This window comes from Rhinolophus sinicus, chromosome 8 (genome assembly GCF_057876585.1).
Source record: "Rhinolophus sinicus isolate RSI-liver-muscle chromosome 8, RSI-T2T, whole genome shotgun sequence".
Taxonomy (NCBI): domain Eukaryota; kingdom Metazoa; phylum Chordata; class Mammalia; order Chiroptera; family Rhinolophidae; genus Rhinolophus; species Rhinolophus sinicus.
In genome coordinates, this window is record NC_142508.1 from 47,036,382 (window position 1) to 47,141,275 (window position 104,894).

General features: G+C 47.7%; 6 protein-coding genes and 1 long non-coding RNA gene across 15 annotated transcripts; 2 read left to right on the plus strand and 5 right to left on the minus strand.

Moving 5' to 3' along the window:
- Positions 1-5,949: 5,949 nt before the first annotated feature.
- On the minus strand, positions 5,950-20,385 carry MAG (myelin associated glycoprotein). 5 transcript variants are annotated; one of them, XM_088800646.1, is made up of 12 exons: positions 20,289-20,384; positions 18,393-18,452; positions 17,835-17,903; positions 17,311-17,679; positions 15,716-16,012; positions 15,344-15,601; positions 13,567-13,827; positions 8,791-9,078; positions 8,348-8,444; positions 7,472-7,571; positions 7,162-7,200; positions 5,950-6,467 (listed from the first exon to the last, which is right to left on the minus strand). In XM_088800646.1, the coding sequence occupies exons 3-11, from the start codon at positions 17,878-17,880 to the stop codon at positions 7,174-7,176; spliced, it is 1,743 nt and encodes a 580-aa protein (XP_088656772.1). In that variant the 5' UTR covers positions 17,881-17,903; positions 18,393-18,452; positions 20,289-20,384; the 3' UTR covers positions 5,950-6,467; positions 7,162-7,173. The 5 variants fall into 5 exon arrangements, with proteins under 5 accessions (XP_088656772.1, XP_088656771.1, XP_088656770.1 ...); XM_088800648.1 differs by having other exon boundaries at positions 6,368-6,467; positions 7,472-7,536; positions 20,289-20,385; XM_088800645.1 differs by lacking the exon at positions 7,162-7,200.
- A 4,457-nt stretch (positions 20,386-24,842) lies between these two features.
- HAMP (hepcidin antimicrobial peptide) lies at positions 24,843-26,454 on the minus strand. Its single transcript, XM_019710639.3, has 3 exons — positions 26,162-26,454; positions 25,138-25,197; positions 24,843-25,054 (listed from the first exon to the last, which is right to left on the minus strand). The coding sequence occupies exons 1-3, from the start codon at positions 26,378-26,380 to the stop codon at positions 24,950-24,952; spliced, it is 384 nt and encodes a 127-aa protein (XP_019566198.3). The 5' UTR covers positions 26,381-26,454; the 3' UTR covers positions 24,843-24,949.
- Positions 26,455-28,477: 2,023 nt separating this feature from the next.
- Positions 28,478-37,695, minus strand: USF2 (upstream transcription factor 2, c-fos interacting). 2 transcript variants are annotated; one of them, XM_019710638.3, is made up of 10 exons: positions 37,600-37,695; positions 37,287-37,333; positions 37,057-37,175; positions 36,797-36,916; positions 36,167-36,317; positions 35,959-36,046; positions 35,620-35,678; positions 29,507-29,601; positions 29,256-29,384; positions 28,478-29,162 (listed from the first exon to the last, which is right to left on the minus strand). In XM_019710638.3, exons 1-10 carry the CDS (start codon positions 37,659-37,661, stop codon positions 29,073-29,075), a joined length of 960 nt encoding a protein of 319 aa, XP_019566197.1. In that variant the 5' UTR covers positions 37,662-37,695; the 3' UTR covers positions 28,478-29,072. The 2 variants fall into 2 exon arrangements, with proteins under 2 accessions (XP_019566197.1, XP_019566196.1); XM_019710637.3 differs by having other exon boundaries at positions 36,716-36,916.
- Positions 37,696-38,775: 1,080 nt separating this feature from the next.
- Positions 38,776-52,794, minus strand: LSR (lipolysis stimulated lipoprotein receptor). Of its 3 annotated transcripts, none has more exons than XM_074315754.2 (10): positions 52,384-52,794; positions 50,837-51,181; positions 45,719-45,838; positions 43,722-43,778; positions 43,027-43,173; positions 40,286-40,447; positions 40,084-40,140; positions 39,862-39,993; positions 39,006-39,622; positions 38,776-38,913 (listed from the first exon to the last, which is right to left on the minus strand). In XM_074315754.2, the coding sequence occupies exons 1-10, from the start codon at positions 52,583-52,585 to the stop codon at positions 38,878-38,880; spliced, it is 1,875 nt and encodes a 624-aa protein (XP_074171855.1). In that variant the 5' UTR covers positions 52,586-52,794; the 3' UTR covers positions 38,776-38,877. The 3 variants fall into 3 exon arrangements, with proteins under 3 accessions (XP_074171855.1, XP_019566205.2, XP_019566206.2); XM_019710646.3 differs by having other exon boundaries at positions 40,084-40,143; positions 52,384-52,793; XM_019710647.3 differs by lacking the exon at positions 43,722-43,778 and having other exon boundaries at positions 40,084-40,143; positions 52,384-52,783.
- A 307-nt stretch (positions 52,795-53,101) lies between these two features.
- On the plus strand, positions 53,102-78,664 carry LOC109434002 (protein FAM187B-like). 2 transcript variants are annotated; one of them, XR_002135762.3, is made up of 2 exons: positions 53,102-53,656; positions 78,259-78,399. XR_002135762.3 is itself a non-coding variant. In XM_019710648.3 (2 exons), exons 1-2 carry the CDS (start codon positions 74,727-74,729, stop codon positions 78,644-78,646), a joined length of 1,146 nt encoding a protein of 381 aa, XP_019566207.3. In that variant the 5' UTR covers positions 74,696-74,726; the 3' UTR covers positions 78,647-78,664. The 2 variants fall into 2 exon arrangements, 1 of the variants encoding a protein (XP_019566207.3); XM_019710648.3 differs by lacking the exon at positions 53,102-53,656 and adding an exon at positions 74,696-75,484 and having other exon boundaries at positions 78,259-78,664.
- Positions 66,266-67,327, plus strand: LOC109434003 (protein FAM187B-like). The gene has a single exon (XM_019710649.3). The coding sequence runs from the start codon at positions 66,461-66,463 to the stop codon at positions 67,175-67,177; it is 717 nt and encodes a 238-aa protein (XP_019566208.2). The 5' UTR covers positions 66,266-66,460; the 3' UTR covers positions 67,178-67,327.
- A 3,256-nt stretch (positions 78,665-81,920) lies between the features above and the next one.
- LOC141567645 (uncharacterized) lies at positions 81,921-83,195 on the minus strand. Its single transcript, XR_012490493.2, has 2 exons — positions 82,880-83,195; positions 81,921-82,144 (listed from the first exon to the last, which is right to left on the minus strand). It is a non-coding gene; the product is annotated as an uncharacterized LOC141567645 (long non-coding RNA).
- Between the last annotated feature and the right edge of the window lie 21,699 nt (positions 83,196-104,894).

A 104,894-nucleotide genomic window follows, 5' to 3' on the forward strand; every position in this document is an offset into this window, starting at 1 on the left:
GAAATAGCCCCACGCAAGTATGGCCAACTGAGTTTCGATGGAAGAAAGATAGTCTTCTCAACAAATGGTGGCAGAGCAACTGGATATCCATAGGCAAAATACAAACCTCAGCCTAAACCTCTTAATACAAAAATTAACTCAAACTGGATCATAGATTTACATGTGAAACATTAAACTATAAACTTTAGAGGGTAACATGGGAGAAAAATCTTTGAGATGTAGGGCCTGATAAAGAGTTTTTAGACCTGAGACCAAAAGTATGACCTCTAAAAATCAATAAATTGGACTTCATTGAAATTAGTTTGTTTTTATTCCTCTCTGTGAAAAACCTTGTTAAGAGAATGGAAAAACTAACTACAGACTGGGAGAAAATATTTGCAAACCACATATCTGACAAAGGACTCATATTACAATGAACATATAAAGGACTCTCAAAACTCAACATTAAATTAAAAAACCAGACAATCCAATTAGAAGATGGGCACAAGACATGAACAGACAATTCATGGAAGAGGATATACAGATGGCAAATAAGCATAAGCAAAGGTATTCAACATCACTAGTCATTAGTGAAATGCAAATCAAGACCATGATATCACTGCATACCTATTAGAACAGATAAAATAAAAAATAATGACAATATCAAATGCTGGTGAGGATGCAGTGAAACTGGATCATTCATACATTACTGGTGGGAATGAAAAAAATGGTACAACCACTCTGGAAAATCATTTGTGAGTTACTTGAAAACTAACAAAGTATATCTACCATATGACTTGGCAATTTGTACTGCTAGTTATCCCCAAGATATGAAAACTTACATCCACACAAAAACCTGTGCACAATTGTTCATAGCAGCTTTATTTGTAATAGCTCAGAACTGTAAACAACCAACATGTCTCTCATTAACCAATAGTGATACACCCATACCATGGAGTGCTACAGAGCAATAACAAGGATAAAAGTATTGATACACACAACAACTTGGATGATTCTGAAGGTTGTTATGCTGAGTAAAAAAAAAAAAATCTAATCTCAAAGGGTCACATACCATATGATTCCTCTTATGTAACATTCTTGAAAAAACAAAATGATAGAGATGGAGAACAGATGGGTTGCCAGGGGTTAGGGATGGTGGGGGAAAAGGAAATGGATGTGACTACAGGGAGATCTTTGTGGTAACAGAATGGTTCTGTATCTTGATTACAATAGTGCTTACATACACCTAGGCATGTAATAAAAGGACTTAGAACTATACATACATGAGACCAATGCCAAATTCCTGGTTTTGATTCTGCACTATAATTATGTAAAAAGTAATCATCAGGGGAAACTGAGTGAAGGGCACACCAGACCTTTCTTTGCAGTTTTCTGTGAATCTATAATTATTTAAAAAACAAAAACAAAAAACAACATTCTCAGTGGGGCTTCAGGCTAGGGGACAGGGTCCCAAAGGTTTTCGGTGGGGAACACGCTGGGGACTTAAATCCCTGCACATTACCTAAAAGGAGTGTCTGAGGCCTCTTCCGGCACAGCTCTAGGCATTGTTCACGGTGCTGTAACAGGAGGAAATTGGACAGTAGGTTCATGGACATGCCTTAATTTTTGGAGACCAAGGGCTGCACAGAGAAGGCAAGGGTGGAGGAGCAGAACTCCTGAGAACAGAAACTTTGGTGCCTTACTCTTCCTTCCCAAGAGGTAGATGGTCTCCATTTTGGGTGACTTGACTGTCATTACCCCACCCCTGCCACAGAAGCAGTGGAGCCAGGCAACTAGGTGCCACTGAGAGGTCTGGGCTGTCACTCCCTGCCTTGCTGTGTAACCCTCTGAGCCCCCTGCCCAGGTCTGTAAGGCAAGGATATTGACAGTGCCTTCCTTACAGGGTTGGTGAGGTCACACAAGTGATGCACTAAGCCACATGTACAGCATATGACAAACATGTGGTAAACAGACTTCGGTTCAAAGCACATTCCTACCATTTGTCAGCTGTGATCTCCCTCAGTTTCCCCTCTAAGGGTGATGCTGATATGGGCAGTACCAACTTGATGGGAGAGCCGTGAGAAATCATAAGCACCTAAAGCACTTTCCTGGTGGCTGTCATGGCATGAGCGCTCTGTAAAAGTGAGCTATCACTTACTGTCAGTTATGCACACTGCCACTTACTCTGCTTGACCAACGCTCCATGGTGACCTCGAGTCGCACACCTCTGGCTACTCGGCCCTTGCTTGAGCTTAACAGAGAGGCCCTTCGAGACCAAGCTGGTGTTCTCCTTCCGCTCCTCAGGGAAGCTGGGATTCCAGGCAGACCAAACTCTGGGAGTGGAAAGGGGGTCTTCTGCTTGGCTTCTGCCCAGCCTGTGAGCTGAGATTGTTACCTCCCGACCAGGGAGCAGGCCCAAGTTGAGAGTGAGGAGGGTGGCGAAGAAGGAGGCTTGGAGCTTTGGTATAGCAGTGCTTTGAGTCCCTGACCCTAGGCCAAGAGAGAAGACTTTGGAGTAGCCAGCGCAGACCTGGAGCCCTTTGATCATTGAGAATGATGGAGCTGCCTGCCCCAGCACGGTCTTCACGACAGGGTGGAGTATGACAGGTCATCGTAGCCAGGAGCAACCTGGGAGGTTAATGGGAGGGGAGGGACCAGAGGTCCGCGTTGTCCTGACCCTGGCCTGTTGCCTGAACGTCCTCCCCTCTGCCCAGGGTGGCTTGTCCTCCCAATAGATGGGACGTGAGACCCGCTCGTCTCTATTCCAGCCCGGGTAGACCGCATCCCGTGCATCTGTTGCCGTATCTCTGAGTCACTGTGTCATGGGTTATGACTCTTCTTCAGCTTAGGATTTCCCAAGGCACTTGGCCAGAGAAGAGCACGCTGGTGTTCACTGAACGTGTTCCTTCCGCTTTCTTCAGCATTTAGAAAGTGGCCAATCATCTTGGACTCCTCTCTTTCCTTCCCCTCCCGCATTAGCAAACCTCATCAGTTCCTCCTCCAAAACGGGCCCTGACCCTTTCCCCTCTCATCATCATCATCATCTCCACTTCCTCTCTTTAGGACAACTGCCATGGCCTCCTAAGCCCTCTGCCTACACCTGCTGATCGGCTGTGACTATTGTCCACACAGCTGCCAGCAAGGGTCTTTGAAACCTCAATCCCTTCCGCAACACTCCTCTGTGTATAATTCGTGCGGAGTCAAAGCCCAAGTCCGGACAGTGGCCTACAAGGCCCCTTGTGATCAGACTCCCTTGGGCAAACGTTCCAGCTCCATCACTCCACTCCAGGCATGCTGCTTTCCTTCTTGTTCCATGAACATAACAAGTACATCCCCACCACGGCCTTTGCACCTGACCTTGGCTTTCCCTGGACCCACATTCCCCAGAAATCGACAAAGTTCCCTCCCTCCTTTCTCATCTCTACTCAAATGACCTCTTTCTACAACGGCAGCCTTGCACAGCACACTCTGTCCAATCTGACCAACACTTGTTTATCTGATCGTCTCTTCCGCAGTGTCAGCGCTGTGAGGTCAGTGTTTCTTCTTGGTCACTGCAGTGTCTCTGGAGCCCGGCATAAGCCTGGCACACAGTAGGTGCTCAGTAAATATGTGTCAATGGAACAGAGGAATCCGGGGGTGGAGGGTTCCAGGAGCTGGGTGGGGTGTGACACCTGAATTCTGGTCCTACATGTGTGTCATCACTGACTATTAGTCCCTCCTAAGAGATAGTCTTTGTCTCAGAGCACTTCGCTGTTTCCCAAACTTTAGAGTTTTGCCTATGACCTTCAGGACTTTCCTCCTGTCTGTTCACCCCCTGAACTATTTTTATTTCATACATTTCTTTAAATCAATTCACTTGATGAATTTATTTAAAAAAAAAAAAAAAAAGAAAAACTTAGCCTCATCCTAAGCTTTTATCAAAAAAAAAAAAAAAAAAATCACCCATTTGGTATGCTGGTTTCCTTTTCTTCTGACACAAGTTAAATGAAACATAAATAGAACAGTCACTCCCCACCCCTCCTCGGATCACCCGGCTGGCTGTCACAGTGCTCAGGTGGCTCTTTGGGCAGCACAGGGTTACTCCGAGTCCCTCATTATTGACATTGCTCTGGACCTCAGGGCAAAGTCCTTAGGGGCATTCCTACCAGGCCAGACCTGCTGGAGCCAGGGTCTGTTGTCAGAGGACAGGTGTGTCAGGGTGGGGGCCCCTGCCGTGTGCAGATCTGGTAGGAACTTGCACTGAGGCTGCCGTGAAGCCCCTACTGTTCCCTGCGTCGTCTCACGCCCCCCAACCTCGGTTCAGCTCCTGGGATTCCGCCAAACACATTCCTACTTGGGGCCTTCACACAGGGTGTTCCCACGACTTTCCTTCCACAGGGACCCCTGACCCTTGAGACCTTCAGGCATACTTCCATTCTGTGCTCTAAAAGCCCTCCTTGCACTTCCCTTAGCAGCAGGCAGCAGGAGTGGCAGTCAGGCATTAGGGCTGAGGTGACGTATTTAATGTCCTTCTCCCTGCAAGACTGCCAGCTGCAGGAGGAAAGAGCTTGGGCAGGCCCCAGGGCAGGGGCCCCTCCCCGCTGCTCACCGCCTGCTACCACCGCACCTCTTCCTTTCTCCTGCATGGGGACAAAGCAGCCTCATCACCTTCCTTCCCAACATGGTTTGCTTATTCCTGCCTCTAGACCTTGACTTTGGCCTCTCTTGTATCCCCTGCCTTCTTTGAAAACCAGGGGAGAGGCTCCTTCCTCAGGAATAACATGAATTTGCCCCAGCCCTGCAGCTTTCTTTTCACTGCTCCCTCAGCACCTACCTTTGGGCCCTGAGGGCTCCTGTGGCTTCTTACTTGGATGGCAGTGCGATGGTTAGAGCATAGGCTGCAGAGCCAAGGCTCTGGGTTCAAATCTACACTGCACAGTTACCAGCTGGGGGACCGGAAGAAGTGATTTAACCTCTCTATGCCTTGGCTCCTCCAGGTTCTCAAACATCAGCTCATTGGAAGGAAGCACTTGGAGGCCTCACGAAAACCAGAGTGCTGGGCCCCACCCCAGAGTTTTTGATTCCTGTAGTTTGGGGCGGGGGCTGAGAATTTACCTTCCTAACAAGTGCCCAGTTGATGCTGTTGCAGCTGGTGCAGGGACCCCACTTTGAGGACCAGTGTCATGGTTGTTAGGGAAGGTAAATGGAGAGGAATATGTAAATCAAGTAGAATCACACAACACGGAGTAAGTGCACAACAACTATTTGTTATTAACACTTATACCAGGGGGTCTAGCCCTCTTTAAATCCCTGACAGGTATTATAGAAAAAAAAGAACTGAGTTCAGAGCCTGGCCACACCATTTCTTAGCTCTGGGACCCTGGCAAAATCGCCTAGCTTCTCTGAACCCCAGTGTACTCATCTTCATGGGGTTGTCCTAGGGGTTCCTTCCCAGGATAGCCTGAGCTTCCTGAAGGGGCTCAACACACAGCTGGCACCTGAGTAATGTGTCTTGAACCAAATGGAGTGAAGTTCGAAGACAGAAGCTGCAGAGTGCAGCATGACTGTAAAGGATGGCAGTCAAATCAACACAGGCTCGTGAAACATTGAAATCTGGGGTCCCCCCAACCGACCTGCAGGGCACAGGAGGGAATGTGTGAGTGAGTGAAGCCAGCCAGGTGTGGGAAAACAGAGAAAGATGGCAACTGTGGCAAACAGGGAGCCCATGCCCCTTCAGAAGGGGCAGCCACCATCTCTTTCAATGAGTCACAGCTGTGGGTAAGTGTGAGCCCAGCGCTGTCAGTCGCTGTGACTGTGGCAGAGGCAGAAATGAAGTGTTGTTCTGTGAGTGGGAACAACGGAATGGCAGTTGGCCTGGGCTCAGGGCTAGAATCCCTGGGCCCTTGCCCCCACACAGGGCCCAGCACAGGGCAGGAGGGGGTGGCAGGCTCCCCTAGGACGGGTCAAAAATCATCAGGATCTAGACAGGTATTTGGCTTTTGGGCATTTATTTCATGTCCCTTCGAAACAGACCCTGGGGCCAGGTGTGGGCAGGAGACCAGGCAGGGGGTAGCAATAAATAACACGGACAGACGGAGCTCCCCTCCAGACAGATGAGGTTAAAGAAGGTTAGAGGGGAGCCGCATTGTAGGGGTGTGGTGCTGGCAGGGCTGGGGGCAGCTGAGAAGGAAGGAGAAACCAGGACCCCAGGACCTCACTGTCACCTGCCCCATCCCTTTCCTGTCCCAGCCCCAACTACTTTTGGGAGGAAGGAAGCCCGCAGCTAGTGGGGGCCAGCGAGGGTCCTGAGGGGGTTGTGGCCACATAGGCTGCCCCCAGCTCCCTCACTTGACACGGATTTCAGCATACTCGGCCAGCTCCTCCGTCAGGGTGTAGCTGTCCTTCGTGGGTCGTTTTCCCAGGTCCGAGTGAGAATAGCTCAGGTCCAGCTCTGGGGGCTCCCCCCGAAGGCCCAGCAGCCTCCTCTCAGATCCCAGGCGCCTCTCACTCTACGAAGGAAAGCAACCCATTAGAAGGGTCCCGTTCCACCGTTTCCACATGCAAAGGCTGGAGTCACTTGCATCCCCACAGCTTCATAGTTGAGTCCCAAAGCTCCGTGTGAATCTCCTTTCTCAAGTGCCACCAGCCCAGCCAGCCCTACCATGCCCAGGTCCCACTCTGGGGCGTTTGCCCACACAGATCTCCCTTCGCAACACCCTCCTCATTGCTAAGCCTGAAAATTGCCCACAAATTCAATGTCTCCAGGAAGCCTTCTTCAACATAGGAACTTGGGAGACCCACAATTCAGTCCATAACACTTTCCCAGATTAAAGCCACCTGGATCCCACCTTTCCAAATGTTTGTACATGCCTGCCTCTGTAAGTTCTTCCCCTGTGTTTGGGTCTGGTGTGGTCCCCCCTCAATCTGGGCGATCCTGCGGGTGCAACTTTGGCTTCCCCCTCCTGCTTACCACCCCCACCCCCCACCCCTACACGGGCCTTTGGACACACACACACAGGACAGTGGCCACAGACAGACAGAGGCAGCAGCAATGGGACAGAATAGGCAAGGCCAAGAGTGCTGGGCAGGGCAGACTTAACAGGGACCTATCCTGGATGCCTGACTGGACACACACCCATGCACGCCAGCCCCAAGGCCCGCTAAGGGCCCAGAGGCAAGCACATTGAGGCCCCCGGAACCTACCTCCTGGGGTGCTCATTCCAGGGTAGAGACCTCTCTGGACTATTGGAGAAGGAAATGCAGTCATAGACCCAAGCGGGGAGGAGGAGGGCTTCCTTTGGGCCTGAGCCCACAGCCCCCTTCACAGCCTCAGCCCAATCACCCCTCCCAGCCCAGGCCTCAGCCGGTCCTCCACACTTCCTCCCTTTCCCTTTTGAGGGGTCTGGCCTCCCCTATGCTCCTTGGCTGCCCAGGCTCCACCCCCCCAGGCTCTCCTTGGCCCTGACATCCATGTTCTCCAACTAGCCTGGAGCCACAGGGCTCTGGCCCTCACCTCATACTTTTCCGGTGCCCCAGAGATGCGGAAGTCGCTGCTGAACAGGACTGGGGGGTTGTCCCCTGCCGAGAAGCCAGGACTCTCTGTCACGTTCTTTCTGCAGAGCAGGACATGGCAGCCCCTGTGGGACTCCCAGGACTCCCTCTCCCCTCCCTTTCTGCACCCCCATCTACTTTAAGAGTTTGGCCCGAGGAACCCCAGAGTTGTTCCCACCCATCTTTCCAATGTGGGGCAGATGGGCTCTTCGAATGACCAGCTTCTTCCTATCCACCCCTGCCCACCCCTCCCCTGCTTTGTGGCTCAGGGTGAGCCACCTAGCCGCTGGTCTCTGCCACTTTTCAGGATCCCAGCCTGGCTTCTCTGGGTTTTCTTCATATGCTCCGGGTCTGTCTGTCCCTCTTGCTGCCAGGATGTGGGGCAGGGAGATTAATTCATTTTCAGGAAAGCCACAAAGAATTAAAACAATAGCATGGTTGTGGCAGGTGGCTGTGATTTGGGGCTGGGGAGAGGTTTTTGTTGCCACAGATGTGTGTAATCACTGGGGCTTCTGGAACCAATTGTGACTGACACTAGCTGCAAGCCAGGGGCCGCTGGCTTTCCCCATCACACCTCCTGGAGGGCAGGAGGTCATAGCAGAGCACGTGGGGAAATAGGTAATGACTGGTGGAAAGCGTGGGGCCCAGCGCTGGCACGTGCTGCCCCACAGTGGCTCGTTAGCAGGAGGCCTCTCTCTTCCATCCAGCTGAACATTCTCAGAGCAGAATCCACCCTCCCACACACATACAGGGCTATCCTCCCTTGCCCACCCTTCAGTGTCTCTCCCCACCCTTGGAGACTCCTCACGCCCCAGGTCAGCCCTGGCAGGGCACTCACTTTCTGCGTGTCTGGGTAATGTAGCAGACGATGGCAATTAGGATGGCAAAGGCAACCACAGCTCCCACAGGCCCGATCTTGGCCCACATCAAGCGGTCTGAGGACAGAAAAGACGCAGGTGCCCTCAGGGCTACTGGTGGGAATGAGGACACCTGGATTCTTAGCAGATGCGCTGGGGCAGGAGTGATAGTACCTGCACAGCTGGCACATCCTCGCATTGACTGACTAGCCCACAGGGCCTGGGGAGGGGCCAGTGCAGTATAGGCAAACTCAGGGCAGCCTCTCCTTACTGACCAGAAGGGTCTCTTTACCACCTGATCAACTTGCAATGGCCTGACCCATGCTCGGTGGCTGATGGTCAGTCAGCCTTGGGCAGGGGAGCCTGGATTCAAGAGGAGTCCCCTCTGTCCCTGTGGCTCCCATGCCCAGGCCACGCGACTCACGGGCTCCCTGGAAGGGCAGCTCCAGGCTCTTGGTGCCGTAGAGGTTGCGGGAGGTGCAGATGACCCGTGGCGGGGCCTGGGACTGGCCCCTCAGCGTGAGGATGCTGGTGAGCAGGAGGCCACTGCGCTCCGAGTACACAAACTCCCGCTCTGTCTCGTTCACAGTCACGTTGCGTGAAGGCAGCTCGAAGGCCACAGAGGGCTCCGGGTTGGATTTCACCACGCACAGGCACTGAACCGTGTCCCGGGCTGATGCACAGTGGGACTCCAGAAGGATCACAGGGGCAACTGCATGGGCAAGATCAAGACTGAGTGAGCTGAACACAACCCCAGGCTAGGAGACCTTGGCTGAGAGCCAAGAGCGGGGTGGTAGCTATCTTGGAGATGAGCTGCATTTTCTTCTTTGTACTATCTCTTACACCCTCTCTAACTCTGTTCACCTTAAATAATCAGATCATGCTCAAAGCCTTCCTCCAACTGCTCTGTGTCACTTACAATACAATCCAACTTATTTGCAAAGCCCTGCGGGACCCAGCCATGTTCTGATCTCCTTTTTTCACCCAAAGACTCATTCCTTGGCAGTCACACTGGCCTCCTTGCTGTTTCTCAAGTTTATGGAGCTCTGCCCCACCTCAGGGCTTTGTGTTTCTCCCTCAGCCTAGAACACTCCCTGGAGATACCGTCCTAACACCTCTCCTCACTCCATGATGGTTCCACACAGACTACTCGGACCCTCACTCTTTCTCTGACCACCTCATGTAAAGGCACCTCCCTTCGCTAACATTCACTCCGTGTCCCACTCGGTCTTCTCCCCAGCACTCACCCCTACCCATGTTGTATATTGATATGGCTGGTCTCTCTTCTCCATCAAGATAGGCTCTTGTTCTGTCTCCACTCTGTCCCCCACACTTAAAATGTGCATTTCACATAGCAGAAGACTTGGGAAGACTTGTGGGGTGAACTATGGAATTCTGCTGACTCCCCTTTCTGGCCATCTTATAGATGACCCTACTTACTCCCCAGAGCCCCTTTGCATCCTGACCCTCCCTCCATCATAGGAGTCCCCATTGCCACTACCATGTTTCCCCAAAAATAAGACCTAGCCGGACCATCAGCTCTAATGTGTCTTTTGGAGCAAAAATTAATATAAGATCCGGTCTTATTTCAATATAAGACTGGCTATAATATAATATAATATAATATAATATAATATAATATAATATAATATAATGTAATACAGGGTCTTATATTAATTTTTGCTCCAAAAGACGCATTAGAGCTGATGGTCCGCCTAGGTCTTATTTTCGGGGAAACACGGTAGCACCAAACACCACCCTCCACCTAAGATCATTTGGTTGAGCTTTGCTTTGCTGCCATTTGTGTTTTAAAAACTGGTACCAGTAGGATATTTTTCTTTTATTTTCTACAATATGAAATTATAGTACATTGAATGTTGCTTTTTTAAACTATATTCTCTCTTCCTCCTGGAGGGTCCAGCACTCCCCTCTGCTCACTCTAGACTGAGCTCTGGTTCTCAGTTCTGACCAAAACCCACATATGCACAAGCAAATGACCCTCAGCCCACCTAACCCACTTATTTTCAATTTCCCACAAAAAAGAATATGCAGATGACAGTGATGGGACAGGGAGTCATGTGACCAGATGTACTTGCAATAGAGATGATTCTAACCTGAGCCTCAATGTGTACACATATCTAAGTCTAGTCATTTGCAAGTTATATACCCCAAATTCTGTTTAGGCAGACATGCACCATGCTCGCTGTAGTGTTAACAAATTAACACACCACAGAGTAAATCAGTAACGACAAACCTGAATTGAGAGTGATTAAATTTCTTTAAAACCCTTTCATTCAAGACTGCACTGCTGGTGCTCCGGGAACAACGTCTGCCCTAGATGCTGTGAGAATGCAGACACCCTGCCTGCATGTGCTCAGCGTCTGTCACGGCAGCTTCACAGGCAGCCTGGGAGACCTATGAAATCCTGATTGACACTAGACAAACCCCAAGTGCTGCCATCTACCGGTTAATGGCCCCCTTCAGGCTTTCAGCTTCCTTGGGTCTCCAAGATGGAGTCCTCATCTGTGCAAACAGGAGTGATGGTCCTTAACTAGCAAGGGGCTATGGGGACTCGGAAGATAGGAACATGAGCGCGCTGTCAAGTCTTAAATTAACATCCACCCAAGGAGTTAAGATTAGATACATAGAACCGTTCCAGCAGAGGGAGCACATGAGCAAAGCCTTGGCAGCAGAATGCTGGGTGGATATCCAGCCTGGCGTCCAAAGGCAAGGCAAGTGGGGAATGATGAGGATATCTAACTAAGACTTACAGAACACACAGGACATGTCAGGTGCTGTGGGCACTCACCATAATTTCCTTAGTCTTTACATCTTTGGAGTAAAGTTACTGTTATCACACCCGTTTTTCAGAGGAGAGAATTTAGGTTCAGCAAAAGTGAAGTCACTTGTCTGGGATCATGCAGCAAGACAGAGACAGAGCTAATATTTTCACCCAGGTTGGTTCAGCTTTGTCAGGTACTTGACACCAGTAACACCTCAGTTTCCTTCTCTTAAATTGGGGTGAAGAACAGTCCCCTCCCCCCATCATATTGTTGTGAGAACTAAACAGGTCAATGCACACAAAGGGCTCAGACTGGTCCCCTGCATGTCGCAAGCACTGTGTAAGGGTGAGAGCCTCCTGCATTGTCCACGCCATGCTGGGCCCTAGTGTTGGCAGGTAGACAGGGAACCCTGCACCAGGAACACTCACCATTGTCAGTGAGCACTAAAGCCAGGTGCTAGGGGACATAGACTTCAGGGACAGAAGAGGGCTGAGGGACAGCTCTGCCCAGCAGCCTGAGACTGTACTCCCAGGAGGGAAGCACTGTGACACAGGCCTTGGTGAAGCATGAAGGGCTCAGCAGGTAAGGCTGGGGCGTCACAGCTGCTCCTCAACTCCAGTGGATTGAAGGCCTTGCACTCCAAGTCTGTTTGTTTGTTTATCTTCAAAAGAAACTAGATTAAGTGAGTCCTTGGGTGCCAAGGGCTGTGGGGGAGGTGAAGCAGCCAGAGGTTTAACAGCTGGAGCAGCCAGAAGAAGCCTGGCACTGACCAACCTTCCTACTAGCTGCACGGCTGGGGGAATTCTGACCTTCATTGCTCCTCACTTAAGGGATAATGATAACACATACCTGCTTCACAGGGTGGCCACAAGGGCTCAGCAAAATAACATCTACAGAGGAGGTTATCCTGACCCAGAGTAGGCCCTTAATGGCGGTTTGCTGCCACCACTCTTTATTGTGCAGGGGGAGTGGGGTCTGTGACTGACAACGTGCATGAGACGGTGTTGTGTGTATGTTCAGGGCCTGCCATCAGATTCTCAGAGGCTCTGACTCTTAAACTTAAGGACCATAGGCTTGGGGTGTGACAGGGAAAAGGCTGCAGCAGAAGGGGGACGCTGGGCCCAGGAGGGTGCGTATGGAGAAGACAGAGTACTGCACAACCCATATGCCGTGATCACATCGGATGCTGTGAGTGACAGATCAGAAGGAATGATGAATGTTCCTGGTGTGGGGTTCCCTGTCTTACCAAAGATGAAATGTTAGTGGAAGAGTGGACGGCCATGGCTTTGCCATGGAAGATGGCACTCTAGGAATAATCTGGAACTACCACGTACTGATTATCGCCATATCTACAGAGTATAGAGTATGGACTGTGCTCAGTACCTTCTGGCAAACTTGTGTGGTGGGGACAATTGTAGGTGGAGAATGGAGTAATTGAGGCTGGAAATAGTGAAGTTTGGAGACTAGTGCCGGAGGTCAGGTCGGAGCTGAGGAGGAAGCAGGGGCAGTGGAAATATAGAGGTGACATTCCAGAGGGGGTTGCTGGAGTGGGGGGAGTCAAAACTGTGACTTGGGAGCTATGACCCAGAATGGCAGCCAGGGTGCGGATAGGGGTGTTGGTGGTGCTGTCCATAGAAAGGAGGTCAGGAGAGGTGCTGGATGGCAGTGGAATGAGGAGTCTCATTTCCAAGGCAGTTAGTTTTTTTATGTGCATCCATTTCATCTCTTTGCCTATAGTCTGTCTGTTAATAAGCTTGGTGTCCTCTTGTCCTCTTGGTACTATCCCCCACCTCCCACAGAGCCACACAGCCCTTTGCACATAACAGCTGTTTGATCACTGTATTCTGATGTAAGAATGCAGAGTGAGGTCAACTTTGGGCAGTACAGAAGAATGTAACCAGACCACCTGGATTTGAAACTCAAATTCTGCCATTTTCTAGCTGTGTGACCTTGGGCAATTGGCATAACCTCTCTGGGTCTGTTTCTTTCTCTGGAAACTCAGGACAGTAACAGAACCTCCCTCACAGGATGTCATGAGGATGAAATGAGTGGATCCCTGTACAGCGCTTCCAACAGTGCCTGATACATAGCGACGACCACAAGGGTTAGATGTCGTGGTTATTATTTTAGTTAATGCAAAGGGACAGTGGCCACAGGATCCAGAATCTCCTTGGTCAAAAGTACACCCCAGGATATGGGGGCGCAGTGTTCTCACGTGGGACTTGTATTTTCTTGCTGTGGATTCTGCTTCCTTGCCTTTCTCATCCTTGTCTGCTGGTGCAAAGCTAACCCTTGCTTGAGATGTACCTCCCAGGAACCCAGATGTCCCCCACTGAATTATCTACCTCAGGATGGAGGGGGGACACAAGTCCAGGCAGCCCTCAGCAGGGGGAGAGGAGAGGAGGGGGAGTACTCACACTCCACGGATAGGTTGAAGGCAGTAGCCCTCTGGCCATATTGGTTCTCAGCCACACACCAGTACTCTCCATCATCCTCGGGTGTGACAGCAGGCAGCTCCAACTGCAGCTCGTTCTCATAGATGACTGTAGCCAGGATCTGCTTCTCCTTGAAGATGGTGAGAATAGGATCCGGGTTGCTCTGTGTGGAGCACAAGATGAAGACCGTCTCCCCCTCCACAGCCACCACTGTCCCGTTCACTGTTGGCTTCCAAGGTGCATCTGGGGGGCAGGACGGGGGGCCAATGGTCAGAAGCCAGAAGGTGCCTCTTCTGCCAACCAACTCCCACCCCTAAATGTGACCTCAGACACCTCAGTCCAAGCACACGAGCTCAGGATGGCTCAGGTGACTCCAGGCCTGGCTGTTCTGTTTACAAGAACAGAGGCTCTGCAGCCATAGTGCTTGTTTTTGAATCCTGGCCCCACCCCTTCCCAGGTATGTGTGGGCCCATTTCTTAACCTCTCTGGGCCTCATTTTTCTTTTCTTTTTTTAAATTTTATTTTATTAAATTTATTGGGGTGACAATTATTAGTAAAATTACATAGATTTCAGGTGTACAATTCTGTATTACATCATCTATAAATCCCATTGTGTGTTCATCACCCAGAGTCTGTTCTCCTTCCGTCACCATATATTCGGACCTCATTTTTCTTATCTGGAAAATAGGCTTGATAATAATCCCAAGTTCATAGGGGTCACTGAGAACTGAAGTGACAGGCATTGTTTTTAGCCTGAATAAGGTAGATGAAGATTCCTGCACATGTGCCTAGGTGCTATGTAGGTAAATAAACACTGGGGGTGCCAAAAAAATGTATACAAGGGGACACTTTTGTCAACGTTGCTCAAGCAGTAGTTTGCCGTAATCAGAAGTGTCTGGATGCTGATGGTAACCACTTTGAGTACCTCTTGTAATTGCAGTAGTTAAACGTGACTTGTATTCATCTTTTGTTGTCGGTATATATTGAGTATTACAATTTTAATAGTTTTTTCCTTTCTTATAATGTGTATACATTTTTTGGCACCCTCTGTTTATTATTGGCAAGATAAGTGCTTTGGAGAAAAATAAAGGAAGGATGGGAAATGAGGGTGGTTCCAGTTTTAACTAGGATGGTGAGAGAAGGCTTCAGTGAAAGGGGAAGGAGGTGGGAGGAGCCAGCCTCTGGGATGCCTGGGGGAAGGAAGAGCATTTGTGTAAAGCACTCAGAAACTGCTGAGTAAATGTTGGCTGTGGCTGTCATTATTATTATCCCCAGCCCTGGCATTTTGCCTCAATAAGTATTTGTGAATGAATAAATGAATGAATGACCTCTCCTGGGTTCCTAGCTAAGAATCCTGTCTGACCAGCCCCCTTGCTGGGTGAGGCCTTGGGGCCCATCAACCCTCCCGTTTAGAACTGCAATGGGACTGCATTTATAAAAATGCAGATCCCCAGGGCCAGGCCCAGATCTGCTCCCAGAATAGCCAGGGCTGCCCCAGGAAACAGAATATAACCAGCTTTCCTGGGTGACAGGGCCCGCAGCTGTCTTCCGCTCTTGTCCTAGGGATGCGGCTGGTGCCGAGTAGGTGTTCACCAGATACTTGTGCAAAGAATGAAGGAACCAGCAAGCCTCCACTCCATCTTTACCTCTGCCTCGGTTCTGGCCCCGACTGGCCCAACGCCCTGGGTGAGGCCCCTTTCCCCTAATCTCCTCAGCCAGGACAGTGACTGGAGAGTGTGCGCACTGGGCGGCCACTCACACATGACGCTGAGCCCCACGGTGCGGTTGTCCTGGCCATAGGCGTTCTCTGCCAGGCAGGCATAGACGCCGTCCTCCCCGGGGGTCACTTCGTCCAGCTCCAGGAACAGGCTCTCGGCCACGGCCTCCTGGAGCACCGTGCCATCCCGCATCCAGGTCAGCAGCGGCGGGGGGTTGCTATCAGCCCCACAGAGCAGGCTGACGTGCGAGCCCTCGATGGCCTCCACCGAGGAGTTCATCTCCACAATCACTGGGGGGTCTGAGGCCGGCGACACCGCGGGGTCAGAGGGTTGATGCCGCAGGCCCCGCCCCTGGTCCTGATCCCTCCCGGCCCCGCCCCGACCCCGCCCCCCTGGCCCGCACCCAGGCTCACACTTGACGTCCAGGCTGGCGTAGCCCTCGAACTGCAGAGTGGTATTGGGGAAGGAGGCCTGGCAGCCCAGCCGGTGGCCATTGGCCTCCCTAGTGGGCACGAAGTGTAGCAGCGACACCAGCACCCAGGTGCCCTCGTCCTCCCGCAGCCGACCCAGCACAGCGGGCTCCCCTAGCCCGTCGTGGCCCAGCCAGCTCAGCTCTGGGCGCAGCTCGGGGCAGTTGTCAGGCACCATGCAGCTGACCTCCACTTCCGTGCCTTCCACCACCTCCGGAGGGACCACGATGTTGGGGGTGTCTACATGAGGCAGGGAGAAGGAGGGTTGAGGAAGCAGACACCCCCACCTTGCCTAACTCCAATCCTGGTACCTGGTTCCCTCCCCTAGGATACAGAATTCCCCACAACCTTCTCTCCTCCTGATTACCCTTCACTCAGAAGCCCTGCATAAATCCAACTACGGATGTAATAGTAATGAGAATAGCAATATAAGAGTCTGAATACTTGACAGTGTTGAATTTGCCAGTCCTTCCAGCCATGCTAGCGGGTGGGAACTATTACTTTACTCATCCTGCAGTTGAGGCAACTGTGGCCACAGCTAGTACCTGGTAAAACTGAGCTTCAAACCCTGTCACTCTGGCTTCATCATCTGTGCTCTTGACACTACAGCATGTTCCTTAAGAAACATCTCTCCTCCCTACTGGTTTGGTTTACCTTCCACTTGTGGATGTGAGTGTGAGTGTGAGTGTGTGTTGGGGGTGGGCTTCTCTTTCTGCATCAGGGCTGTAATCGGGGTCCCCGTATACACTCGGTGCTGATGGGGAGCCTGAATATAAGAGCTCCAGGCCGTAGGGACTCTCAGAAAGTAGGCAGTTGGAATGCCTGAAATCAGGCAGTGGGCCTAATCTGATTGCCAAATCTGGCCAAGAGCTGCAGTTTATTTGGCCTACATTTAGGAATTGAAAAAAAAAAAAAAAAAAAAAAAAATATATATATATATATATATATATATATATATATATGAATCAGCAGTTGAAGTTTAAGCATTAGGAGATCATAGGAAAATACACAATTCTGGGTTTTTTTTGAAAATTCAGACTGCCTGACAGCCAAGGCCCAGTATTCTCGCCCAACACCAGTCAGCCAGAGCCGGGAGCCGTGTGCCAGGCACTGCTCCGAGCACTCAACAGCCTCTCACTCACTGAGCTGCTCTTATCCCTGTTCTACAGTAGAGGAAACCAAAGCTCAAAGAAGTTCAGTAACTTGCCTCTAGTTGCCCAGAGAACACAGGGTTCCAGAGGGCTTACCCCTAACCCCCGAGCCCTGCTGCCTTTCCCCCAGGTGTTTCTAGAAGAGTAAGAGCACCCCTTTTCCTCTGAGAGCAGCAAGGCTATTTGGGGCCCTGCTTTGCTCATTGCTGCCATCTGCCTGGTCCATGTGGGCACTGGGCTTTGCACCTCGCCCCCCCCCCCCCCCACAACCAAACCAAGTCCCAGGGTCTGTGCCAGGGAGACCTCCCGGAGACGTGCTGGTGAGGACTTCCTGCCTGCCCCACACTACCCCAGCCTTGCCCCCCGTGCAACCTCTGGGCGACTTACTGATAATGTCCAGGACGCTGTGCTCTGAGAAGGTGTACTGGTTGTAGCCCCCTAGGTCCCCGCGGAAGTAGTACTTGCCGCCCAGCTCCGGGCTGAGGTTGCTGAGCAGCAGGGTGCAGTTGCGCAGGCCCAGGTCCCCCAGCAGGCGACTGCGGCCCTGGAAACTCTCGTGGACGACTTGGGTACGAGACTTAAAGACAACTGGGGGGTAGTTTTTTGGGTAGGGGCTATTGAAGTACCAGACACCATGCACGACAGCAGGCCGCAGCTCGTCAGGGAAGTCGAAGCGGCACGGGATGGAGACACATGTGCCCTCGAAGGCCGAGATGGACGAGGGCATCCAGGCACCCCAGTGACCCCCTCGAGAGGCTGTGGGTGAGCAGGACTGCTGAGGCTGAGGGCCATGTCCTGCTCTACTCACCCACAGGCTACTCCCATCACCTTCCACCGGCCTGAGGGGGAAACAACCCCAGCCTGTTTGGGGCCAAGGCCCCAGGACCCCCAGCCAGCCCCCGACCCATTACCTGCAATCATAATCCAAAACAGGGGAAGTGCTGTGAGGAATATCATTTTGTACAGCGAGTGAGTGACAGCTGGAGAAGGGAGAGGAGGGAGTTAAAGACCAGGGGAAATAAAAAGAGGTGCTTCTATTAAAGCTTTAGGAGGGGGCCTGTTCTGACAGTAGCCGCTGCTGCTATTAATACTAATAATTACAAATATTTATATGGCACTGACCATGTACCAGGCCTCAGTGCTTTATTCTACTATGTTAATTCATTTGATCTCTTTGAGATAGATGCAATGATTATCCTCATTTTATAGCTCAAGTCCAGAGAGGTTAAGTAACTTGCTCATGGCCACACAGCTGGGAAGTGACAACTAGGATTCAAGCCCTATCTACCTGGCTCCAGGTTTGCAGACGTAACCACCCAAATGTCCTGTCTCTCCATGACAGTGATATGCTGATCATGGTCTTCATCACCACCGTGCCCCTGGGGATCCCCAGAAAGTAAGGACAGAGCCAAAGCTGGACCAGCAGTAAGAAGGGGGGGGAGCAAAGAGGAAGGAACTCTGCCCCTCACCTCAGTCTCCCTGAGTTGGGAATACCTTCTGGTCCCACTTGAAGTGGTCAGCCAACCAACCTGGAACAAGAGTCAGACAGGTGCAAGGGAGCAGGGGTGCCCTCTGCCCCACTCCCTCTTTCGGCGTCTGCTATGAGTTGTGGTCTGTTGTAAGGCTTCCCATGGTTGCTTGGGACCCTCCCACACAGCCTGGAAGGTACTCTACATAGGGTCACCACCACCCCCCAAGCTGCCATCAAACTATGGGAAAGGAAAGGGGAGTGGCAGAGCATTGGGTGGGGGGACAGGCAGGGGGTGTGTGAGTGGGGTGAGGCCTGGGGGTGGCAGGCAGGGACCCAATGCCATCAATGACTGGGTTTCACAGCATCAGCATTCCCAACATGCCGCGTGAATTCCTGCCGCCCGCTCCCACCCCACAGACGATCCCTGCTGTCCCCACCCTCAAGAGAGGCCAGTGCCCAGTACAAAAGAGCCCTGTTCCCTCAGGGGGAGGGTACCACATCCTGGGGGGCTCCTGGGGTAGGTGGGATGAGAGAAGAGTCGCACACTCCTGGCTGGGCTCTGCATGGGGCCAGGAAGGACCAGGGGTTGAGAGGTAGGGAGTCCCTGGCAACCGCTGCTCTGTGGGTTGCCTCAGGGCTGGAGCCAGGGTTTCCAAGTGGCTGCCTTTCTCAGCCTTCATCACCCTCTTCCCACGGACACAGATGCATGCAGTCAGACACATGCAAATGCTGCTATGAAATGTGATAGATCTAGACTCAGCCAGAAGCGCAGGCTTGCACAATACACTCACGTGGACACACGGTCAGGACCCTGCACACATAGACAGGCACTGAGACCCCTGTGACCTCAGAATGTGCTGGCACACACAGTCGCAGAAGCATACCTGCCTGCTTTCCCTCCTGTCTACCTCACACCTGCCCTGACATGGGCATGGATTCAGGCACATACGCAAACCTGCCTGCGTGCCATGCTCAGACACACAGACGGGCACACACACTGAGGCGTAGCTAAGGGCAGACCCGCCCAGACACATGCTGAGGGACACAGGGCAGGTGCCACCCTTGCACCTGCAATGAGAAGGTACAGGAGACAGATGCAGGGCCTGGGCAGACATGCGAGACAAGCACGTGGACCAAGCATTCTTCACGGGGGTGAAAACTGGTTATCGGGGTAGGAGCCAGGAAAGTCTTAGCTATGACAGTGATCTGTCATTTGTGGTTCTCTCCAGGACCACAGTACATCCACATACGTACAGCATGTCTGTAGTAGTAAAATTCTTAGGGAGGATGGGATTAGGAAAAATAGGTCTAAAAATCTAAGGTGTAATGAAAAAAAAGTTTGGCAAACATTGATGTAAATTAAGAGCCTCCCAGGGGAGGTGCATGTGTGCAGACACACACACACACCTAAACACACACACACCTAAACACACACACACACACGCATGCACACACACACTCTGTGTTGCACCCAAGTACTAGAACTTGCTCAGTCACAGCCCACTGCCCCCACCCCCTCCCAGAGGGCAGGATGCAGGTGTCTGATCACCTGGGCATCACTGTACTCTCCTCCCACCCCCAGGCTGCTTCCACCCCATCTGCCCCAAATTTGGGAGCCCAAGGGCAGCGGCTCATGCAGAACCTTCACCACGAGGGGTGCAGATGAAGACCCTTGGCTCCCTTTCTCTGTGGTTTCTTCCCAAAGCCTGGACACTGTCCTGCCAGGGTCCCAGCCGATGCCAAAGTCCTAAGGAACACCTTCCCCCATCCTAAATTAGTGGCAGTTCACAGTGACCATCCTCACCTCGCACCTGCTTCAGGTGCCCCTGCTCCACCCTCTCCTCCCAGGCTCTACTCCAGCCATGTCCTCGGCCCCTCTTGGCAGCGTACTCACCAGGATGCTCTTGTGTCTGCACCCTCTGCTCTTCGGCCCAGCTCACAGTCCCCTGGCCTCCCAGGGTCTAGGCCCCCACTTACTGGTCCCTCCCCTCCCCCACCACCGGGTGCCAGGGGCCGCCTGCCTCCAGGGCCCAGCTCCTCCCTGTCCCCGGGGGAGGGGGGCACAAAGGGGCCCTTGTCACCACTGCTCAACTGGGCAGCCTGATGCCTGGGTTCTACTAGCTCCTTCCTGGAGGGAATGGGGTGCGGCTGCCTTACTTGTTCCCCCCCGCCTCCATCTCTGTGAACCCTGGTCCTGAGTCCCTGGGAGGGCATTCTAATATTTCTCAACATCTCAGACTGAGAAACAGAAGCTTCCAGGGAATCTTGGTGGCAACGAGAGGTCTAACCCGGGTCCCCAGAGGCAGCAGAGTCTAGTGTGGGTGGGAGGAGGAGACAGGACCTGCCACTCTCGGCTTCAGTGTCACGTACACCCTCTCTTAGAGTCACTTCCCTGGGGCACATTTGGTGCCTGCATCCTGGTCTGTTTTCTTCTTGCCTTGGGAAATGACCTTAGGTATTAACTATCTCCTCTCATGAGATCATGACCTCCAGAAGGACAGGGCTTTGCCCGCTTATTGCCAATCTATCCTCTTGTAGAACAGCTCCTGGCACAGAGCTAAGCTTCATAAATGCGGAGTGGATGCATGAATGTGTCTGCCCAATACCCTGGACACCTTCCGGCCGGAGGCCGCTGCACCCGTTTCTTCCTCCTGGAAAGCTCCGCTACCCTATCCCACCTCCCACTCTGCCCTAGCCACAGCCTGCCCACCCTTTCAGCTCCCTGAGTGGATGCCACTGCCTCTGGAATCCTGTCTGCCTTCTCACCAAGCCAAGCCCCTCCATTTAAATGCTGCCCTGTCCTTCCACAGCCCTCAGCACGTCTGCCGACCTGCACCACTGGTGAGCTGCTTCCTCTCTAGCCTGGAGCTTCCAGAGGGCAGCATGGCTACCTGCTTGTCTGTCTTGTTCACCCTGTGTCCCCTAGAACAGAGCCAGGTGCACAGAGAGTGTTCAGCAAGGGCTGTGTTGACTCTGAGCTGGGTGGGGACCCTTTGTGGGCAGATTCCACAGTGATCCTCCTGCCACCGCAGCCCCTCCCATTGGGGATGATCTTTGCAAGGTCATGGCGGGAGCTAGTGGTGTGACTGAGTGTAGTGGTGGTTTGACCATGAGCTGTTCAGTCACACTGGGGCATCTCCTGTTCTCCTTTAGGCCAGAGTAGTGGAGAGGGAGGGAGGGAGGGTCCTTTCTCCCAAGGCAGAACCTGTATGTGTGGGGGGCGGGGGCCTGGGGGGGTGAAGGGTGGGGAAATCCCTCAGACCAGGGAGTGAGCAATCAGAGGGCTGGATGCAGGGGGAGGGGGAGTCCTACCCCCACCTCAGGCTTCATGATGTCAGACTCGGCCCGTGCCTTTCCCAGTCAGGGACAAAGGCCCATTGAGAGTGGGGTGGGGCTTGAACGCCTGGGTCCTGGAGAAGAGAGAGGCCTGGTGCCTGTGCTTCGGGGGTGGACATCAAGTACTATATGTCACAGCCTTCAGTGTCAGCACCAATCCCCTTAGGGTCACGTGTCAGTGTAGTCTTGGGGGTTCATCTCCTCTCTGGGTATGAATTGAAGTCTGTCCCTAGGGAAAGGATGCACGGGAGAGTGATCCCACACACAGCACCAGGAACTAATGCTGAAATCTGCAAACTTGGGTCTCCAGAGCACAGGAGGACTGGGGGACCGGAGGGCACGTGCCTGCCTCAAGGGCAGAGGTGCCACTCACAACCAGCTACCAGCACCGCATCATCTGATCCTTCTAGACAAGGCAAGGGCACTAGCCTGCTAGGGCTACTGTAACAAAGTACCACAAACTGAATAGCTTGCAAAACAGAGTTTATTGTGTCACCGTGCTGGAGGCTAGAAGTCTGAAGTCAAAATGTTAGCATTTGGTTCTTTCTGAGGGCTGTGAGGGAAGGATCTATTCCAGGCCTCTCCTCTTGGCTTGTAGATAGCCCTCTTCGTGTTCACATGACCTTCTCCCTGTGTGCGGGACTCTGTGTCCAAATGTCCCTTTTTTATAAGAACACCAGTCCTATTGGATTAGGGCCCACCCTAATGACCTCATTTTAACTTGACTCTAAGAACCCTATCTCCAAATAAGGTCACAATCTGAGGTGCTGGGGGTTAAGATTTCAACACATAAAGTTAGGGGTGGGGAGCCAATAGTTTAACCCATAACATTAGGAGTTCCAATTTTTATGTGAAATATCTTGCTTTTTAGGTATCAGCCCGAGTTTATCTCAAATATTGTGCAGACCAAGCAAAACTCACCTGAGGGCAGAATCAAGCCCTCAGGCCTCCGTGCTTAATGCTCTCTTGAGTGGGAGCTGGTGCTTGGTCCAACCAAGAGGCACTTGCTGCCCTCAGCCAGAATTGACAGCTGCATCCCAGGAGTCCTCAAAGTGTGGCCCCCAGGCCCACAGCATCAGTAACAGCTGGGAGCTTGTTAGAAATGCAGGTTCTAGCCCCACCACCGCCCAGACCTCATCAGCCAGGAGCCCTGTCAAGCTGCACTTTGGCAGTCTCTCCAGGAGATTCTGGAGCCGTGGAAGTTTGAATATCTCTGCCTGTCATCTCTAGGACCACATGGAGAACTTGCTAAAATGAGCGGGAGGGCTGGTGTCATTAACTGTAATTAGCAGTTTCACGTTTCCCACCTCCCAGGTATTTATTGAGGGGGGCCGAGTGTCTTCTACCTTCCCTGTCAATACTGATCCGTACATCGATGAGGCATCTGACAGTTTCCAAACCCATGTCATACGCATCCCTTGCTGAGCAGCTCAAGCACTATAGAGACACTGCTGTGTTTTTACACATCAGGAGGTGGGGTTTCAGAGCCAGGAGAAGATGCCTGCAAGATCCCGAAGCTAATAGGAGGCCAGGCTCTCCAGCTTGCTTTCCTCTCCCCGCCCCTCAGCCCCTCAGCCTCTGTTCTGGAAAACCTTCCCGGAGGAGGCTTTGGTGGCTTCGACGCAGAGGCAGAAGTTAGTGAGTTACGGTACTGATCCAGCTCCCAGTTGGGTTTAGTTTGGCTCACAGAGTATTGATTTTTTAAAAAGAAAAAGAAAAGTCAAATTCCTTTAATCAGTTGCCAATATTTTAAAAACGGAAATTTCACATAAAAGTTAAGGCTTGCCACCTTCTCTTGAAAAGAAACTCTTGCCATGTTTGGCCTGCCTTTGGGCATGACAAGCATCCCTGGGAGCCCTCTTTAGATGGGGTCCAGGCCTCCCCACTTCAATCCATATACAACACTGAGGCCCACAGGCCAACCCCCTTTAGCATCACACTGTTGCTGATGGTTTCTTATGGGCTAAGAACACAGTGAAATGCTTCTCTGTTTCTATCCAAAGTGGGGAAATCAGGTAAGTTGAGAGGGATGCGGTTTTTAAGCAGAATGGCAGGGACCTTAATTCCTTGTGGAGGTGAACAGTGTTCGCCTACCGTGTTTCCCCGAAAGCAAGACCTAGCAGGACAATCAGCTCTAATGCGCCTTTTGGAGAAAACATTAATATAAGACCCGGTCTTATTTTATTATAACATAAGACTGGGTCTTATATAATAAGACTGGGTATAATAAATATAATATAATGTAATATAATATAATGTAATGTAATGTAATGTAATATAATATAATATAATATAATATAATATAATATAATATAAATACAATACAATATAATATAATACCAGATCTCATATTAATTTTTGCTCCAAAAGACGCATTAGAGCTGATTGTCCAGCTAGGTCTTATTTTCGGGGAAACACGGTATGTGTCTCATGTGTAAAGTGTGTCTCTACTGAGAGACTACAGCCTAGATGCTCCTATGAAACAAATCCATCACACCTTACTCATTTACTGCCTCTGTCTGGAAGGCCAGCGGTTCTCAAACTTTTTGGTCTCAGGATCCCTTTCTGCAAAATTGTTGAGGATTCCAAAAAGTTTTTCATTTAAGTTATATGTACAGTTGCTTAACGTATTAGAAATTGAAATTGGGAAACTTTTAAAGCACAAGCACACAATACATTAGCCACTAGAGTGATGATGTCATCACATTCACAGAGCTTCTGGAAAACTCCATCGCACACTCATGTGAGAATGAGAGTGAGAGACAAGTAACATGTTAGCCGTTTCCACCTGGAGCCCTGCATGGAGCCAGGGACCCAACTTTGAGAACCCGTGCTAGGCATTTGAGTTTGTCACCCCTGTTTCAAAAAGACTTCAAGGGGAATAAACTTTGTTTGGTTTTCATTTCCTGCTGTTGCAACATAAATTCTAGGTCTTATGAAGTGAGGCTTAAAGGGAAAGAACAGAAAACAAATCTCCTTCACCAAGCTTCCTTGTAATCCCCAGTACACACCAACCACACACACCGCACCTAGTACCAGTCCGTACAAGACAGTGGCCAGAAGAAGCCTGGCATAGGCCTTTGGCAGGGAGAAAGGGCAACAGACACTCTGGTTTGGAAAACAAAAGCTGGAACCAGCCATTTTATTCCAAGATCATTCACTTAGTGCTGGAAGGCGGCAGGAATAAATAAGGGAAAGAGGGGGGGGGGCAGGGAAGCTCTATGTCTTGCAGCAGAGCCCACACCTCGATTTGTAACAGCAGCCGCAACAGTACATGCAGATGGGGAAGTGGGTGTCTCGCCGCCTCAGCCTCCGGAGCCCGGGCTGTGGGAAGGAAGGAAGAGTGAGTGGTTGTGCGCCCAGGGAAAGTTGTGGGAGGCTCAAAAGGGAGGCCCCCGTGTTCTCACCGTCAAGCCAGCCTTGGCTCCAGTTGTGTCCTGGGTCTGGAGGTCTGCAAGCTGTGTTGTCTGCAAAAGCAAAAGGAGTATTGAGGATGGCAGCAGGCCCAGCAGAGCGCTCAGATTTGTCCCCACTGGCCTGCTCCTCCCCAAGAGGTAGGTGTCCCATGCTCAGCTGGAATCCTAGGAGTGGCCTAGCTTTCTGGCCTTTTCTCACCTTCCCACAAACACCCCTGGTCTGTCTCCTGCTCTCTCCACAGCCACTGCTCTCCTTTGGGTCATCACCCTCCCTGGTCTGGATGCCAGCCGCCACCCGTAACGTCTCCCTCATCTTGCCCCTCCAATCCATTCCCCACGCAGTATGTCAGATCATGCCTTTCCCCGTTCTTCCTGCACTTGGAGGAAAATCAGTGTTTGCACGATTGCCTGTAAGACTTGGCATGTCCACCCCTCGATCTCATCTCCAAGTACCATAGCCTCCACTGCCTAAAGCTCTGACCGGCGAGGACACCATGCTTGCCCCCAGCTTGGGTCTCTGCTTGGCCATCTCCTTCTCTCATCCTCCAAGTCATAGGTCAAATAACATTTTCTCACAAACATTCCAACTTGACTGCCAGCCTTTATCCTACCTAAAGCCCCACCACCACCACCATGGGCACTCTAATACACTCTTTTATGTTATCTGTGAATAACACTTACTAAACATGTTTTGTTTATTGGCTAATTAATTCCCTGACCAGGGTGTAAGCTCCATGAGAGCAGAAATCTTCTCTCATCTACCTTGTTCATTGCTTGATCCCCATTGTCTAGAATAGGACTTAACACAGAATAGGCACTCAATAATTAACTGTGGAATTCACTCAGGGCCCCCAGGCCCTGCCGCTTGAGACCCCATCTCTGTACTTTAAGCAGCTGCCCATGCCCCTTGCCTTGCCCCAAGCTCTGCCCAGTGCTGGGGGTCTCCTGCTGCCCTCAGCAGCAGTCCCCTCTGCAGTCCCGCTGCCTACTGGGCCCAGGCTGGGTGGGCTCTCACCTGGTGCGAGAGAACTGAGGCGCTGGTCAGGCTGGCCAGGAGGAGTAGCAGGAGGCAGGTAGCTTGGATCTGCGTGCTCAGTGCCATTTTGTGCCGTCTGGCTGGCTGTCCTGCTGTTAGGTCTAGGACGAGTTCTGGTGTCTGGGCCCAGTTACAGTTGCTTTTATGGGGCCTGCTGAGGGAGGCGGGGGTGCTAAGCCCCCTCCCCTTTGTCCTCATTTCCAAGAAGGTGGTGGCGCCGAAAAGGCGCGGGAGAGATAAGCGGGAACAGAGTGACAGGGAACAGGGTTGTGTCACCGGCAGCCAGCAGAGGTGTGGCCAGGGATTAGGGCAGACAGGGCCACACACACACACACCTCTAGCCAGCCACCTGGGAAACACTTTCCCTGATGTGACTTCAACTTGTTGATCTCAGAAAAAAAAATGCCCTCTTTTGCCCCAGAGGTTGAACAGGTCGATAAGCAGGAGCGACATGCCCTCATCCCCCACCCTTCAGAGTCCTCATTCACATGGGGGCTGGCTGTCACTTACTGGGCTCCTCAGAGGTGCCCGACACAAGTCCCCCAGAGTTGGGTTCCCTTCTGTAGAGCACTGCGACAGCCAGATGCACGAGTTTGAGTCAGCATGAGCCCCAAGCACGCAAGGTCTTTTCCAAGTGTCAGAACCTTACGATGTGGCCCTGGTGTCTGGAAAATCTTCCTGTGAACTTTTGACCACGAGAGGACAGGAACCGCAGAGGCTACCCCCTGATGACTTCACCTCCCTCATACACCACAGCAGGTGGACTGACTCACTTTCGTGTTAACGCAGCCGGTACCACCTGTCCTCTAAGCAGCGCCTGCCCGCCCCATGCTGGGCTCTGCCTTCTCAGCCCCCAAATCCAGGGTCCTGGCTTCCTAGGCACTGCTCCCTCTTTGCCCACCAGTCTTGTTTTCCTCACTTTACAGGAGAGGAACTGAAGGCAGAGATTGGGGCACTGCACAAGCCACTGGTAGAGCTGGCATTCCAGCCTGACTCTGGGCTTGTGCTCTTATCACCAGGCTTCCTCGCCTCCTCAAAACACAGGAGGGCACAGCGGAGTGTACTAGACCTGGCTCTTCGGAGCCACTGCACGTCTTATCCTAACTCCATTCAGTGGCATCGCTTGGCCACAGTCAGACACCAGCCGTGGGGTAGGAATACCCGACCGCCATCAGCCAAGCCTACAACCAGGGCTTTTCTTCGGAGCCCAGCCCACCAGCACACCCCTGGATGGGGAGATGAACCACGGTTGCCTGGCGGTCCTCGCCAGTACCTGAACCCCGGGTAGTGGGTACGCACGGCCCACAGGACCCACAAACTTGATTCTAGAGATGAGACTTTGGCCATTTTGCCTCTGACTCTAGGCTTATCCAGGGTCAACCCTATCACGCAACCTGGGATGCTGCTGCCAAGGAACGAGCACTTCTTCCCAGCCCTGAGCTGTTGCCAAAGCCCATTCAAAACCACGCAAGTGGGGGGCCCCTGGAAAAGTGAAGGCTGCTCCCTGCCATCTCCCCCGCACCCACTCCATGTTAGGCTCCTGCTGCACACCCTCACTCCCTCTCAAGACGGCCTGAGGCATGGCCAGGGAAAGAAAACAGGGCTCCAGAGGGAAGACACCAGCTGGGGGCATTTGCGGTACGTGCTGGGTGAACTCAGCAAGGTGGTGGCTGGCAGTGGATGGAGTCGCATGGGGCTGCAGGTTGAGGCAGAGTCCAGTAAAGGGCTGCATGTTCCACCCCAGGGACACACAGCATCCCCCAGCACTGCCGGGCGTTCGCCGCATCTCTGCTCAGGCCAGGTTTCATCATCAGCCAGGGGCAGGGGTCACAGCACAGGCGCCAGAGCCACAGCGCAAGGCGACAGGCTGACGGGCCAAGCCTGGCTTCCTGGCCATCTGCCTTCCTTGGGGGTGGGGGGCTCAAGGCCAGTCCCCACCATTGGCTGGTGCAGAGGGAAGGGCTTCAGCCCAGAAGGGCAGGGCCAGGAGCCAGTCCTGTTTTTGGGAACTGGTGACACAGGAGACCCCAACCTCTCCTCCAAAAACATGGGTCATGTTCTTGACCCAACCTCTCCCCCTGCCCTCACACCACATATACACACCTGGGGCCTCAAAGAGGATATTCGTTCCTTAATTACTCCATCCAGCCAGCCAACAGACTGGGTACCGGGCAGTACAGGATGGCAGGGACTGGCATACAGCCACCAACACAATAGCTGAGGCCCTGCACCAATGGAGTTCTGCACAGACCCCACATCCTCTCCCCACATCTCAGATGGACAGATACACAGACAGACAAGGCGGGGCCACATGGGGCCAGTTTATTGCAGTTAAATACCTCTCTCTCTATTTTTTTTGTCCATTTTTCCATAAAGAAAATTAACACACACACACACGCACACGCACACACGCACACACACACACAGACACACACACCCAAAGGGGAGCAGGGATCCAGAAACAAGAGGTGCAGTGGGACACAGCCTCCCTGCTTAGGTCCAGGCCCCAGGGATGGCCCCCCAAAAGCTCCCCTCCTTCCCGTAAGCACCCTGTGCCAGTACCTCTAGAGACCAAGGAGGCAGCGGGATATGGCAGGGCCTCTGTCCTCTTCCCTTTTGCCTCCAGGCGAAACCACTAGAAGTGCTGGGGCTTAGTGGGGGCGGGGAGAAGGGACACAGACAGACGGGGGAGGGAGGATATCATTTCCATGTTGAGGAGAGCAGTGGGTGCTTATCCACAGAAATGCATTATTTCTCCCCGTTTTTGTTAAAAATCTACTATAAAAAAACGCAGCTGGGGGAGGGGCGTGTGTCCCTCTCTGTGCTAAGGGCTGGGGTTGGGGGCAGCAGAGGCCGGGAGGAGCCCCCGCCGGGGAGGGGAGGGCGGGCGTCACTGCCGGGCGCTCTCGCCCACCATCTCCAGGTTGTGCTGCTGCAGCTGGGCACGGAGCACGGCGTTCTCATTCTTCAGCTCTTCAATCTGGCAGACAGGACAGGGGACAAGGAGCCAGGGGTGGCTCCCTGCACCTTGGGGTCCTGGGTCCCCCACCCAGCTCCCAGCCCTGGTGCTCACCTGTTGCCTCAGGAGCTCATTGTCCATCTGCAGCCGCTCGGCCTCCTTGAAGGTCTCCTGCATGCGCTGGTTGGTCTGGCGTAGCTCCCGTATGTAGTCACAGGCCTTCGACAGGATCCCTCCTTTACTCTGGGGTGGGCAAGAGCATTAGAGCAAGCACTGCCCGCTGGTCTCTGCTCGCTGGCTCACCCCAGGACAACTCCCGTGCCCGGTGGACAAGAGGACGTTCTGGGAGGGGCCGGGGTACTCACCGCTCCAGTCTTGCTATTGTCTGCATTACAATCTGGAATGATTTTTGAAAGTTGGACAATCCAGTTGTTGATCTTGTCCCTCCGCCTCCGTTCCACTGCAGGAATAACAGTAATACCGACAGCTGGGTTTACAGCACTTCTTGTGCACCTAAGGGATCGACCTCCTGAGGCAGATGCCATCAGACCCTAGGCCGCTGAGGCTGAGTGCAGGCCCTGCCCAAGGTCAGTCACACTGCAAGCAGATGCAGAGCCAGGATCTGAACGCAGGTGGCCCGCTTCCAGCCCCGCTTCAGTGCTTCAAGAACAAAGTCTTTCTCTCAAGTGCCACACATACACCTTTAAAGCAGAATCAACAGTGTCCCAAGGACTATGGGTTCATTTTGTTTGCCTGCCCAGTATATTTTTAAGAATTTGAGTAACATTTAAAAATTAGGAAATTTCACATAATTAGCATCTTAGGAAAAATGGAGTTGTGGCTACAGTGGGCACATGTTCTTAGTTTAAGAATGAGCTTGAGTCCCTTTACACGGGACCCAAGTGCCTCTCTTTGGTCCCCACAGCCCCTGAATTTGAGCCTCCAGTCCTCAGGTCTCCCCAGAGCTCTGGGTCCCATGATTCTGTTTTCCTTCATTTTTAAAAATCAGTCTGACCATGTCCCACCTGCTTTAAACCCTTCTCCAGGACCCTTGCAGCAAGTCCCAGCTCCCTGGACTGGCACTTGTGGCTCTCAGGGGCCTGGCCCAGCAGGGCATTGGGTCACCCAAGAACATGAACCCTACCTGGAAGGCCAGGGATGGCAAACTAGTTAAGATTTCACTTGAAAAGTCCAGATTTGTGATTTTCTAAAATGCCACCACCTCAGTCTACTAGGTTGAGAGGCAGCTGCTTCCTTCAGACAAGGACATGTCTTCTCTCTGCACTGGAGGCTGAGACCCCTGGTTCAGGGCCTGTTGGAGGCAAAGCTGTCCCAGCTCTTCCTTACCTTCCAACCCCACAGGTGGGGACACACAAAAAAGCCCAGTTACCCAACTCTCACCTACACTCTCATCCCCCTGCCAAGATGCCCCATGGACAAATGCAGGTAGTGTTTCTGAAGGGGAGACTGGGCCTGTAGGTGGGATTTGGAAAGGAGGAGGGTGAAGGGATATTTTCTCAGGGTTGGGTGGCGCTGATGAGATTGGGGCAGGGGGTTCGGGTGAGAGTGAGAAAGGAGGGCGGGCCAGGAGCATGCCTCACTCATCTCCTCTGAGACCAGCACTGCCCGTCCCTGGTGGTCCCTCCAAGAACACACCTGGCCACTGACAGGCAAACCCCACTGTCTTCTCTTGGCACTTGGTTTCATCCACTCGTTGCTGATCAGTCCTTTACACCTCCATGCGCTCCCCCACTTTGGCCTGGGTGACAACACCCTCCTCCCTTTCACCTCTGCCTCACTTGCATCTCTCCTTCCACAGAAATCTCTCCAATACCATGGCAGGAACGGTGACAAGTACAGCGCTTTGCCTGACCCCCAGCCCTGGACCACTGCTGTCATAGTGAGTAGAACCTTCCCATTGAAGATAGCTGTGTCTTAGTCTTTTGGAACTAGGTGGTCAAAAGCAGCAGCAAAGCTAAGAATGCAGCCCACCCACCACGTCCCTTAGAAGCGTGCTCCATTCCCAAGGTTTCAAATGAGGAACCCAGCAGCAGATGGCTTCTTGGTTTTTCTCTACCCACATGCAGTCCAGCATTCACAAACCAGGCAGGGCACCAACTACAGATCTATCTCCCATGTACTCCTTGCTTCAAGCCACCAGGGGGCAGGGAGAGGGGTGTGGCACATCTCCAGCTTGCATCTACTTAAAAACATATTGCCTGCCCTACCGTGTGCAGGGGACTCGGAAAGGCTGCAGTCCAGGGTGGACTCAATCTCTGTCCCACTGGCACTCACAGCACCACTGTAAACGCATGTGAACACATGATACCAACACTGCAGGTTGTGCTATAATTGAAGATTGTGTCAAGTGCCTGGGGAATGCCAGGGTGGAGCAATGATTTCTGCGTGGGAATGGGGGTGGGGGGGAGGGTGTATCTTCAAAGACAGAGGAAACATTTGGGCTAGTTTCTGAGGGGAGGGGCATCAGGCAGACAGGTGTCAAGATCCCAGAAATGGTGATATGGAAATATTTTGCGCAGTGGTTGGAAGGTTGTGAGGTCTCGAATGCCCAACATGTGGGTCTGGACCTCATCGCTTACTCTAGGGGTCCAGTCCCTTGAGTTTGAGACTCTCACCAAGCAGGTAGCGATGTGGTCAGGCCCGTGGCTGGGAAAGACCACTTTGGCACATCTGAAATGGGGGAAGACCAGTTACGACCAAGGCCACGTCCATTCCACAGAAGTGCTTCAGTTACACCCATACAATATTTAAAACACAATTTAGAAGTAAAATCTGAGGACTAAAGGGAGAAATGGACAAATTCACAAATATACTTGGGAGACATCAACACTCCTCTCTCAGTAATTGATAAAACAAGTAGACAAAAACAAAACAAACAAACAGGATAGGAAATCTGAACACTGTCAACCAACCTGACCTAACTGACACTGACAGAACTCTCTGCAATAGTAGCAGATACATATTCTTTTCAAGTGCACACAGAAACTTTCACCTAGACTATATTCAGGGCCATAAGACAAGTCTCAATACATTTCAGAGAACTGAAATTATACACAGTATGCTCTCTGATTATAATAAAACTAAATTAAAAATCAATAACAAAAAGATATCTAGAAAACCTACAAATATTTGGAAATTAAGCAACACACTCCTGGGTAAAAGAAACCACAAGGAAAACTGGACAGTATTTTGAACTAATGATAATGAAAACACAACATATCCAAATGGGAGGTGGCTACGGCAGTTAAGAGTGACATTTGTAAGTAAAAAGGCTTATACTACGAAAAAAAGAAAGGTTTACACTAACATTTAAAAAGCTAGGGGGGGAAAAATCCAGCAAATTAAACCCAAAATAAGTAGAAGGAATGAATTAGTAACATGAAGAGTGGAAACTAATGAAATAGAAAAAGAAATTCCATCCAACATTTAAAAATCAGATTTTACATAAAGATCTGTCTTTCTGACTTCTCTGAGGTTCCGGCAAGAGTAGAGCCAAATTCTGCCATAGCAGCAATGGGCTGGCACTGCAAATGCCACCCTTCAGGCAGGACACTATGCCCCAGCCCGCAGGGTGGGCTGGAGATGGGCTCCTGCAGTACCAAGAAATGGTGGGAAAGATGTAAAAAGGAGAGAGAGAAGCTGATTTGAAGTTCACTTCAGCACAAACTCTCAGGATATGGGGATGTGAGGGAAAAGAGGACAGAGATGACGGTGGCTGGCTTTCAGTCTTGGCGTGGGTATCATGACAGAAGGTGCCTTTTGCTGCCCTGGAAAAAGAAATGTTGCATGGATGCCTTTGGAGAGGGGAGACAGCAGGTTCTGTTTTGGACAAGTTGAGTTTGAGGATGTCTCAGGGTAATCCAGAAATGGAGATTTTGAATGAGCTGCTCAAAATACGGGTCTGGGGTTCAAGAGAGAAGAATGGAGTGGAAACACATCTGCACACTTCCCATATCCAGGGGATGGGGAAGTTCTGAGGGGCCATCACAGAGCAGGTCTCCTCTTTCTGGAGTCATACAGGAGAAAGCCAGCAGAACCTCATCCTCAGAGAAACGATGAACACCTACAACTGAGTATGGGGCTTTGGAGATATTGACAATTCCTAAGGCTGACGGGAGAGGAGACCAGACCTTAAGAAACACCGATAGCCGAAGCAGTTTTCCAGCCTTGCCCAATGTGAAGAATCCCCTGGGAAACTTGTCAAAATACAGACTCCTGGGGTCTCCCTCTAATCTACCCATTCAGAACGTGCAAAGACAGCCCTGGAGACCTTGATTGTTAGCAAGCTTCCTGGAGCATTTTGGAAGCCTTGCTGAGGAGCAGGCTGGGAAGGAGAGGAAAAAGAGTGTAGGAGAATCAGAGCAGGTAGAGCAGAAAGGATCATTACGGAAAGGAGCGAAATAGGCAGAGTCAGATGCCTGGAGCACAAACAGCAAAGGAAGCCAATGGATTTGGCAATGAGGTTGTCATGGATGACCTTAAATGGAGAGATTTTGGTAGAGAAAAGAGCCAGAGACTGCCAAGGGTACAGGGAGGATGGGTAGAGGGGTGGGTCAAACATTGTGCAGGTTAGGAGAGAAAGGGCAGGATACAGCTGGAAGGTAAGGGCAAGGTTATGAAAAAGGCTGATTTTTGTAGGAGCAAGATTCCAGACTGTTTGCAGGTGGATTAATCCAGTCAGAGTCAGAGTGAGAGTGGGGTGGAGGGTGGCTAGATGTTATACCAAGAATGGTTTAATGCAGTATCACCAGGGGTATATCACACTGCTGGGGGGCTTCACATGTCTTCGACTGCCACGTTCTATTAGTCTCTGCAAAAGTCTGGTTAACACCATCTTATAAAGGAGTAAACTGGCGCAGAGATTAAGAACCAGCCTGAGGTCATATGATATAAGCAGTAAGGACAGGATTGCTGAGTAGCATACAGGAGGCTCCTTAAACTTGCCACACCCAACAACCAAGCTCAGATTCACCCTCTCCCATTTCGAACCAACCTGACCCCATCATGAAACCCTGATTCGTCAGCCTTGGAATCTTCCCCCCATGCCCCACCACCCTCCATGCCGTCCTGACTCAGGCCTGACATCTGCAGTCACCTATTTTTCTACTCTCTGGTATCCCATCACCCTTACTATCTGGCCTCTGTACATAAACCCCTCTGCTGGCTTCCCCTCAAACTACAATCAAAATCCAGGAGCAGGGACACTGGGAGTGTGATCTGGCCCTGACCAGCCCTCCTGCAACTCCACTGACTTCCTTTCTCCTTTTCTGAATTGTTCTTCTTCAAACACACCAAGTCTGTTCCAGCTCAGGCCTGGGTGTTTGCACTTGCTTGTCCCTCCGCCTGGGACTCTTCCCCAGTATGTGGCTGGCCCATTCCTTCAGGTCCACTCAGTCCTCTGCTAAGACGTCACCTCAGAGGCCTATACTCCTACCATCACCCTCCACCTCCTTACCCAGGTTTATCTTCCCTCATGTGACTTATGCTATCTGATGTCACATTGTAGTTTTGTATAATCTGTCTCTTCCCACAGAATAAACACATTGAGACCCAAGACCTCATCTAATCTATTATCCGCTGTTATCTGAGGGCCCCAAATGGGCTGGTAGTATATGCATGCTGAAAGAATGCCTGAACTCAGTGAGCTTACATCACAGCTGCATAGACTCACCCCAAATCGAACACTTGCAGGATTCTCAGGGCCTCACCCCAGCATTCAGGCCTTCCCTTGACCCTCCTGGCTCCCCTCCCAAGCACTCCATATGGAACCTCTGCAACAACCAAAACAGCACCCCCCAAAGTAACCTGACTCCATTCTGCCTGGCTCCTTCCAGCCTGTGCTCCCCTCTGCCTGACAGGCCCTCCCAAAGACCACCTCCCTGGGGAAGCACACCTGATCCCCTGGTCAGAGTTCAGTCAGCCACCAGCCTGAATTACTGAGCCTCCCTGACACTCCAGACTATGCCCCACACCTGACCCAGGGCACATGCTGCCCAGCCTGGAATCCATCTTCAGGAAGTATTTGAAGGACAGTTGTTTGGGCATTAGGTGTGCCCCTGGACTTGCATGCTGTTATGTCCAACATAGTGGCTACTGATTGGGGGCAGGGGTTGGGGTGGGGGACTAGGGGACTGCAAAGATGGCCAAAATGACCTTTGGATTTGGTGTTTATGGGAAGGGCAGAATGCTCTGGCCTCTGCCAGCCAGAGGCACCGCTTCCTACAGTTTCATCATCCGATGTGCTATCAGAACAGAGCTACTTCTGGAAGCCAGGAGGGCAGGGGAATTGAGGGATTTGAACACAACAGCTGCCACTGGAAAGGTAGGTCCAGGGGAGCCAGACCAATTCCATTTTTACTTGTCACATGCCTGGTGATCTGTGACTCCAAACACCAGGCCTAGCTGTGCCTGTGAGGTCGAGGCCTGGACTGGCCCAGGGCCTCCACCTTGACCTTACCTTCATTGTGCTGAGCTCTCCTTCTTTCATCTCGTGGTGTTCTGGTTCCATCAATTTTCCTAGAAAAGGGAAAAAATGGGCACACATTATCTCAGGCCCCATTCGTCCAAGCATTTATTAAGGACTCAGACTTGAAAATGATCTTTGCAAGACAAACCTATATGTAGAAAGAGGAAATGATACTTTATTTACACTAAAGCAGAAACAGACCGAAAAATACACCAAGTGCCTGCTGTGTGCTCAACTGCCAGGCTTGCATTCCAGAAAACCTTCCTTCTTTCGGCCCCACACCAGGCCCTCCCAGTGTCCCGTTCCTGGGCCCAGGTCTCCCGCACATACGGGGAGTAGGGGTGTGTCCTGGGTGCAATCGTCCTTTGCGTTCCTGTCTGAAGCACGTCTTGGGGCGTCATCATGACATAGAACTGGCCTGCAGAGAAAGCGGGGGTTAGAGATAAAACTGAAGGCAGAGTCAGAACTGGCTGGGGCCTCCCTCCCTGCTAGGCCTGTTGCCTCCCCTGCTTCCACATTGGCCCCTTCCTCCCTTTACCTCCAGCCTGCAAGCTCTGATCTGTGGTCTGTACCGACACAGCCGTGGTATCTCCCACACTGGATGCTGGGAAATAGGCAAATCGTGCTTCTCCACTGACAGCCTCAGCTGCTGGGCTGCCGCCATTGCTGAAGGGATTTTGGATTACAGCCTGGGGTGTAGGAGGACACAGAGGCCACCCTTAGTTATCTTTGTTCCCCAACCCATCCCCTTGTTGCCCCGTTTGATATTTACATGGAAGGGAACCCCTATGTAATGTGCCACTCTGCCCTATGTCTCAGGTGGTCCTGGAACTTTGCAGAAACTCAGCAATCACTTGGTAAACTGACCAATTTTTACCTCTAACACCCTTTCCTATTACCATTATCCCCACTTTACAGGAAGAAAAAAAAGATGTTCCAAAGATCTTGCCCAAGGTTTCATTGTGTAGAACTGGGATTTGACCCACACAGCCTGATGGCCTGTGTCCCACCTTTCCCACCCCATGGGACTCCCCAAAAACAGAGTCAGTGTCCCCTCTCATCCCCCCAGGAGTTGATGGGCACCTACCAGTGGGAAGGGTGCTGCGGGACCTGGGGGCACAGAGGCAGCAGTGGGACCAGGGCGCTGGGCTGCCCCATCCACACCCACCTGGGTCACAGCCTGCTGCCCCCCTGCGAAGGCAGCCGTAGACACGACGCTGACGGCGCCTGCTGTGTCGCCCTGGCCATCCAGCTGACCATCAGTCACCTGGACTACGCGGTATGTCACCTGCAGGGGGCGGCAGAACAGCGAGACCAGCGCTGGGACCCAGGCAGGGGACAGATCCGAGCCCCTCCCTCCTAGCTCGCCCGCTCGACCCTCAGCTCAGCCCTCCACTTGCCCACCAGGCTCCCGGCCCACAGCCTCACCTGTCCTCCATTATTCTCTGTGCGGAACTGGTACTGGATGTTATGGTCGCCGAACGCCGCCTGCTGGACGCTGGCGATGGCCACCGCCGTCTGCTCCTCTGCCCCAGGGCCGTCCCCGCCTGCGGTCGGAGGAGGGTAGGGGGGATGGTCAGCAGTTGCATGGGCCTGGGCACCCCCAGGGGCCTCCCCGGATGCAGGCCGTAGCCCCAGTGGGCCCCGCGAACACTCACCCTCCTGCAGTTCGACGCCCTCCTCTGCCTCGGGTCCCTTGTCGTGACTGCGGGGAGAGCGAGAAGAGGGGGTTATGGCCGCCCACGCCCCCGCCCCTTTACCCAGGTGCAGGGTTCCCATCCTGCCCCGCCCAATCTGGGGCTGGGGCACCGCTAGGACCCCGGACCGGGGGTATTCGCGCGGGTACCCCCTCCCTCGCGGCCTCCATTTTGAGCTGGGCCCAGCAGTCGCTCGGGATCATGGCGGCCTGGCCGCCAGGCCGAAGGGCCGCAGCCAGGGCGCGCGGGGCACGGACCGGGCGGGCGCCCTTACCTGGCGGCGGCAGCAGCGGTGGCCGAGGCAGCGGGATCCAGACCCGGGTCCAGCATGTCCATGGGGGGGTGGGGTCGGGGGGGGCGCGGGGCCCGGGGGGAGGGGAGGGGTGGGGTGGGGTGGGGAGGGGAGGGAGGGGAGGGGGCGGGCGGCCGGGGGGGCCCCCGAGCCCGGCGCTCACGCCGCGCGGCAGGAGGGGACGGAGGAGACACGGGAGCCGCTCGCGCTGATCACGGGGACAAACAGTGGGGTCATGTGAGGAGGAGATGCCGCCGCCGCCGCCGCCGCTTTTCCTGCAGCCGCCGCCTCCGCCCGCCTGTCTGCCGGCTCGCGGCGGCTCTAGGCTCCGGGATGCAGCGCGGCCGACCCCCGCTCGCTGCACGCGGCCCTGGGGCCTCCTTCCCTGAGCCGCCGCCGCCGCCGCGACTTTTTTTTTTTAAACCCGGCCCGCCCTGGACGGCCGCCGCCTCTCCCCTGGATCGCCGGCTCGGGCGTCCGCCGCTCGGCCTGGCCCAGTCCGGCGGCGGATCGCTGCTGCAGCGGCCGCCGCTTTCTATTTTTTCCCCCTTTTTTTTCCTCCTTTACTTGAGCTGCGCGCGCGCGGTGGCGGCGGCAGCGCGAGCCCGGGACAGACGCGCGCGAGGGGAGGGCAGCCCCCGGGGAGCGCGCGCAGTCTCCGATGGCGGGCGGGCGCGCGCCGGCCTGGGTCTCGGCGGGCGCGGGGTCACCGCCACAGCCTCCGGAGCCGCCCGGCCGTCCGAGTAGAACGCGGGCCGGGATGGAACGCCCGGGGTCCCGCAGGAGGGACTGTGGTCGCCGGGGACGAGTCAGGCTGCGGGGTTTAGAGACAGTAAAGTAGGTCGGAGGGGAGGGGTGAATGGGGGGGGAGAGAGAAGAGCGCGCACGCGCGCTCCCGGCGTTCGGGCTGAAGTGCGCGAAGGCGGAGATCCGCAGCGCATGCGCACGCCTGGGCGGGGTCGGGGCGCGCACGTAGGGCCAGGCGGAGCCAACGTGGGGCACGTACTCCCTTCCTGGGGGAGAAGGCAGGGCAGGTCCTTTCCAGCTGGCCCAGAACTCAAGTCCCAAGAGAAGGGGACACAGGGCTTTGTGCAGACGCTCACGGCAGCTGTCTGGGCTCCCCACGTCGCTCAGCAAAACAAACGTTTCCCTCCAGACTTAGGCTTTGTGATCACGTATTTTATTAGACTTAGAAAGGAAAGATCATCAGTAGTCCCTCAAATTAAAAAAAAGTACAAAAACTACATACAAAATGTTAGATCAGACGACTAAACTTTCCCGACTCAGGGCCAAGTTCTGCAAAGGAGAAAGAAAAGGGTGTGAGCTTAGGAGGACTGGAGGAGAGGGTCCAGGAAGGGTCTTAAAGCCATGAAAGGGTGTTCACTCACCTTCTTAAGCCTCCGCTCCCGTGAGGCCTGGGACTCTGTCTCAGAGTAAGGGGGAGGTGCTGGAGGGTAGTAGACCTCCTCTTCCTCCCTGTAAGGTCTCCTCTCTGCTGGCACTTTTTTCCTCAAGGCCTCTTCCAGAAGCTGCCCATCATATTGGGGGTCCCTGGACCTGGAACCATCGTCCCGAGGGTCCCGGGAGCGGTGGTGGCGGGACCTAGGGTCAGCATGAGGGCGGTCTCTAGACCTGAAGTCATCGTAGTGGGGATCCTGGGAGTGTGGAAAGCCCCTTGGATCATCTTGATCGTAGAGGTCATCACGGCTGCGGCTTCGGGGGGGTGCATAAGCTTGACCTCTTCTCCCACTACTTGGGGGGGACCTCCCCGATTCAACAGAGCCAGGCCGCGTGAGGTCATCCAAGGCATCCACAGAGCGGGCCCGGGGCCGCCCAGCCCCCCAGCCACTCCTGGGTCGCTCGGTGAGGGGCTCTTGCTCCCACCTCTTAGGACTTTGGGGGGAGTGGTGACCCCATTCCTCATCCCGGATAGGGGTGAGGGCAGGGCCCCGGGAAGGCCGGGATCTCCAGTCGTCCTCATGGAGGGAGGTGACTTCACTCATGGCTGTAGGAAAAGGAAGTGTTACTAACTGCTGGGAGGTCAGGTCTTAATGCCAGGAGCTCAGGGGCCCAGCAGTGTCATGACTTGGCTCATAGACTCTCATCTGTTATGTGATATGCAGGGTCCTATAGCCATGGTAGGGAAGGAGGGACTATGTGCGGGATTTGCAGCAGTCCTGCCTGAGACAGGTTTATTGGGGAGACATGCTTCCCCTTTCCCTCTCAGTAATCTCCCCTACTCACCCCGTTCAAGACGGCCATTGGGGGGGCCCGGCCGAGAAGGGTCAAAGTTGGCCAGCTCTTTCTCCATGTAGTACAGGACCCGCATGGAGTCGTCCTGCTGGCTGGCCTGAATCCTGTAGCCACTACGGACTTCTAGGGACAGGAGATGGAGGGGATCAGTTCAGGTGCTGACCTAGCCTGTCCCCTACAGGTATGTCCAAATTCATAACAATTGGTTCTTACCAGAGGTCACACTGCTATCTGTGTCACGTAGCAGGGGTACCTGGGAGCTGTGGCCACCTACTGAGGGAGACTGGCTGTGAGTGGCTGCCCACCTACAGCAAAGCCTTGCATTCCCAGCCCCAGCCCCTCTTCCTTCCAGCCCCACACCCCTTAGTGCCCAAATGCCCAGCCTACCGCTGCGCCAGACTCCCACAAGCCTCACCTGAGCTATTCCTGTCGAAGTCTCCAGAGTAACCATTGTAGACAGGGCCCATGGGAATCATGGCTGCTGGGGGTGGGGTCTTGGCAGGGGACAGGTAAGCATAGGTGCTGGGGGCGTAGATGCTTGGGACGCCTGAGGTGGCTGCTTTGCCAGCAGCATACACTGGGAGGAGATACACAGTTTGAGAAGGTAGCCAGAAGCCTTGCTGCCCTTCCCTGTGATACAAGGTTGGGAAGGATGTTACTAGACTTTCTCCCCAGTTCCCCAGCCATGGAGCTTCCCTAGGCATGTGGTTGGTTCCTGCAGGTACATCTGCATTGAGTCCACACCTGTGTGATTGCTCAGAGCTTTTAAGGATGTGTGCACACTAGCAGCCTGTGGCCCCAATCTGCCATCCCAATATGTTTTGTTTGACAGTAATGGTTCAGCAACATTTTTCAAGGTTTTACATAAAATTCCAACTTTCTTGCCACCTTACCGGAAGATGTGGCCACCCTGGGCCTGCGTTCTTAGGGAGCAACAGGAGGCAAAGATGCCCCTTTAAATAAACTCCATATGCTAGACCCACAGGCCGGAATTAAGTATTCCCATTGGTGCGCCCCTGCTCTCTTCTCAAGCCTGCTGGGTCCTCCCCCATGGGGTCTTCCATACCGAGACACCGTGGGGGTCAATCTGAGGCAGGAGCATGGGGGCTCAGAGTTCACTTGCCTCCATTGAGCAGCAAAGTGTTTCCATCTCAAGGGTGCACCCACTTCTAGGTACTCCTCCCCGCCCCCACCCCCTCCTGGTCCTAGGCTTGACAGCTCAAGGGCAAATCCTCCTCTGTCTTTCTCCCCAGGCAAGAGGCTGGGTTCTGGTAGCTGCACTTGCAGCAAAGCCACTGGGCCTAGGCAAGTCACTTCCTCCATGGGCCTCCAACAGGAAAATGGGTGGGGGTGGGGGGCGGGGACAGGCTCAGAAAGATCCCTTCACCTCTGATTCAGTGGGGAAGCAGGAGCCTCAGTGGTCAATCCCCCCAGGAGAAGCCCCTCAGTAGCTCAGGTGATGCTGTTTTATAATTAGCAGATGACCCAGCAGGGCTGTGGCTGCAGAAAAGTAACAGGAACTCTGGCAAGTTAATGTGGCCTTGGTTTTGGGTAACGGATTCATTGGGAGGGAATTTGCAGTCTTAGGCCCAGCCCCAGCCTTAATTAGTGAGGTAACAGCAAATCTGTTTGCAGCCCTCGGCTCCTCCACCACCTGAACCAGCTCTCAACTAAAAATGACAGGAGTGAGGGGATTTTTTTTTCAGGGGAGCCATATTTTGAAGAACCAGGTTGCCCACCACTGAGCTACAGCCTCATGCTGGGCACTCACAGTCTTCCCTTAATGCTCATGGCGCCCCATGAGGTCAGGACCTTACAGAGAAGGAGACAGGTTCAGAGAGCGAACACTGCTTGTCTGAGATCACCCAGTGTGAGTGGCAGGGCTCTGATTTGCACCCTGGCCCTCTGTCATTACCGATGTTGACAGCAGCAAGGTCCAATGGCTAGTGGACGTGAAACACTTTCTGTAGGCCAAGCCCTGCACTAAATTCTCGACATACCAGTTCCCCAGACTCACCCTGTACAGAGGGCTCTACCACAGCCCCATTTTACAGAAAAGGAGACTGAGGGCTTCCAAGATGGTAAGGCGGCAAGCCAGGCCTCAAACCTCAACCTGCCCAAGTTGGCAACAATCGCATATGACTCCACTGTTAACACAGCTTGGACTGTGTTACCTTAAAGGAGTTATGGCACATATGTGTAAGCTTTAAAGTACACAAACATACATCTCTCTGGAGTACATGGGTCATCCTTTACACAGCCTGTTCATTACTGGCCTAGAAATGGGCACGTGCCATGAGAGGATCTGGTCTATCCCTCTTTTGGTCTCATGTTCTAGGTGTTCCTCTCATGTAAAGTTATTGGTTTCTAGCTGTTGATGTCATCTGTTCATCAACTAAAGATACGGTGAATTTGGCAACGATGAAGGAAAAGGTGAAAGTGTTGAACTTATTAAGGAGTAGTAGAGAAGTATGCTTCCATGGGCAGCATTAAATGCAAGACACTAGATATCAGATATGTCCGCATATTAAGAATGTGTCCAACATAAACTTCCATATCAAAATATCAAAGTTGATAAAAATAGACGCAAAAACTTCCCAACAACTGCGTGTAGAGGTGCTGGTATACCAGAGGGTGCCTGAGGAGGGAGACTCGCTTTACTCCTTTATCCCCTCTCCTGTTTTGTTTGCTTCCCTCCCCCTTCAGCTCTGGTCCCACTTCCATTCCCAATCCTCCAGGTGCCACTCATGTGCTAGATATGTCTTTAAACATAGTGTCCATGTAAAAGTCAAGTGCTTGTGTGGGTTTTTCACATTTGCTCAAATTATGTGGTACTGTAAACCTTGTTTGGTTTCTTACCTTTTTCACTTAAGATTTTGTTTTTAAAGGGAGCTTTACTTTCTAGTGAATGTTTTGTACTATTTGAATTTTTTTTTCCACCATGTGTATAGACTATACTTTCAAAAAGAAAAACTCAAATGAAGATTAAAAATAAACAGAAAGTTGAGGTATGTAAATAAAAATCTGAATCAGCTGGTCCTTCTTGGCCCACTTTCTCCCAAATCGCTCACCTCATAACCTTCAGACCAGTGGCTCCTCCTCCCCTTGAACCCAGGTAGGACGCCAAGTGAGGGTGGTCACATGAGGGGCACTTACGAGCCTCTGGGCAGCAGCACCTCTCCGGGCAGCAGGGGCACCTGACGTAACAGCAGCAGGTGTGGGGGCAGCACTGACACCAGCAGATGCCCAGCAGGAGGAAGACAAGGAAGGCAGCCAGGCAGACGACCACCACGAACAGCCAGTCTGCAGAGAGAGGAGAATAGGCCCTGAGCCCAGAGGCCTGGCCAGGAACAGGGACACAGACACGGCGGGGCAGGGCAGTGCAGAGACGGGTAGGGCAAAGCTATTTGCAAAGCTTGGTAGGAAAGCCGCAGCCCTTGTTGGACTCTGTGCTAGAGGCTGGGGCGCAGCAGCAGAGGGATGCCCACCACTCTACAACCCAGGCCAGTCCCAAAGTTAGGGACCTCGCCCTGGGCTCATGGGGCAAGGCAAGAAACGAGAGGTGACCTGGCCAGAGCAAGACAGGCTGTAGCCTCAGAGGGGAGGAGAGAGAGAGCCAGCTGCCCACGTCCCAGACCCCAGAAGAGCACTAGAAGCACCAGTCACAGGAGCCTCCTGCCTACACTCCAGGCCCATCGTCAGCCATCCCGCCCACCCCAAAGCCCAGAACCAGGCCACTAGATGCCAGAGTCGGAATCAGGCGAGGTTAGTGGGGGGTCTACAGCGAGCAGTGTTTAGGGTGGAGAATACTTAGAAGCGTAAGTGTTGTGTGGGGGACTCCACCCCCGTACCTTCCATGGGCCCCGCCTGAAAACCAGGTAAGAGCTCAGCCACCCCCGAGGTCCTGCCTGGAGGGACAAAAGAGAGAAGATTATGCTGGCAAGGGCCAGCCCAGGCCACCCCTCCCTTGAAGCCCAGCTCCAGGCTCATCTGGGTGAAGGTGTGCCCTGAAGCAGAGGACAGGTTCGTGGCCTAGAAGGGTCCCAGCATGTGGTTCCTGCCCTCCACCCCCTTTCACTCATGTGGGTGCTGTTTTCCAGAAGGTTTCCATCACATAATTCACCCTCTCTCGTGCCCCAGGGTTTGTTGCCCAAAAGGGTTCTAGTACATCTCCCATGGGTTCTGAAGGTGCAACTTCAGTTTGGGCACTCCATCTTTTTCACATGCACACGTCCTCTTGCCCCAAAAGGTGGCATCTTGTGATAGGGACAGTCCTATGCTATCAGGCATAGTAGGCACAATGTCTTAGGACCCATGAAAGTTTTAATTTTATTTTAAAATCTGAAGAAAAAATATCCCAAATAGGTAATGAATTGTCTTTATAGCAAGGCAATCAAATTATAATTTTTTTATTACAGAGGAAGAGGCCCGTGAAGGCAGAAGTGCCTCTAGCCCCTACAAGTTACTGAGTGGCCCTAGTTCTTTGGCCCACAAGGGTCCCATGTTGGTCCATGCAGTCTATCCTGTCCACAAGTTTCACGGCCCAGCCAGTGCCTTCCCTCAAGTGCCACAGTTGCTCTGTGCCCACAAGCATCTCACAGGGGCATCCACACACCCAGCTCCCTGCCAACAAACCTGTATCCAAAGCTCATGCGCTCCAAGCCACATGCCCCCACCAGGGGGTTCCAACATCCAAACCAGCGGTTCTCAAAGTGTGGTCATGTCCCCAGGGCCAAAACTATTTCATGATCACACTGAACAAATATGTGCCCTTTTCACTCTCATTCTGTCATGGGTATACAGTGGAGTTTTCCAGAGGCTCTGTGACACATGATGACATCACTGATCTGATGGTAATGGACTGTGTACTTGTGTACCTTGCTTTAAAAATTTCCTGTTTTCAATTTCTAAGACATTAAGCAACTATAGATATAACCCACAAAAACATGAACAAAACCTCTTTGAGATCTTCAATAAGTTTTCAGAGTGTAAGCAGGTCCTGAGACTGCATTTTGAGAACTGCTAATGCAGACTGTGCATTTTACCAAAGGACACAGAGGTTCTCTGGGTCACTGGTGCATGCATTTTGTTGCCAACGCATGAACGCTGCTGCATGGCCTGAGTACCCTGGAGCACGCTCCCATCGTGTGTGCTCATTCACACATGCATTTCCTTGCATCGTGCAGATGATGATGGCAATGTCCAGCCTGGCAGCATCTCACATACGGCACATACCACACGAGCCTGTATGTGTAGGCTGAGAACAGAGCATCTGGCTAATGGCAGCATCCCTTCCATACCTGGTGGGGGGGTGGGGGAGCTCATGGCCAGACTGGGCTGCTAGTAGCTACCCTACCCTGACCCTGGGCATCTGGAGGGCCTCGTCTGAGGGAAGCACTCACTGTATAAGCCACACAATGCCATCCCAGCAGGGCAGCAAGGTTCCTGTCTTTGGCAAGGGCCTCCGGGGTCAGATGTGGCCCTGCACATGGGGCAGAAGGTGGGTCCAGCTTCCTCTTAATTTATACACCATCAATCCTCCTCCCTCCCTATCAATCAACTCTGACCATTTCTGTACTTTTAGAAAACGAGATGGAAGAGGCCGAGTCCCCAATTCTCTCCACTCATAGTTTGGCTCTGGCTTATTTGAAATGTTGAGGAGGGGGAGTGTCTCTGCCTAGGGTGCAGGGCACAGGTAAGCCCAAGTGACTGGTGGTGCCATGAGGGGAGAGCAAAGCAGGCGACAGAGCCCAGAGAATGAGCTGGAGGGTGGAGGGAGACACAGAAGTGGTAGAAGAGGCCCCCCTTACCCTCCCCTTCCCAGGCCCCCAGGGCCCAGCCCACTTACCCAGGACGATGAGCTCTGCGTAGGCCTCGTTGTTCCCCTGGAGGTCCTGTGCCGAGACCACGGAGCAGTAATACACACCACTGTCCCCCCAAGCTGTCTGGTCAAAGGTCAGGTCAGCATCTGTATCAGGAGATTGTGAGGCCACCATGGGGGAGGCCAGAGCCCCCGTGCATGGGGACATCAGGGAAGGGGCAAGGGAGAAAGGGCAGCAGATGTACCAAGTGACAACAAAATATTCATACCCAGGCCGTGATTCCTCTTAGGCTCCGTATTAAACACTTAACATGGGGGTATTTCAAGAAGTCTGTGAGGTGGGCAGTGTTATTTTCCTGGTTTACAGATGAGAAGACCTGACCTGCCCAAAGTTATCTAGCTCATTAGTGGTGGAGCTGGGACGGTCTGACTCCAGAGCCAGCGCTTCAGAATTATAACTATGCTCTTTACCATCTCTCAAAGCAAAAGTTACCTCCCCCTACATGAACCATTTAGGCCCACCAGGAAGCCTGGTGTAGGCCCAAGGGTGTGGGTCCAGGGTGAGGAGACGCCTAGGCATGAGAAAGAGTGGGTGTGTGTGTGGGGGCAGTTAGACCATCCCAGTTCCCCAGTGCCGTCAGCCCCCACAGTCCAGGTCAGGCCCAGGGCTTGGGGACGCTCAGGTGTGAAGCAGCCCTGGGGCAAGGAGCCTATTAATTACACCAGTAATGAAAGTCTTTCAGCACATCCGGTTTCCTCTCTACTCCTCAGGCCCTAATTGGTTAAATCCCTACAGCCATCCACCAGTAGGGGGCAGGGTGGGACCCAGTGGGCAACTCCACCTGAGGCCACAGAGGAGAGGAGACAGGTGTACCCCCACAGCCATCCGGCCACTTTCCTCTCAGCTTGTCTGGCACTTTGGCCCCTGCTGACCTGCCTACCACCTTGCCCCATGTATCCACTGCCCTTCTCCATGTCAGCTGAGGGCAGTAACTGTGTGTGCCCCAGCCTGCAGCACCTGGCATCCCCCAGGGCGTCAGCCAATTGCCAAAGGAATGAAAGAACCCAAGCCTTTCTCCTTTGGAAGACCTCACAGCCATACAAAAACCCTCCTTCCAACGTCTCTCTCTACCACTCCAAATGCCTTACCCTGGCCCTTGGCATGATCTGGCCACCAGTTCCCACACTAGCCTCATCCCCACCATTCTCCTTCACTCACTAGACTCCGGACACACCGGCCTCATCACTGCGCCCCATCATGCTGGGCCCACACCTGCCTCGGCTTCTGCTTGTGCTGGTACCTCTGCCTGTGTCCTCAGACTGTCTCTGGGCTGGTTCCATCCTGCTCATACAGCTCCCCACCCCACTGTGGAACTGTACCAGCCCGCTCAGGGGCTGAGCACCCCTGATCCCATCCCCAGGAGAATGTGGGCTGCATGCAAGCAGAACCTGGTCTATCTCGGTCACTGCTGAGACCCCAGCGCCCGACACAGGGCCTGACCAGGACCTGAAAATGAGCCCCTTCCCTCCTCATGCTGACCTCACACTAAGCATCTGTTGTCTCTTCCAGCGCTCTGGGCGCATACTCTATGCAAATAGGCCCTTGACACAGTCACTCAATATTCAACACATAATTACTGAAAGCACCCTGTGTTCCAGGCAGCGTCTGAGGTACGAGGTGTACTCCAGAATAACCGTGCTCCGTGGACGCTGGGGTTCTCCCATACCTTTTCAGAGAATCCTAGAGGTCAAAGTTACTTACACAATAATACTAAGATATTATTTGCCTTTTTCACTTAATCTCTGAATGTCCTATGGAGTTTTCCCGAGGCTATAGGACAAGTGCTATCACAATATATTGAATGCAGTAGCAGCTCTGACAATCTAGCTTCTACTCTGCCAGACTTCAAGGAGAAGTGCAAAAATATAAAGCAATGACACACCTTTCATTAAAGTTTTTTTGGGTTTGTTTGGGAAAATACAGTAGTATTTTCATAAAAAGTATGTTATCTATATTAACCTATAAGGAGTTTATCACTGTCATTTTAAATATTTTTTAAACTTCTCTCAGTTGGCTAGGTATAAAAACAAAGCTCTTTGAGGACCTCAGTAATTAAGAGTGTAGAGACCTAAGACCCTAAGACCAACAGTGAGAACCACTGCTATAGAGAGCAGATATAATCCCCGACCTTATAGAGCTCAGACCTTAACTTAGAAAGCGAGACAAGCAAAAAATGTAAATATAAGGCATATCAGATGGTGGTAAGCAGTATAGGGCAAACCAATCAGGGAGGACAGACAGAAAGTGCCAGTGTGCAGGTGAAGGTTGTGCAAGGAGGGTGACCTTAAGAGCAGATATGGAGTAGAGGACACGACTCCCCTCCGTGGTCATGCATCTAGCCACTACTTATTGAGTTCTACGTGCTGGGTCCCTTTGCATGTATTGTCATCAAATCCTCATAAAACTCTGACCTACATTCTCCCAAATGCTTCAGACTATCCAGAACGCCACCATTTTCCCACCTTACCTTTAAACCACACTCTGACCACACCTCTCCAAAACCAGAGCTCAAGGGCAGGTCCCTGACCCGCTCTGAAGACGCGGACAGGAACCCCCACCACCGCAAAAGTTCACGGACCAGGAGTTGAAAACTGGGCTCCGGTGGCTCAGATCCGGAACTCAATGCGTTTTCTTTGGCCTGCATGATGTTTCTAAAACTCGTGAAAAATACGGCTTTCTGGCTTCTTTTGATCAATTCAAAGTCCTGGGCCCACCTCCTTCCTGCAAGGCACATCCTGTCCCCGGTCTGTTCCACATCTGATCCTGACACACTGGGCTGGGCATTGCTCTAATTGTCTTAGGTGCAGGGAGAAGATGCCGGGTCTCCGATTGGGAACAAAAGCTGGGTCTCCTCCACACCTCTGGGCCTCTTGTTCCTTATCTGCATACAGCAGAGGCTACCTTCATGATCTTGGGGGTCTTGTGGGCTCTCTGGTCCAGTATTACTGAGTGGGGGGCACATGGACTCCAAGCAGCATGAGGTAGAAACAGGGCTCCTATCCAAGTGCCCCACACATCACCCAAAGCAGAGAGAAATGTAAGGGGGAGTTGGGACCCACCTGCGTTGAGGACACAGAGGATGAACCCCCGTTATACGTAGTTTGCGCAGGACTACTTTCACTTAAAACCCAATAGCTGGTGACCCTAGGAACAGCACAGGGAGTCCACATTTCTCCATCCTCAAAGCTGAAACGGAGGAAGCTCCCATGGCTACTGGGCTTCCTGAGAGGGCGTACACACAATGGATGCTTACAAATCACAGCCTGTATCAAACACGGGCCAGGTCAAGGCAGCTTGAAAGACTTGGGCCTGTGAGGCCTTTGGAGGATGAAGACTCTGCCCCAGGTAGAGCCCGAGGGTTGCTCTGGAGTTTTGGATTCAGCAAAAGCACAATTACAGCCAGCCTTCAAGAGCACTCTCAGTACTCGGGCTATCCTTACAGGGTTGCTGGACAGTCACGCCTGGTCCTGGCTGGAGAGGTCCCTGGGATATAGGCGAGGAGGCCTGGACAGGTTGAACCCACAAGACGCCCTCCGTCAAGAACAGCAGAATGCTTTGGACTGAGCTGCCTATGGAAATTCAGGACAAGTAGGTCTGGTTCCTCCCCAAAACAGGACTGACAGGCTGGGTCCCTGGAACCTTGCCTTTCGCTCACGGTTTAAACAGAGTGAGGGAAGGAGTGTGCCCTATGGCCTGGTCTCGTGGGATCTGCAAAGGGACACCCCCTTTGCTCTTCTGTCCCTATGCCTAAGATTAAAACCCTAATCTTGTTTAAGACAGTAAAGTATAAATCCATTAAGTGGGTGAGGCTTCACTTCTCACCCATCACCTTCCTCTCGGGCTCTCTAGATTCTTTAGGGCCCAGGCCCAATCCCTCCACAGATTACATTTGCAGAGATCTTAAGACATGTGCCCGAGTCACTCCATAAAGCACATCACCCAGGTCTGTCTTATTGTAGCACTCAGTACTCTCTGATATTCTTACTTTTTCTTTATCTGCACGTTTACTGCCTACCTCACCCCACCAGCATGTTACCAGCATGAGGGCAGGGACATCGACTGTTCTGATAACCACGCCATCCCCACCACCTACAACAGCACCTGGCACGTAGTAGTTGCTCAATAAATACCAACTGAATGGATGAATGAATGAATGACTTCTCCACTGCCCCTTACTTAGTCCCAACAGGCACTTCCTATCAGCAGGCAGCATAAAGGTTAAGGTCAAAGCCTCTCAGAGCTGCCTGGGTTCAAATCCTAGCTCCAGCTCTATGAGCTACCTAACTTCTCTTTGCCTCAGTTGTCAAGTGCAAAATGTGGCCATGACGACCCAGTGGGAGAATGTGTGTAAAGTGCCTGGCATGTTGTAGACTTTCTCCATTAAAATCTCTCGGCCCTTCAGTTCACTCATGTTACCTCCTCTGAGAGCTTTGCCGACGACCCTGGGCAAGCAAAGGGGTTAACAACTTGGAGACTAGTCCCAAAGTGGCTGACATAGAATCTCAGTTCTTACCAGCTGTGTGACCCTGTGCAAGTCACTTTGCCTCTCTGGGCTTCGGTAAAATAACAGCAGCAGAATCCACTCACACAATTACTGCGTGGTCTAAATGAGTTAATCCATGTAAACATGGGTTAGAGCCTGGCACACAGGAGGCCCTTTTTAAGTTGTTACTTACATAAATTTCACTTGCTATTGCTGGTAGTATTAGTATTATAAAACCCTTTCCTCTCTTTCCATTGCACACTTGTCTTTATCTCCAAGCACTTGATAGTATGGGTTGTGTTTATCTTATTTGTTTCCCACATTGGAATGTGAGCTCCACAAGGGAAGGGATTTGATAATTTTGTTTACTTCTGTATTTCCAGGGCCTCAAACAGCGCCTGGCATACGTTAGGTGCTCAATAAATCGTCATTGTTAAATAAAGGAATGGGTGGAAGGATAGAAAGAAGGATCCTGCTTTTGTCAGTCCTTTCAGACACGAGCACTGATGAGCTTGAGGTGGGCACTCCCAGTTGTGCACAAGGGGGCCAGCTCGAGCCTGTCCCTGTCCCCACGTCTTCTCCCTTGCCCCACCCAACATACTTCCTGTTATGGTGATCCTCCGGCCCTGGTAGTAGTCTCCCAGGGTAACGGCATTGCCTTGCTTGGTGGCCACAACCCTGACAGTGCGCACGCTGTCCTGGCACTCCACATACGGGTTGTAGCCTGGGTTACCAGCCGCCAGCTGGGCATTGAGCTGATTCTCGACACTGGCTGGGGAAAAGGTGTCAGCGATGCGGTCCCGGCAGAAAGATTTGTACTTCCAGATCACGATGGGTGCCGTGGGGGTCGTGGTCAACTGGTAGGTGCAGGGTAGGGTCACAGGCTGGAAGAGGATCACCACGTGGTAGGGGTCTGACACAGTCACCTGGATGGCACTGGCAGGGGCTGAGGGCAAGAGGAGAGTCGGCAGGGACTGTTATGAGCTCTGGGAAGTGCTTCAGCAGAAATGAGCAACATCACTTGTCACCAACTTGACACTTAACAAGTGTATGGTTTTACAGAGCGCCTGGCACACATTGTCCCTTAATCCCTAGAACTGGTGAGGCAGCTCAGATAATCATGCCCATTTTATAGACCCATGGGGCTCAAGTGGCAGGTGCAAGGTCAGATGGCCAGATTTCTTGGAACATCCTGTCCATCCCTCTTCTCAGAGTGTGTCCTTTGAACCACCGCAGCCCCCTTTGCAGTTGGCCATTGTCTCACAGAAAGGGCTTATTCTGTGGTCTGTACAGGCAAGCCCGAATGACCACCACAAAGTACTGGAGGCCCCACTTCAAAAACCACCACCAACGTTCCAAGTTTACCCTGGGTTTTGTGAATTTTGGGGGTGTGTGTGTAAATTTTGGAGTTGTTTGACTGAATGCTTTGCCACGGAGTAGCTAAAGCCCCCATAATGTCTCCATCAGCCTCCCACCTCACCCTACCCAAAGCCATCTCAAATGTGAATACCCCGAAACTCCTTGCAGAAAGACAAAATTCTCCTCATGACCTCACCCAAACAAACATCCGATCCAGTGAAAGCTTGCCCGCAGAATATGGTTTCAAACCAAGTCCAAAAGTCCATCCCACCAGACCTTACACACAGATACTTCGGAGCCTGAGGTACATGGGTGAGGAGTCCCCAATCCCGCACCCACCGGAGGCCTGGGCGCTGTTTCTTGATCATTACCTCTAGGAAATGTCTGATCCAGCCCTCGAGTGCCCGTCCCCCCGTTACCCCAAGACTTAGAAATTTCGGCTTGCGCCCAAGTCCCCATCCCAGCCTTTCCCATGGATCGGGTGGTCCTTCACCCCAGGCCTACAAAGAGTCCCATTCTCCTTGCCGCTCCAGTGTTCGCGGTCCCGGAGTTTCACTTCCTGCTATCTCTGAACAAGGGCGGGGGAGCGCTGCCTACACGAATGCAGGAATTCCCCTCACTCTGGCACATAAGGGATCTCCCGAGACCCTGGGGATCGGGAGGTCCTCGTCTCTGCGCTTCCCCCTCCCCCAGCTCTCCTGCCTCCTAGTCGGTGTAGAACTCCATCCATCCCCCTTCTTATAGTGCCCTCCCGCCCTTCCACAGCACCAGGGGCCCCGCTCTGAGTACCTGTGCAGAAGGTGCCGAGAAAGAGCCACACGGAGACAACCGCGCCCCAACTCGGGGTGGCCGGGTAGAAGCCCAGTCCCGAGGAGAGCCCCAGGGCCATTGGCGCCAGCGCGGCCATCTGGGTTCGTCCGGTGCGCGCGTCCCCTCCCGGGTACCCGGAGGGTAGGGGGCGCGGCGCGCACCAAGGCTGGGAGGGGTGCATGCCCCTCCCCTTCCCGCTTCCGTTTCTTGTCCCTATTCCAAGTCCACCCTGCCCAGTTCTAGAATTCTAATGAGCGGAAACAACATGGATGAAGAATGCTTCCAGCTTTCGGGGAGAAAGTTGTTTGATTTACTTTGGTTCTCTCAGTCACTCCACCCCCTGGGCGCTTTGGGAATGGATTGGCCCAGGTACACAGGGTATGAACGGAGGGCTGGGCAAGGGAGTGGGCGGTGGAAGGGGTTCCTCCGCCTCCCCGCCCGGAAGTGGGTTGACCCAGGTGTGCTCCGGCCCCTAGGGTTGGAACCAAGTGACCAGCTCGCCGGGAGGGCGCCTGCAGACCTGGGATTCCCGTCCCGGCCCCTCCTGCTCAGGCCGAGACGAGTGGAGTATGACTCACGAGGACCGAGACTCAACTGGCGTGATTCACCTGTTGAGGGGGCGGGTCCCGGCGCACACCTGTTCCCTCTCACCCCTCTCCCCGGCCCGCGATGGACCCGCCTAGGTACAACAGGCAGGGCGGGGCGAGTCTAAACGAGCTTGGGGTAGGGAGACGCTTGTGTATAGCGCCTGCTTTTTCCACTAGACGTGGGGTCCCTCACATCCCAATGAATCGAGGCGCTGCGGACCTCTTGTGTCTTTCACTTAGATGACTTAAAGAACCAAGTGAAGTTCCCAGAAGGAAAGCTCTGCCCCCTTAGGGACGCCCGTGGGGAATCAGGCGCAGGAAAAGTTGGAATTCTACTTCGGAAGTTTCCTCCGTCTCCCCCCTTTCCCATCTTGTGGTTTGGCCTCGGGGCATCACTTGTCCTAGGTCTGGCCTCCGGAAACTGGCTCTTAAAGGGGCCGAGCGGAGGCTCGGCACTAAGGACGGGTTTTTGCTTAAGCTTCCCAAGGACTTTACTACCTGCGACCTAGGGCGAGGCCGGGCAAGGCCACCAGAACGCCCGGGGTGCAGCGCGGATCTGCTGCCCCCTGATGGCGGCTAGGAGAAGCGCGTCCTGGGAAACACTAGGTGCTTCCTCTGAGGAGACTCCTAGGAGGTCGCAAACTGGCCACTAGCTGGCCGATTTGGTAAGCAGGGATATTTTATTGGACCGAATCTTGTTATAACTCAAGTAGGATAACGTACCTGTGTTCGAAATCTTCCTGTGGCTCTCCTTTCCAGCAGAAACCAAAATACTCTTGTTCCCTCTCTGACCTCACGACCTCTTAATCACGCTGGCCTCCTGTTGTGTAATGTGCCTTTCACACTCTCACTTCAGGCCTATTACACTTACTACTACCTGTAGCGGAATGTCCTTACCAAGGTGGCCTCATGATCCTCCACCTCCTTTAGTACTTTACTCAAAGATCACCTTTGCAGTGACACCTTCCCTGGCTACCTTTTAAAAAAATTTCAACATTCCTCCCCAACTTTCACATTCACTTCTTTAAAAAAATATTTTTATATGGCAAAATATACATACGAGGTCTGTCAATTAAGTTAGTGAACTTGTTGCAAGGATGTTTGCTAACCTTTTTTTTTATATATATCAGAAGGATGATTCATTATGAGCTTGTACCAACTGGACAAACAGCTAACCAAGTTTACTATTTGGAAGTGCTGAAAAGGCTGCATGAAGAAATTAGATGACCTGAACTTTTCGCCAACAATTCATGGCTCTTGCATCACGACAATGCACCAGCTCACACAGCACTGTATGTGAGGAAGTTTTTAGCCAGTAAACAAATAATTGTATTGGAACACCCTTCCTACTCACCTGATCTGGCCCCCAATGACTTCTTTCTTTACTCGAATGTTGTGAGAGCCTGAAAGGGCAGTCACCACGTTTCAGTCTCTTCCTGAAAGTCAAGGGGACATTAACCCCTCCGCAGGGCCCTACATCCCTGCATGGTACTCGTGACATGAGTGGGGAACAAAGTCCTGACACACAGGTTTAGATAGAGTGAGTAACACAGCTTTATTTGGGAACCAGTGTCCCTCCAAAGGCCAATGCTCCAGTAAGCACCATAGGTCATACAAGATAAAATAGAATTTAGTAATGAACCAAGTCCCAGAGTCAATCGAGGTGGAGAAACGTCCCTGCTCTGGGAGAGACGACTGGGCCCCCCACGAGTCTGAGGCAAGCTGGTCTTGCAAGAAAGAACTTGGGAGAGTTCTGGACTATCTCAGCTTGCACCTGGCAGAGGGTCTTAGCCAGAGCGCCCAGTCGGACTACTCACTGCACTGCTCTTGAGCTGTGCTTTTATCGTCTTTTTTTTGGACTTGTTTACTTCTTAGGTGATAACCAGAAGTTGTTTTGGAGAAAGTGTTTACCACTCAATTTTGTTATGCTAAGTTTTACACATAAATATAAACATGTTTACTTTCATGTATGTACATAAACATGTTTACTTTCACTTCACTCATGAGTTTCACACCTACTAGTAAACAACTTGTTTTGCAAACCTCGATCCAACAACAACCTTGTTTATAGTATATTTTATATGCTCTATACACCCAAGATAAAGGAAATATAGAAAGGAAGATCTTTTGATGACATTCAAGACATCAAGGGTAATACAGCAACAGCTCTGATGGCCATTCCAGAAAAAGAGTTCCAAAATTGTTTTGAAGGGTGGACCAGGTGCTGGCATCGGTGTATAGCTTCCCAAGGGAGTACCTCAAAGGTGACCGAAGTGATATTCAGCAATGAGATATGTAGCACTTTTTCTAGGATGAGTTTGCAAACTTAATGGCCTGATCTCGTACTATAAGATGTGTCCTTTTAGCCATTTGTAAGTGTGCAGTTCAGCTTTAATTACATCACAACGTTGTGTACTCATCACTGTCTAAAACCTAATCTTTTTCATCATCCCCAATATAAACTCTGTGCCGATTAAACAATAACCCCACTCCCACCTGTCCCTAGTGCCTGGTTACCTCTATTCTTTCTCTGTCAAATTGCCCATTTTAGGTACCCTATATAAGTGGCATCATACAATATTTATGTTTCTGTGTCTGCCTTATTCACTAAGCATAATATTCTCAAGACCCATCCATGTTGTAGTATATATCACAAAATGTCATTCCTTTTTATGGCTAAATAGTATTTCACTGTATGTATATACCACATTTGTGTATCCATTTATCTGTTGTTAGACACTTGGGTTGTTTCCACCTTTCGGTTATTGTAAATAATGCTGCTCTAAACATTGCTGTACAGATAACTGCTTTTAAAAAGATTTTTATCAAAATATAGCTAACATACAACATTAAATTAGAGTCAGGTATACACCATAGTTATTCAATATTTATATTCCTAAAGAAGTGATCATCATAGTAAGTCCAGCAACCACCTGACACCGTACCACGCTATCGCAATATTATTGACTATATTCCCCATGCTGTACATCACATCCCCATGACTTATTTGTTTTATATCTGGAAATTAGGACCTCTTATTCCCCTTCAAGTTCCCCCCCCCTTTTAAAAATTTTAATTACAGTTGACATTCAATATTATTTTATATTTCAGGTGTACAGCATAGTGGTTAGACATTTATATAATTTAAGAAATGATCACCCTCACTAGTCTAGTACCCACATGGCACTATACAAAGTTAGTATATTATTGGCCATATTATTGACTATATTCCCTATGCTTTACTTTACATCCCCAACACAATTTGTAACTATCTGTTTGTGCTTCTTAATCTCTTCACCTCTTCACCCTGCCCCCAACCCCCACCTATCTATCACCCCAACAACTCTAGTACCCAGCTGCACCATACATAGTTATTACAATATTATTGACTATATTCTTTATTCTATACCCTACATCCCAATGATTACTGCATAACAATCAATTTGTATTTCTTAATCCCATCCCCTTTTTCACTCATCTGCAACCTCCTTACCATCTGGCTACCATCAAAATATTCTCTGTATCTATGAGTTCGTTACTGTTTTATTTGTTTATTTTGTTCTTTAGATTCCACATAGAAGTAAAATCACATTGCATCTCTCTTTCTCTGTCTGACACTCCACTCAGCACAGGACGTTCTATATCCATCTATGTGCTGCAGGTGGCAAGATCCCACTCTCTTCCCTGGCCAAGCAATATTTCATTGTATATATGTACCACCTCATTTTTATCCATTCATCCCATTGACAGACACCCAGGCTGCCTCCACATCCTGGCCATTGTAAACAATGCTGCAATGAACATATGGATGCACATGTCCCCTTGAAGTAGCATTTGGGTTTCTTTAGATAAATACCTTGAAGTGGGATTACCAGGTCCTTCTTTGTCTCTTGTCTTTGTTTTAAAGTCTATTTTGTCTGGTATAAGTATTGCTACCACAGCTTCTTTTTCTTTCTTTCTTTCTTTTTTCAAATTTCCATTTTCATGAAATATCTTCTTCCATCCCTTTACCTTCTGTCTGTGTGTGTCTTTCAATCTGAAGTGAGTCTTTTGTAGGCATTATATGAAAGGGGTCTTGTTTTCTTATCCATTCAGACCTCCTATGTCTTTTGAGTGGGGCATTTAATCCATTTACATTTTAAATAATTGTTGATAGATATGTAGCTATTGCTATTTTATTATTCATACTTTTAATTTTTTTTCCGTCTTAAAGAAGTCCCTCTAACATTCCTTGTAATACAGGTTTGGTGGTGATGAACTCCTTTAGCTTTTCCTTGTCTGGGAAGCTCTTTATCTGTCCTTTGATTTTAAATGACAGCCTTGCAGGGTAGAGTAGTCTCAGTTGTAGATCCTTGCTTTTCATCACTTTGAATATTTCCTGCCAATCCCTTCTGGCCTGCAAAGTTTCTTTCTTTCTTCCTTCCTTCCTTCCTTCCTTCCTTCCTTCCTTCCTTCCTTCCTTCCTTCCTTTCTTTCTTTTTTTTTTTTTAAGATTTTATTGGGGAAGGAGAACAGGACTTTATTGGGGAACAGTGTGTACTTCCAGCACTTTTTTCCAAGTCAAGTTGTTGTCCTTTCAATCTTAGTTGTGGAGGGTGCCGTTCAGCTTCAAGTTGTTGTCCTTTCAGTCTTAGTTGTGGAGGGCGCAGCTCAGCTCCAGCTTAGCTCCACATCCAGTTGTTGTTGTTAGATGCAGGGGGCGCAGCCCACCATCCCTTGCAGGAGTCGAACCGGCAACCTTGTGGTTGAGAGGACATCCTCCAACCAACTGAGCCATCCAGGAGCTCAGCGGCAGCTAAGCTCAAGGTGCCTGTTCAATCTTAGTTGCAGGGGGTGGAGCCCACCATCCCTTGTGGGACTCGAGGAATTGAACCGGCAACCTTGTGGTTGAGAGCCCACTGGCCCATGTGGGAATCGAACCGGCAGCCTTCGGAGTTAGGAGCCCGGGAGCTCCAACCACCTGAGCCACCGCGCCGCCCGGCCTGCAAAGTTTCTGTTGAGAAATCAGCTGACATCTAATGGGAGCTCCCTTTTAAGTTACTATTTGCCTTTCTCTTGCTGCTTTTAGGATTCTCTCTTTGACTTTAACCTTTGTCATTCTAATTATAATGTGTCTTGGTGTGAGCCTGTTTGGGTTCATCTTGCTTGGGATTCTCTGCACTTCTTGAACTTGTATGTCTATTTCTTTCTCCAGGGTAGAAAACTTTTCATTCATTATTTCTTCAAATAAGTTCTCAATCCCTTGCTTTCTCTCTTCTCCTTCTGGTAACCCTATGAGGTGAATGTTACTACACTTAAGGTTGTCCCAGAGGTCTCTTAAAGTATCCTCATTTTTAAAATTCTTTTTTTCTTTTTGCTATTCCGACTGGGTGTTTTCTACTACTTTGTCTTCCAAATCACTGATTCAATCCTCTGCTTCATCTAGTCTGCTGGTGATTCCTTCTAGTGCAGTCTTCATTTCATTTATTGTAGTCTTCACTTCTAACTGGTTCTTTTTTATGGTTTCTATGTCCTTTCTTTTATGCTTGCTATCTCTTTGTTGAAATTTTCACTAAGTTCCTTGAGCATCCTTATAACCATTGTTTTGAAATCTGATCTGGTAGGTTGCTTGCCTCCATTTTGTTTAGTTATTTTTGTGAATTTTTCTCCTGTTCTTTCATTTGGGATGTATTTCTTTGTTTCCTCATTTTGGCTGCCTCTCTGTTTGTTTCTATGTATTATTAAGTAGCTCTGCTACATCCCCCAGTCTCGGCCAGGTGACCTTACGTAGTAGGTGCCCTGTGGGGCCCAGTAGAACAGTCTCCATAGTCACCTGCACCAGGTGCTCCAACAGTGGTCCTTGTGTGGGTTGTGACCTCTTATAGTTGAGCCTTAGTTACTATTGACATGTCAGTGGGTAGGATTGACCCTCTGGCTAGTTGGCTGTGGGGTTTGGCCACATCCACAGCTTACAGGCTGCTGTTCGAGGTGCTTACCCCACTGAGTAGGATTTGACCCAGTGGGCTTTGGTGCCTATTGAGACTGCCCTTTGGGTGTGCCACTTGTGGGGCTAATTGGGTGGTATGCTGCTGTGGTCTGAAGCCAACCTCCAAGTATGTTCGTTCTGGTGCCTCTTGTGAGAGGCTCTGGTGCAGGCCCAGGTCACCCACTGCCTGTGACCAGTCAGGGACTACCTGGTAGGAGCTACAAAGCTATTTGTGGTTGTTCACTGCCTATGCTAGCCTTGGAGGTGCATGGGAGAGGCCAGGCTGCGAACTGAGGACATCTGCCACCAGTATCAGGCCTGGGGTAGCTCCACAAAATACCAGGACACCTCGAGGCCTGCTGCCACCTGCGAGCTCCCTTAGATTAAAGCTGATAAAGCTTTGTGAGGTATGCACGTTGGGTGAGGCAGGGTCTCAGGAAGTCACTAGAGCGGGAAGAGTTGTGGTCACCAGGTTAATATAAATTCTGGTGCTAGTGCTGAGCTGAAGCTACTCAGCAAAAGTCTCAGAGCACACCAAGGCTGGTCACCACCTGCCTGGGGTCTGTTGGACTCCAATAGTTTTCCAAGAATGAGTGAAATGGGGGCAGGGCTGGCTGCTCTTGGAGAGTGTACCTTCATCATTGTGGGAGTTGGGTGGGGTGAGGTCTCAGTGAGTCAGTGGGGCAGAGCTGTGGATCTCACCAGACCAATCAGATTCAGATTTGGCTGTAAGTGTAGTGGGAGGGCTCAACACAGGAAAGATGGCTCCAGCCTGCCAGATGCATGGGAGAAGAATACCTCACAGGGAAAATGCTGACTGTCCTCCAGCCCTCGCTGTGAAGCCACACAACTCATTTTGCCCCCCCGTATGTCTCCGACACCCCCTGAGTTATTGTCCCTCCACTGGAGCCCAAGGTGAGTGCCTGGGGGTAACAGTCTGTGCACAGGCCCTTTACGAGGAAGCGTGGGTTTCCACAGCCTTCCATTCGACCTGGATGGTTGGAATCCCATTGCTTTTCACAGCCTGATTTTGAGGTGGCTCCTCTTCCCAGCACCAGTACTCTGGGTTAGGGAGGCCAGTATGGGAGGCTGGGGTCCCTCACTCCTCTGGAGGGAACCTCTGCAGCTGAGATATCCCTCCCGGTTCTCAACCACCACACAAAGGTTTGGGGTTAGCCAGTTCCACGTCTTGACCCCTCCTACCAGTCTCAATATGGCTTCTTTATATCCTTAGATATAAAACTTCTGTTCAGCCAGACTTCAGATGGTTCTCCAGGTTGATTGTTCTATAATTTAGTTGTAATTTTAATGTGTTCATGGAAGGAAGCAGGCACAGTGTTCATCTACTCCACCATCTTGGATCTTGGGATCTAGATATCTGCTTTTAATTCTTTTGGATTATACGTAGGAGTGGAATTGCTAGATCCTATGGTAGTTCTATTTTGAATCCTGAGGAACTGCCAAACTGTTTTTCACATTGCTACATCTTTGACATTACATTACAGCAATGAAGGAGAGTTCCAAGCTTTCCACATCCTCACCAATACTTGTCATTTCCTGTTTTCTTGATTACAGGCATCCCAGTGTGTGTGAAGTAGCATCATGTGAAGATTTATTTCTGGATTCTCTATTTTATTCCATTGGCCTATATATCTGCTCTTTAATGTAGACATAAATTTCTCTCTTAGCACTGCTTCTGCTACATCCCACAAGTGTTGGTATATTGTATTTCCATTTTCATTTGTCTCTAAGTATTTTTAAATTTCCCTTGTGATTTCTTCTTTGACCTATTGATTGTTTAACAGAGTGTTGTTTAATTTATACACATAATTGTAAACTTTCCAGTTTTTCATCCGTTATTGTTTTCTAAATTAATCCCATTGTGTTTGGAGAAAATACTTGGTATGATAGCTATCTTTTAAAATCTACTGAGACTGAATTGGTGGCCTAACATATGGTATATCCTGGAAAATGTTCAATGTGCACTTATATTTCATCATTGTCTGGAGTGTTCTGTATATGTCTGTTAGATATAGTTGGTTCATTGTGCTGTTCAAGTTCTCTATTTCATTACTTATCATCTATCTGTTTGTTTTATTAGTGAAAGTGGGATATTTAAGTCTAACTATTATTGTAAGACATACTCTACAAGTATTTCTCCCTGCAATTCTGTCCACATTTGCTTCATATTTGCTCACCTATTTTTAAACTCCTCTAGTGAATTTTTCATTTCAGTAATTGTATTTTTCAGCTTCAGAATTTCTTTTTTTTAATACTTTCTACCTCTTTATTGATATTCTCATTGTGTTCATAGATCACTTTCCTGTCTTCCTCCATGTCTTTGTTAGCTCTTTGAGCATTTGATGACAGTTGTTTAATTCTATAGCTAGTATGTCTGCCATCTGGACTTCCTCAGTGATGGGTTTTTATTTTCCCATACTTTCCTGTTTTTTCATGCCTTGTGATTTTTTTGTTGTTGTGGTTGAAAATGCACATTTGACACAATTCCGTGTTAACTATGGGAATCATATTTTCATCTTCCCCCAGGGTTTGATGGAGATGTTTGTTTGTTGGTTGGTTGGTTTGTTGTCGGTGTCTCTGTGCTGGGGACCAGCCTGAGGAGAAATCTTAAGGTATCTCAGATCTTTTCTGAGGGTGACTCTTTCCTTGGGCTTGTGCAATGACTTTCTAAATTCCCCTGTAAGATGTATCAGTCATTTTTTTAATATAAATTTATTATTTTAGTTTAGTTTCAGGTGTATCAGTTATTTTTGAATGCCCTAATCCCTAAACATCTCACTCCCAAAAGGGGAAGTAGGGGAGATAATCCAGAGGCTTTCCCTTTAAATCTCCTGGAAGTTGCTTCAGCCAGCTGGGGTTGAAACAATGGTGGCCCACTTCTGTGTCTGCACCTCTGTGATCAGAAGCAGTAGTCTGCAGTCAGGACACAGAACCCTTATATTTAGAGGACAAGGTCCTCATTGCCCATCCTCCAATAATAACACTGAACACTTAATATATAGCATCTCATCAAAATCCTCAGAAGAGACCTGTGTAGCCTATACCATTAAAATCCCTATTTTAAAAATGAAGAAATTGAGGTTCACAGAGAGAAAGCCATTTGACCAGGCCAACTTTGCAAGAGAATTGCAGTTATTCAAATAAGCAGCCTCTGGTAGCTGGGAGCTGACCTGACACTAATAACTGGGTATTAATGTTGCTAGAAGGTGGCCTAGAACTCACAGCTAGATCATGGTATTCTCCTGTTGAAAATAAACAATTTCACAGAACACCAACATCACATAAGGCCTCTCTGTAACACTAACGAACCAAGAGAAAAACAAGACCACTCTGTAATCATGTCTGAACACAGACAGAAATAGAAGCATTATCCAAGCCACAAAATACCAAACATCCCCCTCTCTCAGCTAATATGAGTGACTGCTGCTTTAGCTTCACCGCATTCTTCTCATCTTAAAGATAATACAGGGGCTGGCCTGGTGGCTCAGGCGGTTGGAGCTCTGTGCTCCTAACTCCGAAGGCTTCCGGTTCGATTCCCACATGAGCCAGTGGGCTCTCAACCACAATGTTGCCCATTCAACTCCTCGAGTCCTGCAAGGGATGCAACTAAGATTGAACACGGCACCTTGAACTGAGCTGCTGCTGAGCTCCTGGATGGCTCAATTGGTTGGAGCGCGTCCTCTCAACCACAAGGTTGCCGGTTGGAGTCCCACAAGGGATGGTGGGCTGCACCCCTTGCAACTAGCAACAGCAACTGGACCTGGAGCTGAGCTGCGCCCTCCACAACTAAGACTGAAAGGACAACAACTTGAAGCTGAACGGCACCCTCCACAACTAAGATTGAAAAGATAACAACTTGACTTGGAAAAAAGTCCTGGAAGTACACACTGTTCCCCAGTAAAGTCCTGTTCCCCTTCCCCAATAAAAAGCTTAAAAAAAAAAAAAAAGATAATACAGAATTACTCCCACTTCCTGACAGTACCCAATCCAAAGCAAATCCCAACTTTCTTGAACCCTTCCCTAAATCACATAACACAAGCCCAAATTCTATAAGCCTTTTCTAACACCGTTTTTTACTGAGACATTGCAACATTCCCCATGGTTGCATCTTCCTCAGTGCAGTTGGTCAATAAACCCAACTTTGTTCAACCACAGATGCATACTTGATGGCCTTTGGCTGAAGTGCATTGCTACATGCCAGACATGTTCCCACCCCAAGGCCTTTGCATGTGCTGTCTGCTTAGTCCAGACCTTGCTTCTTCTGGAATCTGCATGGCTCATCTTATGTGGGTCTGCTCAAATGTCAATTCTTCAGAGAGGCCTTCTCTCCTCACTCCCTTTAAATAGTCTCTGTATTGATAGGATTGCCATAACAAATAACACAGACTGGGTGGCTTAAACAACAGAAATTTATTTCTTCACAGTCCAAAGGCTAGGAGTACAAGATCAAGGTGCTGGCAGGGTTGGTTTCCTTCTAAGGCCTCTCTGCTTGGCTTGCTGATGGCCATCTTCTCTCTGTGTCCTCACATAGTTGTCCCCCTGTCTGTGTTGTCTGTGTCCTAATCTCTTTTTATAAGGACACCAATCATACTGGATTTGGGCCCACCAAAATTTTAACTTAGTTACTTCATTTTAACTTAATTACCTCCTTAAGGCTCTATCTCCAAATAAGTTTAAGGTACTAGGGTTAGGGCTTCAACATATGAAATTTGGGGGACACAATTCAACCCATAAAAGTCTCTATCCCCATCTCTTTCTCACCACTCCCCACCCCGTCAAAGCAGTTATCTGCTGTTTTTTCAGTCATTTACTTGTTTACTATCTGTTTTCCCTCAAGGCAAAGGCAATATTGCTCAGCAAATATTCCAACGTGTTTCTGTACATTTCCCAGCCCCTCCTACAGTTAGTGGGGCTATGTGATTAATTCTAGTCAATGGCCTGCAATCATAAGTAATGTAACTCCGTACCAGGCCAAAGCATTTAATCATCACTATCCTCCCTTCTCTTGCTGTAGCAGCTAATGTTGTTGCTGATGGTACAGTCTTCATAATCCATGGCACTTGAAGGGACTCTGTGGAGTAGGTCTCTCCACCAACCCACACTGGACATGTAGCACAAGCAAAAAGAAAATTGTGTTAAGCCACTGAGATTCCAGAATTATTTTGTTACACAGCATAACCTAACTTATACTGATTAAAACATCCCCACTAGAATGTAAGCTCCATGAGGACAGGGACTTAGCAAGTGAGTAAGAAATGATTATTTGTGGAGTACATGAATGTCCCAGGCACAAGAAGTCCCCCTGCTGAGTCCAAATTACTCTAATAAAAGGTGGATCAAGAGATGAAACTGATTCCAGAGTCCGGGACTGAAACCTTGGCCACATTCTCATTATCCTAACCACTGTCTTATTCCAAACCCAGACTGTGCCAAGAATTTTACATGAATAATCTCTTGAAAGCTTTATAACCACCATAGTTTGTGAGGGAGAGTTCTAATGTCCCTATTTGACAGATGGGGGAACCGAGGCTTAGAAGTTTGAGCACTTGCCCAAGGTGATGCAGTGCCCATCATAATCCTGGAATGAGTAGTTTTTGCCATCTGTGGATACTGTGGAAGACATGGTTGGTTACACCAAATAAGTATTCTCTTCTACGTCTTTCATGCATACACAGCCCTGATTTTGTTTAGATCTTCTCTGACTTCTTTAGTCAGAGAAAATTGTACGTCCCCAGTCCCAGAGAGCAACTTCTGATTGGCTTAAACCAATCATGAAAATTTCCTTTCCTTTCAGGGATTGCTTTGGATCTGCACATGGGAACTAATCCTGGCCAATGAAACTTTAGCAGAGGTCTGATGGGAAGATTTTGGAAATGGTTTTAACTTTATGATGTAAAAGAATAGTTCTTGTGGGAGACATTAGCTGTGGTAATTATTACTAACTGCTATTTGCCAAATACTTCAGGGACATACAGAATTCCACTTCCTTTGTTGGGTTGGTGAATTGGTGATGCTATATAACTGTTTCTAGCCAATGGTTTGTGAACAAGTGACATGTGTCATTTAAGGCCAGAGCATTTAATTGTGCTCATAAAATACAATAGAGCTCTCTTTCTTCCTCCTCTGGCATGAAATTGGAAATGTTAAAGATGGCAGTTGCTCCATCGTTCTGGATCCCTGATGAGTATAATGCTAACCCACAATGGACATGGTACATGAGTAAGACATAAACCTTTGTCTTTGTAAGTCATTGAGATTTGGGGGAAATTTATAACTGTATAGTAGCAAATAGCCTATCTTGAGTAATACAGAAATTAGTATAAGGAGTGGGGTGCTGCTATAATTAAAAATACACATGGCATTGGCTTAGACACAGAGTAAAGGGAACAAGGAAACTTATTTGAAACTAGAAGAATGGAGACTGTTGCCTGAGATACCTTGTAAGGTAGGTACAGTACTTAATAAACTTGCAGCTTTAGGGGAAGTAGTTGAAATACGTAATAGTAGGAGTGAATGTTGGCTAGAGTTGGCCAATAATTGGGAAGGCCTTTGAGAAACAGAGCCCAATTAGAACTCAGCTTTTGTCAAGATAAAATCAAGGGTATATCACTAATTAAATAATTATTGACCATTGTTAAAATCTCCGAATGAATTAAGATACTCTGAGAAAATCCTTAAGTTACTTCCAGGTAGTAACTTAAGGCTCAGTGAATGAAAGATGGAGAATATGACTCTCCATGGGTGGGGGGTGGGGTGGGGGGAAGGGAGAAAGAGATAGCAGTGGGAGGGGAACATCTTGAACAGAACTGTGAATGTGGTTTTTTTGCACAAGGAGTTGACTGGAGGCTTTTAAGAATCCATAATTCCCAATCTTTGGGAGACAGCAAGCAGGCTGAGAAAGTGCCAAGGAGCTCACATGTTCTAACGCCACTTCACATGTAGCCAAGGAGGACAATGGAAAAGGAGATGCCTCCCTGGAGGGTGGAGACATGAGCCACAGAGAACAAAGGTTTGGGAACCCCTCCCCTAAGAAGCTGATTTGGTGCTAATTAAGGAATTCTCCCCATCTACAAGATAGGAGGCCCTTGCAGTATCTTATCACAGGATTTTAAAAATGGTGCAGACCAGTGATTTCTGTGTGTTTCCCCTTCTTCTCCTTCCTGATGTACATGAAGCCATTTTTCCCATTCCACCGTTGTTTATTGGGTACGTGGAGGACAAAGAATTTAGCTTCTTAGTTCACTTGTTCTGACTTAGGTTCACTCATTCTGTTTCCTGCCCAGCTCGTGTGGACATTTGAGTTTTTGACCCTATAACCTACACCAAGCTGTTTGATGACATGAACTGAATTGTACTCCTGGAAGTGCAGTGGACCAAGGCATTCCACTGCCCAGGGCTGATGCCTGAGTTCTGTGGGTGACTTCACAATGCCCAGGGTGGTTCCCAGCCTCCTCGGACGACAGAGAAGTAGTCTCGGGCGACAATGCTGAGCACCTTATTGCTGCTTTGCCTCTCTCTCCCCACTTTGTGGACCCAGATATTAATCAGCTGTACCTACAAGAGTCTCTGTCAGCGGGCCCTCCTCTCGGGCAATGATATTGCCCTGCAGTGTGACGATCCAAAGGCAGTCTGGTACTTCTCTTCCATTCTGGAGGAGGTTCCCTTGCTGGTCTCCTCAATGCCTAACACAAAGAAACTGCCTGGGGGCAGCCTCCAACTGACCAACCCTCAGCCCTCCCAGACAGGCCTCTATCACTGCCAGGACAGTGACAGTGCCCTCATAGTGGAGTATGAGCTTGATTTTCAGGATGTCACCACCCTGCATGTTACACACAAAGATCTGGGCCAAAAGCCCCTTCAGAATGAGACTCTGAGGCTGAGTAGCAGTGTACTCATCTTCACCCACTGGGAGCCCTGGCAGGACTGTAACCTCTGTGGGGAGCCAGGGGAGCGCAAACGCCTGGGGTACTGCCACATTGAGGAGCCCCTGGAGAAACCCATGCCCTGTTGGCTCTATCTGAGAGGGGAGAAGGTGCGATACAGCCGCATGCGGCCTGAGCTGCAGGTAGAAGCCTGCCTTGTACCTTGCGACCACTTCAAGGAAACCAACCAGCCATACTTCGTCTTTGACATTTACCAGCTGGGCAAGTTGACCAAGAACATGTGGCTCACCTGCCCCTTTGCTTCCATCTACAGGTGAATGATCCAGGGCGTCAGCCCAGCCTTTGACCCTCACCCAGGCTTTATTTCCTGTGCGCACCTGGGACAGGGGTTTATCTTCTAGTGGAAAAGCAGGTTCTGTCTCCCAGCCCATAAGCCTTCATGGTCAGTTTATGCAGTGAGGGATCTCTTCACTGGCTTGTTCAGATGTTCATTCATCAGGAATTGCCTGGTGCCCCTTCTGAACCAGGCCCTATGTCGGTGGTAATGTGGACACAGTGGTGACCAATAGAGACCTACTCCCTGCTCTCACAGGCTCCTGATAGTAAAGGGCAGACCAAATATAAAACCTAGGGACCAAGACACTCTGTCTCATGCTCATGTCAACATAGACACTACTGTGGTTTCTGTCTCCTCATTGAGCTCTGACTGATTCAATTTGTCTATCCATCCTTGTACCAATGTCACAGTATTTTAATTATTATGCCTTCATAATAAGTCATGATATCTGGTAGTATACGTCTTCCTTTGGTGTAATGTCCATATAATGTTTTGATAGCAGGCCTCATAGAAGTTTAGAAGTGTTCCATCTTTTTCTATTTCTGGAAAGGTTTTGAAAGATTTGATGTCTTTCTTAATTGTTAAGAAACGCGTGGAAGAATTCACTAGTAAAGCTTTCTGGGCTTTGTGGGTTTTTTGTGCATAGGTTTTTAATTACAGATTCAATTTCTTTAATAGTAAGTGTAGAACTGTTTAGATTTTTTTTTCATGTGCCACTGTTGTTGCGTTTTCAATGAATTTATCTGTTTCAATTAAATTTTCAGAAGTTTTGGCCAAAAGTTGTTTGTAATACACTCTCATTATCTTTTTATGCTTCTGAGATCTGGAGTAATGTCTCATTTTTTCATTATTGATATTAGTTATTTAGGTCCTCTCCCTTTTTTCCTGATTAGTCTTGTTAGGGCTTCATCAATCTCATATATCTTTTTTAAAAAACAACTTTTTGGGTTTTTTTATTTTTGGTTTTTTTGTTTGGTTTTTTTAAATTGTACTTTTGTTTTTTATCTGATTTCTGGTATTTGAAATGCTTGCTAAACTCTCTAGTTTTTATCCTTTTCCCCCCAAAGTATGTATTTAGGCTGTAAATTTCCCCCTAATCACAACTTACCTGCATCCCATGGGTTTTGATGTGTTACATTTTCATCTCTAGTCAGTTAAAAATATTTTCTATTTTCAATTGTGATTTCTCTTTTGATCCATTGGTTATTTAGACATTTCATTATATCATTTTCAAATATCTGAGGATGTTCTTATTACTTTTTTATCATATGTATCCAGCTTAATTCTACTGGTGAAAAATGTGATTCAATTCTTTTAACATTTATGGCCTAGAATATGGTCAATTTTAGCAAATATTTCATATGAATGTGAAAAGAATGTATATTCTAAAGTTGAGTGCAGTGTTCTATATATATGAATTAGGTCAAATTTATATCATATTGTTCAAATCTTCTATATCTCTACTAAATTTTTGTTTGCGTAGTCCATTGTGGATTTGTCTGTTTCAACCTTTAGTACTATCATGTTTTGCTTTATATACTTTTAGGTTCATACAAACTTAGGATCTTTATATCTTCCTACTGAATTGACCATTTTATAAAATGTCTCTTGTAATCTCTAGTAATACTTTTGGCCCTCATGTCTACTTTTTGTTATAAGTATAGCTACTGTACCAGTTTTCTTTTGGTTAGTGTTTGCATGATATTTTTCCATGTTTTTACTTTCAACTTTCAATATTTTTTATTTAAAGTGAGTTTCATTTAAGCAGTAGATATTTAGATGTTTGTTTTTCATATTAAGTCTGAAAATCTTTGTCTTTTAATTGGAATATTTAGTTCATTTACATTGAATGTACTTACTAATATAGCTGGGTTTAAATCTACCATGTTCCTATTTGCTTCCTACTTGTTCTGTCACTTCTTTAGTTCTTTTGTCTTTTCCTGCTTTTGGATTTACCAGTTTTAATTATTCCATTCCCTCTTCTGTTAGCTTATTAGAGATGCATTCTTTTACCATTTGCTCCAGAGATTACATTAATTCTCACTCATTAGAATACAATATGAATTTGTACTTGTACATTTCCTTGACAATGCAGAGACCTTATAATATTTTAGCTCCATTTATTCTCCTTTCATCTGTTGTGTTCTTGTTATCAAGTATTTTTTTAATGGTTTTTAAAATTAGTTTCAGGCGTACAAAACAACATAGTGATTAGACATTTACACACCTCACAAAATGATAACCCCAACAAGTCTACTACCCATCTCATACTATACATAGTTATTACAATACCATTGACTATATTCCCTGTATTGTACTTTATATTTTGTGACTATAAATTTATTAAAATTATAGTTGACATTCAATATTATATTAGTTTCAGCTGTACAGCATAGTGATTAGGCATTTATATAATTTATGAAGTGATCCCTCCAATAACTCTAACTCCCATCTGACAATATACATAGTTTTTACAATATTATTGACTATATTTTCCATACTGTATTTCACATACCTGTGACTATTTTGTAACTGCCAATTTGTATTTTCTAATCTCTTCACCTTTCCCACCCATGCCCCCAACACCCTCACTTCTAGCAACCATCATTTGTTCTCTGTATCTTTGAGTCTATTTCTGTTTTGTTTGTTTGTTTATTCTGTTCTTTAGATTCCACATATAAGTGAGATCATATGATGTTTGTCTTTCTCAGTCTGACTTATTTCACTTAGCATAATACCCTCTGGGTCCATCCATATTGTTGCAAATGGTAACATTTCATTCTTTTTTATGGCAGAGTAATATTCTATTGTAGCCAATTGTCCATTGATGGGCATTTCAATTCCGTATCTTGGCTATTGTGAATAGCGCTGCAGGAAACATAGGGCTGTATATATTTTTTCTAATTAGTGTTTTGGATTTCTTTGGAAAATACTCAGGAGTGGAATTGCTGGGTAGTTCTATTTTTAATTTTTTGAGGAAACTCCGTACTGTTTTCCATAGTGGCTGTACCAATTTGCAATCCTACCAACAGTGCACAAGTGTTCCCCTTTCTCCATATCCTCGCCAACACTTGTTGTTTGTTAATTTATTGATGGCCATTCTGACAAGAGTGAAGTGGTATCTCATTGTGGTTTTTATTTGCATTTTTCTGATGATGAGTGATGTTGAGCATCTTTTTATATGTCTCTTGGCCACCTATGTGTCCTCTTTGGAGAAATGTCTATTCAGGTCCTCTGCCCATTTTTCAATTGGAATGTTTGGGATTGGATTTTTAGCATAGTGATTAGGCATTTGAGTAATATGAGTTTTTTATATATAAATTTTGGATATAAACCCCTTTCAGATGTATCATTAGCAAATAACTTCTCCCATTCAGTAGGATGTCTTTTTGTTTTGTTGATGGTTTCCTTTGCAGTGAAAAATGTTTTTAATTTGATGTAGTCCCATTTGTTTATTATTTCTTTCATTTCCCTTGCTTGAGGGGCTATATCAGTGAAAATATCACTAAGAATAATGTTTGAGAGTTTACTTCCTATATTTTCTTTTGGATTTTTATGATTTTGGGTCTTACATTTTAAGACTTTAATTTATTTTGAGTTTATTTTTGTATATGACATAAGAAGGTGGTCCAGTTTCTGGTGTTTTTTTGTTTGTTTGTTTGTTTTTTGCATGTGTCTGTCCAGTTTTCCCAGCACAATTTATTGAATAGACTATCTTTACTCCAATGTAAATTCTTGCTTCCTTTGCCATAGATTAAATGATTACATAGGCATGGATTTATTTCTGGGCTCTCTATTCTGTTCCATTGATCTATGTATCTGTTTTTATGCCAATACCATGCTGTTTTGATCACTATGCCTTTGTAGTAGAGTTTGATATCAGGTAGCATGATACCGCTAGTTTTGTTCTTCTTTCTGTGGCTATTTGTGGTCTTTTATAGTTCCATATAAATTTTGGGATTATTTGTTCTAGCTGTGTGAAATGCCATTGGTATTTTGATAGGGATTGGATTGAATCTATAGATTGCTTTGGATGGTATGGACATTTTAACTATATTAATTCTCCCTGTCCATGTGCATTGTATATGTTTCCATTTGCTTGTATCTTCTTTAATTTCTCTCTTCAAGTCTTATAATTTTTTGAGTACAGGTTTTTTGCTTCCTTGGTTAGGTTTATTTCTAGGTTTTTTGTTGGTGGTGGTGGTGGTGATTTTTTGATGCAATTGTAAACGGGAGTGTTTTCTTAATTTCTCTTTCTGACATTTCGTTATTGGTGTATAAAAATGCAACTGATTTCTGAATATTAATTTTGTATCCTGCTACTTGTCTAAATTCATTTATCAGTTCTAATACTTTTTTGGTGGAATCTGTAGAGTTCTCTCTATATAATATCATGTCATCTGCAAATAATCACTATTTTACTTTCTCCTTTCCACTTTGGATGCCTTTTATTTCTTTTTCTTGTCTGATTGCTGTGTCTAGAACTTCCAGTACTATGTTGAATAAAAGTAGTGAAAGTGGGCATCCTTGCCTGTTCCTGATCTTAGGGGGATGCTTTTAGCTTTTCCCCATTGAGTATGATGTTAGCTGTGGGTTTGTAATATATGGCCTTTATTATGTTGAGTTATGTTTCCTCTACTCCCATTTTGCTGAGAGTTTTTATCATAAATGGATGCTGGATTTTGTCAAATGTTTTTTCTGCATCTATTTATATGACCATATGATTTTTATTGTTCATTTTGTTTATGTGGTGTACAACATTAATTGCTTTGAAGATACTGAACCAACCTTGTATACCAGGAATGGTCATCAGGCATTTTTATTTCATGCATATTTTAAACCCTATGAGACATTATTTTAAAACACTCTCAATATTAATTTAGTTTTACCCACATTTTACTCTTCTGGGGCTTTTCATTCCTGCACCACCTCACTTCCATTTGGGATTGTTTTCCTGCTGCCTGGAGAATTCTCTTTAAGTATCACTTTTGGTGTGCTCTGCTGTGGTGAATTCTCTGTTTTAATCTGAAAATATCTTTATTTTTCCCCTCATCTTTGAAGGATATTTTCATTAGGGTATACAGACTTCTATATAGAGAGTTCTAGATTGGCAGTCATTTACTTTTAGTGCTTTGAAAATGTCATTCCATTGTCTTGCAGCTTCCATTTTTTCTTTTTAAAAGTCAGTGTAGGGTCTTATGATTGTTGCTTTGAAAGTAATGTATCTTTTTCTCCCCTGGACACTTTTAAGATTTCCTCTTTGATTTTCAAGAATGTTTTCTTATAAAATGCCTATGTGTGGTTTTCTTTGTGTTTATCCTGTATGGAGTTTGAAGACCTTGAATTTGTGGCTTGATGTCTTTCATCAGTCTTGGAAAGTTTTCATTCAGTATCTCTTCAATTATTGCTTATGCTCCTATCTCTCGTTTTCATCTAGGTCTCTATTTACATGAATGCTAGAACTTTTCACCGTGTCTCCTAAGTCTCTTACACTCTTTTCTGTATTTTCCTATCTTTTTCCTTTGCATGGTTCAGTATAGATATTTTTCTATGGACCTATCTTTCATTTTCCTAATCCTCTCTTCTGTTGTGTTTAATAGATTGTTACCCTTTCTAGTGAATTCTGAATTTCGCACCTTTTATTTTTTACTTCTATTATTTCCATTTGATTCTTCTATATAGATTCCAAATCCTCATCTTGTCATGTCTTAGACATATTAATCCTGTTATCTTAAAGAAAATAACAGTTGCTATTTTCAAGAGTGTTAGTTTGGTATAAGCTACTGAATTATAGCAATAAGCAGAAATTTTACCCACATTATTTAAAGACTGGCAGGGTATATGGATTCTTGTATGAAATCTCTTAGATTTTACATATTGAGTGTGCTCATTTAAATTATATAAAAACACCTTATGAGACCAATTAAAACATTTCTTCAGCCAGTTTGTGACTTCTCACCTAGATAAAATGAAAATTAGAAGTGGGCTTTCCCACAGTCTCTTCATAGCCCTGCTCTCCTGTTTAGAAAAGATTCTCTGGGATGAGGTGAAAGACAGAGAGGGAGGGAGATAGAAGGGAAACAACAGGGGTATAGATGTTAATGTGTCTTAAATATAAGGACTTTATAAGACAAATAAATCTAGATGGTTTTGTAGACCTGAGAGCAGAGAGGATGTGAGAGCAGAGGGGATCTGCCACTCTTGGGGTGGCAGCAAGATACCATAAAAGAAACAGTTCCAGAGTCTAAGCATACAGCTTATGCCAAATACAGCCTGTAGAGGTGCCCGTGTGGGGCAGGAGCAAGGCTAAGAGATCCCCCAGCCTTAAGGAGCCAGGTAAAGAAGAAGGCAGCATGTCTTAGCAAAGACTAGGTGAACTCAGATCTGACCCACTCACCACTCTTCCCCTTGTCCACTCCTCCTTAGTTACTCTGGCCTCCACACCCTTTAAATATACTAACCAGGCAGCCATGTCAGGATCTAAACTTCTCCTGGGCATAGAAGGCTGTGATATGTCTTATGAAGAAAATATATGTGTTAGATTAGTTTTGTTCAGACATGAGTTAAAGTGACGTTGGCTACAAGTTCAATGTTAATGAATCAACAATATATAGTAAATAAGATGTCTTTGAATAAAAACACACCAAAAACAAGGTCGTGTGTTGATCAGCTGACAAAAAAGTTATGACGAAAGGCATGTAGGACCCTAACCCCGTATTTCTCCTAGGAGCAGTGTTTCAGTATTTGCTAGTTGAGCAACTTTCTGGAAAAGTAATTGCTGTGCATAACAAGAATCTACTGTATCTGACATTATATATTATATGTTTGTTATCTGTCTCTTCCACAAGAAGGTAACAGAGGCTTTGTCTAATCTGTTCATTGCTGTGGTTAGAATAATAGCTGGCACATGGTCAGCATTCAGTAAACATGTGTGAAATGAATGAATGAAGGCAGATCAAGCCTGCACAATCATTATTTTTAATTTTAAGACTAAGAAGGAGTTTAGGAAAGGGTTTGTGAAGCAGCCCACTGAGAAAGAATATTTACAGTTGAAATGAATTGAGCCACGCAGCTATCTATGGGAAGAGCTGGGGAGCAGCATGAGCACAGGTCCTGAGGTGGGAGTCCTTTGCTTGCCTGCTGTATTCCGGGAACAGCGTGAGGCCAGCATGGCTGGAGAGGAGAGGTTGGGGTTGGGATGGGTAGGAGGTCAGAGTGACAACCAGAGGCTTTATTTACCTCCACCCCCAGCATTGAAAAGTATGCCCAGAACCTAGTAGGTGTTTGGGGAAAATGTGTTGAATGTTCCCATGTGACGCTTTAATGCCAAAGCATGGGGATGGTAGAGAAAATCCTGAATAGACAAATTAAGTTCCTCCTACCCCAGCAGAGTGGAAGGGCTTGGAAGAGAAATGAAATATAGTTGTTAACTTGTCCCCAAACAAATGGGGAACACGCATGGGGTGGGCTGCAGTTCAGTTCATTCTGCTGCCCAGGGTTGAGGCCTGAGTTTCAGGGGTGACCTCACAATGACCAGGGTGATGCCTGACCCACTGCCACAGTCCCAGTCCACCATGCTGACCACGCTGTGGCTGCTGCTGAGCTTTGCTGTCCCAGTGCTGGGGCTCTATGTTTCTGTCAGATGTCCCCATGGGAAGCAATGCCAACGGGCCCTACTTTCCAACAATGATATCTTTCTTCACTGCAACTCCTCTGGGGCACAGTGGCACTACTTCTTCCTGCAAGATGAGACCAACTGGTACAGCCACCCCCCCAGTGTTTCAAACATAGAAATAATGCCTGAAGGCAGCATTCTCATTAAAAATCCATTACCATCCCAGACGGGCATCTACAACTGCCGGGACAAGAATGGCATCCAAGTGGTGCAGTATGAGATTGATTTCCAGGACGTCAGCACCCTGCACATTACACACAGAGGCTTGGGCCAAAAGCCCCTGCAGAATGAGACCCTGAGTCTGGGTGGCAAGGAGATCATCTTCACCTACTGGGAGCCATGGCAGGACTGTAACCGCTGTGGGAAGCCGGGTGAGCGCAAACGCCTGGGGTACTGCTACATCCAGGAGCCCCTGGAGAAACCCTTGCCCTGCTGGTTCTACCTGGGAGATGCTAGGCTGTGGTCCAGCCGCATGCGGCCTGAGATGCAGGTGGAAGCCTGCAACGTCCAGTGCAAAACATCAGATGGGACAGACATCACTTTTGACAACTTCGAGCTCAGTGAGGAGTCAGGATCTGCGTGGCTCACCTGCCCCTTAGGATCCATCTACAGGTGATGGAAGCCGGCACCAGCCCTGCCCTAGGCTCCTAGCCAGGCTCCCCCAGTCTGGGAGCCTTTGTGATTAATCTGTGCTAAGAGGGAGGGGTTCTTTGCAGGTCAGCCCCACAGGCTCTCTCCACTGGCTTCTTCAGATACTTTAGCAAGAATGCCCTAGTGCCCACACATTATTGCATCACAGAGATAGAACAAAGACAGCTAACACTCAGGGAGGGCTCAGCTGACTGGCCCTGCACTGGGCGATGCTGTGGATATGGTGTTCATCAAACTTCTGCCCTCAGGAAGTCCCCAGCCCAGCAGGGAGACAATCCAAGGTGGTCAGGGCAGGGATAGGAGCAGCCCAGGTGAGTGGTAGGGCTGTGCTGGGGGAAGACTGGGAAGCTGTAGGGCTCTGAGGCCTCTGACTCATCTGGGTGGGTCATCTGGCTCTGGGAGGAGAAGACAGTGCCTCGGGCATGCCCATCAAGGCTTGCCTCCTGGAGCTCCCACTCATGTTCTTAGCTTTCTGCCCGGAGCCCCTGGAAAGTTTCCCCATGTGCCTCCTCTTCCCCGATCCAGCCACCCCTACCCTGGTTATAAGCACTACAGCCGCTCATGGTGCTGCCCTTTCCTGGGGGTCCAGTCCCTGGGCAAACTCTCTTCATGGACCACATCATCTCCCATCCCACCTCCCTGGCCCCAGGAGCTGTGGGCTCCAAGGAGGTCCATCTACAGATGGGGAAACCAGCTGGGAGGGATGCAGTCCTTCCCCAGGGAAACCTGTGGTGGGAGGTGGCAGCAAAGGCCCTTAATCTCACATACACCATGGGGTCCCCATGCCCTCCTTTTCTAAGTGCCAGCGGCAGCCCTTCCCTTGCAAGGAGGGAGCCCTCACAACCTCTTGGGGCCTGTGCAGCTATAGGCTTTGTGGAATCTGGCCTCACCTCCTCCATCTGGTCTTCTTTTCCTTGTCTATTCCAGCTGTAACTTCTATTCTTCTCGTTTTCTCATTCTGTATCATTTTGTCGCCTTCCCATCCTTTCTTCCTCCTCCTTTAAGTATAAAAAGTAACACCTAAAAAAAAAAAAAAAAAAGGGACACCTGCTCCCTAACAAATGCCACTGTTTAGAAGTGCAGGAAAGTGCATGTGACCCCTCCTCCCATCTGGACTGGGACACCTACTCCAGGTCATTTGCTACACAAGGAGTTCCTGAGTGCCAGTCGTTGGAAACTTGAGATAAGAATCAAGAGAGGTCACCAAGGCTTCAAGAATTTCCTATGTCTCTAGGGAGCTTCATGTGAAGTTTCTGTCTCAAGTTCTGGGTTCAGCCAGGCCCAGGTTCCAATCCCAACTCTGCCACTTTCCAGCTGTGGGCCTGTGGCATCGCTCTGGGCCTTAGTTTCCCCGTCTGTAGAATAGGGGTTGTATTAGTTTGCTAGGGCTGCCATAACAAAGTACCGCAAATGGGATGGCTTAAAACAACAAGTATTTATTCTCCTATAGTTCTGGAGGCTAGAATTCCAAAATCATGGTGTCAACAGGGCCATGTACTATCTGAGATGCTGCTTCCAGTGGTGTCTGGCAGTCCTGGGCCTTCCTAGGCTTAGAGATGTATCATTCTGCTCTCCGCCTCCATCACCACTTGGCATTCTCCCTGTGTGTCTGCGTGTCTGTGTCTCTTCTCTTATAAAGACATGGATCGTATTGGATTTGGGGCTCACCCTACTGCAGTCTGACCTTATCTTAACTATTACATCTACAATGACCCTAATTCTGAATAAGGTCACATTCTGAGGTCCAATTGGAGCATGAATTTAGGGAGGACACTGTCCAACTCAGTACAGTGTCTTGCTGGCCCTGACTTCTTGGAGGTACTTGTGATGTTTAAGGGGACAAATGACTGGAAAGACACATCCAACGGTGTCTGACAAGCAGTTCCACCCTGATAGGTGTTAGTTATCGATTGTATGATGATTGGCCTTGTCAAAGGAGCCTGTTGAGTGTCCCCTGTTCCTCAGCCACGATGGGCCTGATTCACTTACTCACTTTCCACATTATCCACTTACCACTGAGTGTTTATAAGCCAAGCACTGTTCTAGGTATCTGGGATGCCATACAGAACAAAACTGAAAAAGATTCCTGTCCTCATGGAGCGCTAAAGGAATCACATGAATAAAATATACAATATTTTAGACAGTGATACGGGCAGGGATGGGGGATGGGACTGGGCAAGGTGAAAGGTCACATCAGAAGAGCAGGGAAGGTGTCGCGAGAAGGTGCCATTTCAGCCAAGACTAAGGAGGTGAGGGGAGCTGCGGGCACTGAGGGCAAGCGTTCTAGGCAGAGGGAGCGGCCAGGGAGAAGGCCCTGAGGCAGGACTGTGCCCCGCATGTTGGAGGAACTTCTAGGGGGTCAGTGTGGCTGGGGCAGAGGGAATGAGGGGGAGACTAGAGGACATGAGGCCCAGCAGGTAAAGGGGGACACAAATCATTGAGAGAGCACTCTTACGAATCCCTCCCAATAACTGTCTGAGGTAAGTATAATTGCTACACCTCCAGTGTTCAGACGGGGAAATGGAGGCTCAGGTAGCCCGCTCAGTAGGTGGCAGGGCTCCAAGACTTCCCAGCCTTCGTGCCCCACCCTCCCCTTGCTCACTGCTACGTAGTGCTTTTTGGATGGGGTACTGCTTGCTGTTCTCCAGAGAGGAGGGTGCCGCTGCCTCCACCTCCTTCAGACATCTGTCCCCGTTTTCCTTGGGTGCTGCAGCTGGTCTTGTCCTCCTTTGCAGGCCCATCGTCTGGGAAGCCAACAACACACCCCTGACCTGGCAAGGCCAGCTCTCCGGCCAGGATGTGACCACCATCCTGGACCCCTCCAATGGTGGGAGACAACTGCAAGTCTTCCAACCAGCCATTTACACGTGTTTCGTGCAGCAGGAGCTCATCGCTCGATTCAATCCCAGGCCTGGTCTAGATGTGCTGGAGATTCTGCAGCGAGAGGAAACTGGACAACAGCCGGAGGCAGGACAGGCCCGGCAGGGGAAGGCCGACACTGTCTTCAAGGGGCTGAAGCTGATACTTCTGGTGGGCACCATCCTGGGCCTGCTTGGGGTGCTTCTCGAGCTCTTCCGCCCTTCACGGAGCAAAAGAAGCCACCGAACGCTGCTGGTGAAATAAAGCGAGCCTGCAGTGGCCAGGAAACCCGGCCTCCTGTGCTTTAATTGCCTCAACTGTCCTTTCCATATCCCCTGCCCTATACCACACCCTGAATGTGTGGGGGCCAAACAGACCTGTGGCCACAGCGAAAGGTGGCTGAGCTCTTCCCCTGTTCCAGGTCCTGCTCTGGTAACTCATTAGCAATCTCCATCCCACAGATGAGGAAACTGAGGCAAGACTGTCTGTCCAGTAATTGGAGGGGGCCTCTAGTTCAAACCTAAGTTGCCTGGCTCAAGCCCTGTGTTCCTCACAGGAAGGAAAGGAGGGGTGGAATGAGGCCATTTCGGGGTGAGTCTCTGGGGATGGTAAATCATAGCCACCTCACTCACTGCAGTCTCCCAAGGACAAGGGCAGAGATGGGGATGGGAGTGGGTAACCCCCAGGCTCCCCCAGATCTGCACTGGGTTCTGCCTTTCCTTGCCCGTCCCTTGCCCCACCCTACCCCGATTATGCCTAGGGCCTTTAGGCATAGCTCCCCAAGTCAGAAAGTGTTGCCAAAGTGGTGACACAGGACAGTGAGACATGGACCACCCTTCCTGGTTCTTGCAGTAGAAAGAGCCCCCTCAGACTCCAAGAAGGGGAGACAGCCCCTTCCACCGGGACAAGGCACTAGGCCTGGTCTAACTGACCCACGGAAATCACCAGACCTGACTGTTCCCAGAAATTATATATACTGTTTAGCAGAGTGCAACAGTGAAAAATATTAATGCCTTGTAAAATCCGTTGCCCTCATATTCCATTGTGAAGCAACTGCAGGACAGATCTGAAACTTCCAGAACAGAACTTCTGTTACTGAGGAGGGGACAGAGCTCACCCCTCACATACAAGACACTGTTGCCAAAACACTTAAGGTTTCATGTGGTGCCCAGGGACCCCAAAATTCTTGTAGAATGGGAGAATGTTCATGGAGAACCTAAAGGGGGTCCATTGGGAAGCAGAGGCACAGAACAATGATGATGATAATAGCAAATATTTGTGGGCCTCCTGGCATGGTCAGAACTTACAGCCTTCACACACATTTTGTCCTCACAGCCTGCTGTGAGGTTGCAGTTACTATGAACTTCATTTGTAGTTGAGGGCTTAGGCAACGTACCTGAGGTCACACAGTGAACTTGGAAAGGGGCCAATAATGGGAAAGTGAAAGATGATGTCTGGGCCCCCTCTCCACCTGCTCCCCGGAAACCCCTGGCGTCCTGCACCCCACAGCAGCCCTTAGCGTGTAGTGGCGGGAGGTGAAACATCCAGAGTCAAGCCTGAGTCCAATGCCCAGGCCTGTCAGCAGAAGTCACATAATCCACACCCAAAGCTGTTGGTGCCCCACTGTGGCACGCAAACCCTAAGGTGGCGCCAGTGAGTTCCTCCTCCTGGTGTCCCTGCATTTGCGTGATTGTGACTCGCAGAATATGGTGAAGGTGTTGGAATGTCACTCCCTTGATTGGGTTACATTATATAAGCCTCTGTCTTAGCCAGCTAGAGTGAGAGAGGTTTGCTGGCTTGATGAAGTAAGCAACCATGTTGAGGAAGCCCACTTGGTAGGGAGCTGTGGCCAGCCTCTAGGAGCGCAAGTGGCCTCCAGGACCTAAGGGTGACAGTCAGCAAAAAGCCAGGGCCCCAGTCACACAGCCACCGTGAAATGAACTCTGCCGACAACCCGAATGAGCTCAGAAGCAGATTCTTCTCCAGTCGGCTTCCAGATGAGAATGCAGCCTGACCAACACCTTGACTGCAGCCTTGGGAGACCCTTGACAGAGAACCCAGTCAAGCCATGTCTGGACTCCTGATGCACAGAAACGGGAACCGTGAATGTGTGTTGCTTTAAGCTCCTAAGTGGATGGCAATTTGTTATGCAGTGATAGGCAACTAGTATACACACCCATATCCCCCAGCCCACCCTGAAAAACCCTGTAGCTTCAGCAGTTATGTGGATGGTTCCCGTAGGCACCAGTGGCTTCCTAACTCCCCTTACTAGCCCGCTGGGCCAGGCATGGTTGGGAGGGGCTGGCAGCTAGGCAGTTGATGTCCCCAGGAACAATCCTTACCCACAAGGGGTGGGAGTGGGAGCATAGACATCCAGCTTCCCCAGCCCTGGATGGTACAACTCTGAGGCACTTTTTATACATCCCAAATCAGAGACTTAAAATAGTAAGCATTAATTGCTTATAAGTCTACAAACTAGCTTGGTAGTTCTGGTCTCAATCATTTATGCTTCTCTGATAAGCAGTGGGTTGGGGTTGGCTCTGCTGATCTTGGCTGAGCTCTCTCACATATTCAAGAATTGGCTGCCTGTAGGCTGGACCAGGTGCCATCAGCTGGGGCAACTGGGATTTCCTCCATGTAGTCTCTCTTTCTCCAGCAGGCCAACCCAGGCTTGTCTAAAATGTGGTAGCACGGGTCCTAGAAAGTGAATGGACGCTGCAAGACTTCTTGAGGCCCAGGCCAAAAACTCACACATGGCCGGGGACAGGGGCAGGGAGGCCTTGGTTAGCCATGTGACCTGAAGCTCAGGTTTGGGGAGGCCCCTGGGCAAGTGGGATTAAACCAGATGAATTGGTTATCTAGTGCTGTATAATAAACCAGCCCAAACTCAAAAGCTTAATGCAACAAATATTTATCTTTCTCTCCATTCTGTAGGTTGGGTAGTTCTTCAGGTTTTGACTGAGCTCATTCATGTATCTGTGGTCAACTTAGGGTGGCTAGAAGGCTCTGCTTCAGGGGACTGGGTGGCAGTTGACTGGGGAGCCTCCAGTCTCTTATCCTCCAGCAAGCTAGCCAAGACATGTTCACAAGGTCACGGCAAGGGTTCAAGAGATCAAGGAGAAGCTGCAAGGCTTCTTGAAGCTTAAGCTTGAAAGTAGCACAGCATCGCTTTCACCTTGTTCTATTATCCAAAACAAGTTATAAGGTCAGCCCAGATTCAAGGGGGAAATAGACTCCATCTCTTGATGGGAAGAGTGACAATATCACATCGATCACATTGTAAGAATTTATACAGGGAGGAGTGAATGATTCCATCTATTCTGTAATCACTTTCCTAAAGGCAATGAGTAACACAGCTGGAATTCTAACCCAGAAGCCACCCTACCTTCACATAGCGTACTCTTCTTAAGCTTTATTACTTCTGTTCCTTAGCTTTCTCCCCTCCTCACATATCTTCCCTATTTGTTATTTAAACCCCCCAATAGCCTTCTGTATTAGTCAGAACACATTTGGCTGCAAGTAACAGAAATCCAAGTGGAATGTTTATGCTAAAAGGGATTTATTGGTGCCTGGAATTGAGAAATCCAAGAATAGTGTCTGCTTCAGGCACAGTTAGATCCAGGTGCTCTTATGATACCCTCTGAAGTTGTCTTTCTTCATCTTTCTACTTCGCTTTTTTCTGCATTGTCTTAATCCCGAAGCAGATGCTTCCCAAGAGGAGATGAGAGCAGCCCCAGGAATACATCATAGAAGCTTAGCAACCTCAATGGAAAAAGAGCACACTTACCACAATAGCAACAACAGGGTACCCACTGTGTGCCAGGCACTGTTCTAAGCACTTAGCAGGTGTTAACTTATTTAGTCCTCACAACACCCAATGAGGTCTAAGTAATCATCACCCCCATTTTACAGGTGAGGGAACTGAGGCACAGAGAGGTTAAGCTCCATATCTAAGATTACATACGTAATAAGTGATGGAGCTGGGAATTGAACCCAACCAGGCTGGCTCCAGAGTCCTTGTTCTTAACTACTTAACTAGATTGGGTAGAAAAGTAGTAATAATAGCAAACCCTATTCTGAGCCGATACTCTGTGCCTGACACTGTTCAGAGCGTCAGGATATAATAACAGCAACAACAATGATAAAATCATATCCATTTAATCCTTCCAGCAACCTTATAGGGTAGGCAATGTTATTATCTCCATTTTACAGATGGGAAAATTGAGACACTGAGAGATTAGATAAGCCTAAGGTTGTATGTGGGGCAGCTGAGACTTGAACCCAGACAGTAGAATCTAGAATCCGGATTGGTTGCCCCCAGGGTCCCACTCCTGAGTGAAGGGTGAGGTCAGCAGCTGAGAACTTCATGAAGTGAGATGCATGGAGGTCCTAGGACAACCCAGCACTCTCACAGACCATGTGTCCCCCACTTCCTCCTTGCCCCTCCCCCGGTCACCTGGCACAACCTTCCCGGAGCCCACTTGTAAATGGACTTACCTAATGCAGTCTGACTCAGACAGCTGAGTACAGACAAACAGGCAGAGGCTGGGCCTGCGTCACCGGGCAGAGCTTGCCAAGGCCCAGAGTGGCCAGTGTGAGCCTGTGCCAAGGAGGGTGTGGGGTGGTAGGGACGACACCAGGGGCCACAGAGCAGCTGGGTTCATTTTGAGCCATGACCTTGACGCTCGCTAGACCTCTGCAAAGCAGTCCCACCCCCCTGACAAGGAGCCGGGGCAAGATGCCAAGTCATATTTCACACATTTATGAGAAACCAAGACATGGCTATTTATAGCCCTTGGATTTGTCTGCTGAGAACTGGGTAAGTGTAATGACATTCAGGAGCAGAATCCAGGCGATGCCACCTGCCCCCTAACTCAGACAGCAAGTGCCTTGGCTGTATGGTTCGTCAGGTTCTCATAGCAACCTGTGGGCGTGGTGAAACTGAGGCTCTGAAGGCTGGATGTGGCAGGGCTGGGGATGTAATGCAGGTGGACTCAACCTACCCAGCAAACTGCCTCATGTGCATGGCCAGGACCTTTAAGGACACAACTTTATTTTCAGTTGTTCATGGGGCTCTTTAAAAACCTTCTTGGGCGGCCGGTTGGCTCAGTTGGTTAGAGCACAGTGCTCATAACACCCAGGTCGCTGGTTCCATTCCCACGTGGGCCAGTGAGCTACGCCCTGCACAACTAGATTGAAAACAATGACCTGACTTGGAGCTGATAGGTCCTGGAAAAACACACTGTTCCCCAATAAAAATTTAAAAACAAACAGAAACCTTCTTCTTTCATCCCCTACCGCAGCCCCTTCTTCCTTACTCTCTTCATTCCTCCTTGATATTAAAATGTTTCCTTCATTCTTGTCTCTTTTCTTCATTCCTTCCCCTTTCCTTTCTTCCCTTTGTTTATCTCTTTTAATCAAGGCAATGATCATAACACTAACAGTAGCCAGCATTAGAGAGGGTCTAGGTAACTCACCGAGACTCCACTGATTCTCTAGTAAATGCCGTTACTATCCCCATCTTACAGATCCAGGTGAGTAATACACCCATCAGTTAGAAGGCCAACGTGGCTCCTCCAAGATGTGTGTCTCCCTGTGCTTTTGGGATTTGCATTGTGGCCACTGATGCTTTTTGTACTTTCCTAGTTGATGTGGTCGCTGCAGCTGAAATTCAAGTGAAGGCACAAGAAATGAGTCAAGAAAGTGATCCCACCTTTGAGGGAATCTGATGTTGGATTTATCCTTAGTTTGCGGTGATCTTTGGGGGCAGGAGGTTCTCAGAGGAGTCCGCAATGCTATGGCCTTTCATGCGGTCACTGCTCTGTGCCTGTTTCCACCCTCACCCTTATTGTTGGGAGGATCAAATGAGTCAATACATGTGTAGTGCTTAGAACGTTGCCTGGCCCAGAGCACATGCTTCGTGGATGCTTGCTGTGGTAGCTGGTGCTGTTGTCATTCAGCCGTGGCTTTGGAGAGCTGGGTAGGACACTGGGCGACGCCCCTATGAGTGTGCCCACGTGGATTACTGCTGGCCTCTTGCTTCCATCTGGTCCTTGCCTGCAGGCAGGTTGTCTAGGCTCCAAAAGCAGCCTTCAAATCTCGATCCTCAGCTCTGACTTTGCTACCCACTCTTCCCAGATACCATCAGTAGGGATGGACGCTCACATGAATGAGACATGTAGACACTTGGGATCTCAGAAGGGGAGACTACCAGGTTCCTAGAGTCATGGCCTCCGGCCTCCTTTCCTGATGGCCCACGTGCTGTTGTTGCCATAGTGCCCTGCCACCCTACTTCTCCGTCCCTTTACCACTTCCTTCCTCCAGTAGTGAGCAGTAGTCACGGCTTCTGCAGTTACCCCTCCGTCACAATTTCCGCAGCTCTTAACAAGATGTTTACGCCTCTGGTGTTTGATTCATTAGTGTTACCCACAAAGACGTTTGCCATTACCTTTCTGCCCTGGAAATTGAGGATTCCAACTCGTACCATGCCCCTTCTGGTGTAATGATACCTCTCAACCTACCTGGGCCTCAGTTTCCACATCCATAAATGAGAATAGTAACAGTACCCACCTCATAAGGTTGCTGTGAGAACTAAATGAGTTCATTCACGTGAAGTCCTTAGAACAGGGCTTTGCCCACAGTAAGGGTGATATGTTGGCTATCATCATCATTTTTATAATTGCCATCATCAAATTTGGTCTCTCTATTTGTCATCTTTGTAACTTTCAGTCACAGGCAGATCTCCATTTCGTCTTTTTGCTTTCCCCCTTCCCCCTCCCCCGTCCTGGAATGTGAGCATGGCATCTGTGAGCTACTGAGGACAACATTTTGGGTGGTACTGCAGCAGGAGAGAAGGGCTGGCTGGGCGTCACTGAGAAAGATCCAGACTTCTGCCTGGTTTGAGCCACCATTACTTTGTGTATCTGCCAAAACAGTGGACCCAATTTCCTAACCATACATAGGCTTTTATTTTTTTTCCAACATTTAATTATGAAAAATCTCAAAACTACAGGAAAGTTGAATGAACTTTACCATAATACCCACATGCCCATCATCTAAAGTCTACAATTGTTAATATTTTTCTCTATTTGCTTTATCATATATCTATCATTCCATCTCTCTATTTATTCATCAATCCATGTGACTTCTTTGATGGATTTTTAAATAAGCTAAAGTGAAGTATTTGAAAACGGACATCAGTATTCTTAACCTCTAAACATTTCAACATTCATGACACTAACCCGAGTTTCAGCGTTCATAGTTCTGTATTGAATAAAATTTGCATGCAATGAAATGCATACATCTTAACACGTTTGCTAACTTTTGACTAGTGCATATACTCTGTAATACAAACTCTATTAAGATAAAGAATATTTCCATCATCCCATAAAGTTCCTTTTACTTTTTCCCATGTTATCCCCATTTCCACTTCACCACAAAAAGCAATCATGGTTCTGATATTTTTATACATTTACTGTTATTAATAAATTATCAGGGGTGATGACATGTATGTTCTGGGAGTGACCTTAATTAAATTGTGTGGGTTGCTGGCTGGAGTTAGAAAAAAATTCACTCTTCCCTTCTACAGAATATGGGGGCCACAATCAACATTATAATGTCAGCAGTGATTGGGCCTGGAGAAGATGAGGAACTTTCAGTGTTGACAGCCGAGATCATGACAGGTGAGGGCAGTTGTCTGAGCACTGAACGGGCCATATTGTTTAAGTTCCTGTTCCATCACATGTGCATCATTCACCCTGGGTGTATCACATAGGATGCTATTGGCTGCAAGTAAGGGGAGAACAAATTCCAAACATCTTAAAAAATATAGGCCTTTATTATTTTATAAAACTAGTTTCACTAAAGTGCGCGGTTCTACAGAGGTCAATGAATCAGTTGAATGATGTCCTCATGGACTGAGAATCCTTGGCATGTTGATAGCATGTGTCATCCCTCAAGGTGGCAACATAGCTGCCACAGTTCCAGCCATCATATCTTATCAGCGCAAAGCATTACAACCTTACACTTCCTTTTGCTAAAATTTTACTCTGCCTATTACCCTCTCCCATATTTTAAGTGTTTAGCCTCTCTGATTTTGCTCTTGGTAGTAACTAATGGAATTCCTGCTCTTGGCTTTAAGGATTACAGGCCCTTCTAAGTGCTGGTGGAAGAAAATGCAGAAAGCTAAATAGAAAATGTATCTTTCTTTGCAGTTGCAGAAAATTAGACGTTCCTCAGTATCACAAAACTCCTCTTGCAAATATTCTTTGTAGGCCACAAGGACTTCAGAGATGATTGATACATCGCATGAAAGGAAACTTTAACCTTCCAAATCTGTAATTGTGATTTGTTGTCTTACTTGATCATTTATTACCCTGGGAATAATACTTAAATTGGCATACAGATTCTGAAAAGGATAAATATTGGTGAGATTTTTCTTTGTTAAACCAGAAGAATGTTATTTCCACCCCCCTTTCTCCCACATGGATAACGGGAATACAAAACATAGACACTTACGATTCTGCTTTAGACTAAGAGTTTGAGAGAGTCAAATTCCATGTCAATGAATATCTCCTCACACTGCCACACTTTCCGTGTGAGGCAGAAAAAGAAGTTTCTTTCCCCTGCATTACAGTAGTCCCCTCTTATCCGCGGGAGTTCATTCCAAAACACCCAGTGGATGTCTGAAACCGTGGATAGTACCGAACTCTATGTATACTATTTTTTTTCCTATACATACGTACCTATGATAAAGTTTAATTTGTAAATTAGGCATAGTAAGAGATTAATAATAACTAATAGTAGCATAGAACAATTATAACAATGTACTGTAATAAAAGTTAGATGAATGTGGTCTTTCTCTCAAAGTACCTCGCTCGACTGGACTCAGACTTCTTGTAATGATGTGAGATGATACAATGCCTACGTAAGATGAAGTGCGGTGAACGACATAGGCGTTGTGACGTAGCTACAATTGACTTTCTGACTGTACATAACAAGCACTTGACAGCTTCTCTTTGGCATAACCAAGTTGCCAGCATCACTCCTCTTGTGCTTTGGGGCTATTGGTAAGTGATATAAGGGTAACTTGAACACAAGCACTGTGGTACCACGGCAGTTAATCTGATAACCAAGATCGCTGCTAAGTGACTAACGGGTGGGTAGTGCATACAGCATGGAGACACGACAAAGGGATGAATCACAGCCCAAGCAGGACAGAGCAGGACGACATGAGATTTCACCCCATTACTCAGAATGGCATGCAATTTAAATCTTAAAAATTGTTCTTTTTTGGAATTTTCCATTTAATAGTTTTGGGCTGTGGGTAAATGAAACCATGGGAACCAAAACCACAGATAAGGAGAACTACTGTACTTTTAAAGAGCAAAAACATTTTACCTCAGAAGCCTTCCACTAACCGCTCCCCAGTGACTTCCCCTCACATCTTCTTGGCCAAGAGCGTGTCACAGCACTTTCTAGAACCAATCACTAACAAGGAGACTGGAGAACTATGACTGACTTAGACCACTTTTCCTGAACACATGTACAGAGCTAAAAACAAGCTAATAAAATCAAGGTTCTGCCTATAAAGAAGAGTGGAGGAAAATAGATCTGCTTATTAATAATGTAGATTGCCAGTCTTGCTGCTGTGGCGGGGCTGCTTCTGTAGTCACCCTGCTCCAGCTTGGCACTTTGATTCTGCTTTTCTGCCTCAGGTTAAAGGAACCCCACTCAGGCCTCTGGGGGTGCGGGGGGGTGGCAGGCGAGTGGCTTCTGAGTGAAGGAAGCACCTGCCCACATCCCTCAAGGGGAAAGTACCTAAGCTTGACTGCCTGCATATCTTTGAGGCTTTATTATCAATCAGGCCTTCTATGGAAGTGACTAAAACCCAAACTAACTTAAGCATAAAAGGATTTATTGGTTCTTATAATGGAAAAGTCCAGGGGGAGGTTGGATTTCAGGTATGGCTTAATCCAGATGCTCAGACAATACCCCCAGGAGTATGCCTCTCTTTCTCTCTTACATCTGCTTTCCTCAATAATTGATTTCATTTTCAGGCAGATCCTCTCCTCCCCTGGCAGTTCCAGCCCTACAGCCTACCAGATAAGCAACCAGGGCAGAAAAAAAAGTCACCTAACCAAGTGTGGTAGCTGGTCAACCTACACCATTACAAGGAGCAGTGGGAGAAACCAGGGGTTGATGGAGAAAAATGTGGGGCACAGGCAGGTGCTTCCAGCATCTGCTGGTCTTACCATGAGCAAGATAGAACCAACTTACCTGAGACCATAGAGGGCAGAATGAGGATGATTAGGTGGCAATGATAATGGGGTAACTTTCAGCCCCAAATGAAGGCCTTCTTGACCAGCCAGAGGCAGGCTCTTCCCATTCTACACTGCAAGAGGTTGATCTTGGCTAAGTTGTACTGGTGACATCATGGTGACCTTGCCCTCTCCCATGCCTGGGGAGTCTTCTCAGTCTGTTGTCAGGAAGCGGTTGGCATTGTTTTCCTGCCGGTGCTTCTTGCTTGTTGTGTAACCTTGAGGTGTCTGCCCAAGCTTTCTGTGCCCCACCTAAAACATAGAAACATAGGGGCAATTTGGATAGCCACCTCCTAGGGTTGTTGCACTGTAAAAAACAATACACATAGTTTTTAAAGGGTACCTAGCATATACTAAGTGCTCAATAAAGTTAGCTCTCATTGTTAATGGTATCTCCAGCCTCCTTACTTTCCCCTTAAGTCAAAAACACCTTAAATGTGAGGCAGATGTAAACAAGTTATTTTACTGAGGGGTCAATTTATTAGTTTTGACTCTGTGGCAAGTGTCAGGACCTCCTTTCAAATAGACTCAAACAGAAAAAAATAACAACAAAGGAAATGGAGCTTATTGGTATACTAAAAAATCCCAATGTATTTAGCTTCAGGCATAGCTGGATCCAGGTATTCAGGGGATATTATTAGAAGTGTGTCTCTGTCCCTTTTACTGTCTCAATGAACTACTATGTTGGCCTCATTCTCAGGCTGACTTCCCCCTGCTGGGAGGAAACAACACCTCCCAGAAACTCCAGGTTCACATTCTAACAGCTGAATAACACAGATAAAATACCAGCGAAGGCCCCAGAATCATCTCATTGGCTGAGGTTAATCATGTACCCATCATAGAATCAGTGACCGTAGCCAGGGGTACAATTTGCCATGTGCATATGCCTATTCCTGAAGCTAGGAAAGGGGCTCATACCCGAAACCATAGGAGCTGAACATGGAGACATCATTTCCCCAAAAGAAAATATGGATGCTGTTACCCAAAGAGGAGAGATTGGTTGCTGTGCACAGGGCAGCAAAAGATGTCCCCTATAGTCACATAAATCTCTGCCTGGAAGGCTTGAGGGTGTGACTTTATCCACTTTTCTTGCCTCCTGGAACCACATAAGGCAAGTGAGCCACCCAGGCTTGGCTCTTGAAAAGGAAGGTGTCTGCAGTGACAGGTCCTCTTTTCTGCTCCCTCTTTTTCTCGTCTTAATCTTCCACCTACAGGCCTCTCTTTCCAGCTTTTGAGTCTAGTATTCTTCCTCTCTTCCCTGTGAAATTCCATCCTCCCATCGTTTTTGGGGGGATTGAGGCTTAAGTTAGATGCTAATAAAAGCTCTTCTGTGGCCAGATGTCCTACTCCTCCGAAGTCATGCTCATGTTCCAGAGTCTGGCTCTGAAGTGACAAGAATTTGGTGGGTGTATCAGTCAGGTTTCAACCAGAGAAGCAGAACCACTAGGACATCTCTACAGAGAGATAAATAGCTATGAAGGGATTTGCTACGGAATTGGATCTTACGCAATCTGGGGATCTGGTTAAACAGACTCTGTCAGCGTGTTGTCATTGAGTCTAACGATGGAACTTGAAGTCTATGGGGCAGGCGGGCAGGAAGGGAAGATGGATGTAAGCTCAAGGGGAGCAAAAATAACCTGGAACACACAGCACAAGTTTGAGTCAATGAAGAGGGACTGTTCCCCATGTCAGTTCTTCTTGCTTCTGATGACCCTGGTGATGTGGAGCCTGGCCCCTCATCATGGGATAAACACACCCCTGGCCCAGGAGTTGGAGAAGCCCAAGGAGGATCGGGGTGGGGGGGAGCAGTTGCAGGACCAATAAACTGAGACAACGGATAAGAGACCACATGTATAAGCTTCCAAATGGCTGCTACTTCCCCCATCCCCAAATCTCCTATAAGAATCTCTCCTGTGGCTCCACCTAATTGGAAACATACCCAAAAAAGTATTCTGAGAAATGTAATTCAATCTAAATAAGTCAATACATTACAAAACCACCACAGTTCTCCGTTGGTCAACTTGCACATACACATCTTAAACTTGACTTAATCTCCAAATAAAAAGAATGACAGTCATACTTTTACCTAAAGTATGTGCCCATGCCAGGTAAAACTCAAAACTTGCAACCCTTTCCTAAGAAGAGGATACAATATCTTTTTTTTTTTCCTTTTTGGTCTTTGGATGATGTTCATTCTTCTCTTAGCTGATTCTACACCTTTGATATCTTGTAGCTTAAATACTGAGAAATAAAGTTAACTACTGCTAACATATCTTATGTTAGCTAATAAGCAAAAAGAGTGGAAGAAAATAAAAATATGTGATATATATATATATATATATATATATATATATATATATATATATTCATATAAAAATAAGGAAGAAATACTTATAACTATTACAGTTCTTATTTCTGCACCTGGTCACGTGGTCATGGCTGGTATTATATTATATTTATAACTACCTTTCCTATGACCTGCTTGCTATGGCATGAATGTTTGCCCCTTCCTCCCAATTCATGTGTTGAAATCCTTATCCCCCGTGTAATGGTATTAGGAGGTTGAGACTTTGAGAGGTCCTTAGGTCATTATGGTGGAGGCTTTATGAACGGAATCAGTGGTCTTATAAAAGACCCCAGAAAGCTCCCTAGTCCCTTCTGCCATGTCAGGATATAAGAAGTCTGCAACCCAGAAGAGGGCTCTCACCTAACCATACTGGTACCCTGATTTCAAACTTCCAGCCTTTAGAACTGTGAGAAATACATTTCTGCTGTTTATGAGCAAACCAGCCTGTGGTGTTTTGTTATAGCAGCCAAATGGACTAAGATAAAATTCCATATTCACTTTGCCCTCAGCAACCGCCTCGTCTGGTCATGGATCTTTGCCTGGTAGGGTGACCCAAACCTTCACTTCTGAAGGGTCTGGGCTGTTAGGAGCTCTGCTTTTAATCACAGACATGAGAGTGCTGAGACACCCGAGATGATCTTCTGCCTTCTAGATATACCCTTCACCATTATTGTGCAATAGCAACCCAATTTCCCCTTGATAGAATAAATCACCCCAGCCAGTACAATGACCCCCTTTTTACTGTTGATTCAGTGGCATTAGGAGCCAAAAGTAGGCAGGTAGCAGTCTCAACTTCCAGTTCGGTGGAATCATTGCTGTGTTTCTTGGTGGAAGCATTATTCCCTTTGGAACTAAGAGCTCTGGACAAGCAGAAACTAAAGTTGGAGGACAGGCTGCAAAAATATTGATGGTGGATCACTAGGAGTAATAGTGAGAGAAGCAACTCCCATTTTTGCACCATAATTCTTGGACCCGTGAATGCTGCCTAAAGAAGAGATAATATAACATATTAACCACTGACTTAGAGCATTTACCACATCCTGGAGGGCACTGCCCTAGCCCCAAAGTGTTGCCACATAGCCAGCACTGTAACCAGAAGTTCAAAAGTCCATTCCAAGTTCCAGTTCTGCGTCAAAAGGAGTAAACATATGCCACCCTCTCTCTATCACTGAATGCAGCTATAAAATCTGGACAGACTACATGACCCAGCTATTTGAAGATCCTGAAAAGTAAATTGCAATAGGTAGACTGGGGAAGGACACAAGGATTTGATGTACCATTGTGTGAAAGAAATTTCTGTTTTTCATAAGCTACCCAGTCTGTGGTATTTGTTATAGCAACCAAATGGACTGAATGGACTAAGATATCATTCCATATTCACTTTGCCCTCAGCAACCACCTCATTTAGTCATGAATATTTGGTGAGATTTGAACCAACGGTGAGCTAGCTTACCATTTTATTTTTCTCCTGTATCCTCTGACATGAACTCAACACAGTCCAAAACCCAGAAGTGAGTACTGCGGTGCAGAAAGAGAGAAATCTAGGAGAAGCCCAGCTCAAGAAGCATGAAAGGGAATTCTTAAATCTCAGAAAGAGTAGGAAATTTTTCTTTTTCTCTTTTTTCTCTTTCAGGAGAGCCCATAGCAGCAGCCATGACAACAACAGTGCCTGGCAGTAGAAGTAGGCAGAAACCAAAACTGTAAGTGAGAGGGACCTTTCTCTTCATTCACTGGAGCCATGACTCCAAGAGGAGTGGCCAAACCTTATTGCTTGTTTTTTTCTTTCTCTCTGTTGTCCTATCTCTTGGCTCTAGACCTGATACAATCATGGAAGTGACCAGTTTAAACAGCTGGAGTATCAAAAACGGAACTCAGAGGATCAAAAAGTACTGAAAAGAAATCAGAGAGGAAAGGGCTTGGGAAAGATACCCATAAAGTTAAGACCTCCTGGTCTCCTATGGCCTTAATTAGCATAGCAAAGACTTTGAGTCTGCCCAGGCCCCAGACTGACCACCAGGTGACACACAAATGAGACAGATCAGAATAGCATTGCAAATCCTTCAAAAAATGAACTGACACTGAAACTACAGACTACAGAAGGCAGGTAGGAACTTGCAATATAAATTTACCCAGGTCAATTGGCCACTAGAACAAAAATATCAACATTCTTCATAGGATTTAAATAAGACCCAAAGTGTCATAATATAGCATTCATACTGTGCAGGATACAACCCAAATTTGGCATATGAAGAATTCCCCAAACCTTAATCCTCATGAAAAACAAAAAACAGAAAACAAAAAAAGCCTACAATCAATAGATTTCATTGCAATGGCACAAATGTTGAAATTATATGAAAAGTACTTTAAATCAGCTATTGTAAAAGTGCTCAAAAAAGCAATTATAAACAGTCTTGAAACAAATATTAAAAATGAAAGTATCAGCAAAGAAATAGACTATATCAAGAAAAAAATGAAAAATTTACAACTGAAAAACAAAATAATCAAAATGAAAAATTCACTGTATGGGCTCAAAATGGAGCTGATGAAAAGGAGTCAGTAAACTTAAAGGCAGATCATCAGAAATTATCCAATCTGTACCATAAAGCAAAAGAAGGTTTTTAAAAATGAACAGAGCCTGAGGAACCTATGGGAAGACAGCAACATTTGTGTCTAAAAAGGATAGGTGAAAATGCAGTGCTGAAAAAAAATGGGGGAAAAGTAGGAAGAAATAATGGCTTCAGAAGTTTGCCAAAACATCAGAAGTTTTGGCAAAAAACATGACCCTACAGAGTCAAGAAGTTGAGTGAATCCAAGAATAGGTTAAACCCAAAGAAATCCATACGCAGACAAATCATAATCAAACTGCTAAAACCAAAATACAAAGAAAAAATCTTGAAAGGAGCCAAAGGAAAACAATGCATTACCTACATGTGAACAACAACACAAATCATGGCAGATTTTTTATCAGAAACTATGGAGCCTAGAAGGAAGTGGTCCAATGTTTTTAAAGTGCTGAAAGAAAAGAACGGTCAACCCAGAATTCTATACTAAGTGAAAATATCTTTCATAAATGAAGGTGAAATACAAACATTCTCAGATTAAGTGAAACTAAGAAAACTCATAGCCAGCAGAACTGCTCTACAACAATTGCTAAAGAAAGTGCTTCAGACAGAAGGAAAATGATGCCAGAAGAAAGCTTGGAACATAAAAATAAAGGAGGAAAACAGAAATGATAACTATCTGAGTAAATAGAATAGACTATTCTCCTCTTGAGTTCTCTAAAAATATGTTTGACAGTTGAAAGAAAAAAGTAACATTGTTGATGGGATTTTCAACGAGTATACAGTGTTTCCCCTAAAATAAGACCAAGTCTTATATTAATTTTTGCTCCAAAAGACACATTAGGGCTTGTGTTCAGGGAGTCATCCTGAGAAATTATGCTAGGGCTTTTTTTCCAGTTAGGTCTTATTTTCGGGGAAACATGGTAGATGACAACTATAACATAAAGGGAGGGGAAGGTAAACGGACAGATTAGTGGTAACTTTTCAAGTAGTAAAATGTTGTTTCTAAACACACTGTAAAAAGTTCAGAATGCGTTTTTAAACCATAGAGTTACCACTAAAAATGATGTAGAGCCAGTCAAAATTGTAATGGATAACTTAAATTGCAACACTATTCCTAGTTTATTAAGTGTTTTGGTTTTTTTTAATCATGAACGAGTGTTGAATTTTACTGTGCTTTTTCTGCATCAATTGAGATAATCATAGTGGCTTTCCCCCCCTTCATTCTGTTTATGTGATGTATTACATTGATTGATTTTTGTATGTTGAACCGTCCTTGCATTCCAGGAATAAATCTACTTGGTCAGTGTATAATACTTTCAATATACTACTGAATTAAGTTTGTTAGTATTTTGTTGAGAATTTTACACCAATGTTCATAAAGGATATTGGTCTCTAGTTTTCTTTTTTCTTTTAAGATTTTTATTAAAATATAGCTAACGTACAATATTATATTAGTTTCAGGTATACATCATAGTTATTCAACATTTACATACCTAAAGAAGGATCACCATAAGTTCAGGAACCATATGACACTGTACCACCCTATCACAATATTATTTATTGTGTTCCCTATGCTGTCGATTACATCCCCATGATTTATTTTTTTTTATACCTGGAAATTTGAACCTCTTATGATGCTTCACCCTTATCCCCCCCTTTTTAATTTTTCAATTACAGTTGACATTCAACATTATTTTATATTAATTTTCAGGTGTACAGTAGTTAGACATTTATATAATTTAAGAAGTGATCCCCCTGACTAATCTAGTACCCACCTGGTACTATACTTAGATATTACCATATTATTGACTATATTCCCTATGCTTTACTTTATCTCCCCATGGCTATTTTGTAACTACCATTTTGTACTTCTCAATCCCTTCACCTTTTCCACCAACCCCCCTATCTATCAACCTAATAAATCTAGTACTCATCTGACACCATACATAGTTATTACAATATTACTGAGTATATTCCTTATGCTATACCCTATATCTCCATGACTACTTTGTAACAACCCATTTGTACTTCTTAATTCCTTCCCCTTGTTCACTCACCCCTCAACCATCCTCTCATCCAGCAACCATCAAAATGTTCTCTGTATCTATGAGTTTGTTTGCTGATTTTGTTCTTTAGATTCCACACATAAGTGAAATCACATTGCATCTGACTTTTTCTGTCTGACATAGTCTATTCAGCACAATTCACTCCAAGCCCATCCATGGTACCACCTCCTCTTTATCCATTCATCCATTGACAGACACCCAGTTTTCCTCCACATCTTGGCCATTGTAAACAATGTTGCAATGAACATATGGATGCACATATCCCCTTGAAGTAGCACTTGGGTTTCTGTAGATAATACCCAGAAGTGAAATTACTTGGTTCTTTCTTTGTCTCTTGTTATAGCCTTTGTTTTAAAGTCTATTTTGTCAGTATAAGTATTGCTACCCCATATTTTTTGAGTTTTTCTTGCATTTTCATGAAATATCTTTTTCTATCCTTTTACTTTCCATCTGTGTGTGTCTTTCAATCTGAATTTAGTCTTTTGTAGGCAGCCCTCCTATGTCTTTTGATTGGAACATTTAATCTATTTACAGTGAAAGTAATTGTTGATAGATATGTAGTTATGCCATTTTATTATATGTATATATATATATATATATATATATATATATATATATATATATAATTGTTCTATATATACATATATATGTATATGTATGTGTGTGTGTGTGTGTGTGTGTGTGTGTGTGTGTGTGTGTACACCTTAAAGAAATCCCTCTAAGATTCCCTTTGTGGTAATGAACTTTAGCTTTTTCTTGTCTGGAAAGCTCCTTATCTGTCTTTCAATTCTAAATAATAGTTTTGCTGGGTAAAGTAATCTTGGTTGTAGATCCTTACTTTTCATCACTTTGAATATTTCTTTGCAATCTCTTCTGGCCTGTAAAATTTCTGTTGAGAAATCAGCTGACAATCTTATGGGAGTGCCCTTGTAGGTAACTAACTGCTTTTCTCTTGCTGCTTTTAAGATTCTCTCTTTGTCTTTAACCATTGGCATTTTACTTATGATGTGTCTTGATGTGGGCCCTTTATTCCCCCTGTGGTGATAACACTTAAGACCTACTCTCTTAGCAAATTTCAGTATTACTGTAATAAATACAATATTATTAACTATAGTCATCGTGCTGTATGTTAGATCTCCAGAACTTATTCATTTGTATAACTGAAATTGTGCCCTTTGACCAACATCTGTCTGTTTTGCCACCCCACCCCCAAACCCTGGCAACCACCACCTACTCTCTGCTTTTATGAGTTTGGCTTTCTTAGGTTCCACTTACAAGTTATATCATGCAGTATTTGTCTCTCTGTGTCTGGCTTACCTTATTTATCATAGTGTCCTCTAGGCCCTAAGCCCTTAGAAAACTTCCTCTATAGCAGGGGGTCAGTACATTGCCACCCAGGGGCCAAATGTAATCCACAGGTTGTTTTTGTATGGCCCACAGGCTAAAAATAGTTTTTATATTTTTAACGGAAATAAAATCAAAAGAAGAATAATATTTTATGACATGTGAAAATGATATGAGATTCAAATTTCAGCATTCATAAACTTTTATTGGAACACAACCATGCTTATTCATTTATAAACTATCTTTGGCTGCTTTTCTGCTACAATGGGAGAGTTGAATAGTTGTAACTGACACTGGTCTGTAAAACCTAAAACATTTACTATCTGGCGTTTTATAGAAAAAGTTTGCTGACTCATTCTCTACAATATACCAAGGAACTTCTGACATTTCAACCTAGTATAGGCCACCTTTAGTTACATCAGTCAACCAAGCAAACTATCAGAGCCATTCTTAGCCCCTCATGCTCAAACGCTGAGTCCAGAAACTCTGCTTAGTGGGCCAATATCAATAAACTTGTCCTGATCCAACTTTATATTCTTCTACCTTGATTCCACAACCTTAAGATCCATTTCCACACATATTTTTCAGATTTATGTTGATAAAAATTGGCAAACAGAAATTGGCAATTATTTCGGTGTTACATTGCACCTCCTCGTGGATCATATTTTGTATCTCACCTTTTGGATTCTATTGAGACTTGAGTCTAGTTACAGGTCTTAGAAGCAAGAAGAGGTGATAGGAGTAGGTCCTAAGGAAGATAAAACGGGGCCTTGTCTAGCAACTACCTTAGAGAAGACAACTACAGTTTCTTCAGGCAAGAGGAGACTGGTCTCCTCAGACAGGGGGACAGGCTGCTTCTATGGGCAAAGATGACTCAACAGCATTTAGGGATTTTAGGACCCCAGCCTTATTAGAATCTGCTCATATGTTCCCATCCCAATTTTCAGGACCCTATTTCTTCTGAATTAGTGCCTTAACTTTAATAAAAGAGACCCTGTGAATTTGTAAGTTCCACTTGTATTGTAATCCAGCCAACCACAGTATTTGACTTTGAGTTTGGTTTGCAGAACTCTCAGCCTCGTGGCTATGGGAAATAGCTTCTTTCAGTGCAGTCATGGCAGCTTTCAAGTCCCTTACACAGATCTTGAGCTTGGAATTTAAAACTCTGAGCTCATCAATTTCCCCAAGTATTTCACCACAGTTAGAATGAACCAACCAACCCCATTACACTCTTTATTTCACTAACATATTCTGTGGAAGCCAATACTTGGTCACCCAGAGCCTTTCCTTTTATAGGAACCTGATACCGGAAGCTACTGGTAATTATCTGAGTAACTATTTTGCCACTTCATGCCATGGACTATCAGTGCTTCCCTTACCCCTGGAAACAGGGTCAACGACTTTAAATATAATTAGATCAGAGAACTAATTCCAGAAAACCCAGAACTCATCCTTAAGATTCTATTCTTCTGGAACCACTCTCTGAGACCAAATTCTGTGTCTGCAAAACAGAACCACTAACACACAAGCAAGCACATGCACACACACACATACACACACACACAATTTGTTACAGGAATTTGATCTTTCACAGTTGTGGAAGCCAGTTAAGCTGTCTCTGTAAGGCTGTTCTTTCTGTTTGATGACAAAACTTGAAATCCACAGGGCAGACAGGAAAGGAAGATGGATGTAAGGTTGGGGAGAGCAAGAACAATCTGGAACCCACAAGCACAAGCTGGAGTCCGTGAGGATGGACTGAACCCCATGTTATTCTTGGTGCCTCTGACCTTGGTGGTGTAGGTGTCCTGCCAAAGCCAGGGCCCCTCATCACAGGGCTAAGCACACACCTGGCCCAGGAGATGGAGAAGCTGAAGGAGGATCCAGGGGGAGGTGGAGCAGTTGCAGGCCCAGTTGCTGCCTTACGTACAAGCCACAAAATGGTTGCTGCTTTAACCTCTACCCAGCAAATCTTCCACAAGAACATCTCTTGTGGCTCTCCCTAACCATAAGCATACAGGAAGGGGAATTCTGGGAAATGTAGTTTAACCTAGACAAGTGGACACTACAAAGCCAACTCAGAGGGTGTTTCAAATCCTATTTAGTCTCCCACCAGCAGGAGCTGGAGCTCATTTACTCACCAACCTTATTAGAAGAAAACACACCTCACTGAAGCAAGCATTGGAGGTCCCTCCCAACACCCCAAGAAAAGCACAATCTGGCTTCATATGAAGAAATCAGATCCCTTTCAGTTAATGTGATTTGGCCTTAATTCTTCCAGAATAATAACCTTGTCAGTATTGTACTCAGGAGGCTGGCTGCAGTACAGGAGCCACTCCATTAGCTCTTGGCAAGAAATCTCTCCCTGATGTAACAGTGAAGGAGGAGGCTTCAGTTCAGACACTACGCAACAGAAAAAGGTGTCTTATGCCAAAATGGGTTTGGGCAGCAGATGACAGCCTTTGGAGAGCAGTGGGGGCATGATTGGATAGATTTCTAGATGTCTTTTCTAAGTCTGAGATTCAATGTTCTGTCCCTAGAGGTCTCAGCAGACTCCAATCTTAAGAATTACCTATTCCTTTCATGTTTGAGTAAAAATGGTGTGACCCCCGATACTTGACTGGGGAGAAGCTCAGCATCCTCCTCACCGAATCGACAAATTCCTCAGGGCTATTGTTTTCCCTGATGGTATTCGGGAGGTCCTGGACTCGGCTAAAAGACTACATTTCCCAGTTTCTTTCTGCAGATAGAGGTGGCCAATCAGAAGCAAGTAGAAGTCTTTGGGAGGCGATCCTGGAAACGCTCTTTAAAAGAAGCTGAGTCACTTAGTGGTGACTCCCCCAAACTTTTTCTTTTTCTCTTTCTTTTTTTCCTAGAATATGGCATGATGGCTGAGGCTCCTGCAGCCACTTCCTGATCTTGAGAGTTGGAGCCACATGCTAAGGATGTCAGAGCAGGAAGTCAACAAGCATCTGTTCCCTTATGACATCAGGAAACCCCTTCCCCAGCCTTGGACTAGACACTTCAGAGTTCTGGTATGTGAGCGAGAGATAAGTCACCTTGTTTGAGCCATGGATGTTTCAGTCTCTTGCAGTTGAATACAGTTTCTGCTTCCATAATTCTTGCTATGTGAGATAATAAATTCCCTTTGTGGCAAGCTGTACTACTGTTCACTAATATCCAGTTCCCTCCCTATAAGAAGACTGTAGTTTCCTGCCCTCCTGAGCTCAAATAGGACCTGTGATTTGCTTTAGCCAATGAAATGTGAGCAGAAATGATGTTCCCTCCCTGACAGAGGCTACAAGGGCCAGTATGTGTCTCACCTGATTCTCTTTTCTTTTTGTCAGTGGTAACCAGAAATGTTTGTGATAATGGCTTCTCCATTACCTTAGGTCCCATCATAGCTTCCAGCTGACCCATGATGGACATACAGTGTGAGTGAGAAAAAACCTTTGTTGTTGTAAGCCACTGAGATTTTGAGATTGTTTATTGCTGTCAATTTTAAGCAAAAATGGACTGGTTTGACACAGGGAATGAGGGGCTGACAAGCTCTTTGGAAAGGTTAGTTGAAGGGCTCTAGGCTAAGATTTTGCAAATGACTCCCAGAACATGACTGCAAGAATAAAAACTCCTCCTGTGTGTCTGCTTTATTCTCACATGACTACCACACTCACAACACTTCTGATAACAAATATGTGGGTTTTTTCCCCTTATACTAAGCAATTCTCTGTGACACCAGCTGGGTATCCTACAATTCAATTCAATCTGACACTGACTGGAATTAGTGCAGACCCCACAGGTTAAGGGTTCAGTTCCACAAGACCGCCCCCCCCACCTTCAGATGCTAATTGCTAGTAGGTCCCCAGGTTACCCATAACTTCTATCCAACTTGGCTACAAACTGGAGGTTCCCATGACTTCCCCCAACCTTGGATTTGACTATTTGCTAGAACAGTTCACAGAACTCAAGGAAACACTTACATTTACCAGTTTATTATACAATAAAAAATATGATAAAAGGTACAAATGAGCAGCAAGACGAAGAAGTACAATAGGGTGAGGTCTGGAGGGGTCCTAAGCACAGGAGCTTCTGTCCCGTGGAGTTGGGGTGTGTCACCCTCCCAGTACATGGATGTGTTCACCAACCCAAAAGCTCTCCGAAATCCGTACTATTGGGATTTTATGGTGGCTTCATCAGGAAGGTATGATTGATCATTCACTCAATTTCCAGCCCCTGTCTCCTTATCAGAGGATAGGGAGCGGGGCTGCAAGTTTTAAGCTCCTAATCATGGCTGGTCTTTCTGGTGACCAGCCCCATCCGGGAGCCCACTAAGAATTACCTCATTAGAACAAAAGACACTCCTATCATATTGGAAATTCCAAGGGATTTAAGAACTCTGCATCAGGACCTGGGGCCAAAGACCAAATATTAGAATAAAAGATGTTCCCAGCGTGCTTATCACTTAGGAAATTACAAGGGTTTTAGGAGCTGTGTGCCAGCAACTGGGAACAAAAACCAATATATATATATTTTCTATTATTTCACAATGACCAAACTGACCCAGCTGGGGAGCGGCTCCCTCCACCCCGGGAGGTCCCCTTGTATATGGCACCCTCAGAATCCTGTTGCTCTGTCTCTGATCCGAGACATGGAAGACATCACCACCCAGGACATAACTGCCTTTTTGTTTTCAATTTTCTTGTGTTTTGTACTGCGGCATGACTAGCATGTAGTGAAGTACGCAGATCCTAAATGTATATTTCAGTCAGTTCTGGCCAACACATGCATTCCTGTAATCTGCACCACTGTTGGGATTTCAAGAATGTTCCTTCCTGCCCCTTCTGTCAACCCCCTACCCTCACAGTAGAGGCAACATGGTAATAGTAGCAGAGGAAACTATTATTCTGCCTTTTATCACCGTTAATTAGTTTTGCTTATTCCAGAACTTCATAGAAGTGGAATTATGCATATATGCTTTTTGTATGTGGCTCCTTTCACTCAGGATAGTGCTTCTGGGGTTCACCCATGTGTTGTATTACACCAGTAGTTCTTCCTTTTTATTTCTGAGCAGTATTCCATCGCACGCATACGCCATAATTTGTATCCACTCACCTATGCTGATGGAATTTTAGGTTGTTTCCAGTTTTTTCCTATTATAAATGTTGTTGCTACAGGCATTCAAGTACTAATCTTTGTGTGGCCATCTGGTTTCCTTTTCTTGGAGGGATATCTAAGAATTGAATTGCTGAGTCATATGTAAAATGTACATTTACCTTTTAAAGAAACTGAGAGTTTTCTAAAATGATTGTACCAATTTACACTCCAATTCACAGCAATGTATGAAAATTCCGCTTGCTCCACATCCTCTTGAACACTTGGTATTGTTAGGTTTTTAATTGTAGCCATTCTGAACTTCTCATTCTGGTTTTCATTTACTTTTTACTGATGGCTAATGATATTGAGCATCTTTTTATGTGTTTATTGGCCATTTAGATATCCTTTTTGTATGCGTGTGCGTAACTGTATCTTAATGCCCACAGGTTAGTGACTAGACACTGGAATGGTGTGGCCAAAAACACTCATCACCTTCACAACAATTTCGGCCAGCAGAAAATAGCCAACTAGGTAGAAAGAATGGTCTCTTTTGGCCTTCCAAGTCTCATACAGGGCCTCTACTGAGCAGAGCTGAATCCACATCCAGAAGCCCATCTCAGGGGCATCTGGGAAACATAGTATTAGCTTTTTCACCTCTACCCCATGGGAAGATGGAATGAGGGGTGAATGGATGCAGTGTGCCCATCCCCCAATCATCCACAGAGGGCCAGCCCTGCCCTTAGTCTGCCTTGGAGGCTGTCAGGTATTCTCCTGAGCTAGTGAAGCCTCAAGTCCAGGCTGTGCTCCAGTGGTGGCACAGGAGATGGTTTTAGGCCCCAAATAATATTAACTGACATTGAACCCCATTACATGAGAGTAAATCACTTTTTAAATGTCTTTTAAGCCATCAAACGATATGAGGGAGGAAGGCTCTGTGTAGTAAAGAATTAACCTTATCCAAAGAGAGGTCTGGCTTTTGTCCTCAGCCCCTGGAATGTCCTGCCTGAAAAGGGTGCCTTTGTTTACCTGGGAGCCTTGGCCACCCTAGATAGTTTCTAACAAAGGGATTGATGGTGGGGTCTTTGGGCCACAGGCTCAACCTCCAGAGGGGCTGGAAACTAAGGTGACCACATGGGTGGTCAGTCATTTCTTTGTGAAATGCTCTGGTTGCCAAGGCTTGCAGGAACTTCCCTCGTTGACAGTACTTCATGTGTGTTGTCACACACTGTTGCCAGAAGGTAGCACGGTCCACGACTCCACTGGGAGAGGAGAGCTGTAAGATTCGTGCTTGGAAATGTCCTGGGCTCTGCCCCACATGTCTCTTTCCTTGGCTAATTCTAATCTGGTTTCTTTCACCATAATAAACTGTGACCATGAGTATAACAGCTGTCAGTAAGTCCTTCTAGTGAATTATTGAACCTGATGGTTCTTGGGGACAAACTTGCAGATGGTGTCAGAAGTGAGGGTGGTCTTGTGCTTCCCAAACTCTGCAGTGTCCTTGGGCAGACACTTGATGGTCTCCTCTAATAGAGCAGACTCTCAGTCAGCAGCTCAGTGTCCAACTAGAATATAATATTTTCTCGTTTGTGTTCATTGGGTTTATTTTTATGCCTGTCTTCTATTTATATCAAGCACTACTGGTTTTCCATATTTAATTTTGTCTTTTAAAATAAATACATTTAAGTTAAAAAGAGAGCTGACCATATATATGTATGTGTGCGTATATGTGTTATGTATATATATGTATATATACATATATGTATAAATATATATGAATGATATTCCCTCCTGATTGGTTAGGCATCTGTTCTGATTGGTAAGTGGTGGGTGCCAATCAAAAAATATGTTTAGTACCCTCTCTACTTGTATATAATATGTATATCAAATACAATGTATATCACATATGTAATATACATATATCACTCATAATATATGTATAAACATAACATGGGATATAGATCACATATATACAATACATATTGCATACAATATAAGTGTTTGTTTTCATTGGAGTTATCTTCCTGGCTATCTTCTATTTACATGAAGCAGTACTGGTTTTCCATATATGATTGTCTTTTAAAATAAATTTATGTAAGCTAAAAAAAGGAGTTGATCTCTTAAAATAAAAGTAAATAACAATACAGGTGGGATGAAATTGTGGCCAACATTGAGAAGAGGATAGATATAGTCATATTATATTATTTGTGCTACACTCTATTTTCTTTTGTATTTTATTACTTCTTTTTCTTCTATGCTGCTCGTAGCCCACTGAACAAATTTCATAATCCGTAAATAGGCTGTGACCTGAGGTTTGTGAAATAGCGTTATGCAACCACCAGTCAACAGAACCTTGTCTCTTTGCTTTGGCGTGAAGATGCTCACGCAGGGGTGGAAGCCTCTGCCCCAAGCTTGGGTTTCAGAGCAGCTGCTCTGGCCTCGCCTGGTTGAGCCCCTCCTCACGGGCTGCAGAACCCCAGAGCCTCCAGGAAGTGCCTGCTGGAGCCTGTGCCCCTTCTCGACCATGTTTTGGGAAGCTGGTACCCTGGAATTCCCCACCCAAACTGCTCTGAGCGCACTCCAGAGCCTTTGCGTCTTCTTGCTGGGCAATACCCTTAAGCAAGAGGTAGCCCAGATCTGTGGGTTGATGGGGTGGATGGAGCGTGGATGGGCGGGCTAGGTGTTCACACTCATGTGTATGAGGCCCCTCACAGGGCTAGAGGGACCCACTGTGAAGAAAAAGGGACCACCATGGGCCTGGGGCCTCCCCTGTGCTTGTCCAGT

Coding starts and splice junctions, on each gene's coding strand:
- HAMP (XM_019710639.3), bottom strand. CDS start 26,380: ATGAGGACAAAGGGGAGGGGGCTTAGCACCCCCGCCTCCCTCAGCAGG. Junction 25,198..26,161: donor CCTCAGTTCTCTCGCACCAG/GTGAGAGCCCAC, acceptor TTGCTTTTGCAG/ACAACACAGCTTGCAGACCT. Junction 25,055..25,137: donor GAGCCAAGGCTGGCTTGACG/GTGAGAACACGG, acceptor TCCTTCCCACAG/CCCGGGCTCCGGAGGCTGAG.
- LOC109434003 (XM_019710649.3), top strand. CDS start 66,461: ATGCTGAGCACCTTATTGCTGCTTTGCCTCTCTCTCCCCACTTTGTGG.
- LSR (XM_019710646.3), bottom strand. CDS start 52,585: ATGCACCCCTCCCAGCCTTGGTGCGCGCCGCGCCCCCTACCCTCCGGG. Junction 51,182..52,383: donor TCTCGGCACCTTCTGCACAG/GTACTCAGAGCG, acceptor TCTTGCCCTCAG/CCCCTGCCAGTGCCATCCAG. Junction 43,174..43,721: donor TCAGGCGGGGCCCATGGAAG/GTACGGGGGTGG, acceptor CTCTCTCTGCAG/ACTGGCTGTTCGTGGTGGTC.
- USF2 (XM_019710637.3), bottom strand. CDS start 37,661: ATGGACATGCTGGACCCGGGTCTGGATCCCGCTGCCTCGGCCACCGCT. Junction 36,917..37,056: donor CAGAGAATAATGGAGGACAG/GTGAGGCTGTGG, acceptor CGCCCCCTGCAG/GTGACATACCGCGTAGTCCA. Junction 36,318..36,715: donor CCGCAGCACCCTTCCCACTG/GTAGGTGCCCAT, acceptor CCTACACCCCAG/GCTGTAATCCAAAATCCCTT.
- LOC109434002 (XM_019710648.3), top strand. CDS start 74,727: ATGACCAGGGTGATGCCTGACCCACTGCCACAGTCCCAGTCCACCATG. Junction 75,485..78,258: donor CCCTTAGGATCCATCTACAG/GTGATGGAAGCC, acceptor CCTCCTTTGCAG/GCCCATCGTCTGGGAAGCCA.
- MAG (XM_088800645.1), bottom strand. CDS start 17,880: ATGATATTCCTCACAGCACTTCCCCTGTTTTGGATTATGATTGCAG. Junction 13,828..15,343: donor CGTGGGGCTCAGCGTCATGT/GTGAGTGGCCGC, acceptor CCTGCCCCCCAG/ATGCACCTTGGAAGCCAACA. Junction 6,468..7,471: donor GGGCACCGGAAAAGTATGAG/GTGAGGGCCAGA, acceptor TTTCCTTCGTAG/AGTGAGAGGCGCCTGGGATC.